This window comes from Anolis sagrei, chromosome 12, assembly GCF_037176765.1.
Source record: "Anolis sagrei isolate rAnoSag1 chromosome 12, rAnoSag1.mat, whole genome shotgun sequence".
Classification (NCBI taxonomy): Eukaryota; Metazoa; Chordata; class Lepidosauria; order Squamata; family Dactyloidae; genus Anolis; species Anolis sagrei.
This window is the reverse complement of record NC_090032.1, coordinates 10,499,129-10,620,462: the sequence shown is the minus strand read 5'-3', so window position 1 is coordinate 10,620,462 and position 121,334 is coordinate 10,499,129. Positions and strand designations below refer to the sequence as shown.

Here is a 121,334-nt window from a genome sequence, read left to right as displayed (position 1 = left end):
GTGATGGTACTCACCTTCAAGGCCTTGCATGGTCTGGGGCCGATGTACCTGAGGGACCACCTCACCCCCTACCAACCCCAGAGATCCCTCCAATCTGAGGACCAAGATCTATTGGAAATTCCCAGTGTCAAGACCTTGCGCCTAACAGCAACCAGACGCAGAGCCTTTACAGCAGTGGCACCATCACTTTGGAATACTCTACCACCTGAAGTCCGTGTCTTGCGGGATTTATCAGCTTTCCGCAGGGCATGTAAGACAGATCTATTTCGATGGGCCTTTGATCTCTGATTGTTTTTAAATTGTTTTAAATTGTTGTTTTCTTGCCCTGATGAAGGGAGTTGGACTGGATGGCCTTAAGTATTTTCTGTTGGTCCTGGGGGTTCTGTGTGGGAAGTTTGCTCCAATTCTGTCGTTGGTGGGGTTCAGAGCGCTCTTTGATTGTAGGTGAACTATAAATCCCAGTAACTACAACTCCCAAATGTCAAGTTCTATTTTCCCCAAACTCTATCTGTGTTCATATTTGAGCATATGGAATATTCGTGCCAAGTTTGGTCCAGATCCATCATTGTTTGCGTCCATGGTAGTCTCTGGATGTAGGTGAACTACAACTCTCAAATTCAAGGTCAATGCTTACCAAACCCTTCTAGTGTTTTCTGTTGGTCACGGGAGTCCTGTATGCCCCAGTTGGTTCAATTATATCATGCTATTTGATTGTAGGTGAACTATAAATCCCAGCAACTACAATTCCCTATCTATCTATCTCTATGGCTGGATGGCTCTTTGTCAGGAGGACTTTGACGACGTTTTCTTGCCCTGTTGAACAGAGTTGGACTGGATGGCCTTAAGTATTTTCTGATGGTCATGGGTGTTCGGTGTGGGAAGTTTGCCCCGATTCTGTCGTTCGTGGGGTTCAGAATGCTTTTTGATTGTAGGTGGTGAATCCCAGTGACTACAACTCTCAAATGTCAAGGTCTATTTCCCCCAAATGCCATCTGTGTTCATATTTGGGCGTATTGTGTGCTTGTGCCAAGTTTGGTCCAGATCCATCATTGTTTGAGTCCACAGTGCTCTCTGGATGTCGGTGAACTATAATTCCCAAACTCAAGGTTAATGCCCACCAAACCCTTCCAATATTTTCTGTTGGTCATGGGAGTTCTGTGTGCCAAGTTTGGTTCAGTTCTACCATTGGTGGAGTTCAGAATGCTCTTTGATTGTGTTGTTGTTGTTGTTCATTCGTTCAGTCGTCTCCGACTCTTTGTGACCTCATGGACCAGTCCACGCCAGAGCTCCTTGTCGGCCGTCACCACCCCCAGCTCCTTCAAGGTCAGTCCAGTCACTTCAAGGATGCCGTCCATCTATCTTGCCCTTGGTCGGCCCCTCTTCCTTTTGCCTTCCACTTTCCCCAGCATCATTGTCTTCTCTAGGCTTTCCTGTCTCCTCCTCATGATGTGGCCAAAGGACTTCAACTTTGTCTCTAGTCTCCTTCCCTCCAGTGAGCAGTCGGGCTTTATTTCCTGGAGGATGGACTGGTTGGATCTTCTTGCAGTCCAAGGCACTCTCAGCACTTTCCTCCAACACCACAGCTCAAAAGCATCTCTCTTTCTTCGCTCAGCCTTCCCTAAGGTCCAGCTCTCACATCCGTAGGTGACTACAGGGAATACCATGGCTTTGACAAGGAATGGATCTTTGTTGCCAGTCTGATGTCTCTACTCTTGACTATTTTATCGAGACTGGACATTGCTCTCCTCCCAAGAAGGAAGCGCCTTCTGATTTCCTGGCCACAGTCTGCATCTGCAGTCATCTTTGCACCTAGAAATACAAAGTCTGTCACGGCCTCCACATTTTCTCCCTCTATTTCCCAGTTGTCAATAATTCTTGTTGCCATAATCTTGGTTTTTTTGATGTTTAGCTGCAACTCGGCTTTTGCGCTTTCTTCTTTCACCTTGATTAGAAGGCTCCTCAGCTCCTCCTCGCTTTCGGCCATCAGAGTGGTGTCATCTGCATATCTGAGGTTGTTAATGTTTCTTCCAGCCATTTTCACCCCAGCTTTGCATTCATCCAGCCCCGCACATCCTCGCATGATGTGTTCTGCATACAAGTTGAATAGGTTGGGTGAGAGGATGCAGCCTTGCCGGACGCCTTTCCCAATCTTGAACCCGTCTCCTGTTCCGTGGTCAGTTCTGACTGTTGCTCCTTGGTCCTTGTACAGATTCCTCAGGAGAGAGGGAAGGGGGCTTGGGATGCCCATCCCACCAAGAACTTGCCACAATTTATTATGATCCACACAGTCAAAGGCTTTAGAATAGTCAATGAAGCAGAAGTAGATGTTTTTCTGAAACTCCCTGCCTTTCTCCATTCTCCAGCGGATATTGGCAACCTGGTCTCTCGTTCCTCTGCCTTTTCTAAACCCAGCTTGAACATCTGGCAACTCTCGCTCCATGTCTTGCTGGAGTCTTCCTTGCAGGATCTTGAGCATTACCTTACTGGCATGATGAGAAATAAGGGCCACTGTATTGAAGTTGGAGCAGTCTTTCGCATTTCCCTTTTTTGGTTGTAGGTGAACTATAAATCCCAGCAACTACAACTCCCAAATGACAAAATCATCATTTTTTGATTGATGGTCACTCCTTGTGGTTCTAAGATGTTTTGTTGCCAAATTTGGTGTGATTTGGTTCATTGGTTCTTTTGTTTTTAAGCTACTCATTATGCACAGAGCATTTATATATAGATAGATAGATAGATAGATAGATAGATAGATAGATAGATGGGTGTTTGTTCTTAATAAAAATAGCACTTTATGAGATGATGATCATTACTTTTTCTCTTCAAACTAACAAAGTCTTAGCACTGAAATCCCAAGGGGGGAAAATGTATGTTATTTCCAGTTTTGCATTTGGCTTACCTGGTGGTATGGTGATAGGATTTAAGAAGATAAGAAGTTTTGTATGGAAGGACTGCTCCTGGTTCAGCCACGATCTAACCTGAGGAAATAGAATGAGACACAAAGAAGCACAGGCTTAATTTGTAGGATATTTCTTAAAAGTTCAATATAATTCACCATCTATCTACAAATCAATTGCAAGAAAATGTATTGTCGAAGGCTTTCATGGCCGGAATCACTGGGTTGTTGTAGGTTTTTTCGGGCTATATGGCCATGTTCTAGAGGCATTCTCTCCTGACGTTTCGCCTGCATCTATGGCAAGCATCCTCAGAGGTAGTGAGGTCTGTTGGAACTAGGAAATGAGCAGGGTGGGACAAAGGACTCTTGTCTGCTGGAGCTAGGTGTGAATGTTTCAACTGACCACCTTGATTAGCATATAATGGCCTGACAGTGCCTGGAGCAAACTTTTGTTAAGAGGTGATTAGGTGTCCTTAGAATCATAGAATCAAAGAGTTGGAAGAGACCTCATGGGCCATCCAGTCCAACCCCATTCTGCCAAGAAGCAGGAATATTGCACTCAAATCACCCCTGACAGATGGCCATCCAGCCTCTGTTTTAAAGCTTCCAAAGAAGGAGCCTCCACCACACTCTGGGGCAGAGAGTTCCACTGCTGAACGGCCCTCACAGTCAGGAAGTTCTTCCTAATGTTCAGATGGAATCTCCTCTCTTGTAGTTTGAAGCCATTGTTCCACATCTCCAAGGAAGCAGAAAACATGCTTGCACCCTCGGCTTCCTCTCACATATTTATACATGGCTATTAGGCTTGTTTGATCGAGTTCGTTAGTTTCTAAAGTCGTTATTAATTCGTATTTAAATTAGCTTACGGTCCAATATCGAGCCATGCAGGAATAGGGTGAAGAGTAATTAAGAATCGAAACAATTTTTCCAAATTTTCGTAATTATTTCGTAATTATTTCGTAATTATTAAGACGGGAAAGAAGGAGAGAAAAGGTGCCAGCGTTGCCTTTCCTCCCCATCCTCCTCCTCCTCCTCCTGGAGATATTTTATTATCTTATTACTTATTTTATTTTATTATTTTATTTTATTATTTTATTATTTTATTATTTTATTATTTTATTATTTTATTATTTTATTATTTTATTATTTTATTATTTTATTATTTTATTATTTTATTATTTTATTTTATTATTTTATTATTTTATTTTATGATTTTATGATTTTATTATTTTATTAATTTTAAGTGATTATAATTTGTATTTTTACTAACTTAATGTATTTTAATTTCATCCTGAATTTCAGAAGTTCCCCCTGTCCTGTTTGGAGGTGTTTTTAGCGCATTGGGAAATCGCGTCCGCCATTAACGAATCGCTAGGTTCTTGTGGGTTTTTTCGGGCTATAGAGCCATGTTCTAGAGGCATTTCTCCTGACGTTTCGCCTGCATCTATGGCAAGCATCCTCAGAGGTAGTGAGGTCTGTTGGAATTAGGACAATGGGTTTGTATAGCTGTGGAATGGCTGGGGTGGGGCAAAGAGCTCTTCTCTACTAGAGCTAGGTGTGAATGTTTCATTAGCATTTGAAGGCCTGGCTGAGCCTGGGAAAATCTCTTGCTGGGAGGTGTTAATCTGTGCCTGGTTGTTTCCTCTCTGTTGTTTTGCTGTTGTAATTTTAGAGTTTTTTAATACTGGTAGCCAGATTTTGTTCATTTTCCTGGTCTCTTCCTTTCTGTTGAAATTGTCCACATGCTTGTGGATTTCAATGGCTTCTCTGTGTAGTCTGACATGGTGGTTGTTGGTGTGGTCCAGCATTTCTGTGTTCTCAGATAATATGCTGTGTCCAGGCTGGTTCCTCAGGTGCTCTGCTATGGCTGACTTCTCTGGTTGAAGGAGTCTGCAGTGCCTTTCATGTTCCTTGAACATGGCTCTATAGCCCGAAAAAACCCACAAGAACCTAGTGATTCCAGCCATGAAAGCCTTCGACAATACATTAACAAATCGATTCGTAATTAACAAGATTTCTTAAATTTCGAAATTTCGAAATCTTAAATTTCGGAAGTCCTCAGAAATTCGAAACGTTGGCGCCCCCTGGAAACAAAGCGAGTTTAGAATCAAATTTTTTCTTGATCAAACAAGCCTAATGGCTATCATGTCTCCTCTCAGCCTTCTCTTCTTCAGGCTAAACATGCCCAGCTCCTTAAGCCGCTCCTCATAGGGCTTGTTCTCCAGACCCTTGATCAGTATTTTTTGTTGGTCATGGGAGTTCTGTGTGCCAAGTTTGGTTCAATTCCATCGTTGGTGGAGTTCAGAATGCTCTTTGATTGTAGGTGAACTATACATCCCAGCAACTACAACTCCCAAATGACAAAATCATCATTTTTTGATTGATGGTCACTCCTTGTGGTTCTGAGATGTTTTCTTGCCAAATTTGGTGTGATTTCGTTCATGGGTTCTTTTGTTTTTAAGCTACTCATTATGCACAGAGCATTTTTATATAGATAGATGGGTGTTTGTTCTTAATAAAAATAGCACTTTATGAGATGATGATCATTACTTTTTCTCTTCAAACTAACAAAGTCTTAGCACTGAAATCCCAAGGGGAAAAAAGGTATTTTATTTCCAGTTTTGCATTTGGCTTACCTGATGGTGTGGAGATAGGATTTAAGAAGATGAGAAGTTTTGTATGGAAGGACTGCTCCTGGTTCAGCCACGATCTCACCTGAGGAAATAGAATGAGACACAAAGAAGCACAGGCTTAATTTGTAGGATATTTCTTAAAAGTTCAGTATAATTCAGCATCTATCTACAAATCAGTTGCAAGAAAATGTATTGTCGAAGGTTTTCATGGCCGGAATCACTGGGTTGTTGTAGGTTTTTTCGGGCTATATGGCCATGTTCTAGAGGCATTCTCTCCTGACGTTTCGCCTGCATCTATGGCAAGCATCCTCAGAGGTAGTGAGGTCTGTTGGAACTAGGAAATGAGCAGGGTGGGACAAAGGACTCTTGTCTGCTGGAGCTAGGTGTGAATGTTTCAACTGACCACCTTGATTAGCATATAATGGCCTGACAGTGCCTGGAGCAAACTTTTGTTAAGAGGTGATTAGGTGTCCTTAGAATCCTAGAATCAAAGAGTTGCAAGAGACCTCATGGGCCATCCAGTCCAACCCCCTTCTGCCAAGAAGCAGGAATATTGCATTCAAATCACCCCTGACAGATGGCCATCCAGCCTCTGTTTAAAAGCTTCCAAAGAAGGAGCCTCCACCACACTCCGGGGCAGAGAGTTCCACTGCTGAACGGCTCTCACAGTCAGGAAGTTCTTCCTCATGTTCAGATGGAATCTCCTCTCTTGTAGTTTGAAGCCATTGTTCCGCGTCTCCAAGGAAGCAGAAACCATGCTTGCACCCTCGGCTTCCTCTCACATATTTATACATGGCTATTAGGCTTGTTTGATCGTGTTCGTTAGTTTCTAAAGTCGTTATTAATTCGTATTTAAATTAGCTTATGATCCAATATCGAGCCATGCAGGAATAGTGTGAAGAGTAATAGAGAATCGAAACAATTTTTTCAATTTTTCGTAATTATTTCGTAATTATTTCGTAATTATTTCGTAATTATTAAGACGGGAAAGAAAGAGAGAAAAGGTGCCAGCGTTGCCTTTCCTCCCCATCCTCCTCCTCCTCCTGGAGATATTTTATTATCTTATTACTTATTTTATTTTATTTTATTATTTTATTATTTTATTATTTTATTAATTTTAAGTGATTTTAATTTGTATTTTTACTAACTTAATGTATTTTAATTTCATCCTGAATTTTAGAAGTTCCCCCGTCCTGTTTGGAGGTGTTTTTAGCGCATTGGGAAATTGCGTCCGCCATTAACGAATCGCTAGGTTCTTGTGGGTTTTTTCGGGCTATAGAGCCATGTTCTAGAGGCATTTCTCCTGACGTTTCGCCTGCATCTATGGCAAGCATCCTCAGAGGTTGTGAGGTCTGTTGGAAGTAGGAAAAATGGGTTTGTATATCTGTGGAATGGCTGGGGTGGGGCAAGGAGCTCTTCTCTGCTGGAGTTAGGTGTGAATGTTTCAGCTGATCACCTTCATTAGCATTTGAAGGCCTGCCTGAGCCTGGGAAAATCTCTTGCTGGGAGGTGTTAATCTGTGCCTGGTTGTTTCCTCTCTGTTGTTTTGCTGTTGTAAGTTTAGAGTTTTTTAATACTGGTAGCCAGATTTTGTTCATTTTCATGGTTTCCTCCTTTCTGTTGAAATTGTCCACATGCTTGTGGATTTCAATGGCTTCTCTGTGTAGTCTGACATGGTGGTTGTTGGTGTGGTCCAGCATTTCTGTGTCCTCAAATAATATGCTGTGTCCAGGCTGGTTCCTCAGGTGCTCTGCTATGGCTGACTTCTCTGGTTGAAGGAGTCTGCAGTGCCTTTCATGTTCCTTGAACATGGCTCTATAGCCCGAAAAAACCCACAAGAACCTAGTGATTCCAGCCATGAAAGCCTTCGACAATACATTAACAAATCGATTCAGAATTAACAAGATTTCGTAAATTTCGAAATTTCGAAATCTTAAATTTCGGAAGTCCTCAGAAATTCGAAACGCTGGCGCCCCCTGGAAACAAAGCGAGTTTAGAACCAAATTTTTTCTTGATCAAACAAGCCTAATGGCTATCATGTCTCCTCTCAGCCTTCTCTTCTTCAGGCTAAACATGCCCAGCTCCTTAAGCCGCTCCTCATAGGGCTTGTTCTCCAGACCCTTGATCAGTATTTTTTGTTGGTCATGGGAGTTCTGTGTGCCAAGTTTGGTTCAATTCCATCGTTGGTGGAGTTCAGAATGCTCTTTGATTGTAGGTGAACTATAAATCCCAGCAACTACAACTCCCAAATGACAAAATCATCATTTTTTGATTGATGGTCACTCCTTGTGGTTCTGAGATGTTTTCTTGCCAAATTTGGTGTGATTTGGTTCATGGGTTCTTTTGTTTTTAAGCTACTCATTATGCACAGAGCATTTTTATATAGATAGATAGATGGGTGTTTGTTCTTAATAAAAATAGCACTTTATGAGATGATGATCATTACTTTTTCTCTTCAAACTAACAAAGTCTTAGCACTGAAATCCCAAGGGGGGGAAATGTATTTTATTTCCAGTTTTGCATTTGGCTTACCTGATGGTGTGGTGATAGGATTTAAGAAGATGAGAAGTTTTGTATGGAAGGACTGCTCCTGGTTCAGCCACGATCTAACCTGAGGAAATAGAATGAGACACAAAGAAGCACAGGCTTAATTTGTAGGATATTTCTTAAAAGTTCAGTATAATTCACCATCTATCTACAAATCAGTTGCAAGAAAATGTATTGTCGAAGGCTTTCATGGCCGGAATCACTGGGTTGTTGTAGGTTTTTTCAGGCTATATGGCCATGGTCTAGAGGCATTTTCTCCTGACGTTTCGCCTGCATCTATGGCAAGCATCCTCAGAGGTAGTGAGGTCTGTTGGAAATAGGAAATGAGGAGGGTGGGACAAAGGACTCTTGTCTGCTGGAGCTAGGTGTGAATGTTTCAACTGACCACCTTGATTAGCATATAATGGCCTGACAGTGCCTAGAGCAAACTTTTGTTAAGAGGTGATTAGGTGTCCTTAGAATCAAAGAGTTGGAAGAGACCTCATGGGCCATCCAGTCCAACCCCCTTCTGCCAAGAAGCAGGAATATTGCATTCAAATCACCCCTGACAGATGGCCATCCAGCCTCTGTTTAAAAGCTTCCAAAGAAGGAGCCTCCACCACACTCCGGGGCAGAGAGTTCCACTGCTGAACGGCTCTCACAGTCAGGAAGTTCTTCCTCATGTTCAGATGGAATCTCCTCTCTTGTAGTTTGAAGCCATTGTTCCGCGTCTCCAAGGAAGCAGAAACCATGCTTGCACCCTCGGCTTCCTCTCACATATTTATACATGGCTATTAGGCTTGTTTGATCGTGTTCGTTAGTTTCTAAAGTCGTTATTAATTCGTATTTAAATTAGCTTATGATCCAATATCGAGCCATGCAGGAATAGTGTGAAGAGTAATTGAGAATCGAAACAATTTTTCCAATTTTTCGTAATTATTTCGTAATTATTAAGACGGGAAAGAAAGAGAGAAAAGGTGCCAGCGTTGCCTTTCCTCCCCATCCTCCTCCTCCTCCTCCTGGAGATATTTTATTATCTTATTACTTATTTTATTTTATTATTTTATTTTATTATTTTATTATTTTATTATTTTATTATTTTATTATTTTATTATTTTATTATTTTATTATTTTATTTTATTATTTTATTATTTTATTTTATGATTTTATGATTTTATGATTTTATGATTTTATGATTTTATGATTTTATTAATTTTAAGTGATTATAATTTGTATTTTTACTAACTTAATGTATTTTAATTTCATCCTGAATTTCAGAAGTTCCCCCTGTCCTGTTTGGAGGTGTTTTTAGCGCATTGGGAAATCGCGTCCGCCATTAACGAATCGCTAGGTTCTTGAGGGTTTTTTCGGGCTATAGAGCCATGTTCTAGAGGCATTTCTCCTGGGATGGGGCAAAGAGCTCTTCTCTGCTGGAGCTAGGTGTGAATGTTTCAGCTGATCACCTTCATTAGCATTTGAAGGCCTGCCTAAGCCTGGGAAAATCTCTTGCTGGGAGGTGTTACTCTGTGCCTGGTTGTTTCCTCTCTGTTGTTTTGCTGTTGTAATTTTAGAGTTTTTTAATACTGGTAGCCAGATTTTGTTCATTTTCCTGGTCTCTTCCTTTCTGTTGAAATTGTCCACATGCTTGTGGATTTCAATGGCTTCTCTGTGTAGTCTGACATGGTGGTTGTTGGTGTGGTCCAGCATTTCTGTGTTCTCAAATCATATGCTGTGTCCAGGCTGGTTCCTCAGGTGCTCTGCTATGGCTGACTTCTCTGGTTGAAGGAGTCTGCAGTGCCTTTCATGTTCCTTGAACATGGCTCTATAGCCCGAAAAAACCCACAAGAACCTAGTGATTCCAGCCATGAAAGCCTTCGACAATACATTAACAAATCGATTCGTAATTAACAAGATTTCGTAAATTTCGAAATTTCGAAATCTTAAATTTCGGAAGTCCTCAGAAATTCGAAACGTTGGCGCCCCCTGGAAACAAAGCGAGTTTAGAATCAAATTTTTTCTTGATCAAACAAGCCTAATGGCTATCATGTCTCCTCTCAGCCTTCTCTTCTTCAGGCTAAACATGCCCAGCTCCTTAAGCCGCTCCTCATAGGGCTTGTTCTCCAGACCCTTGATCAGTATTTTTTGTTGGTCATGGGAGTTCTGTGTGCCAAGTTTGGTTCAATTCCATCGTTGGTGGAGTTCAGAATGCTCTTTGATTGTAGGTGAACTATAAATCCCAGCAACTACAACTCCCAAATGACAAAATCATCATTTTTTGATTGATGGTCACTCCTTGTGGTTCTGAGATGTTTTCTTGCCAAATTTGGTGTGATTTGGTTCATGGGTTCTTTTGTTTTTAAGCTACTCATTATGCACAGAGCATTTTTATATAGATAGATAGATGGGTGTTTGTTCTTAATAAAAATAGCACTTTATGAGATGATGATCATTACTTTTTCTCTTCAAACTAACAAAGTCTTAGCACTGAAATCCCAAGGGGAAAAAAGGTATGTTATTTCCAGTTTTGCATTTGGCTTACCTGATGGTGTGGTGATAGGATTTAAGAAGATGAGAAGTTTTGTATGGAAGGACTGCTCCTGGTTCAGCCACGATCTAACCTGAGGAAATAGAATGAGACACAAAGAAGCACAGGCTTAATTTGTAGGATATTTCTTAAAAGTTCAGTATAATTCACCATCTATCTACAAATCAGTTGCAAGAAAATGTATTGTCGAAGGCTTTCATGGCCGGAATCACTGGGTTGTTGTAGGTTTTTTCAGGCTATATGGCCATGGTCTAGAGGCATTTTCTCCTGACGTTTCGCCTGCATCTATGGCAAGCATCCTCAGAGGTAGTGAGGTCTGTTGGAACTAGGAAATGAGCAGGGTGGGACAAAGGACTCTTGTCTGCTGGAGCTAGGTGTGAATGTTTCAACTGACCACCTTGATTAGCATATAATGGCCTGACAGTGCCTTGAGCAAACTTTTGTTAAGAGGTGATTAGGTGTCCTTAGAATCAAAGAGTTGGAAGAGACCTCATGGGCCATCCAGTCCAACCCCCTTCTGCCAAGAAGCAGGAATATTGCATTCAAATCACCCCTGACAGATGGCCATCCAGCCTCTGTTTAAAAGCTTCCAAAGAAGGAGCCTCCACCACACTCCGGGGCAGAGAGTTCCACTGCTGAACGGCTCTCACAGTCAGGAAGTTCTTCCTCATGTTCAGATGGAATCTCCTCTCTTGTAGTTTGAAGCCATTGTTCCGCGTCTCCAAGGAAGCAGAAACCATGCTTGCACCCTCGGCTTCCTCTCACATATTTATACATGGCTATTAGGCTTGTTTGATCGTGTTCGTTAGTTTCTAAAGTCGTTATTAATTCGTATTAAAATTAGCTTATGATCCAATATCGAGCCATGCAGGAATAGTGTGAAGAGTAATAGAGAATCGAAACAATTTTTCCAATTTTTCGTAATTATTTCGTAATTATTTCGTAATTATTAAGACGGGAAAGAAAGAGAGAAAAGGTGCCAGCGTTGCCTTTCCTCCCCATCCTCCTCCTCCTCCTCCTGGAGATATTTTATTATCTTATTACTTATTTTATTTTATTATTTTATTATTTTATTATTTTATTATTTTATTATTTTATTATTTTATTATTTTATTTTATTATTTTATTATTTTATTTTATGATTTTATGATTTTATGATTTTATGATTTTATTATTTTATTATTTTATTAATTTTAAGTGATTATAATTTGTATTTTTACTAACTTAATGTATTTTAATTTCATCCTGAATTTCAGAAGTTCCCCCTGTCCTGTTTGGAGGTGTTTTTAGCGCATTGGGAAATCGCGTCCGCCATTAACGAATCGCTAGGTTCTTGTGGGTTTTTTCGGGCTATAGAGCCATGTTCTAGAGGCATTTCTCCTGACGTTTCGCCTGCATCTATGGCAAGCATCCTCAGAGGTAGTGAGGTCTGTTGGAATTAGGACAATGGGTTTGTATAGCTGTGGAATGGCTGGGGTGGGACAAAGAGCTCTTCTCTACTAGAGCTAGGTGTGAATGTTTCATTAGCATTTGAAGGCCTGGCTGAGCCTGGGAAAATCTCTTGCTGGGAGGTGTTAATCTGTGCCTGGTTGTTTCCTCTCTGTTGTTTTGCTGTTGTAATTTTAGAGTTTTTTAATACTGGTAGCCAGGTTTTGTTCATTTTCCTGGTCTCTTCCTTTCTGTTGAAATTGTCCACATGCTTCTTGTGGATTTCAATGGCTTCTCTGTGTAGCCTGACATGGTGGTTGTTGGTGTGGTCCAGCATTTCTGTGTTCTCAGATAATATGCTGTGTCCAGGCTGGTTCCTCAGGTGCTCTGCTATGGCTGACTTCTCTGGTTGAAGGAGTCTGCAGTGCCTTTCATGTTCCTTGAACATGGCTCTATAGCCCGAAAAAACCCACAAGAACCTAGTGATTCCAGCCATGAAAGCCTTCGACAATACATTAACAAATCAATTCGTAATTAACGAGATTTCTTAAATTTCGAAATTTTGAAATCTTAAATTTCGGAAGTCCTCAGAAATTCGAAACGCTGGCGCCCCCTGGAAACAAAGCGAGTTTAGAACCAATTTTTTTCTTGATCAAACAAGCCTAATGGCTATCATGTCTCCTCTCAGCCTTCTCTTCTTCAGGCTAAACATGCCCAGCTCCTTAAGCTGCTCCTCATAGGGCTTGTTCTCCAGACCCTTGATCATTTGAGTCGCCCTCCTCTGGACACATTCCAGCTTGTCAATATCTCTCTTGAATTGTGGTGCCCAGAATTGGACACAATATTCCTGGTGTGGTCTAACTAAAGCGGAATAGAGGGGGAGCATTACTTCCCTGGATCTAGACACTATAGAGGCCAAAATCCAATTGGCGTTTTTTGCCACCACATCACATTGTTGGCTCATGTTTAACTTGTTGTCCACGAGGACTCCAAGATCTCTTTCACACGTACTGCTCTCGAGCCAGGCATCATCGTTCCCCATTCTGTATCGTTGCATTTCGTTTTTCCTGCCAAAGTGGAGTATCTTGCATTTGTCCCTGTTGAACTTCATTTTGTAATTTTTGGCCATTCATCTCTCTAATCTGTCAAGATCGTTCCTTGTTTGTTTCCTCTCTGTTGTGGTGCTGTTGTAATTTTAGAATCATTCCACAGATATAAAAAAAAAACCAAACCAGACCTGAATTCCAAAGAAGCACAAGCCAAAAACCCCGAAGGACAGCAAGACACAAGAGCCACCTCCTGTCTCTCTCGCCAACGGTCAACAGTGAGATTCCAGGGCCAACAGCCTTTCCCTGGAATGTCAGCAACGCATCAGAATGGTCTCCATGGCTCCTCCCTGAAGGTTCCAACTGACATCCCCAGGATTCAATAGATTGACTTATTGATTGATCGTGTCTGAAGCAAGTTGAGGGTGCAGTCAAAATGCATAATAAATTAATATATAATAATATATTCAATTATAAAATAATATAATAAAAAGTATTATATTATAATCAGAAATGCTAATACTAATATAATTATATTATGATATATGACATTATAATACAATGATATATTACAATACAAAATGATATCATAAAAATAAGAATATATAATAATAATGGTATTATATCATTGGGCAGCCCCCGGTGGCGCAGTGGGTTAAAGTACTGAGCTGCTGAGCTTGTCGATCGAAAGGTCGCAGGTTCGATTCCGGGGAGCGGTGTGAGCTTCCGCTGTCAGCCCTAGCTTCTGCCAACCTAGCAGTTCGAAAACATGCAAATGTGAGTAGATCAATAGGTACTGCTCCGGCGGGAAGGTAAGGGTGCTCCATGCAGTCATGCCGGCCACATGACCTTGGAGGTGTCTACGGACAATGCCGGCTCTTCGGCTTAGAAATGGAGATGAGCACCACACCCCAGAGTCAGACATGACTGGACTTAATGTCAGGGGATTACCTTTACCTTTTTATATCATTATCAAAACAATTTTTTGAGTGATGGTCACTCCTTGGGTTAGTAGGTGTCCTGTGTCTTAATTTGGCGGCAATTTGTCCAGTGGTTTTCAAGTTATATTAATCCCACAACCAAACACTACATATATATATATATATATATATATATATATATATACACTAGCCGTCCCCTGCCACGCGTTGCTGTGGCCCACATGGGGGTTCTTTGTGGGAGGTTTGGCCCAATTCTATCGTTGGTGGGGTTCAGAATGCTCTGTGATTGTAGGTGAACTATAAATCCCAGCAACTACAACTCCCAAAAGTCAAGATTCTATTTTCCCCAAACTCCACCACTGTTCACATTTGGGCATATTGAGTATTTGTGTAGAGTTTGGTCCAGATCCATCATTGTTTGAGTCCACAGTGCTCTCTGGATGTAGGTGAACTACAAATCCAAAACCAAAGGACACTGCCCACCAAACCCTTCCAGTATTTTCTGTTTGTCGTGGGAGTTCTGTGTGCCAAGTTTGGTTCAATTCCATTGTTGGTGGGGTTCAGAATGCTCTTTGATTGTAGGTGAACTATAAATCCCAGCAACTGCAACTCCCAAATGACAAAATCATAATTTTTTGAGTGATGGTCACTCCTTGTGTTGTGAGATGTTTTGTTGCCAAATTTGGTGTGATTTCGTTCATTGGTTCTTTCGTTTTTAAGGTACTAATTATGCACACACACACACTACACACTAGCCCTCCCCCGCCATGCATTGCTGTGGCCCAGTCTGTGTATTTTGTGTGTGTGTGTGTTTAGTTTTGTGTATACGTTGTAATGGTTTTTTTTAATGTTTTGGCTTTTTAAGTCTCTTCTGCAGTGTTTTTCAGTGTTTTTATGAGTGGTAGTCACTCGTTGGCCTGAGAGGTGTCTTGCGACCAAATTTGATGTCAATTCATCCAGTGGTTTTTGAGTTATGTTAATCCCACAAACGAACGATACACACACACACATGCACACTAGCCTTCCCCTGCCACGCGTTGCTGTGGTCCAATCTGTGTTTATCATCATCATCATCATCATCATCATCATCATCATCATCATCACCATCATCATCATCATCATCACCATCATTATTATCATCATCATTTAATCACTTATTTATCGCCCTCCATCCGAGAATGCTCCAGGCGATTTACAGCTAAATTACAAAAGATAAAATACATACATACAAAAATTAAAAATCAACAGGGATCGAATGCTCTAGTAAGAAGCCAGGTCTTAAGTGCGAGAGTAAAAGGCCCAAAGTCACGCATGGCTCTCATGTAGGGCGGCAAGGAATTCCACAAGGCAGGGGCAGAAAGAGAAAAAGCTCTGCATCTGCGCCTGGTCCTTTCCAAGTGCACTTCTCTAGGACCCGGTATATGGAGTAAGTCGCGTTGGGCTGGTCGTTGCGACCTCCGATGATGGGAGAAGGAGAGGCGGTCCCTAAGGTATGATGGACCCTGGCCGGAAAGAGTTTTAAAGGTCAGAACTAGCATCTTAGACAGGCACGGTACTCAGCTGGAAGCCAATGCAAATGCCGCAACACTGGTGTTATATGGCATTTCATGGGCGTTCTTGTGAGTAACCTGGCTGCAGCATTCTGAACAATACGGAGCTTTCGGGTCGTAGACATCGGAAGGCCAACATACAGGGCGTTGCAATAGTCCAGCCTAGACGTGACTGTGGCATGGATGACCGTTGCCAGAGCCTCATCAGATAGGTAGGGTGCCAGTTGCCTCGCTTGTCGTAGATGGAAAAAGGCCTGTTTGCTGGCAACAGCGACCTGAGCTTCCATTGTCATCTGCGAATCTAGGACGACACCGAAGCTCTTAACAGTGGTCGATGGAGATAGGGCGGCACCATCGAAGGTGGGCAACGGATGAGTCAGACCTGCCGGGCGGCCATGCCAGAGAATCTCAGTCTTCGCCGGGTTCACCTTCAGTTCAGTCTGCTAGCATGTAGCCAGTTCGACAGAGCTTCCAGACATCGGGTGAAATTGTCTGGAATTGACGTTGCTCCAGGCTCCAGGCGCAGAAGGAGTTGGGTATCGTCTGCATATTGGTAGCAGTCCAGGCCGAAACTCCGAGCCAAACTAGCAAGGGGTCTAACGTAGATGTTGAAGAGAAGAGGAGAGAGAATTGCACCTTAGGGGACCCCACATAGGAGGGGGGATCTATCGGAGACTTGATCCATGTACTCCACACGTTGACTCCGGTTCCGGAGAAATGAGTTGAACCAATTGAGGGCCTGACCACGAACTCTACACATGGCAAGACGGTGAATCATTAGATAGTAGTCGACGGTATCAAACGCTGTGGTAAGGTCAAGAAGTACCAGTAGCGTGGATCCATATGTGCTTTGTGTGTGTATATGTTTGTGTATATATGTGTATTTGCATATATGTATGTGTGTGATTTTACATTGTAATTTTTTTTTTCAAAAAATGACTTTTTAAGTCTCCTCTGCTGTGCTTTTCAGTGTTTTTCACTCGTTGGCCTGATATGTATATTGTGTCCAAATTTGGTGTAAATTTGTCCAGTAGTTTTTGAGTTATGTTAATCCCACAAATGAACATTATATATACATGTGTGTGTGTGTGTGTGTGCCTTATATAAATAAAAATGTAATGTTCGTTTGTGGTATTCACAGAACTCAAAAACCACTGGGGCAATTGGCACCAAATTTGGACACGATACACCTAACAACCAAATGTATGTTCTCCATTCAAAAAATGTATAATATCACAAAGGACGACCACCTCACCCGCCTCATAGGAAACCTGCTACAAAACAGGAGCTTTTGTGTTGAGTTCCAGGGCCAGAGAAGCAGATGGCGGAAACAGAAGAACGGCCTGCCTCAGGGGAGCGTGCTTGCTCCATCCATGTTCAACATCTACACAAATGACCAGCCACTGCCAGACGGGACAGAGAGTTTCATCTATGCTGATGATCGTGCCATCACCACCCAAGCAGGGAGCTTTCAAATGGTTGAACAGAAGCTTTCCGAAGCTCTAGGTGCTCTTACTGCCTATTACAGGGAAAACCAGCTGATCCCCAACCCAACCAAAACACAGACATGTGCCTTTCATCTCAAGAACAGACAAGCATCCCGAGCTCTGAGGGCTACCTGGGAAGGAATCCCACTGGAGCATTGCAGCACACCCAAATACCTGGGAGTCACTCTGGACCATGCTCTGACCTACAAGAAGCACTGCCTGAACATCAAGCAAAAAGTGGGTGCTAGAAACAATATCATACGAAAGCTGACTGGCACAACCTGGGGATCACAACCAGACACAGTGAAGACATCTGCCCTTGCGCTGTGCTACTCGGCTGCTGAGTATGCATGCCCAGTGTGGAACACATCTCACCACACTAAAACAGTGGATGTGGCTCTTAATGAGACATGCCGCATTGTCACGGGGTGTCTGCGCCCTACACCACTGGAGAAATTACACTGCTTAGCCGGTATTGCACCACCTGACATCCGCCGGGAAGTAGCAGCCAATAGTGAAAGGACCAAGGCAATGACGTCTCCAGCTTATCCCTTGTTTGGGTATCAGCCAGCATGTCAACGACTTAAATCTAGAAATAGGTTTCTAAGATCTACAGAGACACTCGCTGGAACACCTCAGCAAGCGAGAGTCCAAAAGTAGCAGGCTCAAACCCAGAACCTCAACCAATGGCTGATACCAAATGAGAGACTCCTTCTTGGGCACACAGAAGACTGGGCGACTTGGAAGGCGCTGAACAGACAGCAACGCATCAGAATAGTCTCCATGGCTCCTCTCTGAAGGTTCCAACTGATATCCCCAGGATTAAATAATATATTCATTTATTTATTGTGTCTGAAGTGAGTTGAAGGTACAGTCAAAATGCATAATAAAATAATATAATATAAAATATTATATTATAATAAGAAATACTAATACTAATATAATTAAATTATTATATATAACGGTATAATACAATAATATATTACAATATAAAATAATAATATAAGTATATATAACAATAATAATTGTATTATATATATATATATATATTATTTATTTATTTACTGTATTTGTATACCGCCTTTCTCAGCCAACTCAAAGCAGTTTCCAACAAATCAGCATACATAAAACATAATAGATAAAAAACATTAAACAGTGTAAGAACATCACAAAAACAATAAAAGCTATAACAGTAAATATATACAAGAATATATTTATTTATCATGTCAGAAGTGAGTTGAAGGTACAGTTAAAATGCATAATAAAATAATGTTATATTATATTATAACATTTATTACAATAATAAATACTAGTAATAATAAAATTATTATTATTATTATTATTATTATTATTATTATTATTACTACTACTGCATATTGGCCTGCATCAAGAGGAGTCTAGTGTCTAGATTCAGGGAAGTCATGCTCCCCATGCTCTATTCCGCCTTGGTTAGACCACATCTGGAATACTATGTCCAATTCTGGGCACCACAATTGAAGAGCGATATTGACAAGGTGGAATATGTCCAGAGGAGGGCATCTAAAATGATCAAGGGTCTGGAGAACAAACCCTATGAGGAGCGGCTGAAAGAGCTGGGCATGTTTAGCCTGAAGAAGAGAAGGCTGAGAGGAGACACGATGAGGGCCATTTATAAATACGTGAGAGGAAGTCATAGGGAGGAGGGAGCAAGCTTGTTTTCTGCCGCCCAGGAGACTAGGAAGCAGTGGAGCAATGGCTTCAAACTTTAAGAAAGGAGATTCCATCAGAATATGAGGAAGAACTTCCTGACTGTGAGAGTTGTTCAGCAGTGGAACTTTCTGCCCTGGAGTGTGGTGGAGGCTCCTTCTTTGGAAGCTTTTAAATAGAGGCTGGATGGCCATCTGTCGGGGGTGCTTTGAATGCAATTTTCCTGCTTCTTGGCAGAATGGAGTTGGACTGGATGGCCCACGGATGTTATGGTTTCTAACTGCAAGTAAAAAGATTCCACCTAAACATTGGGAAGAACTTTCTGATTGTAAGAGCTGTTGGATAGTGGTAAAGGTAAAGGTTTTCCCCTGACATCAAGTCTAGTCACATCCAGCTCTGGGGTGTGGTACTCATTTCCTTTTTAAGCCAAAGAGCCGGCGTTGTCCGTAGACACCTCCAAGGTCGTGTGGCTGGCATGACTGCATGAAGCACCATTACTTTTCCACCAAGGCAGTATCTACTTGCCAGTATTGATGTGGAGAGTGTCTGGTTTGCCTACTCTGGAACATGCAACATATCATTGTCCTTCTTTAGGGGTCCCTTTCAAATCTATGATACCATATCTGTGTGTGTGAATCATATCTATCTATCTAATCATAATGTTTTGATTGATGGTCACTCCTTGTGTAGTGAGACGTTTTGTTGCCAAATTTGGTGGGATTTCATTCATTTGTTCTTTTGTTTTTAAGGTACTCATTATGCACAGAGCATTTTTATATATATAGACTAGCTGTACCCGCCACAGGTTGCTGTGGCCAACCTTCCCTCCCTGTTTCTCTCCTTCCTTCCCTCTTTCCTTCCTTTCCTCTTTTTCTTTCCCTATCTCTCATCTTTCTTCCATCTCTACCTGTTTCTTTCCTCCCTTTCTTTGCTCTTTGGTTCCTTCCTTCCCTCCCGATCTTTTGTTCCTTCTCTCCTTCCTTCCCCCTCTTTTTCCTTTCACTTTTTTATTTCCTTCTCTCCTTCCTTGCTTCTCTATCTTTCTTTCTTTCTTTCTTTCCTTCTTTCCCTCCCTCCTTCCTTCCCTCTTTCCCTCCTTCTCTCGTTACTTCTTGACTGTCTCTTCCATTTAATATTGTATTGTATCTTACATAGAAAAAAGGAAAGGAAGAAGGAAGGAAGGACGAACAGGAAGGAAGGAAGGAAAAAGGAAGGGAGGGGGGAAAGAAGGGAAGGAAGGAAAAGAAAGAAGGAGGGACAGGAAGGGAGGGAGGGAGGAAGGAGAAGGAAGGAAGGAGGGAAAGAAAGGAGAGGGATGAAGAAAGGAGGGCGGGAAGGAAATGAAGGGGAAGGAAATGAAGAAAGGGAAAAAAGGAAAGGGAGGGAGGGAGGAAAAGAAGGAAAGGAAGAAGGAAGGAGGGACAGGAAGGAAGAAAGAAAAAAGGAATGGAGGGAGGGAAAGAAGGGAAGGAAGGAAAAGAAAGAAGGAGGGACAGGAAGGGAGGGAGGGAGGGAGGGAGGGAGGGAGGAAGGAGAAGGAAGGAAGGAGGGAAAGAAAGGAGAGGGATGAAGAAAGGAGGGCGGGAAGGAAATGGAGGGGAAGGAAATGAAGAAAGGGAAAGAAGGAGGAAAGGGAGGGAGGGAGGAAAAGAAGGAAAGGAAGAAGGAAGGAGGGACAGGAAGGAAGGGAAGGAGGGAAAGAAGGAAAGGAAGGAGAGGGAAAGAAGAAAAGGAAAGAAAGGAAAGGGAGGAAAGAAGGGAAGGGAGGGAGAGAAGGAAGGTCCTTTATTCAAGCATCCTGGACCTTCCTCGCCTCCTCCTCCTCCCCCTCCCCCTTTTTGTTTTATGTCATACTGTTTGTATGTTCTGGTGATGTTACTTGGAAACTGCCCTGAGTCTCCCTCGGGGAGCTAGAGCAATATATAAATAATAATAATAATAATAATAATAATAATAATAATAATATATAATAATAATAATAATAATAATAATCATCATCATCATCATCTCCTTCTCTGAGATTTTTAAGCAGAAACTGAATGGTCATCTGCCAGGAGTGGTTTGATTGTGTTTTCTTGCAAGGCAGAATGAGGGTTGGTCTAGATGACCTCCTGGGGTCTCTTCCCACTCGAGGATTCTGTATCTCATTGGAACTGCGGTAATCATAACAGGGCTGGATAGGTAGGTTCTGGGGTTGTGTTCTCAAAGAAAGTAACTTTTCCAAGCTCTAGGTTACAACAGTAATGAGACCCAAATTCCTGCTCCAGAAGAGGCCCACCAAAGTCATGCTTTTCTCCTTAACCATCTATGGCTGATCCAAAGTTGGAAGAGCTGGAGAACTCCCAATAACCAAAGGGTGGAGAATTCAGCACCTTGGAGAGTTCCCAGTCTTTTCACTTTCCCTGGGATCCAACCATTGCAAATCTCTACCATACAAAACATTGAGTTGCAGCATCTCAGAGCATGTCTAGCCTTTTCTTTCAACCACAGAGTGCCCTGAAGCTGTTTGCACCCCAGTTAAATGTAATCCCACCCTGAAAGTAGTCAGGAACAAAAATATTAAGGATTGGGCAGAAGTTATAAATGGAAGCCGTTCTGAATCCCCTTTAAGGGGAGTATAGTCGGGTTGAAATATAGTAAACTACAAGGGTTGAATGAAAAGTAATGCCTCCGCCTTCGTCACTTGGGTTTGGGTGGGAATATTTGAATAAATCAAATGCAGAAATAATCCTTAGAATGTGCTCTTTAACTACCACTATTCACTTTTCCACATAATCACCAGATAACTGGGAAGTCTGACTTGGCCACGGTAGTCCACGCTCTGGTTACATCCTGTATAGACTACTGCAATGCTCTCTACGTGGGGTTGCCCTTGAAGACTGCTCGGAAGCTTCAAATGGTCCAACGTTCGGCTAACAGGAGCGGTACTCAGGGAGCATACTACTCCTCTGTTGCACCAGCTCCACTGGCTGCCAGTTTGCTACCAGGCACAATTCAAAGTGCTGGCATTAGCCTATAAAGTCCTAAACGGTTCTGGCCCTACTTACCTCTCCAAACGCATCTCCTCCTATGAACCAACTAGGACATTAAGATCATCTGGGGAGGCCCTGCTCTTGGTCCCGCCTGCCTCACAAGTGCACCTGGTGTGGACGAGAGACAGGGCCTTCTCAGTGGTGGCCCCTCGTCCGTGGAACGCCTTTCCTACAGATATCAGATCGGCCCCCTCCTTGCTGGCGTTTCGGAGGAAAGTGAAGACCTGGCTGTTCGAACAAGCATTCGATTAAGCAGTGTAATTGAATATAGGAATATGGAATAATGGATGATGAGATTGGATTCTGATTTTACTGATGAGACATTAATTTTACTGATTTTACTGATGAGATGCTATATTGATGTTTAATCGTTGATTATGCTACTGTTTTTAACTGTCCCATATTCATTTTGTGATGTTTTTGCATTGAAATTTGCTGTTGTTAACCGCTTTGAATCGCCTGAGGGCTGAGAAAAGTGGTATATAAATGAAGTAAGTAAGTAAATAAATAAATAAATTTCTGCCAACGATGAGCAAGTTTTCTGAAGCCATCATGGAAGAAGTCGATAACCAGTGTCTCACAGTTCTCTCGACATACCAATCGTGCACAGATCTTCCGACAGCCAAGCAAAGCAATAATGTGACCCACACGTACTTGTGAAATGCCGATTATGTTTGAAATTTCTTTCTGAGTGATATGACGATTGTCCTGAATCAATCTGTCAATCTTTTGCTTGTGAAACTCAGTGGTTGCTGTCACAAGGCATCCAACTCTTTGTTTGTCATGCAAGTCATAGAATCATAGAATCAAAGAGTTGGCAGAGACCTCATGGGCCATCCAGTCCAACCCCATTCTGCCAAGAAGCAGGAATATTGCATTCAAATCACCCCTGACAGATGGCCATCCAGCCTCTGTTTAAAAGCTTCCGAAGAAGGAACCTCCACCACACTCCGGGGCAGAGAGTTCCATTGTTTTGCGTCCTAGTCTCCAAGGAAGCAAAAAACAAGCTTGCTCCCTCCTCCCTATGGCTTCCTCTCACATATTTATACATGGCTATCATGTCTCCTCTCAGCCTTCTCTTTTTCAGGCTAAACATGCCCAGCTCCTTAAGCCGCTCCTCATAGGGCTTGATCATTTTAGTCGCCCCCCCTGAACTTCCTGACTGTGAGAGCCATTCAGCAGTGGAACTCTCTGCCCCAGAGTGTGGTGGAAGCTCCTTCTTTGGAAGCTTTTAAACAGAGGCTGAATGGCCATCCGTCAGGGGTGATTTGAATGCAATATTCCTGCTTCTTGGCAGGGGGTTGGACTGGATGGCCCATGAGGTCTCTTCCAACTCTAGGATTCTATGATTCTATGAAACTAAAAAAATCTGTAGAATAATGTCCAGGGTGGGAGAAAGAACTCTTGTCTGTTGGAGGCAAGTGTGAATGTTGCAATTAGCCACCTTGATTAGCACTGAATAACTATTTAGGGGTATTTCAGACAGCAAACAATCAGGGCCAACTAACACCTTTTAACAAAGAATTCCCCCAGACAGGAAACAGCCACACTTTGAAGCTGCAAGGCTATTCAGTGCTAATCAAGTTGGCTAATTGCAGCATTCACACTTGCCTCCAACCTACAAGAGTTCTTTCTCCCACCCTGGACATTATTCCACAGACTTGTTTAGATTCCAACAGACCTCACAACCTCTGAGGATGCCTACCATAGATGTGGGTGAAACATCAGGAGAGAATGCTTCTGGAACATGGCCAGACAGCCCAGAAAACTCATAGCAACTTAAACTCTCCTCTCAGAAGACTGGGCAACTTGGAAGGCATTGAACAGACTGCGCTCTGGCACCACGAGATGCAGAGCCAACTTTCAGAAATGGGGCCACAAAGTGGAATCCTCGACATGCGAGTGTGGAGAAGAGCAAACCACTGACCACCTGCTGCAATGCACCCTGAGCCCTGCCACATGCACCATGGAGGACCTTTCTTGCGGCAACACCGGAAGCACTCCAAGTGGCCAGATACTGGTCAAAGGACATTTAACCAGCTACCAAACTCACAAGTTGTGTATTTTTCTGTTTGTTTGCTTTGTCCTGTTAGAAATGTAATATAATGGACTGGCTGCTCTGACACGACAAATAAATAAATAAATAGAGCCGTTCAGCAGTGGAACTCTCTGCCCCGGAGTGTGGTGGAGGCTCCTTCATTGGAAGCTTTTAAACTGAGGCTGGATGGCCATCTGTCAGGGGTGATTTGAATGCAGTATTCCTGCTTCTTGGCAGGGGGTTGGACTGGATGGCCCATGAGGTCTCTTCCAACTCTTTGATTCTATGATTCTATGATTCTATCCCAGATTATCTGGCAGTGCAGACTCATATAATCCAGTTTAAAGCCAAAAACCTGGTATACAGGGCCTACCTGGAAGAGCCTTAAGTGGGAAAGCGTGTGAGGTTCGCAGAACAGTTTTAGCAGTTGCGCAAGCAGTATGTGTGTGTTAGCCTGGGTGTATGTCTTCGGTTGGTGTGTTGGCTTCAGGTTTTTACAACCGCCATCGTTTTAGTTTCATAGTAAAGAAATGAAAAGCTGTGTGTGTTTTTGTACGGTCGTTTTTTGCCTTTTTTCGGCCTTTGTTTCCGAAGAAGAATTAATTAAAAAGAGGAATCCATGGATGGGGGGAAGAAGCAGTGGCACACGTGGCGCGCTCGCTCCCAAGGGCTGGAGGAAGCACTTCCCTGGATTGCTTTTAAATTTGCCTCCATTTGGTTTTAATGAACGCCAAGTGCTTATTGGAAAGTGCTTTCAGAGCCATCTGCTGCAAAGTGCAAGGCAGTAATGTTTCCCTCTGCGCCGTTCATCCCCTCCTCAAGATCCACCTCCCCCCTGAAATAGTCTTCCAACTGTGAGCAAGATCGGGACTTTATAACATATTCATTACTATAACAAAGGGAACATTTAGGAATTAGTCAAATGTGCTCCGAAGCAGAAGTGTAATTATACAATAGTATCTCTATAGCAGCGTTTCTCAATCTGAGAGTTGGGATTCCTGTGTTGGGTCAGAGGGGTGACCAAAAACCATAGGAAAACACAGTATTTTCTGTTGGTCTTGGGGGTTCTGTGTGGGAAGTTTGACCCAGTTCTATCCTTGGTAGGGTTCAGAATGCTCAACTATAAATCCCAGCAACTGCAACTCCCAAATATCAAGGTCTATTTTCCCCCAAACTCCACTAGTGTTCACATTTGGGCATATTGAGTATTCATGCCAAGTTTGGTCCAGATCCATCATTGTTTGAGTCCACAGTGCTCTCTGGATGTAGGTGAACTACAATTCCAAAACTCAAGATCAGTGCCCACCAAACCCTTCCAGTATTTCTGTCGGTCATGGGAGTTCTGTGCACCAAGACTGGTTCAATTCCATCATTGGTGGAGTTCAGAATGCTCTTTGATTGTAAGTGAACTATATATCCCAGCAACTGCAACTCCCAAATATCAAGGTCTATTTTCCCCCAAACTCCACCAGTGTTCACATTTGGGCATATTGAGTATTCATGCCAAGTTTGGTCCAGACCCATCATTGTTTGAGTCCACAGTGCTCTCTGAATGTAGGTGAACTACAACTCCAAAACTCAAGGTCAATGCCCACTAAACCTTTCCAGTATTTCTGTCGGTCATGGGAGTTCTGTGCACCAAGATTGGTTCAATTCCATCATTGGTGGAGTTCAGAATGCTCTTTGATTGTAGGTGAACTATATATCCCAGCAACAGCAACTCCCAAGGTCTATTTCCCCCCAAACTCCACCAGTGTTCACATTTCAGCATATTGAGTATTCATGCTAAGTTTGGTCCAATCTATCATTGTTTGAGTCCACAGTGCTCTCTGAATGTAGGTGAACTACAACTCCCAAACTCAAGGTCAGTGCCCACCAAACCCTTCCAGTATTTCTGTTGGTCATGGGAGTTCTGTGTGCCAAGATTGGTTCAATTCCATCATTGGTGGAGTTCAGAATGCTCTTTGATTGTAGGTGAACTATATATCCCAGCAACTGCAACTCCCAAATGACAAAATCAATCCCCTTGCCCCCAAATTTGGGCATATTGGGTATTTGTGCCGAATTTGGTCTGGTGAATGAAAATGCATCCCCCATATTATTTCCATAGGCGATCCCTCATTGGCCGAGTAGGATAGTCTTCCAGTATCAGTGCTCTGGAGGGTCCATAGGTGACTGTGGAGCCCTATTCTTGACCTGCATCTTCTCCCGCAGTGAGGGCATTGGTTTCCAGGTGGAAGGCGGTCTTGATCGAGGTTGGCTTGATGCACCTTCCTCTTGGCATGTTTCTCTTTTTCACCCTCCATTCATGCCTCTTAAAATTCTACAGCGCTGCTGGTCACAGCTGACCTCCAGCTGGAGCGCTCAAGGGCCAGGGCTTCCCAGTTCTCAGTGTCTATGCCAGAGTTTTTAAGGTTGGCTTTCAGCCTATCTTTAAATCTCTTTTCCTGTCATCCAGCATTCCATTTTCCTTTCTTGAGTTCGGAGTACAGCAACTGCTTTGGGAGATGGTGGTCGGGCATCCAGACAATGTGGCCGGTCCAGCGGAATTGATGGTGGAGGACCATCGCTTCAATGCTGGTGGTCTTCCATATTATTTACACTAGTCGTCCCCTGCCACATGTTGCAGTGGCCCACATGGGGGTTCAGTGTGGGAGACTTGGCCCAATTCTGTTGTTGGTGGGGTTCAGAATGCTCTGTAGGTGAACTATAAATCCCAGCAACTACAACTCCCAAATATCAAGATTCTATTTTCCCCAAACTCCACCAGTGTTCATATTTGGGCATATTGAGTATCTGTGCCAAGTTTGGTCCAGATTGATCATTGTTTGAGTCCACAGTACTCTCTGGATTTAGGTGAACTACAACTCCAAAACCAAAGGACACTGCCCACCAAATCCTTCCAGTATTTTCTGTAGGTCATGGGAGAACTGTGTGCCAAGTTTGGTTCAATTCCATCGTTGGTGGAGTTCAGAATGCTCTTTGATTGTAGGTGAACTATAAATCCCAGCAACTACAACTCCCAAATGTCAAGGTCTATTTCCCTTAAACTCCATCTGTGTTCATATTTGAGCATATGGAATATTCGTGCCAAGTTTGGTCCAGATCCATCATTGTTTGAGTCCACAGTGCTCTCTGGATGTGGGTGAACTATAATTCCCAAACTCAATGTCAATGTCCACCAAACCTTTCCAGTTTTTTCTGTTGGTCATGGGAGCCCTGTGTGCTAAGTTTGGTTCAATTCCATCATTGGTGGGGTTCAGAATGCTCTTTGTAGGTGAACTATAAATCCCAGCAAGTACAACTCCCAAATCGCAAAATCAATTTGGGTTTAATGTATTGTCGAAGGCTTTCATGGCTGGAATCACTAGGTTCTTGTGGGTTTTTTCGGGCTATAGGGCCATGTTCTAGAGGCATTTCTCCTGACGTTTCGCCTGCATCTATGGCAAGCATCCTCAGAGGTAGTGAGGATGGGTTGTTAGGGTTGTTAGGTGTCAATTTGGGTTGTTAGATGTCTTGTGTCCCAAATGTCAAGGTCTATTTCCCTTAAACTCCATCATATTTGGGCATATGGGATATTCGTGCCAAGTTTGGTCCAGATCCATCGTTGTTTGAGTCCACAGTGCTCTCTGGATGTGGGTGAACTATAATTCCCAAACTCAATGTCAATGTCCACCAAACCTTTCCAGTTTTTCGTCAATTCGTCCAGTGGTTTTTGAGTTCTGTTAATCCCACAAACGAATATTACGTTTTTATTTATATAGATTACAGGTCACAACAGTAGCAAAAGGACAGTTGTGGAGTAGCAACGAAAATAATGTGATGGTTGGGGGTCACCACAACATGAGGATCTGTATTAAGGGGTCGCGGCATTAGGAAGGTTGAGAACCACTGCTCTATAGAGTGAGTGAGAGGTGAGTAGATTTGTTTTGCTCCCCATTCTGAGTCTCTTTTTGCATGCCCTCGAGCATGGCATATCCAAAAGAAGGCATATCCCGCCCCTCTGCAACATCTGCTGATGTACGGCCTGTGTTGTCGCTCCCTGCAGGAGCCCATCTGTGCCCACTTCCAAAGGGACCATCCATCAACAACGGCCATGCTTGTTAGAGGAGGCCAAGAGCTCTCTGGAGACCCCTAATACTCTCACTAGCCTTTCGGGGGCTCCCACTGGACTCTTCCTAGCAAATCGGGGCAACGAGGAGCAGAAGGAGAAGCAGGCGGGCCATCAACGGGGGCACCGATATCGGTCGGTTGGAGAGGGCTTACACAAAGGGTCTAGCTTTGCCTGGCAAAGAGCTTTCTCTTTTCCACAAAAGCCACCTCCAAAAAGTCAGTTGCCAACCTGGCATAGGGTTGCTGTGAGTTTTCCGGGCTGTATGGCCATGTTCCAGAAGCATTCTCTCCTGATGTTTCACCCTCATCTATGGCAGGCATTTTCAGAAGTTGTTAGGTCTCTTGGAAATGAGGCAAGAGGGCGACTAAAATGATCAAAGGTCTGGAGAACAAGCCCTATGAGGAGCGGCTTAAGGAGCTGGGCATGTTTAGCCTGAAGAAGAGAAGGCTGAGAGGATAGCCATGTATAAAAATGTGAGAGGAAGGCACAGGGAGGAGGGAGCAAGCTTGTTTTCTGCTTCCATGGAGACTAGGACGCGGAACAACGGCTTCAAACTACAAGAGAAGAGATTCCATCTGAACACGAGGAAGAACTTCCTGACTGTGAGAGCCGTTCAGCAGTGGAACTCTCTGCCCTGGAGTCTGGTGAAGGCTCCTTCTTTGGAAGCTTTTAAACTTTTTGGCCATCTGTCAGGGGTGATTTGAATGCAATATTCCTGCTTCTTGGCAGAATGGGGTTGGACTGGATGGCCCAGGAGGTCTCTTCCAACTCTTTGATTGTAGGATTCTATGGGGTTTATAGATCTGTGGAAAGATGTCCAGGGTGGGAGAATGAATTCTCTGTTGGAGGCAAATATGGATGTTGCCATTGGCCACCTTGACTAATAATAATAATAATAATAATAATAACAACAACAACAATCTCTCAGTTCTTGTGGGTTTTTTTGGGCTATATGGCCATGTTCTAGAAGCATTTCTCCTGACGTTTCGCCTGCTTCTAGAAATGCTTCTAGAACATGGCCATATAGCCCGAAAAAACCCACAAGAACTGAGAGATTCCAGCCATGAAAGCCTTCGACAATACATTGAACAACAACAACAATAATTTATTTATACCTTGCCACCATCTCCCCAAGGGGACTTGGAGCGGCTTACATGAGGCCAAGCCCAACAACACATCTATAGAAACAACAAGCAATAAGCAAAAACAATACAGACTATAATAATAATAATAATAATAATAATAATACTTTATTTATACCCCGCCACCATCTCCCCGATGGGGACTCGGAGCTGCTTACATGGGGCCAAGTCCGGACAACATAATACAGCAATAAAATCAAAGCATATACAACAAATAACAACATTATCAAAATGACATAATAATAATAATAATAATAATAATAATAATAATAATAATAATTCCAATAGATACAATCACAATAGAGATGACAATGGGCGGGCCACATATTCCAAATAAAAACAATTAACAGACTATGTATTGTCGAAGGCTTTCATGGCCGGAATCACTGGGTTGTTGTAGGTTTTTCCGGGCTATATGGCCATGTTCTAGAGGCATTCACACCTAGCTCTAGCAGACAAGAGTCCTTTGTCCCACCCTGGTCATTCCACAGATATATAAACCCTTTTTCCTAGTTCCAACAAACCTCACTACTTCTGAGGATGCTTGCCATAGATGCAGGCGAAACGTCAGGAGAAAATGCCTCTAGACCATAGCCATATAGCCCGAAAAAAACCTACAACAACCCAATTAACAGACTATAATGAGATAAAATAGGAGCAGGATGTTTAAATGGAACCCATAAAACACACAAGACTAGCATTGAATAGTCTTGCAGCTTCAAAGCCTGGCCGCTGAAAGGTTCTATCATCAAACAGGCTATATTTACCTGCCCACACATTTGGCTGAAAAGTTTTTGGACAGTTTTCTTATTTTCATTCTTGAAATATAAATATAAATTAGTAACAAAAAAATACGAGTACTTTAGCTTTTGTAAATTCCTTTGCCAGGATTCAGGTGAGCATAAGGGACACCTTCATGGAACAAGGTATGATTGGATGGTGGGTATTTTTTCCTGATAGGATATGCATGGGAGGCATCCTTTGGTGTTTCGGAGATGTGTGGTTAGGTCAAGGTAAGTCCAGTCATATTGAACTCTGGGGTTGGTGCTCATCTCCATTTCTAAGCCAGCGTTATCCATAGACACCTCCAAGGTCATGTGGCTAGCATGACTACATGGAGCACCATTAACTTCCCGCTGAAGTGGTATCTATTAATCTACTCACATTTGCATGTTTTCGAACTGCAGAAGCTGGGGTTAACAGTGGGAGCTCACCCCGCTCCTTGGATTTGAATGTGCGATCTTTTGGTCAGCAAGTTCAGCAGCGGTTTAACCCCACTGCACCACCGGGAGCTCATGTGTTTGGTTTACCGTATGCAAATGCATGTAAATATGGCTGGTGTATTGATTAATCAATTAAACACTGAGTGGTTAATCAATGGGCCTGCTAATCTGTGGCCAGCCCACAGGGTAAGAGACAAATTGGAGGAAGCCAACCTCCGCCTGTCCTCAAGCCCATCCTGACTTCTTCAGTCCGCGATAAAGCCAAAGGTGTTCTGGGGCACGCGAAGAGTGGCACTGACTATTGACAAGCTGGACTGTGTCCAAAATAATCAAAACATTGGAAGCCAAACTCTTTGAGGAACCAATTAGAGAGCTGGGGAGGTTTAGCTTGGAGAGAGAGAAAAGACTAAGAGGGGACGTGATAGCCATGTTTACATACGGAGCTTTAAATCTAATGTTAATTCTGTTTGCTATTGTCTTATATTGATTGTTTATGTTATTGTTTATCCTTCGTTATGTAGTTTATTGTATTGTATTGTAATTATTACCTTGGGTACCTGGTGGTGTCTGGGTTATTTGAGAAAGTCAATTTATTAATTGTGCAAAATGCATAACGTTGTGGGTGAACTACAACTCCCATCTGGCCAGGTTAACCCCCCATCAGTACTTAAAGATTGTTATGTTGGGCAAGTTTGCTCTGGATGCATCATTGGTGGGGTCCAGTGTGCTCTCTGGCTGCAGAGTAAACTACAACTCGCACTAGAGCAGTGGTTCTCAACCTTCCTAATGCCACGACCCCTTAATATGCTTCCTCATGTTATGGTGACCCCCAACCATAAAATTAGTTTCGTTGCTACTTCATAACTCATTTTGCTGCTGTTATGAATAGTAACAGATTGGGGGAGGGTATTGATTTTGTCCTGTGGGAGTTGTAGTTGCTGGGATTTATAGTTCACGTACAATCTAAGAGCATTCTGAATTCCACCAACGATAGAACTGAATCGAACTGGGAAACACAGAATTCCCATGATCAACAGAAAATACTGGAAGGGTTTGGTGGGCAGTGACCTTGAGTTTTGGGAGTTGTAGTTTACCTACATCCAGAGAGAACTGTAGACTCAAACAATGATGGATCTGGACCAAACTTGGCACGAATTCTCAGTATGCCCAAATGTAAACACTAGTAGAGTTTGGGGGAAATAGACCTTGACATTTGGGAGTTGTAGTTGCTGGGATTTATAGTTCACCTACAATCAAAGAGCATTCGAACCCTACCAAGGATTGAATTGGGCCAAACTTCCCACACAGAACATCCATGACCAACAGAAAATACTGTGTTTTCTGGTGGTCTTTGGTGACTCCTCTGACACCCCCTCGCAACCCCTCCAGGGGTCCTGACCCCCAGGTTGAGAAACACTGCACTAGAGTGAGTCAATTTATTTATTTATTATTTATTTAGAGCTTTTATAACCCGGTCTTCTCGAATCATAGAATCAAAGAGTTGGAAAAGACCTCATGGGCCATCCAGTCCAACCCCATTCTGCCAAGAAGCATGAACATTGCATTCAAATCACCCCTGACAGATGGCCATCCAGCCTCTGTTTAAAAGCTTCCAAAGAAGGAGCCTCCACCACACTCCGGGGCAGAGAGTTCCACTGCTGAACGGCTCTCACAGTCAGGAAGTTCTTCCTCGTGTTCAGATGGAATCTCCTCTCTCTTCGACCTCCGAAGAGAGACTCAGGCCGGCTAACAGCAGAAAATTCAACACAAATATAGTAAACATAATAGCATCGTAATACATTAATACAAATTACATTAAAATACAGATCATACAATATCATACTATTACAAAAGCCAGGTCGTCAGAATAAAATCACAAATTCATCCCCATCCGCCGGTGTGGTCAGCCGTTATTGACTCGATCATCATTCTGCAAATGCTATATTCCAAAGCCAGGTTTTTAGCAGCTTTCTGAAAGTCAGGAGGGGAGAGGCAGATCTAATCTCTAATGGGAGAGAGTTCCAGAGCCGAGGGGCCACCACCGAGAAGGCCCTGTCCCTCATCCCCACCAGACGCGATTGCGAAGGTGGTGGGACCGAGAACAGGGACCCTCCAGAAGATCTTAACAACCTTGATGGTTCATAGGGGAGAATCCATTTGGACAGGTAAACTGGGCCGGAGTCGTTTAGGGATTTATAGGTCAACACCAGCACTTTGAATTGTGCTCGGAAGCTAATTGGCAGCCGCCGCAACAGAGGAGTAGTATGCTCTCTGTACCCTGCTCCTGTTAATAATCTGGCTGCCACTCGTTGGACTAGTTGAAGCTTCCAGGCAGTCTTCAGAGGCAATCCCACGTAGAGAGCGTTGCAGTAGTCTATACAGAATGTAACCAGAGCGTGGACCACCGTGGTCAAGTTCAATCCCCTCGAACTTCTCTAGTAGGTTGAGTTAGTCATGGGGGTTCTGTGTGCCAAGCTAGTTCCAGGTCCATCATTGGTGGAGTTCTGAATGTTCATTGATTGCAGGTGAACTATACATCCCAGTACCTCCAATTCCTATAATTTGTGGTGAATTCTCCCTAAACCTCTCTAGTATGTTCAGTTGCTGATCAATTCCTCTGTTTGCTGTGTGCCATAGAAAAGGATTAAATAATAATAACAATAATAATAATAATAATAATAATTGCAGAGAAGCAACTGGAAAACCTGACACGATATGAGGATTTAAAGATTGGACTGCAAAGACTCTGGCACAAGCCAGTCAAGGTGGTCCCAGTGGTGAGCGGCACACTGGGTGCAGTGCCTAAAGACCTTGGCCTGCACTTAAAAACAATCGGCACTGACAAAATTACCATCTGCCAGCTGCAGAAGGCCACCTTACTGGGATCTGCACGCATTGTTTGCCGATACATCACACAGTCCTAGACACTTGGGAAGTGTCCGACGTGTGATCCAATAAAACAGCCAGCAGAGTGTCTGCTCTGGACACATCTTGTTGTGTTTCTAATAATAGTAATAGTAATAATAATAATAATAATAATAATTAGAATGGGATGCCAGTCCCAGTGCCCTGGCTCTACCTAGAGAGGGGCCATGGCAGCCTGCTCTCTCTCTCTCTGGGTCCATCCCTAGAGAGAGGGTCCTGGGGAGTGGGGAGGGGGCGTGGCCAGTGTGTGTGGGAGGCTCCTCCCCCTTTGCCCTTTAAATGCAGCGGCAGGCATCGGGAGGCAGAGGTGCCCTGCTTGGCAGAGAGAGAGAGAGAGGCAGGGATGCTCTGGGGAGCTGAAGGGAGGGAAGGGCTGTGCCCCATGGACCACTGAGACTGGGGGTCTGGATGGAGGCGAGGAGGGCGCCCTGGGGCCGGGCGGGGCTGGCCCTGTGCCTGCTGGCCTGGCTGATGCCCCTGCCGCCCCCCGCCACCCCCTCGCCCTGCCTGGAGCCATGCCGCTGCTACCTCAACAGCCTCCTCTGCCAGGAGCCCAACACCATCCGGAGCCTCGCCCAGCTCCGTAGCCTGGAGAACTTCACCGAAATGTGAGCAGCACCCAGGGATGGGCATGCCCCCCCCCCCGGGGGGGGGGACTCCTTCTGCCCGGCTCCTCTTCTTTCTCCTTTCTGCTCTTGGGCCACTCTCCTCCTCCTCTTCTTCTTCCTTCTCTCTCTTTCTGCTCCCATGCCAATCTTCTCTTTCTCCTTTTCCTTCTCTCATGACAATGTTCTCCTCTTCATCCTTCTCTCTCTTCTTGCTCTCATGCTGCCAGTCTTCTCCTCTTCCTCCTTTTCCCTCTTCCTCCTTCTCTCTCTTTCTGCTCCTATGCCACTTTCTTTTCCTCCTCCTCTTCCTCCTCCTCCCTCTTCCTTCTTCTACCCCTTCTGCTCCCATGCCATTCTTATTTTCGCCCTCCTTCTCCTCTTCCTCCTCCTCTCTCTCCCTCCTTCTTGCTCTTCTTGCTCTCAGGCTGCCAATCTTCTCCTCTTCCTCCTTTTCCCTCTTCCTCCTTCACTCTCTTTCTGCTTCCATGCCATTTTTTCTCCTCCTCTCCCTCCTCTCCCTTCCTCCTTCTACCCCTTTCTGCTCCCATGACAATCTTCTCTTTCTCCTTTTCCTTCTCTCATGCTAGTCTTCTCCTTTTCCTCTTCCTCCTTCTCTCTCTTCTGGCTCTCAGGCTGCCACAATCTTCTCCTCTTCCGACTTTTCCCCTTCCTCCTTCTCTCTCTTTCTGCTTCTATGCCACTTTCTTTTCCTCTGCCTCCTCCTCCTCCTTCTCTCTCTTCCTCCTATCTCTTTCTGCTCCCATGCCAACCTTCTCCTCCTTCTCCTTTTCCCTCTTCCTTCTTCTCTCTCTTTCTGCTCCTATGCCACTTTCTTTTCCTCCTCCTCTTCCTCCTCCTCCCTCTTCCTTCTTCTACCCCTTTCTGCTCCCATGCCATTCTTATTTTCGCCCTCCTTCTCCTCTTCCTCCTTCTCTCTCTTTCTGCTCCTATGCCACTTTCTTTTCATCCTCCTTTTCCTCTTCCTCCTTCTCTCTGCCTCTTTCTGCTCTCATGCCAATCTTCTCTCTCGCCTTTTCTTTCTGTCATGCCAGTCTTCTCCTCTTCCTCCTTTTCTCTCTTTCTATTCCTTTGCCACTTTCTTTTCCTCTGCCTTCTCCTCTTCCTCCTTCTCTCCCTCCCTCCTTCTATCCTTTTCTACTTCCATGCCATTCTTTTTTTCCTCCGCCTTTTCCTCCTTCTCTCTACCCCTTTCTGCTCCCATGCCAATCTTCTCTTTCTCCTTTTCCTTCTCTCATGCCAGTTTCCCCTCTTCCTCCTTCTCTCTCTTTCTGCTCCTATGCCACTTTCTTTTCCTTTGCCTTCTCCTCTTCCTCCTTCTCTCCCCCCTCCTTCTATCCCTTTCTGCTTCCATGCTATTCTTTTTTCCTCTGCCTTCTCCTCTTCCTCCTTCTCTCTTTTCTTGCTGTCATGCTGCCAATCTTCTCCTCTTCCTCCTTTTCCCTTTTCCTCCTTCTATCCCTTTCTGGTCCCATGACATTCTTTTTTTTACCCCCCCCCCCTTCTCTTCTTCTCTCTCTTCTTGCTCTCATGCTGCCAATCTCTTCCTCCTTTTCCCTCTTCCTCCTTCTCCCTCTTTCTGTTCCCATGCCATGCTTCTTTTCGCCCTCCTTCTCCTCTTCCTCCTCTCGCTTCCTCCTTCTCTCTCTTCTTGCTCTCATGATGCCAATCTCCTCTTCCTCCTTTTCCCTCTTCCTTCTTCTCTCTCTTTCTGCTCCTATGCCACTTTCTTTTCCTCCTCCTCTTCCTCCTCCTCCCTCTTCCTCCTTCTACCCCTTTCTGCTCCCATGCCATGCTTCTTTTCGCCCTCCTTCTCCTCTTCCTCCTTCTCTCTCTTCCCTCTTCTCTCTCTTCTTGCTCTCATGCTGCCAATCTTTTCCTCTTCATCCTTTTCCCTCTTCCTCCTTCTCTCTCTTCCTCCTTCTACCCCTTTCTGCTCCCATGCCAATCTTCTCTTTCTCCTTTTCCTTCTCTCATGCCAGTCTTCTCCTCTTTCTCCTTCTCTCTCTCTTTCTGCTCTCATGCTGACAATCTTCTCCTCTTCCGACTCTTCCCTCTTCCTCCTTCTGTCTCTTTCTATGCCACTTTCTTTTCACATGCCAATCTTCTCCTCTTTCTCCTCTCTCTCCCTTCACTCGTGCCAGTCTTCTTCTCTTCCTCCTTCTCTCTCTTCTTGTTCTAATGCTGCCAATGTTCTTCTCTTCCTCCTTTTCCCTCTTCCTCCTTCTATCCCTTTCTGTTCCTATGTCATTTTCTTTTCCGCTGCCTTCTCCTCTTCCTCCTTCTCTCTCTCCCTCCTTCTATCCCTTTCTGCTTCCATGCCATTCCTTTTTTCCTCCGCCTTCTCCTCTTCCCCCTTCTCTCTCTCTGCTCCCATCCCAATCTTCTCCTCTTCTCCTCTCTCTTCCTTCTCTCGTGCCAGTCTTCTTCTCTTCCTCCTTCTCCTTCCTCTTCTCTCTCCTGCACCACTTTCTTTTCCTCCTCCTTCTCTCTCTTCCTCCTTCTACCCCTTTCTGCTCCCATGCCAATCTTCTCTTTCTCCTTTTCCTTCTCTCCTGCCAGTCTTCTCCTCTTCCTCCTTCTCCCTCTTCCTCCTTTCTGCTCCCATGCAAATCTTCTCCTCTTCCTCCTCTCCCTTCCTTCTCTTGTGCCAGTCTTCTCCTCTTCCAACTTCTCTCTCTTCCTCCTTTTATCCCTTCTTGCTACCATGCAACTTTCTTTTCTTCTTCCTTTTCTCTCTTTCTGCTCCCATGCCATTTTCTTTTCATCCTCCTTCACCTTTTCCTCCTTTTTTCTCTTCTTGCTCCTATGCCACTCTCGTCTTCTTCCTACTGCTCCTTCTTCCTGCTCCCATGCCAACCTATGTTCCTCCTTTTCCCTCTTCCACCTTCTCTTCCTGCCCCCATGCCACTCTTTCCCCCTCTTCTTCCTCCTTCTCCCCTTTCCCCCTCTTCCTTCTTCCCTTTCTTTCTGCTCCTATGCTATTCTTCTTTTCTTCCTCCTCCTCTCCCTCCTCTCTCTTCCGGCTCCCATGCCAGTCTTCTTCTCTTCATCCTTCCCCTTCTTTCTCCTTTTTTTCTTTCTATTCCTATGCCACTCTTTTTCTTCCTCTTTACCCCTCTTCCTGCTCCTTCTCCTCTTCCTCTCTCTTCCTGCTCCCATGCCAACCTTCTCCTCATCCTCTTTCTCTCTTCATGCGCCTATACCACTTTTTGCCTCTTTCTCCTTCTTTCTTTCTGTTCTTATACCACTATTTCCTGCTCTTTCTGCCTCTTCCTCCCTCTTCCTGCTCCTATCTCAACTTCTCCTTCTTCCTGCTCCTATGCCACTCTTCTCCTTCTCCTCCTTCTCCTCCTTACCCTTTTCTTTTTCTTTCTGCTCCAATGCCACTCCTTTCTTCCTCCATCTAATCTCCCTCTTTTGCTCTCTTCCTGCTCCTATGCTACTCTTCTCCTCTTCCTCCTTCTCCTCCGTACCCTTTTCTTTTTCTTTCTGCTCCAATGCCACTCCTTTCTTCCTCCTTCTCATCTTCCTCCATCTAATCTCCCTCTTTTGCTCTCTTCCTGCTCCTATGCCACTCTTTCCCTCTTCCTCCGTCTCCCTCCTGCTCCTATGCTACTCTTCCTCCTCCTTCTCTTTCTCTTTCTCTCACTTCCTACTCCCATGCCAATCTCTTCCTCATCTTCCTTCTCTCTCTTCCTTCCTCCTTCTCTCTCTACTCTTCTCCTCTTCCTCCTTCTCTTCTCTTCCTCCTTCTTTCTCTTCCTTCTCCTATTCCGCCCTTTCACCGTACTCTGAGGTTCCTGATGCCAGGAGTGGCACCTGAGTCATGCTGCCTCTTCTGTGCCATCCTGCCCAGTGTTCGTGTCATTATGAAATAGTCTCATCTATCTATTCTACCTCTACTAAGCGCAGTGGCCCAGTTGGTTGAGGCAGGAGAAAGCAGGAGGGCACCTGAGTGCCAGGGAGTGGGGAGGGATGTTCCTTTCTCTGCCCTTAAAACCACACCTTTTCCTTTGGCACAACTGAAGCCAGAAAGGCATACATTGAAGGGGCAAGAGCTGGGCCCCAATGGCTCAACCTCTGACTTGTCCAAACAGCTCTCCTGGAAAGGAGAAAGTGGTGGACTTGGTGAACGAGGCAGGTGAAAGAATGCCTTGGTTCAACTGGCACACCAAATGGGGCTCTTCGAAGCCCTGAGTGGCTTCGCAAGGCTGCCCTCCAAGTGCCCACTCAATTACGGGAGTGGCAAAAACACCAAGTTCTGTGCCAGCTTGCTCCTTGATAGGAGGCTGCTGGTTTCCTAACAAAATACCCCTCGAAGGGGGGCTGTTCCCAAATGGGAGGAGAGCGAGTCCAGCTCTGATGCCCTTTAGGGGTCCTGGCATCAGGGGTGAAGTGGCCCCATCTCAAGAAGTTGAAGGCAGGGTGGGCAAGGGCTATACAAAATGGCAGAGAAGCAAGACTGGTCTGAAAGGAAGAAGAATACAAAGCTGGTGTCTAAGGACGGTATTTGCAAACTTTCACCAAGAGCTGTCTTTGCCAGAACCAACATAATTTGACTGTGGAATGAATTGTCCTAATAATAATAATAATAATAATAATAATATCATATATAATTACTTATTAATTGCCCTCCATCCGAGAATGCTCTAGGCGATTTACAGCTAAATTGTAAAAGATGAAATACATACATATAGAAATTAAAAATTAATAACAAATTAATAACAATAATAATTATGGATTGTCGATGTCACAATCCCAGATGACAGCAGGATTGCAGAGAAATAACTGGTAAAGCTGACACGATATGAAGATTTAAAAATTGAACTGCAAAGACTCTGGCACAAGCCAGTCAAGGTGGTCCCAGTGGTGATCAGCACACTGGGTGCAGTGCCTAAAGACCTTGGCCTGCACTTAAACACAATCGGCGCTGACAAAATTACCATCTGCCAGCTGCAGAAGGTCACCTTACTGGGATCTGCACGCATTATTTGCCGATACATCACACAGTCCTAGACACTTGGGAAGGATCCGACGTGTGATCCAATTCAACAGCCAGCAGTGTTTATTATTGTGATTATTATTATTATTATTATTATTATTATTATTATTATTATTTTACTGACACAAAAGCACAGTATGTCACAGCAAACGAGATCTATATTATTATTATTATTATTATTATTATTATTATTATGATTGCCACTGATTCAGAAAATTGCCTTGAACAGATCCCACCAGCTCTAGTTTCTTAGATATGGTTACCATGATTTCTTATGGGTGAGCAGATGGCGGCTGAGAGATGCCATATGTTCGTATCTCAAAAACTAGAGCTGAGAAGGAGGAATATGTACCAGTTTTGGAAACAGCAGGTCAAATATACCCAGAGCTAACATTTGAGGCATCAAAATGTATATTGACCAGTTACTGGGGCCGGATGGTCTCCCATCCTAGAAGCAATAATTGAGGATGACCCTGCTTAGCTGGGAGCTGCGGTGGTGGAATGGGTTAAACCCTTGTGCCAACTGAACAGCTGACCTGAAGGTCAACAGTTCAAATGTGTGAGACAGAGTGAGCTCCTATCTGTCAGCTCCAGCTTCCCATGTGGGGACATGAGAGAAGCCTCCCACAGGATGGTATCACATCTGGGCGTCCCCTGGGTGCCTGGATGGCCAGATCCCCATTTGCACCCCTTTTGTGATGATTCAAGGGGTAAATCCAGGGAGCCAGGAGTCGGGTCTCCCAAGGGTGTGGGTCTTGGACTTTAGTCTCCCGATGCCTTGAAAGAGACTCAGAAGAGGGGTCAGCTCTGTGTCCCCTTCCATTGCGCCCACCCCACTTTGTGCCCACCCACACTGACCCCCGGCCAGCTCCCCATTCCCTCCTCAACCCATCATTCCCCAATCCAAATCCCGTGCCAGACCCCCATTTGCACCCCTTTTGTGATGATTCAAGGGGTACATCCAGGAAGCAAGGGGTCGGGTCTCCCAAGGTTGGGGGTCTTGGGCTCAGGTCTCCCCATGCCTTGGAAGAGACTCAAAAGAAGAGTCAGCTCTGTGTCCCCTTGCATTGCCCCCTCCCCACTTTGTGTTCACCCACACTGACCCCCAGCCAGCTCCCCATCATTCTCCAATCCAAAGGGATCAAAGCCCCTGCCAGACCCCCATTTGCACCCCTTTTGTGATGATTCAAGGGGTACATCCAGGAAGTCAGGGGTCGGGTCTCCCAAGGTTGGGGGTCTTGGGCTCAGGTCTCCTAATGCCTTGGAAGAGACTTAGAAGAGGGGTCAGCTCTGTGTCCCCTTCCATTGCCCCCTCCCCACTTTGTGCTCACCCACACTGACCTCCAGCTGGCTCCGCATTCCCTCTTCAACCCATCATTCCCCAATCCAAATCCCACGCCAGATCCCCATTTGCACCCCTTTTGTGATGATTCAAGGGGTACATCCAGGAAGCCAGGGGTCGGGTCTCCCGATGCCTTGGAAGAGACTCAGAAGAGGGGTCAGCTCTGTGTCCCCTTTCATTACCCCCTCCTCACTTTGTGCCCACCCACACTGACCCCCAGCTGGCTCCCCATTCCCTCCTCAACGCATCATTCCCCAATCCAAAGCCCCCGCCAGACCCCCATTTGCACCCCTTTTGTGATGATTCAAGGGGTAAATCCAGGAAGCAAGGAGTCGGGTCTCCCAAGGTTAGGGGTCTTGGGCTCAGGTCTCCCCATGCCTTGGAAGAGACTCAAAAGAGGAGTCAGCTCTGTGTCCCCTTGCATTGCCCCCTCCCCACTTTGTGTTCACCCACACTGACCCCCAGCCAGCTCCCCATCATTCTCCAATCCAAAGGGCTCAAAGCCCCTGCCAGACCCCCCATTTTCACTCCTTTTGTGATAATTCAAGGGGTACATCCAGGAAGCAAGGGGTCGGGTCTCCCAAGGTTGGGGGTCTTGGGCTCAGGTCTCCTGAAGCCTTGGAAGAGACTCAAAGAGGGATCAGCTCTGTGTCCCCTTCCATTGCCCCCTCCCCACTTTGTACCCATCCACACTGACCTCCAGCCAGCTCTCCATCATTCCCCAATCCAAAGGGGTCAAAGCCCCCTCCAGACCCCCATTTGCACCCCTTTTGTGATGATTCAAGGGGTAAATCCAGGAAGCCCTGGGCAACGTCTCTGCAGACGGCCAATCCTCTCAAAACCAGAAGCGACTTGCAGTTTCTCAAGTCATTTCTGACACAATAAGATAAAAACCTAGCTTAGTGTATTGTCAAACCCGGCTCAGCTTCCTTGCATTGGACTGGATGCAAGATCTCCCTTTCTCTTTCAGCGTCATCGAAAACCAAACCACGTTGACCAACCTGACGCTGGAGGACATGAAGAACCCTCGAGAGCTGAAGAACCTGTGAGTTTCTAGGCTGGAGGACAGGGTGGTGTTGTTGGGCCAACCCAGTTAGTTTCTATTAAGCAAAGAGTTGCATCTACACGGTTTGGGTCCAGGTTACAATTAGGTCTTCGTTCATCATCGGCTGCCCTTAGATCAGGGAATGGTTTGCTAATTGAGCTGTCAAAATGTAAGACGAGATCTATTTCTTCCGGCATGCCTCCCCTGTGAATTTTAAATTTATCTTTGATTAGTATTGGCGTTTTAATCATTGTTCTACGTCTTTAATCTATGTATTATTATGGCCCTTTGATTTATCTATATTTTAAAATTATGTTCTCCCTCGCCTCCAGCACCGAGAAGAGGTGATGAATAACAAAATGTATTAGCATTAGGACACTATGTAACACAGTTCTCGTTCCTGGGTTATAAATGATATTTCCTAATTGATTTTATCATAAAATCATGGAAAACGTTTATTAAACTGCAAACGCTTTGTTTTTTTGCGGGACATCCCGCAGGACATTTTGTTCTAGTTTTCCCATGAATATCTCATCGCGTCTCAACCAATTCAACATAATTTGTGGCAGCTACAAAAACAAAAAATTCTGGAGTATAGCAATTACTTTCAAAGTAAGGACTGCACAATAATTTATTTATTTATTTATTTACAGTATTTATATTTATTTATTTATAGTATTTATATTCCTCCTAGAATCATAGAATCCTTTTTCTATTGACATAAGAAAAGAAGTCCTTTTTATTGTTTTTAATGTCCCTGGCAAGCCTGAGCTCGTTTTGTGCTTTAGCCTTGCGGACTTTTTCCCTACAGGAGTTGGCTATTTGTTTGAATTCTTCTATGGTGATTTCTCCCTTTTTCCGCTTCTTGTGCATGTCTCTTTTGTGTCTTAGCACTGTTAGAAGTTCTTTGGACATCCATTCTGGCTTCTTTGCACTTGTCCTATTTTTTCTCTTTGTTGGCACTGTTTGCATTTGCGCCTTGAGTATTTCACCTTTCTCACCCTGCAGGGGACTCAGGGTGGATTACAATGTACATATACATGGCAAACATTCAATGCCATAGGCACACAACATATAAAGACAGACACACAGAGGCTATTTAACATTCCAGCTTCATGAGGGTATTCTGGCCACCAGGGGAGCTACCGCTTCACTGTCCATTTGTGACACTGATGAAGTACTTCCTCATTCTTTTGCTTGTTTGCTGGAGATTTTATGGTGTCATAAATTAGTTAAATTAGCCTCCCCACATAAATGGTACCTAAATTTCCTACTTGACAGATGCAACTATCTTTCGGGCTGCAAAGGTTGACAGCAAGCTACACAGATGGTCGGAAACTCACTCCGCCCCAGGCTGGCTTTGAACTCATGACCTTTCGGTCAGAAGTGATCTTAATGCAGATGACTTCCAGCCAGCTGTGCCACAGTAATGGAAATAATACTTTCAAATCAGGAACATATTTTTTTCAAATTTTGTTACATAGTGTTATTAGCATTAATAGTTATTATTATTATTATTATTATATTTCTTACCCACCTCTCTTTGTGGCTTGAGGCGGGTAACAACATAGCTGAAAACACATATCCATCATAAACATGATATAAAATACCCATATTCAAATATTTCTACAAAATACATATATTAAAATACACAGAACAAAGATTGAAATATAGTGAACGCAAGACATGATTAAAAAATTCATAATTTAAATCGACTGATTAGGCGTCCTGGAAGAGATAGATCTTCAGATGTGTTTTGAATTCCGATGGCTCATTTAGCATTAGTATTATTATTACACAGCTCAACAACAACAGCAAATTCATGGTGTCTTTACTTTTAGGCCTGTTCCTGGGTTGGTGGTGGTGGTGGTTGTTGTTATGAATATGATTATTGAGGTGATGATTCAGAAAATTGTATTGGATAGACTACATCAGCTCATGTAGCATTTGTAGTATTATCACACAGCTCAACAATAACAAAATCTTGATGTTTTTGGTTTTAGGCCTGTTCTTGGGGTGGTGGTGGTTGTTGTTGTGGTTATGATTATGATTACTGAGGTTCTGATTTGGAAAATTACATTGGATAGACTACATCAGCTCTAGAATTGTAGATATGGTTCTCACAATTTTCTATGGATGAGCAGATAACGCCTGGTAGATCTGTATCTCAAAAACTATAGGGAGGAAATGGGTGCCATTTTTGGAATCAGCAGATCAACTATACTTCATCCCTCTTATCCCATTTGGGTTATGACATGGCACCTAAACAAAGACTGTGGGACATTGCCTTCTGTGAGGTGCATTCTCGCTCATACGTTTCTTGTTCCCCAAGCACCCTGAGCATACATTATACTGGATCTTTTCATGAAGCAAATTATTTTGAGAACTTGACTGTGGCCAAATATCACTGCATATTCTCCAAGGCAAGATACAATATGTTCCCATCCGAAGTGCTTCGAGACAAATTTGTGGGACTCCCATACAATGCAAGGCTTTGCCCATGTAATAACCAGGATGTTGAATGTATGTCTTGTTGGGCGAGTGAAAATATTTACAAAAACTAGGTTTCCATAACACAAATAAACAAATACATAGTAGTTGTAGTTTTTTTTTCAGGCTATATGGCCATGGTCTAGAGGCATTCTCTCCTGACGTTTTGCCTGCATCTATGGCAAGCATCCTCAGAGGTAGTGAGGTCTGTTGGGACTAGGAAAAAGGTTTTATATATCTGTGGAATGACCAGGGTGGGACAAAGGACTCTTGTCTGCTGGAGCTAGGTGTGAATGTTTCAACTGACCACCTTGATTAGCATATAATGGCCTGACAGTGCCTAGAGCAAACTTTTGTTGAGAGGTGATTAGATGTCCTTGTTTGTTTCCTCTCTGTTGTTCTGCTGTTGTAATTTTAAAGTTTTTTAATACTGGTAGCAAGATTTTGTTCAAGGTGGTCAGTTGAAACATTCACACCTAGCTCCAGCAGACACACCTAGCTCCTATGTGGCTTGGACCATGTCCCCCAACCCATGCAAATTGTTAAATGAGGGTGCCATAAAACCTGACAAAGCAACAGAATGAGGTAACAGAGAAACATACGGATGGCCGAACCATTTCAGTGTGCATGATTGTTAGTTTTACCAACATTGTATGTGTCGAAAGGTGGGTTTTGTCAGGACCATCTCCAAGACAGACTGCAGAACCATTTCAATGTGCATGATTGTTAGTTTTTCCAACAATGTATGCATCGAAAGGTTTGCTTTGTTTTGTTTTGGCAGGACCATCTCCAAGACCCGTCTGCAGTTCGTTGCTCCGGATGCTTTCCGAGCCAGCCCCAACCTGACTCATATGTGAGTTGTCGCAATACTGGGTTGGTGGGTGGGTTTGATGCAGAATGGATTGGGGACAGGAGAGGAGATGCAATTCCGAGCACAATTCAAAGTTCTGGTTTTGACCTATAAAACCCTATACGGCTCCGGTCCAGTGTAACGGTCCGAATGTATCTCCTTCTACGTCCTGTCAGAGATTGGCGATCCCCAACGGAAGGAATGCTAGATCAAGCAGACACTGAGTTGCAAAATCAGGACTCTGCAGGCTTTGAGTTACAAAAGAAACGAAGTTTACTAAGTACATACATCAGACACGTCTTTCTACAGCAAGCTACAATTCAGGAAGAACACAAAGAACTAGTCAAAACCGAAAGCCTCTTCACATCTGCTTATCTTCTCTTGCTGAGACTGGCTACTCCCTTCTGTTCTCAGCAAGAACAAACAAAATCTTACTTTTCTCAAGTTCACTTAATCACAGCCTCAAAGTATAAACATTTCTGCATGGCATTTTCAATTCACAGTGGCATCCATCTTGGCAATACATAGAAGCACATTGAAAAACACATACATAACTAAATTAATCCTGACACGTCCCACCTCGGAGTTTAAGATCTTCTGGGGAGGCTCTGCTCTCGGCCCCGCCTCTGTCTCAAACATGCTTGGCGGGGATGAGGGACAGGGCCTTCTCGGTGGTGGCCTCCTGCCTGTGGAACTCACTCCCCAGGTAAGTTAGATCATCTTCATCTTTCCTCACCTTTAGAAAATAGTTAAAAAACGTAGATGTAGGACCAGGCCTTCAGGTAATTAAGCAGACAATGACAATAACAATGTTGACAATGGCTTGGAAATGGATTTTGGATAAATTTGATGGTGCATCCAACCACAGTTTTCGGATAATAATGGCCACCAGTAATTCTTAGTGGATTTTAATTGTATTGTTTTAATGTTTTAAACTATGTATCATTACTGACTGTTTGTTTTTATTATGTACTAGCGGTCCCTTGCCACGCATTGCTGTGGCCCAGTCTGATCTGGAAAATAAAGTAACGAGAAAGTGTTGGTTTCTAATATATGTAATGCCTTTATGCTTGTGGGTAAACAGTATTTCTTGCTGTTTCTTTGTCAGTGTTGATGTGGAGATTGTCTGGTTTGCCTACTCTGGAATATGCAACATATCATTGTCCTTTCAAATCTTATATATTGCATCTGTCATATACATATATGTGTGTGTGTAAATGGCTGGATGGCCCTTTGTCAGGAGGGCTTTGATTATGTTTTCTTGCCCTGGTGAAGGGACTTGGACTGGATGGCCTTAAGGCAGCATTTCTCAACCTGGGAAGTCAAGACCCCGGGGGGGGGGGTCACCAGAGGGGTGTCAGAAGGGTCACCAAAGACCACAGTATTTTCTGTTGGTCATGGGGGTTCTGTGTGGGATGTTTGCCCCAATTCCATCATTGGAGGGGTTCGGAATGCTCCTTGATTGTAGGTGAACTATAAATCCCAGTAACTACAACTCTCCAAATGTCAAGGTCTCTTTCCCCCAAACTCCATCTGTGTTCGTATTTGGACATATGGAATATTCGTGCAAAGTTTGGTCCAGATCCATCATTGTTTGAGTGCACAGTGCTCTCTGGATGTAGGTGAACTACAACTCCAAAACAAAGGACACTGTGGGTGTATGTGGGTGACCTACAACCCCCAAACTCAAGGTCAATGCCCACCAAACCCTTCCAGTATTTTCTGTTGGTCATGGGGGAACTGTGTGCCAAGTTTGGTTCAATTCCATCATTGGTGGGGTTCAGAATGCTTTTTTTAATTGTAGGTGAACTATAAATCCCAGCAACTACAACTCCCAAATGACAAAATCAATTTTTTTTGAGTGAAGGACATACATTGGGTTGTTCGGTCTCTTGTGTCCAAATTTGGTGTCAATTCGTCCAGTGGTTTTTGAGTTGTGTGAATACCACAAACGAACATTACATTCTTTATTTATATAGATGGTCACTCGTTGGTCTGCTAGGGGTGTAGTGTCCAAATTTGGTGTCAATTCGTCCAGTGGTTTTTGAGTTCTGGGAATCCCACAAACGGACATTACATTCTTTATTTATATAGATGGTCACTCGTTGGTCTGCTAGGGGTGTAGTGTCCAAAGTTGGTGTCAATTCGTCCAGTGGTTTTTGAGTTCTGTGAATGCCACAAACAAACATTCCATTTTTTATGTATATAGATGGTCACTTGTTGATCTGTTAGGGGTGTAGTGTCCAAATTTGGTGTCAATTTGTCCAGTGATTTTTGAGTTCTGTGAATACCACAAACGGACATTACATTTTTTATTTATATAGATGGTCACTCGTTGGTCTGTTAGGGGTGTAGTGTCCAAATTTGGTGTCAATTCGTCCAGTGGTTTTTGAGTTCTGTGAATACCACAAACGAACATTACATTTTTATTTATATAGATTGAGGCATCAAATTGCTGCCGAGTTGAAGCCGCCCTGAGTCCACCCCCCCCACCCCCCGGGGGGTTGAGAAGGGTGGGGTACAAATATTTGAAATATAAATATATATGCATTGAATTCTCATTTTCCGGACTGGGAATCCCCACTACTCCTGGGATCCTCACCTGCAAAGGGCACAAGGTGAAGGCCTGGATGGGGAGGCTAGTCCTGGCTGGGGTGAGTGCTTTCCTCCCTTTCTTTGCCCCCTGGAAAGTATATCCACTCGATGCCCGCCTTCTGGGCTGCTGTTGTCCTCCTCCTCCTCCTCTCTCCCCACATCTCATGGGGCTCAAGGGAGGAATTGATCGGGAGCAGCTGTCCCTTGCAGTGAAATTGATGCAGAATTGGAGCAGAAATCCATCCCTTGGCAGCTCAGTTGGAGAGCTGCTCTTTGCAGAGGAACCTTAGTTGGGTTGGGGGAAAGGAAAAGGGGGAAACATGGGGCACACCATCCCAGGGTACAGGATATTTGGTTTGGGAGAACCAACATGGTTTAATAATGGTTTGAGCATGGGATTTGAGCATGGGACTCTTCTCAAGCCCATCCTTTGAAATCCCACCAGTCTTGGCTTCTCTGCTTTCCACCCCGCCCTCCATGAAAGCCCCGAGGAGGGAGATTGTTCATCATGCTTAGCGCTAATGTCCCTGTCCAACACGGGAGCCATCGATTTGCTCCCTCCCAGCAGAGCACATACACCGCTGGCCTTTCCAAACTCACACACACACACACAACGTCCTGCCCAGTGGCTCAGCTGTGTCTGGGGCCTCTGGGCGCATGGATTCATTTATCCTATTCTCGGAGCAGCTGATGGGCACTCAGTCAAAGCAAGGCACTCCTGGCCTGTGGTTTTAGAGTCTCAGGGCAAAAATGAAAGCAAGGATCGGGAGGAAAGCGGGGCAGGATTATTTTGGAGACTAGAATTTAGAATCCTTGAGTTGGAAGGGAACACCAAAGGCCATCCAGTCCAACCCCCATTTCCATAAAGGAAGACAGTGAACCACCTTAATATAATAAACTAGCCGTCCCCTGCCACGCATTGCTGTGGCCCAGTCTGGTTATCTGGAAAATAAAGTAATGGTTTCTAATATATGGGCATGGGCATGGTAATTTTTTATGCCTGTGGGTAAACAGTATTTCTTGCTGTTTCTTTGTCAGTGTTTATTTATTTATTTACTTTATTTCTATACTGCTTTTCCCAGCCCTCAGGCGACTCAAAGCGGTGAACAACATCAGTACAAAATATCACAAAAAAAGTATAGGGCAATTAAAAACAATTATCACATAAATCATTAACATCAGTATAACAATCATTAGCGCCTCAACAGTAAAATCAGAATCCAGTCTCATCATCCATTATTCTGTATTCCTATGTTCAATTACACTGTTTAATCAAATGCTTGTTCAAACAGCCAGGTCTTCACTTTCCTCCGAAACGGCAGCAGGGAGGGGGCCGATCTGATATCTGTAGGCAGGGCATTCCACAGCCGAGGGGCCACCACTGAGAAGGCCCTGTCTCTCGTCCCTTCCAAGCGCACCTGTGATGCAGGCAGGACCAAGAGCAGGGCCTCCCCAGATGATCTTAGTGTCCTAGTCGGTTCATAGGAGGAGATGTGTTCGGAGAGGTAAGTAGGGCCAGAACCATTTAGGGCTTTATAGGCTAAAGCCAGCACTTTGAATTGTGCCCGGTAGCAAACTGGCAGCCAGTGGAGCTGGCGCAACAGAGGGGTTGTATGCTCCCTGAGTACAGCTCCTGTTAGCAACTTGGCTGCCGAACGCTGGACCATTTGAAGCTTCCGAGCAGTCTTCAAAGGCAACCCCACGTAGAGAGCATTGCAGTAGTCTATGCGGGATGTAACCAGAGCGTGGACTACCGTGGCCAAGTCAGACTTCCCAAGGTACGGGCGCAGGTTTGCCTACTGGTTTGCCTACTCTGGAACATGCAACGTATCATTTTCCTCCTTTAGGGGTTCCTTTCAAATCCATGATACCATATCTGTGTGGGGTATTTTTTAAGTAAGGTCCGTTTTGTTGTAGACACTAGTAGTTCGTGCGCATACTGCAATGAGCGCGTGCGTCGTGTACCGGCATGCCTCGGGAACAACTGTGCTCAGTTTCCGCTCTGTAGCTCACCTGTACAGTTCTGTTCTGTGCTTTAAAAATGTTTAAGACTATCAACTCTTTCAAAAATCTTTGAATTGTCGTACCCAACTACAACTCCCAAATGACAAAATCAATTTTTTGAGTGAAGGGCATACATTGGGTTGTTAGGTGTCTTGTGTCCAAATTTGGTGTCAGTTCGTCCAGTGGTTTTTGAGTTCTGTTAATCCCACAAACTAATATTACATTTTTATTTATATACTAGCTGTGCCCTGCCACGCGTTGCTGTGGCCTATAGTAAAACTTAGCAAAGTTGAGGTAGATATCTGGACTATTATGAAAGAGAGGTCCCTACCTATTCCTTCCCCCTTTTCCTCCCCCTTTCTCTCCTTTCTTCCTTCTCTACCTCTTTCTTTCTTTCCTTCTTTCACTACTTGGTTTCATCCTTCTCTCTTTCCTTCATTCCCTCCCCCTTTCTTCCCTCCCTGTTTGCTTCCTTCTTTCACTTTTTATTTCCTTTTATTTCACCACCATCATAACAATAACAATAATGCAATGCATTGCCTCTGGGACCTGACACCTCTCCCATTCCTCCAGGGTCTCATAGGAACAATAGCATAATAATAATAATAATAATAATAATAATAATAATAATAATAATAAATAATAATAATAGAAATAACAACCTTTACCCGCCACGTGTTGCTGTGGCCAATCTTCCCTCTTTCCCTCCCTCCCTCCCTCCCTCCCTCCCTCCTTCCCTCCCTCCCTCCTTCCCTCCTTCCTTCCTTCCTTCCCATCTTTCCTTCTCCTCTTCTTTCTCTATCTCTTTCCTTCCTTCCCCCTTTTTCTTTCTCTTCTGCTGTCTCTCTTTTCTTTCCTTCCATCTTTCCTTTTCTTTCCTTTTCTTCTTCCTGTAACTTTCCTTCCTTCCCCCTTTTTCTTTACCTCCCTTTCTCTTTATTCCTTCTTTCCTTCCTTCCTGTCTTTCCTAGATTTTGACAGGGCGGGAAGGGGCGGGGTGGGGTTTGGAGGTGGCGTGAAGTAAAAGAAGGTAAGATTGGGGCAGGGGAGTGATGGAGCGTGGGGTTGCGTGTGTGTGTGCGGCAGCGAGGGGAGTCATGGAGCGTGGGGTTGCGTGTGTGTGTGTGGCGGCGGGGGGAGTGGGGTTGCGTGTGTGTGTGCGGCGGCGGGGGGAGTGATGGAGCGTGGGGTTGCGTGTGTGTGTGCGGCAGGGTGTGTGTGTGTGTGGGAAGCGGCGCGGTGGGGCTTGGAGTGGGCATGGTTTCCGCAGAGGGAACGTTGGCCGGAAGGCCATGTGCGCGCGCCAGGGAACTTGCGGCTGGGCGCCAATGCGCATGCTCAGTTGTTTTGCCGTTTTGTAAGTGTGTTGTTGTGTTGTTTTTCATTTTGAGTAGATATGTTTGTACCTTGTGGGTTGTGTTATGGGCACGGGGATTTTAGTTAAGTTTTGTTGGGGGATTTTTGAGTTTTGTTGTTTTGCCGTTTTGTGAGTGTGTTGTTGTGTTGTTTTTCATTTTGAGTAGATATGTTTGTACCTTGTGGGTTGTGTTATGGGCACTGGGATTTTGGTTAAGTTTTGTTGGGGGATTTTTGAGTTTTGTTGTTTTGCCGTTTTGTGAGTGTGTTGTTGTGTTGTTTTTCATTTTGAGTAGATATGTTTGTACCTTGTGGGTTGTGTTATGGGCATGGGAATTTTGGTTAAGTTTCGTTGGGGGGTTTTTGAGTTTTGTTTCCTCGTCGGATGCCCCTAACAAATTTATATATATAGACTAGATAACAATAACAACAATAATAATACTTTATTTATATTCTGCCCTATCTCCCCGAGGAGTCTCAGAGCACATTACAGCATATATAGCCAATCAAATCACTCCTAACAGACGGCCATCTAGCTTCTGCTTAGAAACCTCCAGAGCAGGAGACTCTGGAGGACAGCTCCTGCTGGACAGCTCCTGCCATTAGGAAGTGGAATCCCTTTTCCTGCCAATTGAAACCATTGCTCCATTGTTCCTAGAATGGCTTCCTGTTAGGGTTGGTGAGAAATGGCCATCCGCTTATATACGGGCATCTCCTTCTCTCCCCCCACAGCAACCTCGGCTACAACCGGCTGCAGTTCCTCTCCTGGAGGGTCTTCCACCACCTCCGCCTTCAAGAACTGTAAGTCAGTCCCTTGCACGCATAAGCAAAATTCCTTTGTGCAATCCAAAAAAGAGTTTTCGTCCCCACCGTCCACAGAACTGGCTTGTCAGAATGGACCATTGTTGTTGTTGTTGTTGTTGTTGTTAGTTTTCATCTAAAGTGTTTTAAGGGATTTGTATTGACTGGTTTGTTAAATTCTGTTTTATGTGTGAACTAGCTGTACCTGCCATGCATTGCTGTGGCCAACCTTCCCTCCCTCTTTCTCTCCTTCCTTCCCTCTTTCCTTCCTTTCCATCTTTCCCTCTTTCCTTCCTTTCCTTCCTTTACATCTTTCTTCCATCTCTACCTGTTTCTTTCCTCCCTTTCTTTGCTCTTTGGTTCCTTCCTTCCCTCCCGATCTTTTGTTCCTTCTCTCCTTCCTTCCCTCTCTTTTTCCTTTCACTTTTTTATTTCCTTCTCTCCTTCCTTGCTTCTCTATCTTTCTTTCTTTCCTTCTTTCCCTCCCTGCTTCTCTCCTTCCTTCCTTCGTTCCATTTTTCCTTCCTTCTTTTGTTACCTCTTGACTGTCCCATTTAATATTGTATATGTCTTAGAAAGAAGGAAAGGAAGGAAGGAGGGACAGGAAGGAAGAAAAAGAAAGAAGGAGGGACAGGAAGGAAGGAAGGATGAAGGAAGGAGGGAAAGAAAGGAGGGGGATAAAGAAAGGAGGGAGGGAAGGAAATGAAGAAAGGGAAAGAAGGAGGAAAGGGAGGGAGGGAGGAAAAGAAGGAAAGGAAGAAGGAAGGAGGGACAGGAAGGAAGGAAAAAGGAAGGGAGGGAGGGAAAGAAGGGAAAGTAGGAAAAAAGAAGGAGGGACAGGAAGGGATAGAGGAAGGAGAAGGAAGGAAGGAGGAAGGAAAGAGGGACAGGAAGGAAGGAAAAGAAAGAAGGAGGGACAGGAAGGAAGGAAAAGAAAGAAGGAGGGACAGGAAGGAAGGAAGGAGGGAAAGAAAGGAGGGGGATGAAGAAAGGAGGGAGGGAAGGAGGAAAAAAAGGAAAGGAAGGAGGGACAGGAAGGAAGGGAAGGAGGGAAAGAAGGAAAGGAAGGAGAAGGAAGAAAAGGAAAGAAAGGAAGGAAGGAAAGGGAGGAAAGAAGGGAAGGGAGGGATTGAAGGAAGGGCCTTCATTCAAGCACCGTGGACCTTCCTCGCCTCCTCCCCCTCCCCCTCCTCCTCCTCCTCCTCGTCTTCCCCTTCTTCCTTGCATGGATGCTCCGTTGCTGCTGCTTTCCCAACAGGGAAAGGAGGATAGAGGAGACTGCTCTCCTGACATAGGAGGGGAAGAGAAGGGGCTGCATGCGGCAAGCCTCCACCTCCACTCCACTCGCTTGTGTGTGTGTGTGTGGCCGTGCACGTGCGCCTGGCTTTAACGGCCGGCTGTTTCCCCGTGGGGGGGGGGGGGCGTGCCCATGGGTCTCAGTAGACATGCAGTTTCCCCTTAGAAGTCCTTTCTGCTTTTCGTTTTTGTTGTTTTGTTTGAGTGGAGAACATACATTGGGTTGTTAGGGACATAGTGTCCAAATTTGGTGTCAATTTCCCCAGTGGTTTCTGAGTTCTGTGAATAGCACAAACGAACATTACATTTTTATTTAGATAGATATGTTGTTAAAGGCTTTAATGGCCGGAATCACTGAGTTTCTGTGAGTTTTCCTGGCTGTCTGGCCATGTCTCAGAAGCATTCTCTCCTGACGTTTCACCTACATCTATGGCAGGCATCTTCAGAGCTTGTGTGGTCTGTTGGAAACTAGGCAAGTGGGGTTGATATATCTGTCCAGAGTGGGAGAACGAACTCTTGCCTGTTGGAGGCAAATGTTTCACCCACATCTATGGCAAGCATCCTCAGAGGTTGTGAGGTCTGTTGGAAAGTTGGAGAGTTCCACTGCTGAACGGCTCTCACAGTTAGGAAGAATTTCCTGACTGTGAGAGCCATTCAGCAGTGGAACTCTCTGCCCCAGAGTGTGGTGGAGGCTCCTTAGAATCATAGAATCAAAGAGTTGGAAGAGACCTCATGGGCCATCCAGTCCAACCCCCTGCCAAGAAGCAGGAATAGGCTTGCAGCTTCAAAGCTTAGCTGTTTCCTGTCTGGGGGAATCCTTTGTTAAGAGGTGTTAGTTGGCCCTGATTGTTTGCTGTCTGAAATACCCCTATTCAGTGCTAATCAAGGTGGCTAATTGTAACACTCACACTTGCCTCCAACAGACAAGAGTTCTTTCTCCCACCCTGGACATTATTCTACAGATTTGTTTAGTTTCATAGAATCATAGAATCCTAGAGTTGGAAGAGACCTCATGGGCCATCTAGTCCAACCCCCTGCCAAGAAGCAGGAATATTGCATTCAAATCACCCCTGACAGATGGCCATCCAGCCTCTGTTTAAAAGCTTCCGAAGAAGGAGCCTCCACCACACTCCGGGGCAGAGAGTTCCACTGCTGAACTGCTCTCACAGTCAGGAAGTTCTTCCTCATGTTCTCTTGTAGTTTGAAGCCAGTGTTCTGCGTCCTAGTCTCCAAGGAAGCAGAAAACAAGCTTGCTCCCTCCTCCCTGTGGCTTCTTCTCACATATTTATACATGGCTATCATATCCCCTCTCAGCCTTCTCTTCTTCAGGCTAAACATGCCCAGCTCCTTAAGCTGCTCCTCATAGGGCTTGTTCTCCAGACCCTTGATCATTTTAGTCACTCTCCCTGAACTTCCTGACTGTGAGAGCCATTCAGCAGTGGAACTCTCTGCCCATAGAATGTAATGGAGGCTCCTTCTTTGGAAGCTTTTAAACAGAGGCTGGATGGCCATCTGTCAGGGGTGATTTGAATGCAATATTCCTGCTTCTTGGCAGGGGGTTGGACTGGATGGCCCATGAGGTCTCTTCTAACTTCTATGATTCTATGAAACTAAACCTGTAGAATAATGTCCAGGGTGGGAGAAAGAACTCTTGTCTGTTGGAGGCAAGTGTGAATGTTGCAATTGGCCACCTTGATTAGCACTGAATAGCCTTGCAACTATTTAGGGGGATTCCAGACAGCAAACAATCAGGGCCAAGTAACACCTCTTAACAAAGGATTCCCCCAGACAGGAAACAGCCAAGCTTTGAAGCTGTCCTGATTTTAGGATTTTTAAATACTGGTAGCCAGATTGTGTTCCTTTCATGGTTTCCTCCTTTCTGCTGAAATTGTCCACAAGCTTGTGGATTTCCACGGCCTCTCTGTGTAGTCTGACATGGTGCTTTTTAAGAGTCGAGCTCCCAACAAAGGATTCCCTCAGGCAGGAAGCAGCCAGGCTTTGAAGCTGTGGGGCCATTCAGTGCTAATTAAGCTAACCAATTGCAACATTCACACTTGCCTCCAGCAGACAAGAGTTCTTTCCCCCATTCCACAGATATATAAACCCCACCTGCCTAGTTTCCAACAGACCTCACAACCTCTGAGGATGCCTGCCATAGATGTGGGTGAAACATCAGGAGAGAATGCTTCTGGAACATGGCCAGACAGCCCAGAAAACTCATAGCAACTTATATCGTGGATCTTAAAATGCACAGCTTTTTAATGTTGTGAGCCGCTTTGTGTCTCAATTGAGATAAAAGCAGAATATAACAACAACAACAACAACAACAACAACCTGTGATCCAATACAACAGCCAGCAGAGTGATCTTGTCTGCTGTGGACTCATCTTGTTGTGTTTCAAATAATTTTTTTTTTGGTCGTGTCAGGAGCAACGTGAGAAACTGCAAGTCGCTTCTGGAGTGAGAGAACTGGCTGTCTGCAAGGACGTTGCCCAGGGGATGCCCAGATGATTTTGATGTTTTTATCATCCTTGTGGGAGGCTTCTCTCATGTCCCCGCATGAGGAGCTGGAGCTGATAGAGGGAGCTCATCCACCTCTCCCCGGATTCGAACCTGCGACCTGTCGGCCTGCAGTCCTGCTGGCACAGGGGTTTAACCCACTGCGCCACTGGGGGTTATTCAAATAATAATAATAATAATAATAATGAATAATATTATTCAAATAATAATAATAATAATAATAATGAATGATATTATTCAAATAATAATAATAATAATGATAATGATGATGATGATGATGATGATGATAATAATAATAATAATAATAATTTCCTTTCCTTTTTTTTTTTTTATAATCTTTATTCACATTTTCCATATACATATGATTAAAAAAGCGAAATTTACGATTTAGTTAAAAATAGAATAGGATAGTCTAGATAGTCAGGGGGGAGAAGAAAAGAGTGGAAGAGGGGGAAGAGGAAGAGTAACTGGGAAAGCTTAGGGAGGTAGGAGGTGAAGATATGTGAGGGTAGGAGAAGATCAGAGCAAAAGGGTGTAGAGGTGCCTTAAAAAGAAGGTAGAGACAAAAATTGGGGTTTCCCCCTTCCTTCGGACTGTCTTCCGGGTGTCTTCGGCAAGGAGCGTTCCTTTTCTTTCTTCTTTCCTTACTTCCCCTTATTCATTTAGTTTTATTTTCAATTTCAGGTCATGGAAATTACGTTCCTCCCATCTTTGACTTCTAAATCATTTCTGTTCACAATATTCATCTATTCTTGTCCAGTCAGTTTCTTTTTCTATCCTTCCTTTATATTTCTGCATTAGGTAGCTTAGTTTGTCCATATTTTTTATTTCCATTAATTTCTCCTCCCACTCATCCATCTTCGGTATCTCTTCTTTTCTCCAGTATCTGGCGTAGCATATTCTCGCCGCTGTTGTCGCAAAAAAAATTAGTTTGTCCATATTTTGATCTGTTTCTTCATCCGTTATTCCCAATAAGAATATTTCTGGGGAGAGTGGAATTTGAATCTTCAATATATGTTGTAGTCTTTTCTGGATCTCTTTCCAATATAATTTGGCTTTTTTGCAACGCCACCACATGTGGTAGTACGAGCCTGTTGTTTCACCGCACTTCCAACATTTTGTATTTAGGTTCTTATAGAATTTCCCCAATTTCTGTGGTGTTAAATGCCACCTATAAAAGAGTTTAAGCCAATTTTCTTTTAGGTCATACGCTTTTGTATATTTTAATTTCTTTTTCCAAATAGTTTCCCATTCTACCAGATTTATTGATCTCCCTATATCTCTAGCCCATTTTACCATGCACTCTTTTATTCTTTCTTCTTCCGTGTTCCATTCTAATAGTTTTTTGTATATAAGTGATATTGTTTTTTTCCTGATTCTTATGATTTTATCCCAGATATTTTCTTCTTGCATAAAGCCCAGCTTTTTGTCCATCATAAAATGTTCCTTTAATTGTCTGTATTGCAGCCATGTTACGTTTGGGTATAATTTCTTTATTTCCTCTTGGGTTTTAAATTGTATCTCCTGGTCCTTTTTTTCCGTAATTGCTCTGTAGCAGGGCCACTTTATCCAACCCAGTTCTCTACGTTGACATGCCTCTAATGGTGAGACCCAAAGTGGGGTTTTATTGTACATTCTTTCTTTGTATTTTTCCCAGACTTTTATTATCGCCGTTCTAGTAAAATGATTTCCGAAACCCTTTTCAATTTTCCTTTTCCCATACCAAATATATGCATGCCACCCTTTCCTAAGGTCATGGCCTTCCAGATTAAGTTGTTTTTCATTTTCTAATCTAATCCAATCAAGTGCCCATGTTAGTGCGCACGCTTCTGCATATATCCCCAGATCCGGCATTGCCAAGCCTCCTCTATTTTTCTCATCAGTCATATTTTTAAAGCTAATTCTGTTTTTCTTGTTTTGCCAAATAAATCTTCTTATATCTTTGTTCCACTGATCTAATCCTTTCTTATTCCTTATAATTGGTAGATTTTGAAATAAAAATAACATTTTTGGTAGTACATTCATTTTTATACATGCTATCCTGCCTAGTATTGATAGTTTTAGATTTTTCCATTTTTCCAAATCTCGTTTGATTTCATTCCACTTTGCTGTATAATTATTTTGGAGCAATTGTGCATTTTTTGGTGATAGTACGATTCCCAAGTATTTTATTTTTGATGTTATTTTTATATTCCATTTTTTGCCAATTGTTGCCAGATTCTTCTTGGGGATATTCTTTGTTATGGCTTCTGTCTTGTCCATATTTAGTTTGAAGCCCGCTACCTTCCCAAACTTCTCAATTGTTTCGAACCATTTTTCTAATTTTGTGGTTGGGTCCTCAACTACGCATATAACATCGTCGGCGAATGCCCTACATTTGTAAGTTTGTCCTCTGATTGTGGCTCCTTTCAATTCGTTGTTTCCCCTAATATCATTCAGTAGGATTTCCATTGTCAAAATAAAGATCAGTGGTGAGAGCGGGCAGCCCTGTCTGGTCCCTTTTTTTATTTCGATTTGTTTTGTCTCCTGGCCGTTTACTATGATTTTTGCCTGTTGATTATTATATATTGCTTCAATTGAATTTAAGAAATAGTAGCCAATGTCCATCTCTTTCAATAATAATTTGAAAAAATTCCAATTGATCTGATCGAATGCCTTTTCGGCATCTAAGGCCAAAATTTCCTTTCCTTGCAGGGTCCTCACGGGGAATCCACTCCGGTGCGCCTGTGGCCTTCGCTGGCTGCAACTGTGGCTGGTGGGCAAGCAAGCTGAATCAGTGGGCAACCAGTCCTTGTCCTGCGAGTGGGACGATGGGGTGGAGGTACCACTGGTTGACATGAACATCCAGGGCTGTGGTAAGCAATGCGGGGTGGGGAGGGGGGGTCATGAGCAACCTCGCATGCTTAATTAACTATAGCCTCTGAGACTAGGGCGCGGAACATTGGCTTCAAACTACAAGAGAGGAGATTCCATCTGAACACGAGGAAGAACTTCCTGACTGTGAGAGCCGTTCAGCAGTGGAACTCTCTGCCCCAGAGTGTGGTGGAGGCTCCTTCTTTGGAAGCTTTTATACAGAGGCTGGATGGCCATCTGTCAGGGGTGCTTTGAATGCAATATTCCTGCTTCTTGGCAGGGGGTTGGACTGGATGGCCCATGAGGTCTCTTCCAACTCTTTGATGCTATGATTCTATCCTGTGTGCATGTTTTGTTGATATGCATCCTTCTTCCTGAGTGGGACAGGCACTACTACTTTTCGGGGGTTGCATGGTTAAGCCCATGTGTCCCATAGGAGGTGGCTGAGGCTGTTAGGAATTGTGGAAGTTGAAGTCCAAAACACTTGGAGGGACGAAGTTTGCTCAAACCTAGAGGTGGCTACACTGTTTATATTAATACCCAACATCCCGGTTGCATTCTCTTCCCTCTGCTAGAGATGCCCCAAGTTTGGATTGAGTACAACAGTGCCCCTATGAGGGAGGGCATGAACGCCACATTGAGGTGCCACGTCGAAGGGCAGCCACCCCCAGAAGTCAAGTGGAGCGTGCCAGACTTTGGGGGTCCATCCCCCCTCATCACCCATGTGAGTATCGAGTTGGCAGGGAACCACTGAGTTTGGAAGTGGGGAGAAAATGTGCCTGGTGGCATCTGAAGAACTCACAAACGTTGGCATAGAGGATCCGTCCCACAGTTCTGTCTCCTTGCCCACTTGGAGACGGATTATTCCAGTGCATTATAATGACAGGCACCTCCTAAAATACAAATGCGTGCTCACCAAAATTATAAAGCCGTCAAAAAGAAGAGGGAGTGTGGTTGTTGAAAGAACTGTATAATTAAATTTCTCTTTATTTTAATTGATGAAATTAAAATAAAGGAACCCTCTTTCTTTCTTTCTTTCTTTCTTTCTTTCTTTCTTTCTTTCCTTCCCTCTTTCCTTCTTTCCCTCTATTTCTTTCCCTTCCTATTTCTCTTCTTTCTTCCATCTCTACCTGTTTCTTTCCCTGCTTCTTTGCTTTTTGGTTGCATCCTTCCTTCCTTCCTTCCTTCCTTCCTTCCTTCCTTCCTTCCTTCCTTGTCTTTTGTTCCTTCTCTCCTTCTTTCACTCTCTTTTTCCTTTCACTTTTTTTATTTCCTTCTCTCCTTCCTTGCTTTTCTTTCTTTCTTTCTTTCCTTTCTTCTTTCCCTCCCTCCTTGTCTCCTTCCTTCCTTCCCCCTTTCCCTCTATTTCTTTCCCTTCCTATTTCTCTTCTTTCTTTCATCTCTACCTGTTTCTCCCCCCCCCCCTTCTTTGCTCTTTGGTTGCATCCTTCCTTCTCTCCTTCCTTCCTTCCTTCGTTGTCTTTTGTTTCTTCTCTCCTTTCTTCCCTCTCTTTCTCCTTTCACTTTTTTATTTCCTTCTCTCCTTCCTTGCTTTTCTTTCTTTCCTTTCTTCTTTCACTCCCTCCTTGTCTCCTTCCTTCCTTCCCCCTTTCCCTCTATTTCTTTCCCTTCCTATTTTTCTTCTTTCTTCCATCTCTACCTTTTTCTCCCCCCCCCCCCTTTGCTCTTTGGTTGCATCCTTCCTTCTCTCTTTCCTTCCTTCCTTCCTTCCTTCCTTCCTTCCTTCCTTCCTTCCTTGTCTTTTGTTCCTTTTCTCCTTCTTTCACTCTCTTTTTCCTTTCACTTTTTTATTTCCTTCTCTCCTTCCTTGCTTTTCTTTCTTTCTTTCTTTCCTTTCTTCTTTCCCTCCCTCCTTGTCTCCTTCCCCCTTTCCCTCTATTTCTTTCCCTTCCTATTTCTCTTCTTTCTTCCATCTCTACCTGTTTCTTTCCATGCTTCTTTGCTCTTTGGTTGCATCCTTCCTTCTCTCCTTCCTTCCTTCCTTCCTTCCTTCCTTCCTTCCTTCCTTCCTTCCTTCCTTCCTTTGTTGTCTTTTGTTCCTTCTCTCCTTCTTTTACTCTCTTTTTCCTTTCACTTTTTATTTCCTTCTCTCCTTCCTTGCTTTTCTTTCTTTCCTTTCTTCTTTCCCTCCCTCCTTGTCTCCTTCCTTCCCCCTTTCCCTCTATTTCTTTCCCTTCCTATTTCTCTTCTTTCTTTCATCTCTACCTGTTTCTTTTCCCCCCTTCTTTGCTCTTTGGTTGCATCCTTCCTTCCTTCCTTCCTTCCTTCCTTCCTTCCTTCCTTCCTTGTCTTTTGTTCCTTCTCTCCTTCTTTCACTCTCTCTTTCCTTTCACTTTTTTATTTCCTTCTCTCTTTCCTTGCTTTTCTTTCTTTCTTTCCTTTCTTCTTTCCCTCCCTCCTTGTCTCCTTCCTTCCTTTCTTCCCCCTTTCCCTCTATTTCTTTCCCTTCCTATTTCTCTTCTTTCTTCCATCTCTACCTGTTTCTTTCACCGCTTCTTTGCTCTTTGGTTGCATCCTTCCTTCTCTCCTTCCTTCCTTCCTTCCTTCCTTCCTTCCTTCCTTCCTTCCTTCCTTGTCTTTTGTTCCTTCTCTCCTTTCACTCTCTTTTTCCTTTCACTTTTTTATTTCCTTCTCTCCTTCCTTGCTTTTCTTTCTTTCTTTCTTTCCTTTCTTCTTTCCCTCCCTCCTTGTCTCCTTCCTTCCTTCCCCCTTTCCCTCTATTTCTTTCCCTTCCTATTTCTCCTCTTTCTTCCATCTCTACCTGTTTCTTTCTCCCCCTTCTTTGCTCTTTGGTTGCATCCTTCCTTCTCTCCTTCCTTCCTTCCTTCCTTCCTTCCTTCCTTCCTTCCTTCCTTCCTTCCTTGTCTTTTGTTCCTTCTCTCCTTCTTTCACTCTCTTTTTCCTTTCACTTTTTTATTTCCTTCTCTCCTTCCTTGCTTTTCTTTCTTTCTTTCCTTTCTTTCTTCTTTCCCTCCCTCCTTGTCTCCTTCCTTCCCTTTCCCCCTCCTTCCTTCCCCTCTTTCCCTCATTACTTCTTGACTGTCCCTTTCATTTAATTTGTATCATATATATATATATATATATATATATATATATAATATTATAGTAACATATTATATAGTAATCTATATAACAATATATAAAATATTGTATTTATATCTTACATAGAAAGAAGGAAAGGAAGAAAGGAGGGAAAGAAGGGAAGGAAAAGAAAGAAGGGACAGGAAGGAAAGGAAGGAGAAGGAAGGAGGGAAAGGAAGGAGGGGGGTGAAGAAAAGAGGGAGGGAAGGAAATGAAGGGGAAGGAAATGAAGAAATGGAAAGAAGGAGGAAAGGAAGGGAGGGAAGAAGGAAAAGAAGGAAAGGAAGAAGAAAGGAGGGACAGGAAGGAAGGGAAGGAGTGAAAGAAGGAAAGGAAGGAGAAGGAAGGAAGGAGGGACAGGAAGGGAGGAGGAAGGGAGGAAAAGAAGGGGAAGGAAGGAAGAAAAGAAAGGGAGAGAGGAAAGAAGGGAAGGGAGTCCTTTCGGGTGGAGTGTGGCAGAGGCAGCTACCTCCTCTGTGTGTGTGTGTTAAATGTGTGCTCGTGTTGCCGGAGAGAGGCGAGAAGGTCAGACAGAAAGGAAAGAGTTAAGAAAGAAAGAAGCGTCTACAGAAAGTCCCTCCCACACCCGCCAGCCTCTTCCAACAGGGAAAGGTGGAGGAGGAGGAGACCGCCCTCCTGGCAGAGCAGGGAAAGAGAAGAGGCTCCATGCGGCAAGCCTCCCCCTCCACTCTCATGGTGCCCACTCTCACTTGTGTGTGTGTGTGTGGGGGGGGGGCATGCACATGCGCATGGCTCCTCATGCTTTAACAGCCGGCTATTTCCCCGCGAGGAGGAGGGGGCATGGCCATGGGTCTCTTTGTAGACATGCAGTTTCTCCTTTGTGGACATGCAGTTCAGGAGTCCTTTCTGCTTTTTGTTTTTGTGGTTTTTTTAAGTGGAGAACATACATTGGGTTGTTAGGTGTATCGTGTCCAAATTTGGTGCCAATTGCCCCAGGGATTTTTGAGTTCTGTGAATACCACAAAGAACATTACATTTTTATTTATATAGATTTACTGTATTTGTATACTGCCTTTCTCAGCCAATCGACGACTCAAGATGGTTTCCAACAAATCAGTACATATAAAAACATAGAACTGAGAGACTGAAATGCCTCTTCAAAGTAAAGACTTTCTGTATATATTTCAGATTTCAATATTAATGTCAAAAATACGTAGTATGATTTTACATAGGATTTGTGCTACATTAGAACAGTCAAGACAAATATCACTTAAGTAAAATAACCATTAAATATTAAATAACCAGAAAAATAAAATAAGGTGTAAACACTAAACTAATCTGGGAATCTGCTATTGCAACACATCCAATGAAGTGGTTTAAAACCAGTATAAAAAAAAGATTAGGACTAAGTACGTTCCAGTCTACTTGGAATACACGAAGTAATTCCAGTATTAATCAGGCTGAGGTAATATTGTGTGTTTGTTCTGTAACACACAATGTGCTACTATAGTTTCTTAGTGGCTGCTGTGAATTTGACTTTAGAAATACTTTGACCACACAGGTACACACACTGAGGCTGGTATAAGTTAATAAAAGAACAAGAATGTTTATTGAACAAGCTTGAAATAATTCAGGTACAAATGCTTAGTGGTTTCAGAAAATACTGGCATGAAAAGCTTGTGGTTGCGTTAGAGTAAAATCTTAAGCTCTTCTGGGTTACAAGTCTTCAAAGTTCCACCACAGAAAATTAATCTCTGAAAGTAACTACCAAAATTGCCCCTTAAGAATCTAGCCAAAAATACCTGAACTAGACTTCCCTAGGAATTGAACCTTCCACTAACTGGGCCCTGCTCCACAACAGTATTCTAGCTATCTACTAATAGCTACTCTGAATACCTCACAAAAGACTAACCCAGTCTTCTTCTCTAAACCCAAACTCGCTCTGACTAACACTAACTCTCCAACTTCCAACTCCAACTCCAATTTCCAACTCCAACTGACTAACTGGGACTTCAAGCCTCTGTTTCTAGCCAATCTTAGCCTCCTTATTTTCTCTCTAAGACTTGAACACACACCCCTAAAGGAAAACCTAACTAAAATCTCTACGTGGGGCTGCCCTGGAAGACGGCCCGGAAGCTCCAGCTAGTCCAGCGCGCGGCAGCCATGTTACTAACAGGAGCGGGACGCAGGGAGCATACAACGCCCTTGTTGTACCAGCTCCACTGGCTGCCGATTTGCTACCGGGCCCAATTCAAGGTGCTGGTGTTGGCCTACAAAGCCTTAAACGGTTCTGGCCCAAAATACCTGTCTGACCGCATCTCGGCCTATGAGCCCACGAGGACTTTGAGATCGTCCGGGGAGGCCCTTCTCTCGATCCCGCCTGCCTCACAGGCACGCCTGGCGGGGACGAGGGATAGGGCCTTCTCGGTGGTGGCCCCCCGGCTGTGGAACACCCTCCCTGTGGACATCAGACTGGCGCCCTCCCTTATGTCATTCCGCAAGAGACTAAAGACGTGGTTGTTTGAGAAGGCGTTTGAGTAAGTGCTGCAATAACTGGCAATGACGATTGGAACGGAACATGGATAACGAGATTTGGATTGTGATTCAACAATGAGATGTCGCGAATGATTTAGTGTAATTGTATTAGTGATAGTGATGTTGTTTAATGTTGTTGTGATATTGCTTATGTTGTAAATTGTACCTGTTTTTACATGTTGTACACCGCCGTGAGTCGCCCAAGGGCTGAGAACGGCGGTCTATAAGTGCAGTAAATAAAAATAAATAAATAAAATGGCTTCCACCCAGCTCCCTTTTCTAAAATGGATGCCGTGGCTTCGCCAGGCCCACTCCCTTAGGTTTCAGCCAGCCAGCTAAGGTAAGGGATCCATTACCCTTGGACCAGAGCTTGAAAGTATCAGAAAAAGGCAGTGGTTGGTGGGACTGGTGCCAGTCACCACCTTGGCTCCTTTTTTTCTCCAGGAATCAGCCTCAGAAACCACACTGCAAGTGTTCGGCGTTTCGGCGGATTTTAATCTCCAAAACATCACCTGCCAAGCAGAGAACGAGGCCGGCTTGAGCGAAGGGGTCGCCCAGCTCAACGTGACATGTAAGAATAGCACAGGGTCCCCCTAAAACCCACCCAAGTTGGGGACAATGGTCATGAGAGTTTTATCATTTTATGTTGTGCATTTGGCCCACCCACTGTGTTTGATTTTCCATTATGTTATTTTGCACTGTTTATTTTACCTGAATATTTTATTTATTTTACTGTGATATCATTTCTGTTGTTCGTTATTTTATTTGGCTGTAATGTATCGCCGGGCTTGGCTTCATGTACTGCTTTGTAGCCCCCATTGTGCATGTAGCAGGGCTCAGGTTGGATTGCAGCAGGTAGTCAGTGGTTTGCTCTTCTTTGCACTCGCATGTCGTAGATTCCACCCTGTAGCCCCATTTCTTGAGGTTGGCTCTGCATCTCGTGGTGCCAGAGCGCAGTCTGTTCAGCGCCTTCCAAGTCGCCCAGTCTTCTGTGTGCGCAGGGAGGAGTCTCTCATCCGGTCTCAGCCTTTGATTGAGGTTCTGGGTTTTAGCCTGCCACTTTTGGACTCTCGCTTGCTGAGATGTTCCAGAGAGTGTCTCTGTAGATCTTAGAAAACTATTTCTTGATTTAAGTCGTTGACGTGCTGGCTGATACCCAAACAGGGGGTGAGCTGGAGATGTCACTACCTTGGTCCTTTCACTATTGGTTGCCACTTCCAGGCGGATGTCAGGTGGTGCAATACCGGCTAAACAGTGTAATTTCTCCAGTGGTGTAGGGCGCAGACTCCCTGTGATAATGCGGCATGTCTCATTAAGAGCCACATCCACTGTTTTAGTGTGGTGAGATGTGTTCCACACTGGGCATGCGTACTCAGCAGCAGAGTAGCATAGCGCAAGGGTGGATGTCTTCACTGTGTCTGGTTGTGATCCCCAGGTTGTGCCAGTCAGCTTTCGTATGATATTGTTTCTAGTGCCCACTTTTTGTTTGATGTTCAGGCAGTGCTTCTTGTAGGTTAGAGCACGGTCCAGAGTGACTCCCAGGTATTTGGGTGTGCTACAATGCTCCAGTGGGATTCCTTCCCAGGTCATCCTCAGAGCTCGGGGTGCTTGTCTGTTCTTAAGGTGAAAGGCACATGTCTGTGTTTTAGATGGGTTGGGGATCAGCTGGTTTTCCCTGTAATAGGCAATAAGAGCATCTAGAGCTTCAGAGAGCTTCTGTTCTACCATCTCAAAGCTCCCTGCTTGAGCGGTGATGGAACGATCATCAGCATAGATGAAATTCTCCATCCCTTCTGGCAGTGGCTGGTCATTTGTGTAGATGTTGAACATGGATGGAGCAAGCACACTCCCCTGAGGTAGGCCGTTCTTCTGTTTCCGCCATCTACTTCTCTGGCTGGAACTCAACAAAAAAGCTCCTGTTTTGTAGCAGGTTTCCTATGAGGCGGGTGAGGTGGTCGTCCTTTATGATATTATACATTTTTCTCAGGAGGAGGTGGTGGTTCACAGTATCATAGGCTGCTGACAAGTCTATGAAGACAGTGCCTGTGATCTGCTGCCTTTCAAAGCCATCTTCTATGTGCTGAGTCAGGTTCAGCACTTGCGATGTGCAGCTTTTGCCTTTCCTGAAGCCAGCTTGCTGTGGGATCAGACAGGGGTCTATTTTCCCCATAATTCTATGCAAAATAAACATTAAAAGTAATCTGCATTGTTAATAGTACGCTCTGTCTAACCACATTCTAAGGAAGACAAAGAGATGGAAAATTCCAAAGGATGGACTGGAAACTTGAGAAAGAGACGGGGGATTTCAGAATATCAATCGAGTGACATGATTAGGATTGGCAGGACAGATAACTTGAGAACCGTAAGGCAAGGGATAGGTTTTCACTACCAGCCATCTTTCATCTCTATCGACTGATCTATTCACCGTCACTACAAAGGCTGCCATATTACATATTAATAAAATGATATTATAATTATATATTTTATATGAAATGTAATATTACCAATAATATTACAGTATAATGTATACAGAACAATGTAATATATAATATTAATATTGTGCTATGATAATAATAATATACTAGCTGTACCCGCCACGTGTTGCTGTGGCCAACCTTCCCTCCCTCTTTCTCTCCTCCCTTCCCTCTTTCCTTCCTTTCCTCTTTTTCTTTCCCTATCTCTCATCTTTCTTCCATCTCTACCTGTTTCTTCCCTCCCTTTCATTGCTCTTTGGGTCCTTCCTTCCTTCCTTCCTTCCTTCCTTCCTTCCTTCCAGCCATTTCTTTTGTTCTCTCCTTCCTTCCCTCTCTTTTTCCTTTCACTTTTTTATTTCCTTCTCTCCTTCCTTGCTTCTCTATCTTTCTTTCTTTCCTTCTTTCCCTCCCTCCTTCTCTCCTTCCTTCCTTCCCTCTTTCCCTCCTTCTCTCGTTACTTCTTGACTGTCCCTTCCATTTAATATTGTATTCACACCTAGCTCCAACAGACAAGAGTTCTTTGTCCCACCCTTTTTGATGTTTTACCATCTTTGTGGGAGGCTTCTCTCATGTCCCCGCATGGGGAGCTGGAGCTGACAGAGGGAGCTCTTCTGCGCTCTCCTCGGATTCAAACCTCCAACCTGTAGGAGGTTTTGATGTTTTACCATCTTTGTGGGAGGCTTCTCTCATGTCCCAACATGGGGAGCTGGATCTGACAGAGGGAGCTCATCCACGCTCTCCCCGGATTTGAACCTGCAATCTGTCGTTCTTCAGTCCTGCTGGCACAAGGATTTAACCTAGTCCTCACTAAACTACAAACCCCAGAATTCTGCAGGAGGCAGCAACTAGTTTTTTTTCTCTCTAGTGTGATGAAGCAGTAATCCCATGTCTCTCATCCCAGTGTGCTTTTAGTATGGGGATGTGCGGGGATGCATGCCCTTTGTTAACGCTGGTCCTGAATTGCAATGCACCCTCCAAACAAGGTTTGCCACCTTTGTTTGGAGAAGCATTCTCTCCTGACGTTTCACCCACATCTAAGCCAGGCACCCTCAGAGGTTGTGAGGTTTGTTGGAAACTAGGCAAGTTGGGTTTATCTGTGGAATCATGTCCAGGTTGGGAGAAAGAACTCAAGTGTGAAGGTTGCAATTGATCACCTTGATTAGCACTGAATAGCTTTGCAGCTTCAAAGCTTGGCTGCTTTCTGACTCTCTAGTATGCCACCTTATTGCTGTCTCAAAGGCGAAGGAAGTGGTCACAGAGGGCAAAGTAGGGAGGGGGTGGTAATGTTGTGGTGGTGCCTTGTGGACCATAGGTGGGGTCTCAGCCCCACAGCACAACTGACACTTTCCGTGTCTTTGCAGTCCCCGCCGTGATCCGCGACCTGGGCCAGGCCGTGGCATTCCACAAGTGGTGCGTGCCCTTCTCGGTGGATGGCAACCCCAGCCCTAGCATCCGCTGGCAGTTTGGGGGCGCCGACCTGGAGGAGACCACCTTCATCCACACTTACTTCTTCCTGGATGGGCCACGGAATTCCACCCTCCTCCATGGCTGCCTCTACCTGGACAGGCCCACCCACCTCTCCAACGGCAACTACACTCTCTTCGTGCGCAATCCTCTGGGCAGCGACTCCTGCACCGTGTTCCAGCAATTCATGGACATGCCCGACGCAAACTTCAACCTCGTGGATCCGGTGGAGATTCCAACGACAAGTAAGTCTTTATGAGGAGGGGAGTTCGCCAATGTACATTCTGACTTTCAAATGTAGGATAGAGCATTCTTTGCGGATTTTAACCGCTTCATCACATTTACCAAATCTCACTGAGTGCTACACTTAAAATCCAGGAAGCCACTCTCCTCATCACATTAGTCTGGGTTCAAGTGTAGGGTAGAGCATTCTTTGCATATTTTAACCACTTAATCACATTTACTAAATCCCACTGAGTACTACACTTAAAATCCAGGAAGCCACTCTCCTCATCACATTAGTTTGGGTCCAAGTGTAGGGTGGAGCATTTTTTGTGTATTTTAACCACTTCATCACATTTACTAAATCCCACTTAAAATCCGGAAGGCCACTCTCCTCATCACATTAGTTTGGGTTCAAGTGTAGGGTAGAGCATTCTTTGCATATTTTAACCACTTCATCACATTTACTAAATCCCACTGAGTGCTACACTTAAAATCCGGGAAGCCACTCTCCTCATCACATTACTTTGGGTTGAAGTGTAGGGTAGAGCATTCTTTGCGGATTTTAACCGCTTCATCACATTTACTAAATCTCACTGAGTGCTACACTTAAAATCCAGGAAGCCACTCTCTTCATCACATTCGTCTGGGTTCAAGTGTAGGATAGAGCATTCTTTGCGTATTTTAACCACTTCATCACATTTACTAAATCCCACTTAAAATCCGGAAGGCCACTCTCCTCATCACATTAGTTTGGGTTCAAGTGTAAGGTAGAGTATTCTTTGTGTATTTTAACCACTTCATCACATTTACTAAATCCCACCGAGTGCTACACTTAAAATCCGGGAAGCCACTCTCCTCATCACATTAGTTTGGGTTCAAGTGTGGGGTAGAGCATTCTTTGCGTATATTAAGCATTGGGAGCAGCATTCTTTTCAAACGTTTGAAGATGTGGTAGGGAAGTGGATTTTGGGGAGAATGATATGGATGAATGGGCCGTTCAGTAATGTGATTGCATTAGTTGCTCTCAGAATTAAAATGAGACGTTTCCCCAATTTGTGGGAGGGGAAATTGTGGGCCAGGGCCAGGCTGTGGCGTTCCACAAGTGGTGCGTGCCCTTCTCGGTGGACGGCAACCCCAGCCCTAGTATCCGCTGGCAGTTTGGGGGCGTCGACCTGGAGGAGACCACCTTAATCCACAAAGTACCCTTGTTAGGGAAAATGTATACTATGGAATGAATGGAGCTGGACCTTACTTCGAATGCTATGTCTCCATGAGATGGTCCCGGGAGCTGCAGTTTCCCAAGATCCAAACCCTGCTCAGGGTGCATCTGCACTGGAGAATAAATGTAGCAGGGACCCATTTTAAATGCTGCTGTTGTTGTTGTTATGCCATGTCTCCATGCTGTGCAGTGCTGGGAGTCATAGTTTTCCAAGGTCCATAGCCATTTCATGGTGTGTTTACAATATGGAATGAATGCACTTGCACCTCACTTTGATTCGACTTCCAGAAGCCATCTATGACTATTATGTCGTTTGCCAAATACCATTATTTTTGACTTCAATTTATTGATAGTTAGGGAGTTCTTATGACAATAGGAGTTAAATCTTCTCAGCAACCTACGTAGCCCACACTTGAGAGATCCTCTCTGCTTTTTCACACACAGGCAGCGACGACTATAAGAACAGCACGGAACAAAGCCCTGTGGAGACTCTGCAGGAACAGCCAATCGGGGTGAGAGACCCTTTGATATCGTGTGAATTGGGGAGAGGGGTGGGTGGGTGGGGGGATTTAGCGTGACCAGAGAGGGCCTGAGTGTGTTGCCTTTCCATGGTTCCTCGATCAGAAAGTTGTAGAAAATATTACTAGTTACCATTTGGGAAAACCAGGAATCTTTTGGTAAGGCCTTGATAGAGATTGTAATATTTTGTAATATTTTCCTGAGAAGATCATACTTTACTCAACCTTCCCTTTAATGATAAATATCCACTTGTATTCATTCAAGGCAATTAGGTTTCTCAACTGTTAGACTGATATACCTAGATATCTTTTTGAACTGTTAGGGACAAAGATATGCCACTGCACAAAAACATATATAGTGTTCCCTCACTTATCGCGGGGGTTACGTTCCAGGACTTCCCGCAATAAGTGAAAAACCGTGATGTAGGGACACTATATTTATTTTAATATTTCTACATTGTTTTAGTAGTAATACACTATTTTAAGTCTTTATAAATTAAAGTGAAGGAAAGGATGGAAAGACCCCTCAAGGCTGGAGGGAGGGAGAACTGAGGAGGGAAAGCACCTTGGAGAGCGGCGGCGGCAAAAACCTGCGAAACAGTGAAAATATATATTTTCAACTAGCTGTACTCGCCACGCGTTGCTGTGGCCAACCTTCCCTCCCTCTTTCTCTCCTCCCTTCCCTTTTTCCTTTCTTTCCTCTTTTTCTTTCCCTATCTCTCATCTTTCTTCCATTTCTACCTGTTTCTTTCCTCCCTTTCTTTGCTCTTTGGTTACATCCTTCCTTCCTTCCTTCCTTCCTTCCTTCCTTCCTTCCTTCCTTCCTTCCTTCCTTCCCTCTCTTTTTCCTTTCACTTTTTATTTCCTTCTCGCCTTCCTTGCTTCTCTATCTTTCTTTCTTTCCTTTTTCCCTTTCTTCTTCTCTCCTTCCTTCCTTCCCTCTTTCCCTCCTTCTCTCATTACTTCTTGACTGTCCCTTCCATTTAATATTGTATTTATATCTTACATAGAAAGAAGGAAAGGAAGAGGGAAGGAAGGAGGGACAGGAAGGAAGGAAGGAAAAAGGAAGGGAGGGAGGAAAAAGAGGGAAGGAAGGGAAAGAAAGAAGGAGGGACAGGGAGGGAGGAGAAGGAAGGAAGGAGGAAGGAAGGAGGGAAAGAAAGGAGGGGGATGAAGAAAGGAGAGTGGGAAGGAAATGAAGGGGAAGGAAATTAAGAAAAGGAAAGAAGGAGGAAAGGGAGGGAGGAAGGAAAAGTAGGAAAAGAAAAAGGAAGGAGGGACAGGAAGGAAGGAAGGAAGGAAAAAGGAAGGGAATGAGGGAAAAGAGGGAAGGAAGGGAAAGAAAGGAGGGACAGGGAGGGAGGGAGGAGAAGGAAGGAAGGAGGAAGGAAGGAAGGAGGGAAAGAAAGGAGGGGGATGAAGATAGGAGAGAGGGAAGGAAACGAAGGGGAAGGAAATGAAGAAAGGGAAAGAAGGAGGAAAGGGAGGGAGGGAAGAAAAGAAGGAAAGGAAGAAGGAAGGAGGGACAGGAAAGAAGGGAAGGAGGGAAAGAAGGAAAGGAAGGAGAAGGAAAGAAGAAAAGGAAAGAAAGGAAAGGGAGGAAAGAAGGGAAGGGAGGGAGAGAAGGAAGGTTCTTTATTCAAGCACCGTGGACCTTCCTCACTGCCGCCTCCTCCTCCTCCTCCTCCTCCTCCTCCTCCTCCTCCTCCTCCCCTTCTTCCGTGCGTGGAGCACTCAGTTGCTGCTGCTGGCACTTTCCAACAGGGAAAGGAATAGGAGGAGACTGCTCTCCTGACATAGGAGGGGAAGAGAAAGGGCTGCATGTGGCAAGCCTCCACCTCCACTCCACTCGCTTGTGTGTGTGTGTGTGGCCGTGCACGTGCGCCTGGCTTTAACGGGAGAGAACTTTCAGGTGGAGTGTGGCAGAGGGAGCTACCTCCTGTGTGTGTAGGTGTGTGTGTGTGTGTGTGTGTTAAATGTGTGCTCGTGTTGCCGGAGACAGCCGAGCAGGTCAGACTGAAAGGAAAGAGTTATAAAAGAAAGAAGGGTCTACAGAAAGTCTGTCCCCCACCCGCCGGCCTCTTCCAACAGGGAAAGGTGGTGGTGGAGGAGGAGGAGACCGCCCTCCTCGCAGAGCAGTGAAAGAGAAGGGGCTCCATGGGGCAAGCCTCCCCCTCCACTCCCATAGTGCCCTCTCTCGCGTATGTGTGTGAGTGAGGGGCATGTATGCGTGCCTGGCTCCTCAAGCTTTAACGGCCAGCTGTCTCCTCGCGAGGAGGAGGAGGGGGCATGGCCATGGGTCTCGGTAGACATGCAGTTTCCCCTTTGTGGACATGCAGTTTAGAAGTCCTTTCTGCTTTTTGTTTTCATTGTTTTTTTGAGTGGAGAACGTACATTGGGTTGTTAGGGACATAGTGTCCAAATTTGGTGTCAATGGTCCCAGTGGTTTCTGAGTTCTGTAAATAGCACAAACGAACATTACATATTTATTTATATAGACTAGCCATCCCCTGCCACGCATTGCTGTGGCCCAGTCTGGTGATCTGGAAAATAAAGTAATGAGAAAGTGTTGGTTTCTAATATATGTAATTCCTTTATGCTCGTTGTGTAAACAGTATTTCTTGTTGTTTCTTTGTCAGTGTTGATGTGGAGAATGTCTGGCTTGCCAACTCTGGAATATGCAACATATCATAGTCCTTCTTTAAGGGTCTCTTTCAAATCTATGATACTATATCTGTGTGTGAGTGAGAGAATCATATCTATCTATCTATCTATCTATCTATCTATATTTATGGCTGGATGGCTCTTTGTCAGGAGGGCTCTGGTTACATTTTCTTGCCCTGGTGAAGAGAGTTGGACTGGATGGCCTTAAGTATTTTCTCTTGGTCATGGGGGTTCTGTGTGGGAAGTTTGCCCCATTCCTGTCGTTTGTGGGTTTCAGAATGCTCTGTAATTGTAGTAAACTATAAATTCCAGGAACTACAAATCCCAAATGTCAAGGTCTATTTCCTCCAAACTCCATCTGTGTTCATATTTAGGCATATGGAATTTTTGTGTCAAGTTTGGTCCAGATCCATCATTGTTTGAGTCCACAGTGCTCTCTGGATGTAGGTGAACTACAACTCCCAAACTCAAGGTCAATGCCCACCAAACCCTTCCAGTGTGTTCTGTTGGTCATGGAAATCCTGTATGCCATATTTGGTTGAATTCCATCATTGGTGGAGTTCAGAATGCTCTTTGATTGTAGGTGAACTATAAATCCCAGTAACTACAAATCCCAAATGTCAAGGTCTATTTCCTCCAAACTCCATCTGTGTTCATATTTAGGCATATGGAATTTTTGTGTCAAGTTTAGTCCATATCCATCATTGTTTGAGTCCACAGTGCTCTCTGGATGTAGGTGAACTACAACTCCCAAACTCAAGGTCAATGCCCACCAAACCCTTCCAGTGTGTTCTGTTGGTCATGGAAGTCCTGTATGCCATATTTGGTTGAATTCCATCATTGGTGGAGTTCAGAATGCTCTTTGATTGTAGGTGAACTATAAATCCCAGTAACTACAACTCCCAAATGTCAGTGTCTATATCCCCCAAACTCCCCCAAACTGTGTTCATATTTGGGCATATGGAATATTTGTGCCAAGTTTAGTCCAGATCCATCATTGTTTGAGTCCACAGCGCTCTTTGGATATAGGTGAACTACAACTCCCAAACTCAAGGTCAATGCCCACCAAACCCTTCTAGTGGTTTGTTGGTCATGGGAGTCCTGTACGTTTGGTTCAGTTCCATCATTGGTGGAATTCAGAATTCTCTTTGATTGTAGTTGAACTATAAATCCCAGCAACTACAACTCCCAAATGACAAAATCAAATTTTTTTGAGTGAAGGACATACATTGGGTTGTTAGGTGTCTTGTGTCCAAATTTGGTGTCCATCAGCCTACTGGTTTTTGAGTCCTGTTAATCCCACAAATGAACATTACACTAAAATCGAACCGCAAAGTAGCGAGGGAGCACTGCTTCCTCAATCAGAAAATCCCAGAGAGTGGCAACAGGAAGAAGGAGAGGAAAAGAGCACTTTTGAGCATGTGCAGAGTGACCTTAGCGGGGTAGAGGTATGCCTCATCCTGAGTCTTCTTCCCTGCTCCCTCCTTCCCCACAGATATCGGTGGCGGTGGTCCTGGCGGTCTGTGCCTGCCTCTTCCTCTCCATCATGCTCATCATCCTCAACAAGTGCGGACAGAGCTCCAAGTTCGGAATCAGCCGTAAGATCTCACTTCCTGGCGGTCTGTGCCTTCCTCTTCCTCTCACTTATGCTCAGCATCCTCCCCACTGCACCCCTTCATGTCACCAAGATCCTCTTCTCTATAGAGATGGGGAGTAGGTAATAGTGGGCTAACCGTTGTGTGGAGGGGCTCTGCGTCATTCCTGGGTCCTACCTGCCCCAAATCAGGTGAGCATCCTACTTCCAGGGGCAACCAAACAGTCTCTTGGGGGGTACTAGGTGAGATATAAATCACCCCCACGCTCTTCTTTGCCTGGAGCTTCTGGATGGTCTCTTCAGGTACACTGCCCTTGAACTGGGAGCTCCAAAGGGCAGGAGGCAATATCAGTGAGAGGCCGTCGCCTTCCTTCCTTCTTCTCTTGTCTTCGTTGGTTGGGCTCGAGATTCTCCTAAGGCAGTGTTTCTCAACTTGGGGGTCGGGACTGCTGGAGGGGTTGTGAGGGGAGCTTGAGAGGTCACCAAAGACCATCAGAAAACACATCTTTCTGATAGTCTTAGAAACCCATTTAGCAGAGAAGGCTGAAGATCTCTCCACCTGTCCTCTCCCTTTTTGGTGTTGGTGAACTAGAATTCCCAGAATTCAAAAACAGCACCCAACCCCACCAGTATTCAATGTTGGCCAAGTTGGTGAAGATCCACTATGGGCTGGGTTCAGAATGCTCTTTGATTGCAGGTAAACTATAAATCCCAGCAACTACAACCATCAAATGTCAAGGTCTATTTCCCCCAAACTCCACTGGTGTCCACATTTGGGCATTTTGAGTATCTGTGCCAAGTTTGGTCCAGATCAATCCTTGTTTTAATCCACAGTGCTCTCTGAATGTAGGTGAACTATAACTCCAAAATTCAAGGTCAATGCCCACCAAACCCTTCCAGTATTTCTGTCAGTCATGAGAGTTCTATGCGTCAAGATTGGTTCAATTCCATCATTGGTGGAGTTCAGAATGCTCTTTGATTGTAGGTGAACTATATATCCCAGCAACTGCAACTCCCAAATATCAGGGTCTGTTTTCCCCCAAACTCCATCACTGTTCACATTTGGGCATATTGAGTATTCATGCCAAGTTTGGTCCAGATCCATCATTGTTTGAGTCCACAGTGCTCTCTGAATGTAGGTGAACTGCAACTCCAAAACTCAAGGTCAATGCCCACCAAATCCTTCTAGTGTTTTCTGTTGGTCAAGGGAGGTCTGTGTGCCAATTAGGTTCAGTTCAATTGTGGGTGGAGTTCAGAATGCTCATTGATTGTAGGTGAACTATAAATCCCAGCAACTACAACTCCCAAATGACAAAATCAATCCCTCCCAACCCCACCAGTATTCAAATTTGGGTATGAAAATACATCCTGCATATCAGATATTTACATTGTGATTCATAATAATGGCAAAATTATAGTTATGAAGTAGCAATGAAAATAAAGTTATGGTCGGGGGTCACCACAAATGAGGAACTGTATTAAAGGGTCGTGACATTAGGAAGGTTGAGAAACACTGTCCTATGGGTTCCTCCGCTCCCCATTGTGCCGGAAGAGGCAAAGAGGACCGGCATGTGCCTCTGTGAATGGAAAGTGGTGTTGAAAGAGAGCGGGGTGTTGACTCTTTCCACATGCTGCCTCCTCCTCTCCCCCCCCCTCCCCATTTCATTAGCGTCCCCCCTTCCTCCCCCTTTAGCCAGGCATCAGCTGCTAATTCACTGCTGGAATTGATTCAGGCTCTAAATGGGTTTGATCTGCCTGGATCACCCCCAAGGGGCCTGCAAGACTCAGGGCTTGTTGTTGTTGGGGGAGCAAGGGCGGGGGAGCAGCCACTTGTGGCAGCCGGAGTGTGAGTCTCTGTGGCTGCGATCCTCCACCCGATAATTGTCCCAGACCCACATAGATTCACCTTTGATTCCTCCCGTCTCATGCCCACCACATTGGGGTACTTGGAAAACTCAGCTCCGAGGGCTTTCCCCTCTGACAAACCCATATAATATGGGGTAAAAGGTAAAGGTAGTCCCCTGACATTAAGTCCAGTCATGTCTGACTCTGGGGTGTGGTGCTCATCTCCATTTCTAAGCCGAAGAGCCAGCGTTGTCCGTAGACACCTCCAAGGTCATGTGGCCGGCATGACTGCCATTACCTTCCTGCCGGAGCGGTACCTATTGATCTACTCACATTTGCATGTTTTCGAACTGCTAGGTTGGCAGAAGCTAGGGCTGACAGCGGAAGCTCACGCCGCTCCCCGGAATCGAACCTGCGACCTTTCGATCAACTAGCTCAGCAGCTCAGTGCTTTAGCCCACTGCGCCACCGGGGGCTAATATGGGGAGAAGAGGCAAAGCCCCATAAAGGCAAAGGGTTGCTTTCCTCCCTATGCAAATTGCATTTCTGGGGTCCCTCCCCTACTGCCTAGAGGGGAATATTTTTGTGTATATGTTTTATATGCCCATTTTTGTGAATATTTTTGCAAATCGTTTCATGATTGGGTTATTGTAGGTTTTTCGGGCTAGATGGCCATGTTCCAGAAGCATTCTCTCTGACATTTTGCCTGCATCTATGGCAGGCATCCTCAGAGGTTGTGAGGTCTAGAACATGGCCATATAGCCCGAAAAACCTACAACAACCCAGTGATGTCAGCCATGGAAGCCTTCAACAATACATTTGTCAAAGGCTTTCATGGCCGGAATCACTGGATCTTTGTGAGTTTCCGGGGCTGCCTGGCCATGTTCCAGAAGCATTCTCTCCTGACATTTCACCTGCATCTATGGCAGGCATCCTCAGAGGTCTAGAACATGGCCAAACAGCCCGAAAAACCTACAACATCCCAGTGATTCCAGCCATGGAAGCCTTCCACAATAAGAAGTATTCTCTCCTGACATTTCACCTGCATCTATGGCAGGCATCCTCAGAGGTTGTGAGGTCTAGAACATGGCCATATAGCCCGAAGAACCTATAACATCCCAGTGATTCCAGCCATGGAAGCCTTCAACAATAAGAAGTATTCTCTCCTGACATTTCACCTGCATCTATGGCAGGCATCTTCAGAGGTTGTGAGGTCTAGAACATGGCCATATAGCCCGAAAAACCTACAACAACCCAGTGATTCCAGCCATGGAAGCCTTCGACAATAAGAAGCATTCTCTCCTGACATTTCACCTGCATCTATGGCAGGCATCCTCAGAGACTGTGAGGTCTAGAACATGGCCATATAGTCTGAAAAACCTACAACAACCCAGTGATTCCAGCCATGGAAGCCTTCGACAATAAGAAGCATTCTCTCCTGACATTTCACCTGCATCTATGGCAGGCATCCTCAGAGGTTGTGAGGTCTAGACCATGGCCATATAGGCTGAAAAACCTACAACAACCCAGTGATGTCAGCCATGGAAGCCTTCGACAATACGTTTGTCAAAGGCTTTCATGGCCGGAATCACTGGTCGTTGTGAGTTTTCCAGGCTGTAGGGCCATATTCCAGAAGCATTCTCTCCTGACGTTTCGCCTGCATCTATGGCAGGCATCCTCAGAGGTTGTGAAGTCTAGAACATAGCCATATAGTCCAAAAAACCTACAACATCCCAGTAATTCCGGCAATGGAAGCCTTCGACAATACGTTTTATGTTGTCGAAGGCTGTCATGGCTGGAATCACTGGGTTGTTGTGAGTTTTCTGGGCTGTATTGCCAGGTTCCAGAAGCATTCTCTCCTGATGTTTCACACCTACCTCAAGCAAACAAGAGTTCTTTCTCCCACCCTGGACATCATTCCACAGATAAATAAACCCCACTTGCTTAGTTTCAAGCAGACCTCCCAACCTCTGAGTATGCCTGCCATCGATGTGGGCAAAACGTCAGGATAGAATGCTTCTGGATAGAGTGATTCTGGCCAGGATAGAGTGATTCTGGCCATGAAAGCCTTTGACAACACAAAGCCAAAGGTGTTTATCTGAAGCAAAGACATACACCATTGTTGAAGGCTTTCATGGCTGGAATCACTGGGTTGTTGTGGGTTTTTTTGGGCTATATGGCCATGATCTAGAGGCATTCTCTCCTGATGTTTCACCTGCATCTATGGCAAGCATCCTCAGAGGTAGTCTAAGGATGCTTGCCATAGATGCAGGCGAAACGTCAGGAGAGAATGCCTCTAGAACATGACCATATAGCCCGAAAAAACCTACAACATGTACACCATTGGTTTTTTCTTCCCTATGGAAATTGCATCCCTGGGGTCCCTCATTTAGAGCCTGGAGGGGGTTCAACACCCTCCGAGGTACCTCCAGAATGGTGAGCGGGGCCATCTTTGTGCCCACTGCTTGCAAACAGCCTTGGTTTGCCCATCCACTTTCTGGATTATCTTGCAGGGGGATGGGGAAATCTTTCTTCTGCCTGCTTCCTTTCCCCCCCCCCCCACTCCCCCAATGTGGAGCCATTATCAACCTCACCCCACAGCTCCCCCTGCGCCAGGCAACTTTGCTTGACGTTGATGAAGATGCATAGGGGGAGGCTTGCTGGTGATGGACCCTTTCAGGTAATTACTGGAGGCTTAAACGCTCTTCTTACGGCTCCCTTGCCAATGCCCTCCCGCTTCTCCGAGCTGGGGGTGGGCTGGCTAGAAATCCTCCACTCTGTGTCTTGGATATTAGGACGGGGGGGGGGGGGGCAGACCCAGAGAAGCCAAATGGAGGAAAGAAGCCAGGAGGCCACTTAGCCCAGCCTTGGCAACAGCAGGAGGAAGGGAAGCAGGCACACATTTGCGCACAGGCACACGGGCAAGGAGTGCCCCACCTTCCCTTAGAAGAAAGCCCTGGCCTCTGGGTTTCGTTCTTGAGATTGCCCTGAGTTGATCTTTGCAAGACCCATTGCAAATCAATGGGGAGGGAAGCTGTGCCTCTTTCTTGACTTCGAAAGGGAACTTCGAGATCTTTTAGGCAGAGTTTCTGAAGTAGCCAAGCTGCTAGGCTTGTGCATTTCGGTTTGTTTCATTCCGATGGCCTTGTTTTTGTTTTCGAGCGCTATTTCCGAAAACGGGGCCTTTCTGAATGTGGCCCCATTTTAATTTTCAAACACTGCTTCCGAAAACGGGACCAGGACCTTTCCGAATGTGGCCCCGTTTTCATTTTCAAGCGATGCTTCCGAAAATGGGACCGGGACCTTTCCGAATGTGGCCCCGTTTTCATTTTCAAGCGATGCTTCCAAAAACTGGACCAGGACCTTTCCGAATGTGGCCCCGTTTTCATTTCCAAGCGATGCTTCCAATAACAGGGCCTTTCCGAATGAGATGTTTCGCTCTTTCATCCAAATGAACAAAAATTTTCGGACCATTGGCCAACATGTGCAGACTTCCCAGGCTCCCCTTCCCCTCAGTTTTAGGACCAGAGGGGTGAAAATCACCACACATGGAGGGCACATCTACCACTCTTAGTCCACCAAGTTTGATAACATTTGGGTCATCCCACCCATTTTTAGGAATTTTTGAGGTGGCCAAACTGCTAGGCTTGTGCATTCATATAGAATCTCTATCCATTTCGGTTTGTTTCATTCATATGGCCCCGTTTTCATTTTTGAGCTCTGCTTCCCAAAACGGGGTCTTTCCGAATGTGGCCCCGTTTTCATTTTCAAGTGATGCTTCCGATAACAGGGCCTTTCCGAATGAGATGTTTCACTCTTTCATCCAAACGAACAAAAATTTTTGGGCCATTGGCCAACATGGGCGGACTTCCCAAGCTCCCCTTCCCCTCAGTTTTAAGATTAGATGGATGAAAATCACCACACATGGAGGGCACATCGACCACTCTTAGTCCACCAAGTTTTATAACATTTGGGTCATCACCCGATTTTTAGGAATTTTCGAGGTGGCCAAGCTGTTAGGCTTGTACATTTGTTTAGAGTCACTATCCGTTTTGGTTTGTTTCATTCGTCTGGCCCTGTTTTCGTTTTCAAGCACTGCTTCCCAAAACGGGGCCTTTCCTAATGTGGCCCCATTTTCATTTTCAAGCAATGCTTCCGAAAACAGGACCTTCCCGAATGAGCTGTTTCGTTCTTTTGTCCGAATGAGCAAAATTTTTTGGACCATTGGCCAACATGGGCGGACTTCCCAGGCTCCCCTTCCCCTCAGTTTTAAGATTAGATGGATGAAAATCACCACACATGGGGGGCACATCGACCACTCTTAGTCCATCAAGTTTTATAACATTTGGGTCATCCTCCGGTTTTTAGGAATTTTCGAGGTGGCCAAACCGCTAGGCTTATGTATTCGTATAGAAGTGCAATCCATTTCGGTTTGTTTCATTCAGATGGCCCTGTTTTCGTTATGAGTGGCCCTCACTGCTAGTGCGCTCTACCCCACAGGGTCGGTGGCCTTGGCGCAAGAGGAGGAAATGTCACTGCAGTTCATGAACGTAGGCGGTGGAGGCAGCGGCAGCCCCCTCTCATCCGCTGAGAGCAAGCTGGAGACGCTGAAGACCAACTTCATTGAGAACCCTCAGTATTTCTGCAACACGAGTGAGTGCCTTCCCACCTTCTCTGTAGTGTCCCTGCTCCCCAAACTTCCCCTTGGCTTTCTGGGATAAGGCATAGGGGAGTGGGAAGGAATCACTAGCCATGGGTGGCAGGATGGAAGGTGGACTGTTATGATCCCACCCCAGGAGAGAACTGCCTCTCCTCTGCAAGAGCTTTCTGTCCAGGGAAGCTTCTACAACCTGTGGTGCCCACCTTTATCACTGTGCCCTAAAGCCTGCCAGGATCACTTCCAAATAATTGGGAGTCCTGATAAACATTAGGTAAAGGTAAAGGTTTTCCCCGGCCATTAAGTCCAGTTGTGTCCGACTTTGGGGGATGGTGCTCATCTCCATTTCCAAGCTGAAGAGCTGCCGTTGTCCGTAGACACCTCCAAGTGGGAGGGACAGGGCCTTTTCGGTGGTGGCCCCACGACTCTGGAATTCCCTCCCCAAGGACATCAGGCAAGCCCCATCATTGGCAGTCTTTAGAAGGAGCTTGAAAACGTGGATGTTCCAGTGTGCCTTCCTAGAATAAGGAATCCTAAGCAATATATGTCCCAAATGCATTGTCTGCATACCCACCTATCCTAAGATATCTATCCTATTTCCCTTGGACATGCCCAGCATTCTTAATTTTAACTCTTGCACTTGGCCCTGCCACAGGTTTTTAAATGTGTCGTGTCATGACTGTATTGTTTTTCGCTTTGTTATGAGTTATTTATTGTTGTATTGATGTTGTTATGCTTTTATGATGTATTTGGGCTCGGCCTTTTGTAAACCGCACCTGCGGGAGATGATAGCAGGGTATAAATAAAGGATTATTATTATTATTATTATTATTATTATTATTAGTGGCCAGCATGATTTTATGGAGCGCTGTTACCTACCTGCCAGAGCGGTACCTATTGATCTACTCACATTTGGATGTTTTCAAACTGCTAGGTTGGCAGAAGCTGGGGCTAACAGAGGGAGCTCACCCCTCTCCCCAGATTCGAACCTGCGACCTTTTGATCAGCAAGTTCAGCAGCTCAGTGGTTTAACCAGGGGCTTCCTGATAGACATCAAAACAGCATAATTTTTTTTAAAAAATATTTTTTATTGATTGTTTAGGAAAAAAGGGGAGGAGAAAAGGGGGGTGGAAAGGAATGAAGAGGGAAAAAAGGAATGAAGAAAAAAAAGGGGGGGGGATAGGAGGGGGTAGGTAAAAAGGGGTAGGAAAATTAGATTGATAAAAAGGAAAAAAGGGAAGGAGGCTAACTGTGGTAGAAGGGGTACGGAGGTTTCCTTACCAATGGGACTGGGGGGTAAAAGGGCTAAAGGGGAATAAAAGGCAAAAAATAAAACAATAAAAAATATAGAAATAAAATAAATATAGGAATTAAAATAGAAAATATAAAAAAGAGGGAAAGGAAAAAATGGGGAAAATGGTAGAAAAAGTATGTATATATATATAATAGCGGAGAAAAAATAAAAAAGGAAAAAGAAAATAATAATAATAATAATAAAATCTTCTTGTTGACTTCCAAACTCTTATCAAAACAGCATAATTAATATAGCATAAAAGGCCGGGCTTTAGCACAGCAGGTTAAACCACCAGCTGCAGAAAATCTTGCCTATCAAAAGGTTGACAGTTCAAGCCCGGGTTGGGGTGAGCTCCCGACCGTCAACCCAGCTTCTGCTCACCTAGCAGCAATGTGAGTAGATAAATAGGTATCACTTTGGCAGGGAGGTAATAACAGGTTTCCATGCGGACATGCCGATGATTCAGTCGGGAGAGCGACTAGGACAAGAAAGCTCCTTGGCATGGAAGATGGAGCGACAGCACACACACACACACACACTTACACACACACCCCATGGCCAGAGTTGAGCACAGCCTCCAGATGCCGAAGATGAAAAAGATGGGAAGCCTTTACCTCTGCTTGTATACTGTCTGTCTTCGTTAATTGCAGAACAACATTGAATGTTTACCGTATGTGTATAGTTTAATCCATCCTGAGTCCCCTTAGGGAGATAGGGTGGAATATCAATCATAAAATTCTCATAGTAGCAGGAAAAATGCATTCAAAGCACCCGCAACAGATGGCCATCCAGCCTCTGTTTCAAAGCCTCCAAAGAAGGAGCCTCCACCACACTCCGGGGCAGAGAGTCCATTGCTGAACAGCTCTCACAGTCAGGAAGTTCTTCCTCAAGTTCAGGTGGAATCTCCTTTCCTGTAGTTTGAAGCCATTACTCCCAGCGCTAGTCTCCAGGGCAGCAGAAAGCAAGCTTGCTCCCTCCTCCCTATGACTTGCCCTCACCTATTTATACATGGCCATCGTATTATTTATTATGATAATACTTCAGACCTTCGCAAAAGCAATTACAAAGCAGTTGAAATTATAAAACCACTCAAGCACCACATGGAAATAGAACAGAGGCAAGTGCTAAAGCAGGGGTCAGGAACCTTCGGCCCTCCAGGTGTGGTGGACTTCAACTCCCACAATTCCTTGAGGCTCGGTAAGCCTTTGGGGCGAATGCCGAGCCTCAAGGAATTGTGGGAGTTGAAGTCCACCACACCTGGAGGGCCGAAGGTTCCCCATGCCTGTAAAGAATACAAATGCAACAAATGGAAGGAGTTTAAAAGGTTTGGGGAAACCAACCAACCAGTCTTTGCCTGCCAGTGAAACATATGGGGATACGTGTTGGGGGTGGGCAGGATTCCATAGCCCAAATGCCACCATCGAGTAGGCTTTTGTCCCGAAAAAAAGCCAATGGGATTTTGGCCTGCATCAATAGGAGCCTAGTGTCTAGATCCAGGGAAGTCATGCTCCCCATGCTCTATTCCGCCTTGGTTAGACCACACCTGGAATATTGTGTCCAATTCTGGGTGCCACAATTGAAAAGAGATATTGACAAACTGGAATGTGTCCAGAGGAGGGCGACTAAAATGTTCAAGGGTCTGGAGAACAAGCCCTATGAGGAGCGGCTGAAAGAGCTGGGCATGTTTACCCTGCAGAAGAGAAAGCTGAGAGGAGATATGATAGCCATGTATAAATATGTGAGAGGGAGGAGGGAGCAAGCTTCCTTTCTGCTTCCCTGGAGACTAGGACGCAATGGAACAATGGCTTCAAACTACAAGAGAGGAGATTCCATCTGAACATGAGGAAGAACTTCCTGACTGTGAGAGCCGTTCAGCAGTGGAACTCTCTGCCCCGGAGTGTGGTGGAGGCTCCTTCTTTGGAAGCTTTTAAACAGAGGCTGGATGGCCATCTGAATGCAATATTCCTGCTTCTTGGCAGAATGGGGTTGGACTGGATGGTTCATGAGGTCTCACCCAACTCTAGGATTCTATGATTCTATGCTAGCCATTAGTGGTTATCACATTGAAACCAGGGCTCTAGATCGGCAACTATTGCAGATAGGGACCTCAAATTCTGTGAAACATAGTTTAACACCTGACTGGTGCTATAGCTAAAATTTGAGAACATGATGATGGAAACTTTCCAAAATATTAGACCACTTGGCATGGAATGGCCTTGATGTCACAGTCGTAAGCCATCCCTTTCCATGGTGCCCAGAAATAGTACAGGCCCAGCCTCAGTTGAGAGCACCACACATTCTGGATGGCTACAGCCTTGTTTCATGGGTACTTGGGTCACTGAAGTGAAGTTGCTTTGGTCTGATATGGCTGAAGATGCAGTGGAAGGATAGATCAAGATTCCCTCTTCCTCAAAGCCTTGCTCTTTGAGGGAAGGAGCACCACCAGAGAGAATTTTGGCTTTCGTCTCCGCAGGTGTCCATCACATCAAGCGCCGGGACATCATCCTGAAGTGGGAGCTGGGCGAGGGGGCTTTCGGCAAAGTCTTCCTGGCCGAGTGCTACAACCTCAGCCCCACTGAAGAGAAGATGCTGGTGGCCGTCAAGGTGAGCTGGAAAAGGTAGTTGTGGGGTGATTGGAGGGTGGGTCTTCCACCCTTCGGTGCATGAAAGAAAGGGATTGGAACTGATCCGGTTCTCCTTCAGACCTTGAAAGAGGCGACAGAAAGTGCCCGGTTGGACTTCCAGCGCGAGGCGGAGCTGCTGACGGTGCTGCAACACGAGCACATTGTCCGTTTCTACGGCGTCTGCACCGACGGGGAGCCCTTGGTCATGCTCTTTGAGTACATGAAGCACGGAGACCTCAACCGCTTCCTCCGGTAGGTAGAAGGCAGCTTTTCCATGTCCATCCGGACAACAAATAGGACTATGGGCGGGGCAGACAGCATTGGTTGTGTCCTCAATGTAATCAGAAAACAACTCATTTTGTCTCAGTTCACACCAAGAGGTAAAGCTGGTAGTGTGCTTGGGTTTGCTCAAGAGCAAGGTTTCCAATCTTTTTTTGACCAGGGACCACTTTGACCAGGGATCACTCTGCAGCATTAGTACCGAAATGGTTACGAATCAGTTTTTGGTCAACTTTAGATTTGGTTTGGTTTTGGGGGGCTGATTCAAAAAATTGCATTTTCTCAACCTGGAGGTCGGGACCACTGAGAGGGTCTTAAGGGGGTTTCAGAGAGATGGCCCAAGACCATCAGACAACATATATTAGGCAAATCATTATTATTATTATTATTATTATTATTATTATTATTATTCTATATAAATAAAAATGTAATGTTCGTTTGTGATACCATCAGAACTCAAAAACCACTGGGGGAATTGACACCAAATTTGGACACAAGACACCTAACAGTCCAATTTATGTCCTCCACTAAAAAAAACACGATTTTGTCATTTGGGAATTGTCATTGCTGGGATTTATAGTTTACCTACAATCAAAGAGCATTCTGAATTCCACCAATGATGGAACTGGGCCAAACTTAGTACACAGGGCTCCCACGACCAACAGAAAAAACTGGAAGGGTTTGGTGGGCATTGACCTTGAGCTTGGGAATTGTAGTTCACCCACATCCAGAGAGCACTGTGGACTCAAACAATGATGGATCTGGACCAAACTTGGCACGAATATTCCATACTCCAAACTCCACCAATGATGGAATTGAACCAAACATGGCACACAGGACTCCCCTGACCAACAGAAAACACTAGACGGCTTTGGTGGGCATTGACTTTGAGTTTTGGAATTGTAGTTCACCTACATCTAGAGAGCACTGTGGACTCAAACAATGATGGATCTGGACCAAACCTGGCACTAATACTCAAACCTGGCACTAATACTCAATAATGCCCAAATATAAACACAGATGGAGTTTGGGGTGAATAGACCTTGACATTTGGGAGTTGTAGTTACTAGGATGTAAGTTCATCTACAATCAAAGAGCACTCCGAACCCCAACAATGATGGGATTCGGCCAAACATCCCACACAGAACCCCCAAGACCAACAGAACATACTGTGTTTTCTGGTGGTCTTTGGTGACCCTTCTGACACCCCTTGGTGACCCCCCCCCCTCCGGGTCTTGACTTCCCAGGTTGAGAAATACTACCTTAAGGCCATCCAATCCAACTCCCTTCACGAGGGCAAGACATCATCAAAGCCCTCCTGACAAAGGGTCACTCAGCCACACATACATATATGTATATGACAGATATAGTATCATAGATTTGAAAGGGACCCCTAAAGAAGGAAAATGATATGTTGCATGTTCCAGGGTGGGCAAACCAGACACTCTCCACATCAACACTGACAAAGAATCGGCAAGAAATACTGTTTACTCACAAGCAGAAAGAAATCACATATATCAGAAACCAACACTTTCTCATTACTTTATTTTCAAGATCACCAGACTGGGCCACAGCAACGCCTGGCAGGGGACGGCTAGCAATAAATAAATAAATAAACAAATAAATAAATAAAATGTTGGAATTTTCTCTTCTTCCAGGGAATTTTTGAGGGGTTCTCAATCTTTCTTGAATATTGAAGGGTTTTATGTTTGTAGATATCTTGTCGAATGTCAATTTCCGCTGTAATTGCCTTCTAAAAATTATAATACCTTGTGTGTGTTTTATGGTGGACCTTGGTCCCGACAGTAGCCAGCCAACTGCCCCCCACCCACCCTAGAAGGCAATGCATGCAAAAGAAGCTTCTTGTTTGTCCCCAGCAATGGACTTGGGGTTGATGACCGCGGGCACTGTCCCCCACCTTGCCAGGATGGCCTGGCATGAGACAAAGCACAGCTGACAGTGTTGGATGAGGCGGCCGCGGTGCAGAGCCCAGGTCTCCGGTAAAGCCCTGCCATTAATGCCAAGTCTCATAACCATAATCATCAAAGCCCCGCGCTCCTGCCCTCGTCCTGGGGAGGCTAAGCGGGGCCCGTTGGCAGCTCCTGTCTATCGGCAATACCTGGGGGGCCAATCGAAAGAGCCTCTGCTTATTCCAGCTGATGGCCAATCTCCCTCAATTTGAGCCTCTCAGACAGCTAATCTAATCAATATTGCAAGGGAAGATTGCATTAGCAGGGGTGGGGGTGGGGGGGTTGGCTGGCAAAGCCGCTCCAGTAATGGAGCAGGGAGGAGGCACTTGCAGTGGGAGGGGGCACAGGAGAGAGGAGGCAACGCAGCCCAGCAACAGCAGTGGCAGAGTGTGCCAAGGGAGGTAGCAGACCTCGTCTTTGGAAGTGGCCAAGTGAGACACATGCAACGTTGGAGGCCTGAAATCCATCCGTGCGGGGAGAGCGGGGTAATCTAAATCCTTCCCCACCCACCTGTAGGACTCTTCCCTCTTGAGCAACAAAGTCCCTGGTCAAGTGGTCCAAGGTCAGAGTGGTCCCTGGTCAAAGTTGTCCCTGGTCAAAGTGGTCCCTGGTCAAGTAGTCCCTGGTCAAGTTATCCCTGGTCAATTGATCCTTGGTCAAGTGGTCTCTAGTCAATTGATCCCTGGTCAAGTAGTCCCTGGTCTAGTAGTCCCTGGTCAAAGTGGTCGCTGGTCAAGTAAACCCTGGTCAAAGTGGTCCCTGGTCAAGTAATCCCTGGTCAAGTAGTTCCTGGTCTAGTAGTCCCTGGTCAAGTAGTCCCTGGTCAAAGTAGTCTCTGGTCAAAGTGATCCCTGGTCAAGTAGTCCCTGGTCTAGTAGTCCCTGGTCAAGTAGTTTCTGGTCAAAGTAGTCCCTGGTCAAGTAGTCCCTGGTCAAAGTAGTCCCTGGTCAAGTAGTCTCTGGTCAAAGTGATCCCTAGTCAAGTAGTCCCTGGTCAAGTGATCCCTGGTCAAGTGGTCCCTGGTCAAGTTATCCCTGGTCAAGTGGTCCCTGGTCAAGTAGTCCCTGGTCAAAGTGGTCCCTGATCAAAGTGATCCCTGGTCAAGTAGTCCCTGGTCAAAGTAGTCCCTGGTCAAGTAGTCTCTGGTCAAATAGTCCCTGGTCAAAGTAGTCCCTGGTCAAGTAGTCTCTGGTCAAGTGATCCCTGGTCAAGTGGTCCCTGCTCAAAGTAGTCCCTGGTCAAGTAGTCTCTGGTCAAGTGATCCCTGGTCAAGTAGTCCCTGGTCAAAGTAGTCCCTGGTCAAGTAGTCTCTGGTCAAGTGGTTCCTGGTCAAGTAATCCCTAGTCAAAGTGGTCCCTGGTCAAGTAATCCCTGATCAAAGTGGTCTCTGGTCAAGTAGTCCCTGGTCAAGTGGTCCCTGGTCAAGTAGTCCCTGGTCAAGTGGTCCCTGGTCATAGTGGTCCCTGGTCAAAGTGGTCCCTGGTCAAAGTGGTCCCTGGTCTAGTAGTCCCTGGTCAAGTGGTCCCTAGTCAAAAAAGGTTGGGGTAATCTAAATCCTTCCCCACCCACCTGTAGAACTCTTCCCTCTTGAGCAACAAAGTCCCTGGTCAAGTGGTCCTTGGTCAAGTGGTCCCTGGTCAATGTGGTCCCTGGTCAAGTGGTCCCTGGTCAAAAAAGGTTGGGAACCACTGATTTAAACTAACATTTTGAACACTGCAAAAAACAAAAAAAGGCAATGTGAAGGCCCAACAAAGTTCCAACAGTTTGAACGTGTGGTGTGGAAGAACCTCTAAGCTTCAAACTTTCTGCTTTTGGCTTTCTTGGCTGGTTCTCCTGCAAACCGACATCCCTCCCTCAACTCCTTGCAGGTCCCACGGTCCGGATGCAAAGATCCTGGACAACGGGAGCAATGGCCAGTCCTTTGGGCAGCTGACCCTCAGCCAGATGCTGCAGATCGCCACCCAGATTGCCTCTGGCATGGTCTACCTCGCCTCCCTGCATTTCGTCCACCGGGACCTGGCCACCCGGAACTGCCTGGTGGGACACAACATGGTGGTGAAGATTGGAGACTTTGGCATGTCTCGGGACATCTACAGCACTGACTACTACCGGGTGAGTTGGGGCGGGAGCTGACTTTCCCCATCTTAGGCCATCTCCATCAGCCTGGGTGGAAGGTGGGGCTGACCGCTGGCCTTGGTGCTACTCCAGCCTTGGCATCGCCTCTCGGCCAGGCATGGGCCAACTTTCCAACTTGGGGACCACATGGCAGACCAGAGTGGGGTAGGCGAGCCAGGAGGGAGGGGGTTCTCCCCAAGTCCCTTCATTGGGCTCCCCCCCCCCTTCCTTTTCTCAAGAAATCAGTTTTCCTCCTCCTCCTCCTTCTCTTCCTCCTCAATGGGACACCCTTGTCAATCTTGAAACATGGTTCTTATATTCCCTCTCTACCACTCTTTTCTCAGCTAAACATCTCCCAGGAAGAAAGGAAGGAAGGAAGGGTGGAAGGGAATGGATGGATAGATGGAGAGAGAGAGAGGAAAGGCAAAAGGGAAGGAAGGAAGGAAGGAAGGAAGGAAGGAAGGAGAAAGGGGGAGAGAAAAGAGGGAAGGAAGGATGAAAGGGTGAAAGGGAAGGAGGGAGAAAGAGGGAGGTAAGGAAGGAAGGGAAGAAGGAAGGGAAGAGAGAAGGAAGGAAAGAAAAAGGGAGATAGGGAGGGGAAAGTGAGAGAGGAAAGAAGGGAGAAAAGAGGGAAGGAAAGAAGGACGAAAGGGTGGAAGGGAAAGAAAGGAAGGGAGAAAGAGGGAGGTAAGGAAATGGAGGGAAGAAAGGAGGAAGGAAAGAAAGAACAAAGGAATGTCAAAAAGGAAGGAAGGAAGGAAGGAAGGAAGGAAGGGGAAAGAGGGAGTGAGGGAAGGAGGTAGGAAAGAGGGAAGGGAGGAAGGATGAAAGGGTGAAAGGAAAGGAAGGAGGGAGGGAGAAAGAGGTAAGGAAGAAAGGTAAGAAGGAAGGAAAGAGAAAAAGGAAGGAAGGGAGAGAGTGTAGGAGGAAGGAAAGAGAGAATGAAGGAAAGACAAAAGGGAAGGAAGGAAGGAAGGAAGGAAGGAAGGAAGGAAGGAAGGGGAAAGAGAGAGGAAAGAAGGGAGAAAAGAGGGAAGGAAAGAAGGACGAAAGGGTGGAAGGGAAACGAAGGAAGGGAGAAAGAAGGAGGTAAGGAAATGGAGGGAGGAAAGGAGGAAGGAAAGAAAGAAAGAACAAAGGAAAGTCAAAAAGGAAGTAAGAAAGGAAGGAAGGAAGGAAGGGGAAAGAGGGAAGGAGGTAGGAAAGAGGGAGGGAAGGGTAAAAGGAAGGAAGGAGGGAAGGAGAAAGAGGGGGTAAGGAAGAAAGGGAAGAAGGAAGGAAAGAGAAAAAGGAAGGAAGGAGAAAAAGGGAGAGAGGGCAGGAGGAAGGAAAGAGAGAATGAAGGAAAGACAGGGGAAGGAAGGAAGGAAGGAAGGAAGGAAGGAAGGAAGGAAGGAAGGAAGGGGAAAGAGAGAGAGGAAAGAATGGAGAAAAGAGGGAAGGAAAGAAGGACGAAAGGGTGGAAGGGAAAGAAAGAGAGAAAGGGAGAAAGAGGGAGGTAAGGAAATTGGAGGGAAGAAAGGAGGAAAGAAAGAAAGAAAGAGCAAAGGAATGTCAAAAAGGAAGGAAGAAAGGAAGGGAGGGAGAAAGAGGGAGGTAAGGAAGGAAGGAAAGAGAGAAGGAAGGAAAGAGAAAAAGGAAGGAAGGAGAGGAAGGGAGAGAGGGAAGGAGGAAGGAAAGAGAGAATGAAGGAAAGACAAATGGGAAGGAAGGAAGAAAGGAAGGAAGGAAGGGAAAAAGGGGGGAAAGAAGGAGAAAAGAGAGAAGGAAGGACGAAAGGGTGGAAGGGAAGGAAGGAGAAAGAGGGAGGGAAGGGAGGGAGGGAGTGAAGGAGGAAGGAAAGAGAGAATGAAGGAAAGGGGAAGGAAGGAAGGAAGGAAGGGGAAAAAGAGAGAGTGAAGGAAGGAGAAAAGAAAGAGGGAAGGAAGGACGAAAGGGTGGAAGGGAAGGAAGGAGGAAAGGAAGGAGAAAGAGGGAGAGAAGGAAGGGAGAGAGGAAAGGAGGAAGGAAAGAGAGAATGAAGGAAAGACAAAGGCGAAGGAAGGAAGGAAGGAAGGAAGGAAGGAAGGAAGGAAGGGGAAAAAGAGAGAGTGAAGGAAGGAGAAAAGAAAGAAGGAAGGAACGGAGAGAGTGTAGGAGGAAGGAAAGAGAGAATGAAGGAAAGACAAAAGGGAAGGAAGGAAGGAAGGAAGGGGAAAGAGAGAGGAAAGAAGGGAGAAAAGAGGGAAGGAAAGAAGGACGAAAGGGTGGAAGGGAAACGAAGGAAGGGAGAAAGAAGGAGGTAAGGAAATGGAGGGAGGAAAGGAGGAAGGAAAGAAAGAAAATACAAAGGAAAGTCAAAAAGGAAGGAAGAAAGGAAGGAAGGAAGGAAGGAAGGGGAAAGAGGGAAGGAGGTAGGAAAGAGGGAGGGAAGGGTAAAAGGAAGGAAGGAGGGAAGGAGAAAGAGGGGGTAAGGAAGAAAGGGAAGAAGGAAGGAAAGAGAAAAGGAAGAAAGGGAAGAAGGAAGGAAAGAGAAAAGGAAGGAAGGAGAAAAAGGGAGAGAGAGCAGGAGGAAGGAAAGAGAGAATGAAGGAAAGACAGGGGAAGGAAGGAAGGAAGGAAGGAAAGAAGGAAGGAAAGAAGGAAGGAAGGAAGGGGAAAGAGAGAGAGGAAAGAATGGAGAAAAGAGGGAAGGAAAGAAGGACGAAAGGGTGGAAGGGAAAGAAAGAGAGAAAGGGAGAAAGAGGGAGGTAAGGAAATTGGAGGGAAGAAAGGAGGAAAGAAAGAAAGAAAGAGCAAAGGAATGTCAAAAAGGAAGGAAGAAAGGAAGGGAGGGAGAAAGAGGGAGGTAAGGAACGAAGGAAAGAGAGAAGGAAGGAAAGAGAAAAAGGAAGGAAGGAGAGGAAGGGAGAGAGGGAAGGAGGAAGGAAAGAGAGAATGAAGGATAGACAAATGGGAAGGAAGGAAGGAAGGAAGGAAGGAAGGAAGGAAGGAAGGAAGGGAAAAAGGGGGGAAAGGAGAAAAGAGAGAAGGAAGGACGAAAGGGTGGAAGGGAAGGAAGGAGAAAGAGGGAGGGAAGGGAGGGAGGGAGTGAAGGAGGAAGGAAAGAGAGAATGAAGGAAAGGGGAAGGAAGGAAGGAAGGAAGGAAGGAAGAGAGAGTGAAGGAAGGAGAAAAGAAAGGGTGGAAGGGAAGGAAGGAGGAAAGGAAGGAGAAAGAGGGAGAGAAGGAAGGGAGAGAGGAAAGGCGAAGGAAGGAAGGAAGGAAGGAAGGAAGGAAGGGGAAAAAGAGAGAGTGAAGGAAGGAGAAAAGAAAGAAGGAAGGAAGGATGAAAGGATGGAAGGGAAGGAAGGAGGAAAGGAAGGAAAAAGAGGGAGGGAAGGAAGGGAGGGAGTGAAGGAGGAAGGAAAGAGAGAAGGAAGGAAGGATAGGATGATGAGAGAGAGGAGGGCCTGAGAAAAGAGCCCAAGGTGCCGCCTCTGGCCCCCAGACCTGCTTTAGGTTCTTTCTGCCATTCTGCTTTTCCTCTTTCATGGTGCCCTTCCTTTCTCTATTTCCTGAAGGGCACGATTGAGTTTCGAGTCTCCACTGAGTCAGGAGTCTTTGACGAAGCCAGTTTTTGGGGTGCCACTTGGTCCCTGCTTCCTCCCCCCCCCCTTCTGCCCCTTTCCTCCCACCCCTCCTCAAGGGCTCCATGGGGATTGTCCTCTCTGACCCTTTTTTCCCTTTTAGCTCCTGCCTTGAACCCCTATACATATTTAATGGAGCCCTGGGTGGAAAATCCTGTAAGCACTTAGTCAGTGGAAAACACGGGAGTGCTGGAAGGAGTGGGGATGGGGGGCAGCCATGGAATGGTTAATTGAAAGCAGGCAGGAAAGTAAACAAGGGGAGGGGGGAAAAGAAGCGACTGGAAAGTTCCCGGTTCCCAACGGGACAGCGGAGTCTGGGCCCAGTCCTCCGAGTACAGGCGGGCTTCCTGTCTTTGGCTTGAGTGCTCTTCCAGGAACGCGCTTGTGTGTCGGCAATGGGACCTTTTCTTGGCCTCCTTCACCGGTGCTGGCACCTTCTCCAACATGCATGGCTCGCTTTCTTTTCCAAGGGGGTGCATTCTCTGGTTGCCCACCTTCTCCAGTCCCTGGAGCCCTCAATAGACAGATCTTGGAGGAGAGACATTGAGGCAAGAGCCAAAAGACACCAACCTCTGCTTTGTCTGGTGCCAAAGCTCTTTCGGCTGCCAAACCATCGTGTTCAGATTGTTTACCTCTCCACTCACTGACTGTTTGCCTTCTGATCCAAACAAACACACAGGTCGGAGGCCGGACCATGCTTCCCATCCGATGGATGCCGCCGGAGAGCATCCTGTATCGCAAGTTCACTACGGAGAGTGATATCTGGAGCTTCGGGGTCGTGCTTTGGGAAATCTTCACCTATGGGAAGCAGCCGTGGTACCAGCTCTCCAACACCGAGGTAACAGCAAGGGACTGGTGGGACCCCCCAAAGCAGACACACAGAGAGAGACAGGACGTGTCATCAGCAACCATACCATTGTATTACATTTCTAACAGAACAAAACAAACAAGCAGATAAAAAAAAACACACATTTTGCAAACTTGGTAGTTGATTAAATGTCCTTTGACCAGTATCTGGCCGCTTGGAGTGCCTCTGGTGTTGCTGCAAGAAGGTCCTCCATTGTGCATGTGGCAGGGCTCAGGGTGCATTGCAGCAGGTGGTCAGTGGTTTGCTCCTCTACACACTCGCATGTCGTGGATTCCCCTTTGTGGCCCCATTTCTGAAGGTTGGCTCTGCATCTCGTGGTGCCAGAGCGCAGTCTGTTCAGCGCCTTCCAAGCTGCCCAGTCCTCTGTGTGCCCAGGGGGGAGTCTCTCATTTGGTATCAGCCATTGGTTGAGGTTCTGGGTTTTAGCCTGCCACTTTTGGACTCTCGCTTGCTGAGGTGTTCCAGCGAGTGTCTCTGTAGATTTTAGAAAACTATGTCTGGATTTAAGTCATTGACGTGCTGGCTGATACCCAAACAGGGGATGAGCTGGAGATGTCTCTGCCTTGGTCCTTTCACTATTGGCTGCTACTTCCCGGTGTATGTCAGGTGGTGCGATACTGGCTAGACAGTGTAATTTCTCCAGTGGTGTAGGGCGCAGACACCCCATGATAACGCAGCATGTCTCATTAAGAGCCACATCCACTGTTTTAGTGTGGTGAGATGTGTCCCACATTGGGCATACATACTCAGCAGCGGAGTAGCACAGCGCAAGGGCAGATGTCTTCACTGTGTCTGGTTGTGATCCCCAGGTTGTGCCAGTCAGCTTTCGTATGATATTGTTTCTAGCACCCACTTTTTGCCTGATGTTCAGGCAGTGCTTCTTATAGGTCAGAGCATGGTCCAGAGTGACTCCCAGGTATTTGGGTGCGCTGCAGTGCTCCAGTGGGATTCCTTCACAGGCGATCTTCAGAGCTCGGGATGCTTCTCTGTTCTTGAGATGAAAGGCACATGTCTGTGTTTTAGATGGGTTCTGGATCAGCTGGTTTTCCCTGTAATAGGCAGTAAGAGCACCTAGAGCTTCAGAAAGCTTACTTACATCCAGAGACGACTGTGGACTCAAACAATGATGGATCTGGACCAAACTTGGCACGAATATTCCATATGCCCAAATATGAACACAGATGGAGTTTGGGGAAAATAGACCTTGACATTTGGGAGTTGTAGACACTGGGATTCACAGTTCACCTACAATTAAAGAGCATTCTGAACCCAACGAACAAGAGAATTGGGGCAAACTTCCTACACAGAACCCCCATGACCAACAGAAATTACTTAAGGCCATCGGGTCCAACTCCCTTCACCAGGGCAAGAAAACGTAATCAAAGCCCTCCTGACAAAGAGCCATCCAGTTGTAGATATAGATAGATATGATTCACACACACACACACAGATATAGTATCATAGATTTGAAAGGGACCCCCAAAGAAAGACAATTATATGTTGCATGTTCCAGAGTAGGCAAACCAGACACTCTCCACATCAACACTGACAAAGAAACAGCAAGAAATACGGCTTACCCACAAGCATCAAGACATTACAAATATTAGAAACCAACATTTTCTCATTATTTTCCTGATCACTAGACTGGGCCACAGCAACGTGTGGCAGGGGACAGCTAATAATAATAATAATAATAATAATAATAATAATAATAATAATGGTCCCGGTGGTGATCGGCATACTGGGTGCAGTGCCTAAAGACCTTGGCCTGCACTTAAAAACAATCGGCACTGACAAAATTACCATCTACCAGTTGCAAAAGGCCACCTTACTGGGATCTGCACGCATTATTCGCTGGTATATCACATAGTCCTAGACACTTGGGAAGTGTCTGATGTGTGATCCAATACAACAGCCAGCAGAGTGACAGAGTTTCAAATAATAATAATTATTATTATTATTATCACCATCATCTGTGGTTTTGTGTCAGTAAAATAATAATAATAATAATAATAATAATAATAAGTATACTTTATTTATGGAGCCCCCGGTGGTGAAGTGGGTTAAACCAATGATCTCCTGAATTTGCTGACCAAAAAGTCAACGGTTTGAATCCGGGGAGCAGGTGTTAAGATGTGAGAGGTGTTAAGATGTGCCTGGTTGTTTCCTCTCTGCTGTTTTGTTGTTGTAATTTTGGAGTTTTTTTAATACTGGTAGCCAGATTTTGTTCATTTTCATGGTTTCTTCCCTTCTGTTGAAATTGTCCACATGCTTGTGGATTTCAATGGCTTCTCTGTGTAGAGAGAAGCCAGAGAGGAAACAACCAGGCACATCTTAACACCTCTCAACAAAAGATTTTTCCAGGCTCAGGCAGGCCTTCAAATGTTAATGAAGGTGATCAGTTGAAACATTCACACCTAGCTCCAGCAGAGAAGAGCTCTGTGCCCCACCCCAGCCATTCCACAGATATATAAACCCATTTTCCTAATTCCAACAGACCTCACACCTCTGAGGATGCTTGCCATAGATGCAGGCGAAACGTCAGGAGAAATGCCTCTAGAACATGGACCTATAGCCCGAAAAAACCCACAAGAACCTAATAATAATAATAATAATAATAATAATAATAATATAGAATAATAATAATAATAATAATAATAATAATAATAATAATAATAATAATAGGAATCTGCTTGGGAATCTTAACCTACAAAGTTTGACCTTTGGGGTTCACTTCCCACCAATACTAAAGGATTATGGGAGTTGCATTCCACAAAACCCAACACACACCCCTCCCATACTGCAGTGAGTTAGCTCTTCTTTCCATAGGTGGGGAAGGGCTGGGCATGGGGGTTCTTGGACCCAATTCCTCCCCCTTCTTCTCTGCAGGCGATCGAGTGCATCACCCAGGGCCGGGAGCTGGAGAGACCCCGAACGTGCCCCTCGGAGGTCTACGACATCATGCAGAGCTGCTGGCAAAGGGAACCCCAGCAACGGCAGAACATGCGCTCCATCCACCACCGGCTGCAGGCCCTCGCCAAGGCTCCCCCGGTCTATTTAGCTGTCCTCAGCTAAGATGCGAGGAGAGAGGGGCTGGAGGCGGGCGCATGAGATGCTCCGTCCATCCAGGACCCCCCTCCCATTACAGCTGGAATTTCACCAAAGATTCCCACCCCAACTCCCTGACAAATGACAGCAAGAGATGATGGTCGTGAATGGCCATATGACTTATGTTCCTCTTCTATGTATCTGCAAAGGAACAAGCAGAAGGTGCTGAAGAGTTTGGAGAGTGACCGCTGCCCTTTACTCAACCTTTAGTTGGGTGGGGGCAAAGCTCTGGGAAGAGTGTATGAATGTGTGTTGCCTTGTTGTATTGGCGGAAGGCAAAGCGGGGTGGCTGGAAAAGCATTATTTATTGTGATACGCTTTAGATCTCTATTATAATTAATCGCTTCTGCCAGAGAGGGAGGGAGGGAGGGAGGGTGGGTGGGCTGGGACGGAAAAGCCTTCGTCAAATTAGACGGCCTTTCACATCGTGTGTGGAGGATGTTTCCGGAAGAGGAGAGGCGAGGGCAAAGCTGTGACCCTAACGCAACCAAAGTCCTCCTTGTGGGTTCTCTTAATATTAAACTCTAATTAATCTGGCGTTCCTTTTTCCCGTGCCGTTGAAATCCATTGGTGGCTCCTCTCCTCCAAAGCCACAGTTCTCTCTTTCCTTCCACTGCAGTTCTCTTGCCTTGTCCAATTCACGAGGGTTGAATGAAAAGTAATGCCTCCAACTTCATCACTGTTACACTCCAGAACAGAAATAACCCTCTGACTTTAAAACACCACACGTTTATTTATTTAGAACCTGCAGGGTTCCGTCCTGGGCCCGGTCCTGTTCAACATCTTCATTAACGACTTAGATGAAGGGCTAGAAGGCATGATCATCAAGTTTGCAGACGACACCAAATTGGGAGGGATAGCCAGTAGTCCAGAGGACAGGAGCAGAATTCAAAACGATCTTGACAGATTAGAGAGATGAATGGCCAAAACTAACAAAATGAAGTTCAACAGTGACAAATGCAAGATACTCCACTTTGGCAGAAAAAATGAAATGCAAAGATACAGAACGGGGGACAATGCCTGGCTCGAGAGCAGTACATGTGAAAAAGATCTTGGAGTCCTCGTGGACAACAAGTTAAACATGAGCCAACAATGTGATGTGGTGGCAAAAAAAGCCAATGGGATTTTGGCCTGCATCAATAGGAGCATAGTGTCTAGATCTAAGGAAGTAATGCTACCCCTCTATTCTGCTTTGGTTAGACCACATCTGGAATATTGTGTCCAATTCTGGGCACCACAATTGAAAAGATATATATTGACAAGCTGGAATGTGTCCAGAGGAGGGCGACTAAAATGATCAAGGGTCTGGAGAACAAGCCCTATGAGGAGCGGCTTAGGGAACTGGGCATGTTTAGCCTGAAGAAGAGAAGGCTGAGAGGAGATATGATAGCCATGTATAAATATGTGAGAGGAAGCCACAGGGAGGAGGGAGCAAGCTTGTTTTCTGCTTCCTTGGAGACTAGGACGCGGAACAATGGCTTCAAACTACAAGAGAGGAGATTCACCTGAACATGAGGAAGAACTTCCTGACTGTGAGAGCCGTTCAGCAGTGGAACTCTCTGCCCCGGAGTGTGGTGGAGGCTCCTTCTTTGGAAGCTTTTAAGCAGAGGCTGGATGGCCATTTGTCAGGGGTGATTTGAATGCAATATTCCTGCTTCTTGGCAGAATGGGGTTGGACTGGATGGCCCATGAGGTCTCTTCCAACTCTTTGATTCTATGATTCTATTATTCTTCTCACCTCCGACGAGGGACTCAGGCCGGTTTACAACAGAGGAGTTTATACGCAATAGTTAAAAAACATCGCATCCTATAAAACTCGAATAAAACACATTAAAATACAATCATATAGTTACATAAGGCCAAGTCGTCCAAATAAAATCACAATCCATCACCATCCGTCCATGTGATCAAGGGTTATTGACTCACTCATCAAATGCCAGGTTCCAGAGCCAGGTTTTCACCAACTTTCTCAAGGTCAGGAGGGAAGGGGCAGTTCTAATCTCCAATGGGAGAGAGTTCCAGAGCCGAGGGGCCACCACCGAGAAGGCCCTGTCCCTCGTCCCCACCAACCGCGATTGCGAGAGTGGTGGGACCGAGAGCAGGGCCCCTCCCGAAGATCTTAGCAACCTTGATGGTTCATAGGGGAGAATCAGTTTGGACAGGTAAATTGGGCCGGAGTCGATTAGGGATTTATAGGTCAACACCAGCACTTTGAATTGTGCTTGGAAGCTAACTGGCAGCCAGTGGAGCTGGCGCAACAGAGGAGTAGTATGCTCCCTGTACCCCGCTCCTGTTAGTAATCTGGCTGCCGCTCGTTGGACTAATTGCAGCTTCCGGGCAGTCTTCAGAGGCAACCCCACATAGAGAGCGTTGCAGTAGTCTATACGGGATGTAACCAGAGCGTGGACCACCGTGGCCAAGTCAGACTTCCCAAGGTATGGGCACAGCTGGCGCACAAGTTTTAATTGTGCAAACGCTCCCCTGACCACCACCGAGACCTGGGGTTCCAGGCTCAGCGATGAGTCCAGGATCACTCCCAAACTGCGAATCTGCGTCTTCAGGGGGAGTGTAACACCGTTGTTGCGTAGGAAAACAATCCTTTTTTTATTGAAGACTAGCTGTACCAGCCATGCATTGCTGTGGCCAACTTTCCCTCCCTCTTTCTCTCCTTCTTTCCCTCTTTCATTCCTTTCCTCTTTTTCTTTCCCTATCTCTCTACTTTCTTCCATCTCTACCTGTTTCTTTCCTCCCTTTCTTTGCTCTTTGGTTACCTCAGAACTGGTGCTGAGAGGTCATTTAAATCAGTGTCTTTTAGAGTTAAGTCTCTTACTCACGTCCATTTGGTAGATACTCTGATGGCAGAATGAAAAGAAAGGAAGCACTCCCCTCCTGCAGGAAGAGGTGGAGCCAAACAGTACTGATTGACAGCTATAAGTAACCAATCCATACAACTATACATAAGCAGGGTAAAAAGGCAGGCTTAAGCATGATACAACAGTTTAAATCTTGCAACTAACAGTTCTACACATAGGTGGCACCACTCGCACCGTCACACCTGAATCAATCTGTCAACCTTTTGCTTGTGAAACTCGGTGGTTACTGTCACAGGATGTCCAACTCTTTGTCACGCAAGTCAGATGATCCCACCTCAACATCTTTAAACTTACTCGCCTAATGACGCACAATATTCACATCAACACAATCACCACAAACAGCTTGCATTCTCTGATGAATCTCCTTTGGGGTGACACCTTCTGCTGTCAATAATTCAATGATTGCATGTTGCTTAAGTTGCATTGACCGACCGTCTGTGCAGGGTTCCATACTTCGCACTTTAACAACACAACCATTCAATGCAAAGGCTTCCCGCCAAAATGGAACTGTAGAGGAGAGTCTACTGAACAAGCCAGTACCTGCCTCATACCAGTACGGCCATCTGTTGAGGGATTACAAAGGTGGAGGCATTACTTTTCATTCAACCTTCGTAAGAAAGCCAAACTATAGGACTGGTTCTTGTAAAAACCATCCAAATAGGGGGCTGGATAGAGCCAAACCCAGCCGGCACAACAAGGTGGCTCATCTGCCTGAAGCTCAGTGGCCAAATTAATCAATCAATCTTTATTACGGTCCAAAGACCCAATTTGCTCAAAGTGCACAGCAGATTCGTAAACCGATTAGACCTCTCAGTGCATATGACAACACTGCAAATATATACAAAGCAAGATTTGTGGCAGAATGAAAATCACGCCTAGTTCACGTCTTTACCAATCCACACACTGAGTTGCAAGAGAAAAGATATGCCAAGCAGGTGATCAGTAAACAATAAGGTGTTTACTCTTTGTTGTGCATATATATAGTCATATGAACAGTTGCATTGACTCACACCATGTCCTTTGAGAGAGATTCAAATAGTCCTTTGGCGTCCGTGTGAAAGGCCTTCTTCCAGCAGCCAAGAAGCAAAAAATATATACTAAGGTGTCTTGGCAAACTCCTGCACAGAAAACTTAAACATGTAACTGTTGCCAAGACTCCCAGGCTCAGCTAGCTAATCAGTTTTCTGCTTTACATTTTTCAGTTAACACACTTACCAACTGATTTTACATGCTCCAACAAGGTGAACTGTAAAGAATAAGGTGTTTACTCTTTGTTATGCAGAGCAACATATATACAGTCATGTGAACAGTTGCATTGACTCACACCATGTACTTTGAGAGAGATTCAAATAGTCCTTTGGTGTCGTGTGAAAGGTCTTCTTCCAGCAGCCAAGAAGCAAAAAATATATACTAAGGTGTCTTGGCAAACTCCTGCACAGAAAACCTGAACATGTAACTGTTGCCAGGACTCCCAGGCTCAGCTAGCTAATCAGTTTCCTGCTTTACATTTTTCAGTTAACACACTTACCAACTGATTTTACATGCTCCAACAAGATTCAATCTGCGTCTAATACAAGGTGAACAGCAAATAATCAGGTGTTTACTCATTGTTGTGCAGAGCAACATATATACAGTCATGTGAACAGTTGCATTGACTCACACCATGTCCTTTGAGAGAGATTCAAATAGTCCTTTGGTGTCCATGTGAAAAGTCATCTTTCAACAGCCAAGAAACAAAAAATATATACTAAGTTGTCTTGGCAAACTCTGCACAGAAAACCTAAACATGTATCTGTGGCCAAAACTCCCAGGCTCAGCTAGCTTCTGGACGTAGCCCAACCAATCAGCTTCATGCTTTGCATTTTTCTGTTAACACACTCACCAACTGATTTTACATGCTCCAACAAGATTCAACCTGCGTCTAATACAAGGTGAACAGCAAATAATAAGGTGTTTACTCATTGTTGTGCAGAGCAATATATATACAGTCATGTGAACAGTTGCATTGACTCACACCATGTCCTTTGAGAAAGATTCAAATAGTCCTTTGGTGTCCATGTGAAAGGTCTTCTTCCAGCAGCCAAGAAGCAAAAATATATACTAAGTTGTCTTGGCAAGCTCCTGCACTGAAAACCCAAACATGTAACAGTTGCCAAAACTCCCAGGCTCAGCTAGCTTCTGGGCATGGCCCAACTAATCAGCTTCCTGCTTTGTATTTTTCAGTTAACACACTTACCAACTGATTTTACATGATCCAACAAGATTCAACCTGCGTCTAATACAAGGTGAACAGCAAATAATAAGGTGTTTACTCATTGTTGTGCAGAGCAATATATATACAGTCATGTGAACAGTTGCATTGACTCACACCATGTCCTTTGAGAGAGATTCAAATAGTCCTTTGGTGTCCATGTGAAAGGTCTTCTTCCAGCAGCCAAGAAGCAAAAATATATACTAAGTTGTCTTGGCAAGCTCCTGCACTGAAAACCCAAACATGTAACAGTTGCCAAAACTCCCAGGCTCAGCTAGCTTCTGGGTATGGCCCAACTAATCAGCTTCCTGCTTTGCATTTTTCACTTACCAACTGATTTTACATGCTCCAACAAGATTCAACCTGTGTCTAATACAAGGTGAACAGCAAATAATAAGGTGTTTACTCATTGTTGTGCAGAGCAACATATATACAGTCATGTGAACAGTTGCATTGACTCACACCATGTCCTTTGAGAGAGATTCAAATAGTCCTTTGGTGTCCATGTGAAGTCTTCTTCCAGCAGCCAAGAAGCAAAAATATATACTAAGTTGTCTTGGCAAGCTCCTGCACTGAAAACCCAAACATGTAACAGTTGCCAAAACTCCCAGGCTCAGCTAGCTTCTGGGCATGGCTCAACTAATCTGCTTCCTGCTTTGTATTTTTCAGTTAACACACTTACCAACTGATTTTACATGCTCCAACAAGATTCAACCTGCGTCTAATACAAGGTGAACAGCAAATAATGTGTTTACTCATTGTTGTGCAGAGCAACATATTACAGTCATGTGAACAGTTGCATTGACTCACACCATGTCCTTTGAGAGAGGTTAAAATAGTCCTTTGGTGTCCGTGTGAAAGACCTTCTTCCAGCAGCCAAGAAGCAAAAATATATACTAAGTTGTCTTGGCAAACTCCTGCACAGAAAACCTAAACATGTATCTGTGCCCAAAACTCCCAGGCTCAGCTAGCTTCTGGGCGTGGCCCAACCAATCAGCTTTGTGCTTTGCATTTTTCAGTTAACACACCCACCAACTGATTTTTACATGCTCCAACAAGATTCAACCTGGGTCGAATACAAGTAGTTGTCTTATCTTAGCTACCTGAGAGAAACTTAGCAATGGCCAAGGGACTTCATCACATTGTAGTAGGGAAGTGTTTGGTAGAGTAGAGCTCAGTCATACTCAGTTTTGGTAGAGCAGAGCTCAGTCATACTCAGTTTTGGTAGAGCAGAGCTCAGTCATACTCAGTTTTGGTAGAGCAGAGCTCAGTCATACTCAGTTTTGGTAGAGTAGAGCTCAGTCATACTCAGTTTTGGTAGAGTGATGCGGAGCATCCCCCCCCCCCCCAAGTATTTGTAGTTCGCCAAGGGCCGGACGATGGATTCTGCCGCTTCCTGACCCAGCACACATAACTGGGTTCCTGTTTCCTCTCTGTGAATTCTCTGGCTTGTGCACTGGACCCTGGCCCCTGATCAGGGGAATGTAGTTTCCCAAAGGACACTGCTTCACAGATCGCAACCTGGAAGCCCCCCTTTTGAACTCTCTTGCTTGCCCTCTCCTATTGACTTTCTGCTCCACATCCCGGACTGTTTTCAGCCACACTTTTGGACTCAAACCTCGGATGAAATATATGAAGAATGTATATAATATGTATAAGATGAAGTCTATGGAATGTACCCCTGTCCTTTTCCCTACTTTTGTCCCTCTGAACTTTGCCCCACTAAGATGGAATGTGACCTGAGGTTACAGTTGGGGGAAATCCAATTTCCTCAGAAAAAACCCATTCATATTGACATTTTGCATGGGCCGGGGTTGATACTTATCTGGGGGCTCATTTTCAGAGTTCAGACAATGACCCAGAGATAAGTCAACCGAAACCTGGAAAAGAGATTGATTAACTCAATCATGGTATTTGTGCAAGCTCCTTTGTGATTAAGGGTCCCCCTGTCCACAGAGTTTTGAGATCCAAATGTCACCAATAGCCCCTTTTCATGTCTATACACATCTGCAATCAAGAAATCAGGAAATCCTTTGTTTCTCCTGTCTGCCACCCCTTGACAGACACAAAGGCTCGGAAATCAGCTGGTAGGATGCCTCCCAGGCATTCCGCCCCCTCTGAGCTGTCTAGCCATGTCCCGCCTCCTGGCTGCTGATTGGACCATCTTCGGAGGCGCTAGGGAGGCTCCGATTGGCCCCCTGGAGGCAGCAGCGCCCGCTGGTTGGTTGAGAGGCGGGACATGCAGCCAAGCCTCCTCCCAGCTGTTCCAGGGCCAGCCAATCAGGGCAAAGCCAGCTGAAGGAAGGCGGGCGGAAGTTTCAAACTGTTTTTCCTTTGTTCTGTCTGTATAAATATGCCAAAAAATCACTGTAAGGTTATGCTTATGGTGGAATTATCCCTGTAACGCATCCTTTTCAGCTGAATCGCAGAATAAACGCCTCGGTCTCTGATACCTCTTCAGCCTGGTGAGATTGATTTTTAACACTTTTGCGTCTTTTTGGATTGGCATTTGCTGGCTGCTCACCAAGGCCAAGGACCCACTTCGCGGTCCTCAGGGATCTCCCCCGCTGGGAAGACCCCCCCAAAAGAGCTCGATATCAAGAGTAGAGCTCAGTCATACTCAGTTTTGGTAGAGCAGAGCTTAGTTATACTCAGTTTTGGTAGAGCAGAGCTTAGTCATACTCAGTTTTGGTAGAGCTCAGTCATACTCAGTTTTGGTAGAGCAGAGCTTAGTTATACTCAGTTTTGGTAGAGCAGAGCTTAGTCATACTCAGTTTTGGTAGAGCTCAGTCATACTCAGTTTTGGTAGAGCAGAGCTCAGTCATACTCAGTTTTGGTAGAGCTCAGTCATACTCAGTTTTGGTAGAGCAGAGCTCAGTCATACTCAGTTTTGGTAGAGCAGAGCTTAGTCATACTCAGTTTTGGTAGAGCAGAGCTCAGTCATACTCAGTTTTGGTAGAGCAGAGCTCAGTCATACTCAGTTTTGGTAGAGCAGAGGTCAGTCATACTCAGTTTTGAAATGAAACGGATGATTTCCCTGCCTTCATCACACTGTTAAATGTATCTGTGTTACTCAGTTGTACTCAGCATTCTTTCAGTTCATTTGCCATCACACTATAATTGCTAGGCACTGCTCACCACCCCTCCTCGTGTTCTCTGTGGGGGAAAATCCTACTCTCTTTGAAATGTTATGTGCCTTCAATTCTGGAAGCCAGGAAGCAGGGATGGAGGGAGGGAAAGCGGTGATGCTCTCCTTCTCTCTCTCTCTCTCTCTCTCAGATATCCCACAGAGAAGGGTGTGGACCTTGGGAAACTTTAAGTCCCAGGACTGCATAGTATGGTGCTATGGTATTTCAAGTAAGATCCAGCTGCCTTCATTTCACAGTGTAGATGTAACCAGAGAAGGTTCATGGACTTGAGACCATGAATCCCTTTGAGGAGTGGGTTGTTGTAGATTCTTTTGAGCTATATGGCCATGTTCTAGAGGTATTCTCTCCTGACGTTTCGCCTGCATCTATGGCAAGCATCCTCAGAGGATGCTCACCAATGCCTCCTCTTCATCTTGGAAAGAAGTGACAAGTGGAGTACCGCAGGGTTCCGTCCTGGGCCCGGTCCTGTTCAACATCTTTATTAATGACTTGGATGAAGGGCTAGAAGGCAGGATCATCAAGTTTGCAGACGACACCAAATTGGGAGGGAGAGCCAATACTCCAGAGGACAGGAGCAGGATTCAAAACGATCTTGACAGATTAGAGAGATGATTGGCCAAAAGTAAGAAAATGAAGTTCAACAGGGACAAATGCAAGATACTCCACTTAGGAAGAAAAAATGAAATGCAAAGATACAGAATGCGGGAAGAGGCCTGGCTCGAGAGCAGTACGTGTGAAAAAGATCTTGGAGTCCTCGTGGACAACAAGTTAAACATGAGCCAACAATGTGATGTTACGGCAAAAAAAGCCAATGGGATTTGGGCCTGCATCAATAGGAGCATAGTGTCTAGATCTAGGGAAGTCATGCTCCCCATGCTCTATTTCGCTTTGGTTAGACCACACCTGGGATATTGTGTCCAATTCTGGGCACCACAATTCAAGAGAGATATTGACAAGCTGGAATGTGTCCAGAGGAGGGCGACTAAAATGATCAAGGGTCTGGAGAACAAGCCCTATGAGGAGCGGCTTAAGGAGCTGGGCATGTTTAGCCTGAAGAAGAGAAGGCTGAGAGGAGATATGATAGCTATGTATAAATATGTGAGAGAAAGCCACAGGGAGGAGGGAGCAAGCTTGTTTTCTGCTTCCTTGGAGACTAGGACACGAAACAATGGCTTCAAACTACAAGAGAGGAGATTCCACCTGAACATGAGGAAGAACTTCCTGACTGTGAGAGCCGTCGGAGTGTGGTGGAGGCTCCTTCTTTGGAAGCTTTTAAACAGAGGCTGGATGGCCATCTGTCAGGGGTGATTTGAATGCAATATTCCTGCTTCTTGGCAGAAAGGGGTTGGACTGGATGGCCCATGAGGTCTCTTCCAACTCTGATTCTATGATTCTAAGATCTTCCAAATGGTGCCCAGGATGGAGCAAGGACTCAACTCCATGCCTGCTAGACCAACCACACCCCAATCACCACATCATGCAGGCTCCTGTGTCAATATGGTAGCATTTCTCCCTAGTATGCCAGGAATCGGTGCCCTGCTTGTGCTCATGAGCAACAGTCTTTCCTGGAAATGGACCAGGGACTGGTTGCCAATGGCTCATGCGTTGGCACACATCCATTGAACCACTATTTGTGCAGGCCAGCGGTAGAAGGAGTGGCTCAATCTCCAGGGAGTTGTGCTCTGTAGTAATAACTACAAGCCTAATAATAGAATCATAGAATCAAGGAGTTGGAAGAGACCTCATGGGCCATCCAGTCCAACCCCATTCTGCCAAGAAGCAGGAATATTGCATTCAAATCACCCCTGACAGATGGCCATCCAGCCTCTGTTTAAAAGCTTCCAAAGAAGGAGCCTCCACCACACTCCGGGGCAGAGAGTTCCACTGCTGAATGGCTCTCACAGTCAGGAAGTTCTTCCTCATGTTCAGATGGAATCTCCTTTCCTGTAGTTTGAAGCCATTGTTCCGCGTCCTAGTCTCCAGGGAAGCAGAAAACAAGCTTGCTCCCTCCTCCCTGTGACTTCCTCTCACATATTTATACATGGCTATCATATCTCCTCTCAGCCTTCTCTTCTTCAGGCTAAACATGCCCAGCTCCTTAAGCCGCTCCTCATAGGGCTTGTTCTCCAGACCTTTTATCATTTTAGTCGCCCTCCTCTGGACACATTCCAGCTTGTCAATATCTCTCTTGAGTTGTGGTGCCCAGAATTGGACACAATATTCCAGGTGTGGTCTAACCAAAGCGGAATAGAGGGGTAGCGTGACTTCCTTAGATCTAGACACTATGCTCCTATTGAGGCAGGCCAAAATCCCATTGGCTTTTTTTGCCGCCACATCACATTGTTGGCTCATGTTTAACTTGTTGTCCACGAGGACTCCAAGATCTTTTTCACACGCACTGCTCTCAAGCCAGGCATTGTCCCCCATTTTGTATCTTTGCATTTCGTTTTTCCTGCCAAAGTGGAGTATCTTGCATTTGTCACTGTTGAACTTCATTTTGTTAGTTTTGGCCATTCATCTCTCTAATCTGTCAAGATCGTAATAATAATAATAATAATAATAATAATAATAATAATAATAATAACAACAACAAACTGACAAACCGTAAAGGGCAGTCAGCCTGAAGCCTATAAATATCTGGGCATACTACAGTTAGACAATATCAAGCATGGGCAAGTGAAAAAGGTGGTCAGCAAAGAATAGATCCAAAGAGTGTGAAAGGTTTTGAAGAGCAAATTAAGTGGCGGAAATACGATCAAGGCTCTCAACCCCTGGGCCATCCCCGTCATTAGATACACGGCTGGGATTGTGAACAAGCAGAGCTGGATGATCTGGACAGAAAAACAAGAAAACTCTTGACAATCCACTACACATTACACCTGTGTAGTGATGTCGAAAGATTTTACCAGCCCAGAAAATCAGGAGGCAGAGAGAGGGCTTCTGCAAGTGAGACAAACGGCAGAAGGAGAGAAACACGCACTGGCAGATTATGTGAAAGACAGTCCAGAACCAACATTGAGGGAAGTCAAGAGTAGAAAACTGCTTCAAGTGCAAAAGACAAAGAGGGAATGCCGTAAAAACACAATCCAGAGCAGAAGAGAAAACTGGCCAAAGAAGGCTCTCCATGGACAGTTCCTGGGAAAAATTGAGAGCCCAATTGACAAAGAAAAAACATGGCTGTGACTCACAAATGGGACTCTGAAAAAGGAGACAAAGGAGGACCTGATTCTGGCAGCCCAAAAGCAAGCCATTCGAACCAATGCCATCAAAGCCAGAATTGAAAAGTCAATGACAGATCCCAAATGTAGACTCTGCAAGGAAGCAGATGAAACAATAGATCCAATCCTCAGCTGCTGCAAGAAGATTGCGCAGAGAGGCTACAAGCAGAGGCACAACACCGTTGCTCAGTTGATCCATTGGAACTTGTGCCACAAATACCATCTTCCTGCGACAAAGAACTGGTGGGATCACAAGCCGGAAAAAGTTACAGAAAATGAACGCACTGAACACCTCTGGGACTTCCGGATTCAGACAGACAGAGTTTGAGAGCATAATACTCCTGACCTCACAATTGTGTTAAAAAACAAAGTATGGATAATCAATGTCGCAATCCCAGGTGACAGCAGGATTGAAGAGAAACAACTGGAAAAGCTGACCAGATATGAGGATTTAAAAATCGAACTGCAAAGACTCTGGCACAAGTAAAGGTGGTCCCAGTGGTGATCGGCACACTGGGTGCAGTGCCTAAAGACCTTGGCCTGCACTTAAACACAATTGGCGCTGACAAAATTACCATCTGCGAATTGCAAAAGGCCACCTTACTGGGATCTGCATGCAATATTCGCCGATACATCACATAATCCTAGATACTTGGGAAATGTCCGATGTGTGATCCAATACAACAGCCAGCAGAATGACCTTGTTTGCTGTGTACTAATCTTGTTGTGTTTCAAATAATAATAATAATAATAATAATAATAATAATAATAATAATAATGCATAATGCATAATAATAATTGTTATTGTTGTTCATTCGTTCAGTTGTCTCCGACTCTCCATGACCTCATGGACCAGCCCACGCCAGAGCTCCCTGTTGGCCGTCACCACCCCCAGCTCCATATTATTAATAATAATAATATGGAAAAGCTGACATGATACGAGGATTTAAAGATCAAACTGTAACGACCCAGACACAAGCCAGTCAAGGTGGTCCCAGTGGTGATCAGCACACCGGGTGCAGTGCTAAAGACCTTGGCCTGCACTTAAAAACAATCAGCGCTGACAAAATTACCATCTGTCAGCTGCAAAAGGCCACCTTACTCGAATCTGCACATATTATTTGCCGATACATCACACAGTCCTAGACACTTGTGTAGTGTCTGATATGGGATCCAATACAACAGCCAGCAGAGAAATCTGGTTTGCTGTGGACTCATCTTGTTGTGTTTCAAATAATAATAATAATAATAATAATAATAATAATAATGCATAATAATAATAATATGGAAAAGCTGACATGATACAAGGATTTAAAGATCAAACTGTAAAGACTCTGGCACAAGCCAGTCAAGGTGGTCCCAGTGGTCACCGGCACACTGGTTGCAGTGCCTAAAGACCTTGGCCTGTACTTAAAAACAATCGGCGCTGGCAAAAATACCATCTCCCAGCTGCAAAGGGCCACCTTACTGGGATCTGCGTGCATTATTCGCTGATACATCACACAGTCCTAGACACTTTGGAAGTATCCAGTGTGTGATCCAATACAGCAACAAGCATAGCGATTTTGTTTGCTGTGTACTAATTTTGTTATGCTAATAATAATAATAATAATAATAATAATAATAATAATGTCCTATCAAACGGCAAGCTGAATGATCTTGTTTGCTGTGGACTCATCTTGTTGTGTTTCTAATAATGATAATAACAACAACAACAACAACAAAAATCACCGATATGACGATTTAAAGATCGAACTGCAAAGACTCTGGTACAAGCCAGTCAAGGTGGTCCCAGTGGTGATTGGCACACTGGGTGCAGTGCCTAAAGACCTTGGCCTGCACTTAAACACAATTGGCGCTGACAAAATTACCATCTGCCAATTGCAAAAGGCCACCTTACTGGGATCTGCATGCATTATTCGCCGATACATCACATAATCCTAGATACTTGGGAAATGTCCGATGTGTGATCCAATACAACAGCCAGCAGAATGACCTTGTTTGCTGTATACTAATCTTGTTGTGTTTCAAATAATAATAATAATAATAATAATAAGAATGCATAATAATAATTGTTATTGTTGTTCATTCATTCAGTTGTCTCCGACTCTCCATGACCTCATGGACCAGCCCACGCCAGAGCTCCCTGTTGGCCGTCACCACCCCCAGCTCCATATTATTAATAATAATAATATGGAAAAGCTGACATGATACGAGGATTTAAAGATCAAACTGTAACGACCCAGACACAAGCCAGTCAAGGTGGTCCCAGTGGTGATCAGCACACCGGGTGCAGTGCTAAAGACCTTGGCCTGCACTTAAAAACAATCAGCGCTGACAAAATTACCATCTGTCAGCTGCAAAAGGCCACCTTACTCGAATCTGCACATATTATTTGCCGATACATCACACAGTCCTAGACACTTGTGTAGTGTCTGATATGGGATCCAATACAACAGCCAGCAGAGAAATCTGGTTTGCTGTGGACTCATCTTGTTGTGTTTCAAATAATAATAATAATAATAATAATAATAATAATAATAATAATAAATATATTTACGACATTTATACATTTATATGCCGCCTTTCTCACCCCGAAGGGGACTCAGATAATAATAATAATAATAATAATCATCATCATCATCATCATACCAGAAACTCTAGCTTTGCCAAGCCATTACTCAGGGGAAGAAGCTCTCGGAAACTTGACTCACCCCCCGGGCCTGGGGCAGACTATTGCTGCCTTCTGACTCTAATCTCCTTCTGAAGAAAAGGCGGAGTGGGAATTCATCTTCGTTTCCATGATCCTGCATTTAATGTGCCCCCCCCCCCCAATCCACTTCAGGAGGGAACACGTCTGCCGTGGCGTTATGTTTCAAAGTGGCATCGCTTGACGTTGGCAAGAAGAAGCTCAGGGGCGAAGGGAAAGGGGGGCGATTGGGGGTCTTGTCAAAAGGGATCAAGGGAAAAGAGCAAGAAGGGCGTCTTTTTAGGGGGGTTGAGCCAACAAGAAACACAGACTGGGAAGCAGACACGCAGAAGTGGCATAGGGCACGCGACATTGGTTCAATGAAGATGATAATAATACTAATACTAGCAATATTAATAATACTAATAATGCTGCTAATAATACTAATCACAATACTATTACTATCTGTAATACAACTAATAATATGAATAGAAATACTAAGACTACTAACGATGACAAGCTGGAATGTGTCCAGAGGAGAGCGACTAAAATGATCAAGGGTCTGGATAACAAGCCCTATGAGGAGCTGCTTAAGGAGCTGGGCATGTTTAGCCTGAAGAAGAGAAGGCTGAGAAGAGATATGATAGCCATGTATAAATATGTGAGAGGAAGCCACAGGGAGGAGGGAGTAAGCTTCCTTTCTGCTTCCCTGGAGACTAGGACGCAATGGAAGAATGGCTCTTCAAACTACAAGAGAGGAGATTCCATCTGAACATGAGGAAGAACTTCCTGACTGTGAGAGCCGTTCAGCAGTGGAACTCTCTGCCCGAGTGTGGTGGAGGCGCCTTCTTTGGAGGCTTCTAAACAGAGGCTGGATGGCCATCTGTCAGGGGTGATTTGAATGCAATATTCCTCCTTCTTGGTGGGGGTTGGACTGGATGGCCCATGAGGTCTCTTCCAACTCTTTAATTCTTTGATTCTATGATACTATTACTACTAAGGCTAATACTGCTCCTACTAAGACGAATACTACTCATTGTTGTTGTTTATCCATTCAGTCCCTTCCGACTCTTCGTGGACCTCATGGACCAGTCCACGGCAAAAACTCCATAATACTAATAGTACTAATACTAATAGGAGTAATACTTCTCATACTAATAACAACATTAATAATAATTATACTCCACTACTCCATTAGAAATGATACTAATATTGTGCTATGGTAACAATAATATAACATATTGTATATACATATTACTTGTAAGCTGCTCTGAGACCCCTTTGGGGTGAGAAGGGCAGCATATAAATGTCGTAAATAAATAAATAAATCTTACTAATACTACTACTACTACTAAAACTATAATACGAAAATTGCTACTAATAAGACTAATAATACTAAAACAATGACTACTAATAGCAATGCTAATACTATTACTAATACTACTAATAATACTAATAGAAATACTAAGACTACCACTAATACTATTACTACTAAAGTTAATAATACTACTAAGGGTAATACTACTACTAAGATGACTACTATTAATACTAATAGCAATACTACTAATTATTATTATACTGTACTGTTCCATTGTAATACTAAAAGAAATACTATTATGGACTACAACTACTCCTACTAATACTAAGACTGATAATACTAAAACAATGACTACTAATACAATGCTAATACTATTACTAATACTCCTAATAATACTAATAGAAATACTAAAACCTGCCACTAATACTATTACTACTAAAGCTAATAATACTACTAAGGTTAATACTTACACTACTACTAATACTTACACTACTCCTACATATTATATTACAATATATTACATATTACTACTAAGATGACTACTACTAATACTAATAGCAATACTACTAATTATTATTATACTGTACTGTTCCATTGTAATACTAAAAGAAATACTACTATGGACTATGACTACTCCTACTAATACTAAGACTGATAATACTAAAACAATGACTACTAATAGCAATGCTAATACTATTACTAATACTCCTAATAATACTAATAGAAATACTAAGACCTACCACTAATACTATTACTACTAAAGCTAATAATACTACTAAGGCTAATACTACTGCTACTAAGATGACTAATACTAATAGCAATACTACTAATTATTATTATACTGTACTATTCCATTGTAATACTAGAAGAAATACTACTATGGACTATGACTACTTCTACTAATACTGATAATACTACTAATACTACGACTAATAGGAATACTACTAATGATTATAGTTATACTACTACTACTACTACTACTAATAATAATAATAATACTATACTGTTCCATAAGAATATTAATAGAAATTCTACGTCTACTGATTAATACTACTACTACTACGGCTAATAATAATACTAAAATTACTACTAAGAGTAATACTAAAAGCATGACTACTACTACTACCATTACTAAGAGTAATATTAATACTAAAAGTACTAAAGGTAAAGAATTTCCCCTTTTAAACAGAGGCTGGATGGCCATCTGTCAGGGGTGATTTGAATGCAATATTCCTGCTTCTTGGCAGGGGGTTGGACTGGATGGCCCATGAGGTCTCTTCCAACTCTTTGATTCTATGATTCTATGACATTAAGTCCAATAATGTCTGACTCTGGGGGTTGGTGCTCATCTCGAAGAACCGGCATTGTCCGAAGACACCATCAGGGTTATGTGGCCGGCATGACTTGGAGCGCCGTTACCTTCCTTCCGGAGCAGTATCTATTGATCTAGTTACATTTGCATGTTTTCAAACTGCTAGGTTGGCAGAAGCTGGGGCTAACAGCGGAAACTCACCACACTCCCTGGATCCGAACCTGCGACCTTTCGATCAGCAAGTTCAGCAGTTTAACCTACTGCATCACCGGGAGCTTCACTAAAACTGCTATTATTGTTGTTGTTGCTAATAATAATAGTACTGATAGTTATACATTTATTACCCACCTCTTATAGCTGATTGATTATATAAAAATATGAGATTTAGTAGTAACAGAGGAACCTAAGGGTCGAAACAGGGACTGTCAAGACCAATCGCCTCCTTTGCTAGATTCATACACATGGCACTTTCCCCCAAAAGATCAACTGTAGGTTTGTGTTTGCTCATAACTTGCGCCTAATAATACACAGGCCTAGCTTCTGAAGGCAAGATGGATAGATAGGAAAGTGCAGCATAAAAACCATACAGATAGAGCTGGGTTGGGCAACTTCCAGGTCAAAGAATACTTATGAAAGGGAACAAAACATTTTCTCTTTTTCTTCATGTGGACACAAGAGGGCACCCCTCTCTTGCCTGCTGGCAAGAAAAAAAGCTGCTGGCAAAATTCCCTTTGCCAGCAGGACTGACAATGGGATAGTCTTAGAATCATAGAATCATAGAATCAAAGAGTTGGAAGAGACCTCATGGGCCATCCAGTCCAACCCCATTCTGCCAAGAAGCAGGAATATTGCATTCAAATCACCCCTGACAGATGGCCATCCAGCCTCTGCTTAAAAGCTTCCAAAGAAGGAGCTTCCACCACACTCCGGGGCAGAGAGTTCCACTGCTGAACGGCTCTCACAATCAGGAAGTTCAGATGGAATCTCCCCTCTTGTAGTTTGAAGCCATTGTTCCGCGTCCTAGTCTCCAAGGAAGCAGAAAACAAGCTTGCTCCCTCCTCCCTGTGGCTTCCTCTCACATATTTATACATGGCTATCATATCTCCTCTCAGCCTTCTCTTCTTCAGGCTAAACGTGCCCATCTCCTTAAGCCGCTCCTCATAGGGCTTGTTCTCAAGACCCTTGATCATTTTAGTCGCCCTCCTCTGGACACATTCCAGATTGTCAATATCTCTCTTGAATTGTGGTGCCCAGAATTGGACACAATATTCCAGATGTGGTCTAACCAAAGCGGAATAGAGGGGTAGCATTACTTCCTTAGATCTAGACACTATGCGCCTATTGATGCAGGCCAAAATCCCATTGGCTTTTTTTGCCGCCACATCACATTGTTGGCTCATGTTTAACTTGTTGTCCACGAGGACTCCAAGATCTTTTTCACACGTACTGCTCTCGAGCCAGGCATTGTCCCCCATTCTGTATCTTTGCATTTCATTTTTTCTGCCAAAGTGGAGTATCTTGCATTTGTCACTGTTGAACTTCATTTTGTTACTTTTGGCCCATCTCTCTAATCTGTCAAGATCGTTTTGAATTCTGCTCCTGTCCTCTGGACTATTGGCTCTCCCTCCCAATTTGGTGTCGTCTGCAAACTTGATGATCATGCCTTCTAGCCCTTCATCTAAGTCATTAATAAAGATGTTGAACAGGACTGGGCCCAGGTTATTGCCCCAACTTTATTCTCCATCTTCATCGCTACAATACTTCACCTTGTTGATAGGAAGGTTCCCACCGGAGTGGAAATCATCTATCAGATAGATGGAAGCTATTCAACCACAGCAGACTGAAAGCCAAAACCAAGGTCACAACAACATCTGTTATAGAACTCCAGTATGCTGATGACAATGTCGTCTGTGCGCATTCAGAAGAAGATCTACAAGCCACTCTAAACACCTTCGCAGAAGCATATGAGAAGCTCAGCCTCTCATTGAACATCGAGAAAACCAAAGTGTTCTTCCAGCAGTCACCAGCCAACCCCTCTCCAATGCCAGCGATACAGCTTAATGGTGTAACATTAGAAAATGTGGACCATTTTCACTCCCTTGGCAGCCACCTCTCCACCAAAATCAGCATCGACACCGAAATACAACACCGCCTGAGCTCTGCAAGTGCAGCATTCTTCCGAATGAAGCAGAGAGTGTTTGAGGACCGGGACATCAGTAAGGGATACCAAGGGGCATATTATTATTATTATTATTATTATTATTATTATTATTATTTCGGTCGCTTCTACCCCGCCCTTCTCACCCCGGGGGGGGGGGGGGCCTCAGGGTGGCTTACAAAAGCAAGGCACAATTCGATGCCCGCATCACATAACAGCAAAAGACAATAACATCAGTTTGCAAAACAGCAATTCTAGCAATAACAACAATTAACAGAAAACAATAATTATTATAGGCAAAAACAACCATAAAACCAATAAAAGCAATAAAACCAATACAAACCTCACAATCTCATAGTTTAAATTCCAATTCCACAATTGTCAGTCCTGAAAAACTAGGCTTATACTTGAGTATATACAGTATATTAGAAACCAACACTTTCTCATTAGGTTGTTGTAGGTTTTTCCTGGCTATATGGCCATGTTTTAGAAGCATTTTTTCCTGATGTTTCGCCTGCATCCATGGCAAGCATCCTCAGAGGTAGTGAGGTCTGTTGGAACTAGGTAAATGGGTTTATATATCTGTGGAATGACCAGGGTGGGGCAAAGAACTCTTGTCTGTTGGAGCTAGATGTGAATGTTTCAACTGACCACCTTGATTAGCATTTGATGGCCTGGCAGTGCATGGGGCAATCTTTTGTTGAGAGGTGATTACATGTGCCTGATTGTTTCCCCTCTGTTGTTTTGCTGTTGTAATTTTAGAGGTTTTTTTTAAATACTGGTAAACAAACTAGTCCAATGTGGGCTAGGCAAAACTACGGTGAGGTGGATCTGGAATTGGTTAAATGGACGAACCCAGAGGGTGCTCACCAATGCTTCCTCTTCATCCTGGAAAGAAGTGACGAGTGGAGTGCCGCAGGGTTCCGTCCTGGGCCGGTCCTGTTCAACATCTTTATTAACGACTTAGATGAAGGGCTAGAAGGCAGGATCATCAAGTTTACAGACAGGACCAGATTGGGAGGGAGAGCCAATAGTCCAGAGGACAGGAGCAGAATTCAAAACAATCTTGACAGATTAGAGAGATGAATGGCCAAAACTAACAAAATGAAGTTCAACAGTGACAAATGCAAGATACTCCACTTTGGCAGGAAAAACGAAATGCAAAGATACAGAATGGGGGACAATGCCTGGCTTGAGAGCAGTATGTGTGAAAAAGATCTTGAGTCCTCGTGGACAACAAGTTAAACATGAGCCAACAATGTGATGTGGCGGCAAAAAAAAAAAAGCCAATGGGATTTTGGCCTGCATCAAGAGGAGCATAGTGTCTAGATCTAAGGAAGTCATGCTACCCCTCTATTCCGCCTTGATTAGACCACACCTGGAATATTGTGTCCAATTCTGGGCACCACAATTCAAGAGAGATATTGACAAGCTGGAATGTGTCCAGAGGAGGGTGACTAGAATGATCAAGGGTCTGGAGAACAAGCCCTATGAGGAGCGGCTTAAGGAGCTGGGCATGTTTAGCCTGAAGAAGAGAAGGCTGAGAGGAGATATGATAGCCATGTATAAATATGTGAGAGGAAGCCACAGGGAGGAGGGAGCAAGCTTGTTTTCGGCTGCCCTAGAGACTAGGACGCAATGGAACAATGGCTTCAAACTACAAGAGAGGAGATTCCATCTGAACATTAGGAAGAACTTCCTGACTGTGAGAGCCGTTCAGCAGTGGAACTCTCTGCCCTGGAGTGTGGTGGAGGCTCCTTCTTTGGAAGCATTTAAACAGAGGCTGGATGGCCATCTGTCAGGGGTGATTTGAATGCAATATTCCTGCTTCTTAGCAGAATGGGGTTGGACTGGATGGCCCATGAGGTCTCTTCCAACTCTTTGATTCTATGATTCTATGATTCTATGAGAGATAAGGAAAGAAAAAGAGGAAAGGAAGGAAAAAGAGGAAAGGAAGGAAAAAGGGAAGGGAGGAGAGAAAGAGGGAGGGATGGTTGGCCACAGCAACACGTGGCAGGTACAGCTAGTAATGTATAAATATTAAAATAAATATAGCATTCCTACATAGAATCGTAGAGTTGGAAGAGACCTCATGGGCCATCCAGTCCAACCCCATTCTGCCAAGAAGCAGGAATATTGCATTCAAATCACCCCCGACAGATGGCCATCCAGCCTCTGTTTAAAAGCTTCCAAAGAAGGAGCCTCCACCACACTCCGGGGCAGAGAGTTCCACTGCTGAATGGCTCTCACAGTCAGGAAGTTCTTCCTCATGTTCAGGTGGAATCTCCTCTCTTGAAGTTTGAAGCTACTGTTCCGCGTCCTAGTCTCCAGGGAAGCAGAAAACAAGCTTGCTCCCTCCTCCCTGTGGCTTCCCCTCACATATTTATACATGGCTATCATATCTCCTCTCAGCCTTCTCTTCTTCAGGCTAAACATGCCCAGCTCCTTAAGCCGCTCCTCATAGGGCTTGTTCTCCAGACCCTTGATCATTTTAACCACCCTCCTCTGGACACATTCCAGCTTGTCAATATCTCTCTTGAATTGTGGTGCCCAGAATTGGACACAATATTCCAGGTGTGGTCTAACCAAAGCAGAATGGAGCATGGGTAGCATTACTTCCTTAGATCTAGACACTATGCTCCTATTGATGCAGGCCAAAATCCCATTGGCTTTTTTTGCCGCCACATCACATTGTTGGCTCATGTTTAACTTGTTGTCCGCGAGGACTCCAAGATCATTTTCACACGTACTGCTCTCGAGCCAGGCATCATCCCCCATTCTGTATCTTTGCATTTCGTTTTTTCTGCCTAAGTGGAGTATCTTGCATTTGTCACTGTTGAACTTCATTTTGTTAGTTTTGGCCATTCATCTCTCTAATCTGTCAAGATCGTTTTGAATCCTGCTCCTGTCCTCTGGAGTATTGGCTATCCCTCTCAAATTGGTGTCGTCTGCAAACTTGATGATCCTGCCTTCTAACCCTTCATCTAAGTCATTAATAAAGATGTACATCATGGTTTTTCACTTATTGCAGGACGTCCTGGAACGTAACCACCGCAATAAGTGAGGGAACACTGTAGTATAAATAAGCCGAAGTTCCTAGTGGAGTGGTCTCGGCCTCTTCCAACCCGCAGGAGCCTAGCAAGGCCCCATAGCACCCCTAAACCCTGTTCCTAAGGGGCAGATGGGCTGGCTTGCAGCTCCCCCCTGAGAACCGCCAAGCATTCTTTCCCAGTGCATGTTTTGCATTTTTCAAACAATCTGTCATTTTGCCAAAATATGAACTTTTTAAAAGAAGCACACACACACATGTTGCTATTATTGTTATGCTTCCCCTCGGAGCCCTTGTCAAACGCTTCCTGGCGGCCGACAGCGGATCCCGGCCCCTTCCTGCCTCTCCCTTTGCTCCCCTCTTGCAGCCTCGCCTTCTTCTTCCCCACTTGGTCCCCTTTGGCTCTGGCCTGAGAAGCCAGCAACCCACCCAGAAGGAAAGCAGAGGAGGGCGGGGAGAGAGAGAGAGAAGGAATGGGGTGCCCTCCCTCTTGTCCTGTCTTGAAGCAGAGGCTTCCTTGGCTCTGAACTGCACTAAAGAAGAAGCAATCTGTGGTGTTGGTAGCATCTTGAAAGCTGAAGGATCTCTTGGTTGACACTCAGCAAAGGTAAGTCAGAGGGCCGAGTGATGGTGAGGACATACGAGGGTTGAATGAAAAGTAATGCCTCCACCTTCGTAACTCCTCAACAGATGGCAATACTAGTATGCGGCAGTTATTGGCTTGTTCGGTAGACTCTCCTCTACAGTTCCATTTTGACGGGAAGACTTAGCATTGAACGGTTGTGTTGTTAAAATGAAAAGTAATGCCTCCACCTTCGTAACTCCTCAACAGATGGCAGTACTGGTATGCGGCAGTTATTGGCTTGTTCAGTAGACTCTCCTCTACAGTTCCATTTTGACGGGAAGCCTTAGCATTGAACAGTTGTGTTGTTAAAGTGAAAAGTAATGCCTCCACCTTCGTAACTCCTCAACAGATGGCAATACTGGTATGCGGCAGTTATTGGCTTGTTCAGTAGACTCTCCTCTACAGTTCCATTTTGACGGGAAGACTTAGCATTGAACGGTTGTGTTGTTAAAGTGAAAAGTAATGCCTCCACCTTCGTAACTCCTCGACAGATGGCAATACTGGTATGCGGCAGTTATTGGCTTGTTCAGTAGACTCTCCCCTACAGTTCCATTTTGACGGGAAGACTTAGCATTGAACGGTTGTGTTGTTAAAGTGAAAAGTAATGCCTCCACCTTCGTAACTCCTCGACAGATGGCAATACTGGTATGCGGCAGTTATTGGCTTGTTCAGTAGACTCTCCCCTACAGTTCCATTTTGACGGGAAGACTTAGCATTGAACGGTTGTGTTGTTAAAGTGAAAAGTAATGCCTCCACCTTCGTAACTCCTCGACAGATGGCAATACTGGTATGCGGCAGTTATTGGCTTGTTCAGTAGACTCTCCCCTACAGTTCCATTTTGACGGGAAGACTTAGCATTGAACGGTTGTGTTGTTAAAGTGAAAAGTAATGCCTCCACCTTCGTAACTCCTCAACAGATGGCAGTACTGGTATGCGGCAGTTATTGGCTTGTTCAGTAGACTCTCCCCTACAGTTCCATTTTGACGGGAAGACTTAGCATTGAACGGTTGTGTTGTTAAAGTGAAAAGTAATGCCTCCACCTTCGTAACTCCTCAACAGATGGCAGTACTGGTATGCGGCAGTTATTGGCTTGTTCAGTAGACTCTCCTCTACAGTTCCATTTTGACGGGAAGACATTGAACGGTTGTGTTTTTAAAGTGAAAAGTAATGCCTCCACCTTTGTAACTCCTCAACAGATGGCAGTACTGGTATGCAGCAGTTATTGGCTTGTTCAGTAGACTCTCCTCTACAGTTCCATTTTGACGGGAAGACTTAGCATTGAACGGTTGTGTTGTTAAAGTGCAAAGTATGGAACCTTGTACGGTTCCGGTCCAGTGTATCTGTCTGAACGTATAGAATCATAGAATCAAAGAGTTGGAAGAGACCTCATGGGCCATCCACAGAGGCAGCCCTAGATAATTTTCAATGGTAAGCAAACAGTATTTTGCCCCCCCCCCCCAACCAATTATTGATATATATTTTCTGTTCGTCGTGGGAGTTCTGTGAGCCATATTTGGTTCAATTCCATCATTGGTGGAGTTCAGAATGCTCTTTGATCGTAGGTGAACTATACATCCCAGTAACTACAACTCGCATATGTCAAGGTCTATTTTCCCCCAAGAGCGCCTCAAGAGTGCCCCTGGGCACAATCAACTATACTGCAAATGCTTACTTTGTGTAATAGGTTGCTGAGGCTCCACCCGGACTGCTAGGGCTGTTGTGAGCCGAGGGGGAGCTCCTCAAGTGGCGGTCGAAGGGCATTTACAGAGGCGCCTCTGCGCCCCTGGCAAAAAAAAAAAGTGTACTGCGACCGCTTACTTTGCGTAATGGATGAACCGCCCCTGGCCATCCAGTCCAACCCCATTCTGCCAAGAAGCAGGAATATTGCATTCAAATCACCCCTGACAGATGGCCATTCAGCCTCTGTTTAAAAGCTTCCAAAGAAGGAGCCTCCACCACACTCAGGGGCAGAGAGTTCCACTGCTGAATGGCTGACCTCCCTCTACTGATCTCCTGATCTCCCTCTATGTCCCACCCCGGAGTTTGAGATCATCTGGGGGGCCCCTGCTCTCGACCCCACCGCTATCCCAAGTGAGGCTGGTGGGGACGAGGAGCAGGGCCTTCTCAGTGGTGGCCCCTCACCTGTGGAACTCACTCCCGGGGGAAATTAGGGCATCAACATCCCTCCTCTCCTTCAGGAGGAAGGTGAAGACGTGGTTGTGGGACCGGGCCTTCGGGCAATCTACTAACTAGATAAGGACAACCAGACGAATAGGACTGACAGGACTGACAATTGTGGAATTGGAATTTGAACTATGAGATAGCAAACGCTGACTGGCAACAAGGAGTAATTGGTTTGTATTGCTTTGTATGGATTGTTATTGGTCTTATTGGTTTTATCGGTTTATAGATGCAATGTATAATTGTGGTTTGATTGCTAATTTATGCTATTTTGTTTATTACTGTTGTGTGATACGGGCATCGAATTGTGCCTTGAGTCCCCTTGCGGGGTGAGAAGGGCGGGGTAGAAGTAAACCAAATAAATAAATAAATAAACCCTGCGCAGACGGTCG

At 44.9% G+C, this 121,334-nt stretch overlaps 2 protein-coding genes across 2 annotated transcripts in view; both read left to right on the top strand.

Annotated features, from left to right (window-relative positions):
* The first annotated feature begins 33,494 nt into the window (after positions 1-33,494).
* Positions 33,495-96,473, top strand: NTRK1 (neurotrophic receptor tyrosine kinase 1). The gene is made up of 16 exons (XM_060758635.2): positions 33,495-33,823; positions 41,159-41,233; positions 44,505-44,576; positions 51,261-51,329; positions 57,839-57,999; positions 58,573-58,721; positions 64,040-64,166; positions 67,431-67,778; positions 69,422-69,489; positions 73,655-73,757; positions 80,098-80,250; positions 84,022-84,152; positions 84,252-84,424; positions 88,290-88,533; positions 92,823-92,981; positions 95,901-96,473. Exons 1-16 carry the CDS (start codon positions 33,624-33,626, stop codon positions 96,084-96,086), a joined length of 2,418 nt encoding a protein of 805 aa, XP_060614618.2. The 5' UTR covers positions 33,495-33,623; the 3' UTR covers positions 96,087-96,473.
* Positions 96,474-118,437: 21,964 nt separating this feature from the next.
* Positions 118,438-121,334, top strand: part of PEAR1 (platelet endothelial aggregation receptor 1) — a 76,911-nt gene continuing 74,014 nt past the window's right edge. The window contains exon 1 of the mRNA XM_060758215.2: positions 118,438-118,743. The gene's annotated coding sequence lies outside the window, so the exon portion shown is untranslated. The remainder of the gene's footprint in view (positions 118,744-121,334) is intronic.

Coding starts and splice junctions, on each gene's coding strand:
- NTRK1 (XM_060758635.2), top strand. CDS start 33,624: ATGGAGGCGAGGAGGGCGCCCTGGGGCCGGGCGGGGCTGGCCCTGTGC. Junction 84,153..84,251: donor AGATGCTGGTGGCCGTCAAG/GTGAGCTGGAAA, acceptor GTTCTCCTTCAG/ACCTTGAAAGAGGCGACAGA. Junction 92,982..95,900: donor ACCAGCTCTCCAACACCGAG/GTAACAGCAAGG, acceptor TCTTCTCTGCAG/GCGATCGAGTGCATCACCCA.